This window comes from Bufo bufo, chromosome 2, assembly GCF_905171765.1.
Source record: "Bufo bufo chromosome 2, aBufBuf1.1, whole genome shotgun sequence".
Taxonomy (NCBI): domain Eukaryota; kingdom Metazoa; phylum Chordata; class Amphibia; order Anura; family Bufonidae; genus Bufo; species Bufo bufo.
Window position 1 is genome coordinate 454,569,900 of NC_053390.1, and position 142,937 is coordinate 454,712,836.

General features: G+C 45.6%; 1 protein-coding gene across 1 annotated transcript; it reads right to left on the minus strand.

Annotated features, from left to right (window-relative positions):
• Nucleotides 1-16,870: 16,870 nt before the first annotated feature.
• Nucleotides 16,871-76,818, minus strand: ADAMTSL5 (ADAMTS like 5). The gene is made up of 12 exons (XM_040420413.1): nt 76,644-76,818; nt 76,498-76,558; nt 64,618-64,736; nt 53,403-53,463; nt 52,750-52,861; nt 52,484-52,611; nt 52,230-52,353; nt 46,753-46,836; nt 43,812-43,975; nt 40,662-40,869; nt 19,571-19,639; nt 16,871-17,644 (listed from the first exon to the last, which is right to left on the minus strand). The coding sequence occupies exons 1-12, from the start codon at nt 76,661-76,663 to the stop codon at nt 17,337-17,339; spliced, it is 1,458 nt and encodes a 485-aa protein (XP_040276347.1). The 5' UTR covers nt 76,664-76,818; the 3' UTR covers nt 16,871-17,336.
• Nucleotides 76,819-142,937: the final 66,119 nt, after the last annotated feature.

Sequence of the window (142,937 nt, forward strand, 5' to 3'; positions counted from 1 at the left end):
AGCTAAGATGAAGACAGAAGAGATGCCGGGCTGCGCGAGCAAGTGGATTAAGGTGAGTTAAATTATTTTTTATTTTTTTTAACCCCTCCAGCGCTATTGTACTATGCATTCTGTATTCAGAATGCTATTATTTTCCCTTATAACCATGTTATAAGGGAAAATAATAATGATCGGGTCTCCATCCCGATCGTCTCCTAGCAACCATGCGTGAAAATCACACCGCATCCGCACTTGCTTGCGGATGCTTGCGATTTTCACGCAGCCCCATTCACTTCTATGGGGCCTGCGTTGCGTGGAAAACACACAATATAGAGCATGCTGCGATTTTCACGCAACGCATAAGTGAAACTTAATTTTTTTGGGGTAAAACTTAATTTTTTTAACTTTTTTTTTTTGTTCCACTATTGGACTTCAACATTTCAGGGTCTGATCCCTGTTTCAATACAGTACAATACATTTGTATTGTGCTGTATTGAACTGCCAGTGTCTTGCATTGCAAGACGCTAACAGTTGCCTAGGAGACCCAGCCCTGGGGCTGGTTCTCCTGGGATTCCGTAGCTGGCAGTCCCGATGCCTGTTCAGGGCATCGGGGCTGCCATAGCAACCATTGGGTCCCCGTCACCGCAGCACGGGGACCCGATGGGGATGTACAAGCTCATTTTGGTATCTACTTTTCTTCACCAATTCACGGTGGCCAGTGTGCTCCCCCCCAGCCCCCCCCTCCCTTTATTATATTATCATTGGTGGCCAGTGTGCGCCCCCCCCCGGCCCCCCCTCCCTCCCTTTATTGTATTATCATTGGTAGCCAGTGTGCGCCCCCCCCCCGGCCCCCCCTCCCTCCCTTTATTGTATTATCATTGGTAGCCAGTGTGCGCCCCCCGGCCCCCCCTCTATTGTATTAATATCATTGGTGGCCAGTGTGCGGCCTCCCCTCCCCCCCCCCCCCCCTCCGATCATTGGTGGCAGCGGAGAGTTCCGATCGGAGTCCCAGTTTAATCGCTGGGGCTCCGATCGGTAACCATGGCAACCAGGACGCTACTGCAGTCCTGGTTGCCATGGTTACTTAGCAATATTAGAAGCATCATACTTACCTGCTGCGCTGTCTGTGACTGGCCGGGAGCTCCTCCTACTGGTAAGTGATAGGTCTGTGCGGCGCATTGCTTAATGATCTGTCACTTACCAGTAGGAGGAGCTCCCGGCCGGTCACAGACAGCGCAGCAGGTAAGTATGATGCTTCTAATATTGCTAAGTATTAGGGGGGGGGGAGAGGGGAGGCCGCCAATGATATTAATACAATAGAGGGGGGGCCAGGGGTGGCGCACACTGGCCACCAATGATAATACAATAGAGGGAGGGAGGGGGGCCGCACACTGTGCCACCAATGATATTAATACAATAGAGGGAGGGGGGGCCGAGGGGGGCCGCACACTGGCTACCAATGATAATACAATAAAGGGAGGGAGGGGGGACCGGGGGGGGCCGCACACTGTGCCACCAATGATATTAATACAATAGAGGGAGGGCCGCACTGGCCACCAATGAAATTAAAACTGGGGAGGGAGGGGGGTCTGCCCCCTGCTGCCTGGCAGCCCCTGATCTCTTACAGGGGGCTATGATACGCACAATTAACCCCTTCAGGTTTGGCACCTGAGGGGTTAATTGTGCGGATCACAGCCCCCTGTAAGAGATCGGGTGCTGCCAGGCAGCAGGGGGCAGTCATGTACACAGTTCTTAGTATATTCTAACTAGAAGCGTCCCCATCACTATGGGAACGCCTCTGTGTTAGAATATACTGTCGGATTTGAGTTTTCACGAAGTGAAAACTCAGCTCTGAAAAAGCTTTTATGCAGACGGATCTTCGGATCCGTCTGTATGAAAGTAGCCTACGGACACGGATGCCAATCTTGTGTGCATCCGTGTTTTTTTCACGGACCCATTGACTTGAATGGGTCCGTGAACCGTTGTCCGTCAAAAAAATAGGACAGGTCATATTTTTTTGACGGACAGGATACACGGATCACGGAGGCGGATGACAAACGGTGCATTTTCCGAGTTTTCTACGGACCCATTGAAAGTCAATGGGTCCGCAGAAAATCACGGAAAACGGAACAACGGCCACGGGTGCACACAACGTGTGCATGAGGCCTTATACTGGAATTCTGGGAGTCTGGTTCGGGAAGGAAGGCGCAGCCCTCAAGTCTTGGGAAGAACGCTTGGCCAAAGTCAATCAAAGAATCGGACTGTAGAGCCTCAGACACCTCACGATTGAAGGCAAAGCACTCGTCCTGCGAAATGAAGTTTTGCCTGTGCTCCAATACACCACACAGGCATGGCCCCCTCTTGCCACCGTTTCCAGGGCCATCACCAGGACAGTGTTTCGCTTCATCTGGGGTTCTAAGATGGACAGAGTGAAGCGAGGCATCATGTACAAAGAGTCCCGCAAGGGCGGAAACGGCATACCGGACCTGCCCACCTTACTGCGGATCGCCTTTGTTTGTGACAGCGTTCGCCGGACTGTGAGAACTGCCAACGGCTCTGCGGGCAAGGCTATGTCTCGATTTTTCCTCCTGCCCCTCTGGAGGGGTCTGGGCTGGGACAAGTGAGACAGCTCCATCCCTTACAACTGGCACGCTCCCTGGTTCTACGGGGACGTCGTCAGGTTTGTGAGGGAACATCAGCTGGAGGGCCTCAAACCCGACTTGTGGAAGCCAAAAACTATCCACAAACTCATCAGAGCAAAGGATGTGGTGGAGTCAATTCCAGGGATCCACGACGACACCGCAGAGACAGTTTGGACTAATGTGTCGTCAGACAGGTTAAACAACGGTCATAAGGACTTGTCATGGATGGCCATACAGGGAGGACTGCCAATTCGGTCATTCATGCACGCCCGCAACCTGTGCAAAACCCGGTACTGCCCCAGGTGCCCCTTTGTGGAGGAAACATCGTACCACCTGTTTTGGGAGTGCTGCTTTGCGCAGGGCCTGTTGGATGCCCTGGAACATGAACTCAAAGACTCTGTGCCCAGGAACAGCCTGCAATACACTTCGGTGCTGTATGGACTATTTCCTGGGACTCATACTGTTGGAGCCATCTAGGAGGTCTGGCGCCTTATGAACTGTTTTAAGGACGCTATTTGGTTTGCTAGAAACAGGCTCATTCTCAGGAGGGAGAACAAGTCCGTCCTGGGCTGCCACAGACTTATCCATAGTCTGCTGCGGGATTACAACATCTTGGACATCGACGACGAAGAAGAGGACTAAACCCCTCTCCTTCCCCCTCTCCCCCCATTTGTTTCTGTCTTCTCAATAAAGCTGAGGGCATGTGATTCCCCCTCCCTACCCCCTCCTTCCCACCTCCCCTTCCCTCATCACTGTCCAAATGCTTTGTTGGAAGGTTTTTGTGATTGAATAGATATGCTAGTGTAGCATTCATTGCGATGTACAGTGTAGGTTAGCCTGTGCGTTACATAACAATGCCATACTCGCAAAGACGACTGTAAGTAATTTATTAAGTGCTGACTCGTGGCCTGTGCTGCGTCACAGTACTAAACTATGTATGTATGACGATTGATTGTAATAAAGGTGTTTCATTCAAATCTGGGTGCAAGGCAGGAGATGTAGGCGCTGTGGCCGGCGAATGGTGCTGGTCAGTAAGCAGCCCAGTTGTAGAAAATAGATAAGCCTCTCTTTACTAAAGTGCAGAATGGGAATTGTAGTATAAACAGTGTTATCAAAACACAGTTTCAAATAATTCACAGTGCAAATCTTCCCCAATAGCAACTTTTGTGTGTGAGCAATGATGGGGGGTTGCAGTACTCCTGTCTATCTTTCCAAAATCTCTCTCTGCAGAATGTAAGGCTGTCAATAAAGTTCTTGCAAACTTGTCTGTAATTCCCAGGCTGAGGGGTACAGGATTTATCAGCCTTAGGCCTCATGCACACGGACGGTTTTTTTTGCGGTCCGCAAAACGGATTTCCGTTGTTCCGTAATCCGTGACCATTTTTTCGTCCGTGGGTCTTCCTTGATTTTTGGAGGATCCACGGACATGAAAAAAAAGTCGTTTTGGTGTCCGCCTGGCCGTGCGGAGCCAAACGGATCCGTCCTGAATTACAATGCAAGTCAATGGGGACGGATCCGTTTGACGTTGACACAATATGGTGCAATTGGAAACGGATCCGTCCCCATTGACTTTCAATGTAAAGTCAGTAGTCCCTATTATACCATCGGATCAGAGTTTTCTCCAATCCGATGGTATATTTTAACTTGAAGCGTCCCCATCACCATGGGAATGCCTCTATGTTAGAATATACCATCGAATTTGAGTTAGATCGTGAAAACTCATATCCGACAGTTATTCTAACACAGAGGTGTTCCCATAGTGATGGGGACGCTTCAAGTTAGAATATACTACGAACTGTGTACATGACTGCCCCCTGCTGCCTGGCAGCACCCGATCTCTTACAGGGGGCTGTGATCCGCACAATTAACCCCTCAGGTGCCGGACCTGAGGGGTTAATTGTGCGTATCATAGCCCCTTGTAAGAGATCAGGTGCTGCCAGGCAGGAGGGGGCACACCCCCCTCCCTCCCCAGTTTTAAATTCATTGGTGGCCAGTGCGGCCCCCCCTCCCTCCCCTGTATTACTGTACATTCATTGGTGGCCAGTGTGCCCCCCCTCCCTCCCTTCCCTGTATTTAACTCATTGGTGGCCAGTGCGGCCCCCCCTCCCTCCCTTGTATTACTGTACATTCATTGGTGGCAGTAGCGTCCTGGTTGCCATCGTTACCGATCGGAGCCCCAGCTATTAAACTGGGACTCCGATCGGAACTCTCCGCTGCCGCCAATGATGGGGGGAGGGATTTTAATTAGGAGAGGGGGAGGGAGGGGGGGCCCACTGGCCACCAATGAATGTACAGTAATACAGGGGAGGGAGGGGGGCCCACTGGCCACCAATGAATGTACAGTAATACAGGGGAGGGAGGGGGGCCGCACTGGCCACCAATGAGTTAAATACAGTGGAGGGTGGGAGGGGTGGGCACACTGGCCACCAATGAATGTACAGTAATACAGGGGAGGGAGGGGAGCCGCACTGGCCACCAATTAGTTAAATACAGGGGAGGGAGGAAGGGGGGGCACACTGGCCACCAATGAATTTAAAACTGGGGAGGGAGGGGGGTGTACCCCCTCCTGCCTGGCAGCACCTGATCTCTTACAGGGGGCTATGATACGCACAATTAACCCCTCAGGTCCGGCACCTGAGGGGTTAATTGTGTGGATCACAGCCCCCTGTAAGAGATCGGGTGCTGCCAGGCAGCAGGGGGCAGTCATGTACACAGTTCGTAGTATATTCTAACTTGAAGCGTCCCCATCACTATGGGAACGCCTCTGTGTAAGAATATACTGTCGGATCTGAGTTTTCACGAAGTGAAAACTCAGCTCTGAAAAAGCTTTTATGCAGACGGATCTGCGGATCTGTCTGTGTGAAAGTAGCCTACGGCCACGGATGCCAATCTTGTGTGCATCCCTGTTTTTTCACTGACCCATTAACTTTAATGGGTCCGTGAACCGTTGTCCTTCAAAAAAATAGGACAGGTCTTATTTTTTTGACGGACAGGAAACACGGATCACGGCCGCGGATAAACAACGGTGCATTTTCCGAGTTTTCAACGGACCCATTGAAAGTCAATGGGTCCGCACAAAATCACGGAAAACGGAACAACGGCCACGGATGCACACAACGGTCGTGTGCATGAGGCCTTAAACAGTGAATACATTACTGACTGACTCCAGTGCTCGGCCATGCAGATTCTGATCCTTCTAGTTCTTTCTCTCTCTGGAGTATGATAAAATAGAGATGGCAGACAGGGATTCTTTGGCCTAGTTTCTCCCACGAACAGCTCCTCTCATTATGTTAGCTAACACTAGACTCCACGTTAAACTAAGGGTAGACCTAGGTCAATCCCCTAGCTTCCTACAAGGACATTGTTAACCCTAACTTACCCATGCAAAACTATTTAACTACAATACAATGAGTCTGGTGAGTGTCAGGACTAGAGATGAGAGGACTCCCCTGCATAACGGAAAGGGGACAGATCCGTTTTGCAGCCCATAGACTTCTATTATGACGGAATGAATAACGGAATGCCTCTAGAATTGTGTTATGGTCCGTGGTAACGGAATCCATAACGCAATTCTGCTTTTACCACCAAACGAAGCGTGAACCAATTAAAAAATCTGAAATTCGCTCATCTCTAGTTAGGACGTGTCTAAGCAGTGCTGCTCCTTTCATTATCTGTGGGAGCGCCGGAGATAGCAGAGTGCTCTGAGTAGAGATAATGTAATAGATGGTACCTGCAGTCCTATGTAATGAGTACACTATATAAGTACACATAATGTAGTAGATGCTACTTGACACTAAACTGTCTAAAGGGTGACACTCTCCCCCACCCATACACTTACTGGGACAGAAGAGGGTGCTGTTGTCAGTGTGGTTGGGGGGTGGTGACAGTGGAGTCCAGGAGGGGGTACATCAGTGAGGGTGGATTAGTGCACTATGTATTCGCCTTGTGTCCCCTGAGACTGAGTTCCTCTGATGTGTTGCAGAAACTCATAGTCTGCTCTGGCCTGCGTGCTGACGGCATGATGTGGAGGAAAAAGCAAGCCTAGCGCTGTTTGACTGAGGCTAGGCCTACCAGTGTTAGGCTTATACCACTTTGGCAGCTCTCCCGGGCCAGTCCGCCCCCAGGCAGCAGGTTAGTGCATTGTCTGTGTGTGATTGCCATTGTCACACACATACAGAAGCAATTTAGTCCTGTCTAAGGCCGACCTAACTCCGACTCAGCTCTGCCTCTTACTCCCTCTCTCTGCTCGCTGTGAATGGGCAGCAGGCAAGTGGTCATATGACAGGCGGCCGGCCAGAGCATCCTTCGGTGCTCCAGTGGACCAGTCCGATGTTGCATAAGAATTAAACACAACGAAAAAAGGACAATATTAATAATATAGCATAATTTCATGTTTAAAGGGAACTTGACAGCAAAATACCAAGTGATCCATGCCTCCATTTCTCACTGCACTGTATCTTCCGGATTGTGGACCCATTCAAGTGATATGGTGAGCACACGACCAGTGCCCGTATATTGCAGACCCACTGTTTGCGGGCCTCAATACGGGCACGGACTTGCTACAGTCATGTGCATGAGGCCTAAATCAGATCTATTTCTCTGCAGCACAATGTGGTTTGGCTCTAGTCAACATCCATAGGGGACAACCTCTAGTTCAAATTAACCATTTTCTGGTCAAAGTCCTTAGGCGAACTGCAATTCCTCCTGGCACTGATATATTCACTCACAGGCACCCCCCTAAAGTGTGTTTAGGGTGAGCACAAAAGATAGTATTGCCCGCAGTCAGTTTCCTATATATACCAGTAATAACAATTGGTGAGCCATCTACACCTCTCAAGAGTGAAAATGAAAAGTATATCATAAATTAAATTCATTATAGTTGAAGAATTGAAGGAAAACTGGTAGAATCTGTGAACTTGAACTGTGTTAAAGGGACCGCGTGCAGATAAAAGTTGCAAGTGTATTGGCGTGCAGATTATCCTACTCAACCGCGTGTGCGCAAAGTGGATTAGTAAAGCAAGTATCCTATACTAAAGCGCCAACTGTTGTAACCCCCTGCATAACGTCAGGAGAGGCATGCTTTAGTAAGGTGTAGCCTTCCTTAGAAACCATAGCAGAGGGTATGGGCAATAGCTGACAGCTATCTTAATTCAACGTGACCACTGGGCCTCATCAGAGACTATTCAAGTTTACTGCAACCTTTCTATTGTTTGGCTGTTCAAGAAACTTGGCCTGTAAGGGGGCATAGCCATAGGGATCCTTACTAAAAGCATATTTTAGCCCGTGTGTGGGGTGCATGGCTTTCCACTCTAGGGTGGTAGACAGCATTCAATTAGTCATAAGCATAATTTAAAGAAAAGCGGTTTACTGGTCTTATGTATGACAGCAAACTCAAAGTTTATCCAGTCTTTTGACAGGCAACAGTCTTGAACGTTATAGTCTTACAAGAGGCAACAAGCATACAGTTTTAAAGTCTCTCAAGAAAGGCACAGTCTTAGAGGCAACACGCTAATTGAAGACTCTACTTAAGAGGCATCAGCTTACTCTTTTATGGCAGGCGTGCATTGCACCCAATCTCCCTGGGTGTCAATACTCAGGCTCCTCAGTATCTCTCCTCATCATACAGACACAATTACACTTTACACTAAGAAGAGGGCAGACTGGTCTTTTTGGTCTCAACCAGGCTTGTTCACAGGTCTTATGCTACTTGAGGTTGCGGGAGCTAGGAAATGCAAGTTGGCTACCCTTCCTCCAGGCTTTCCTTCTCCTCTGCAATGCTCAACTGCTCTGTGGCTTGATATATGCCTTAGGCCTCATGCACACGACCGTTGTGTGCATCCGCGTCCGTTCCGTCATTTTTCACAGTTTAACGGAGGTCCCATTAATTTCTATGGAGCTGTGAAAAAAACTGATAGTCCTCCGTTTTTTCTCCGCATCCGTGATTCCAGTCCGTCAAAAAAATATAACCTGTCCTATTCTTGTCAGTGGAAAACGGAGGACGGACCTATTCAAGTCAATGGGTCCATAAAAAAAAACTGATGCACAACTGGTATGTCATCCGTGTCCGTGTCCGTTTTTTTCTACAAGACCTTGGTGCAATAAAATTACACTTTTCATTAACCTTCCTTTTTTTTCCCCTGTCAGACAAAAAAAAAGGAAGACACAAGGAAACACAACTGAAGCAAAATCGGACACGGACCACTGAAGCCAAATCACTGACAGTGAAAAAACACTGTCGTGTGCATGAGGCCTTAAAGTGTTATACCATTTTTACTAGTGACAATCACTTCCACTTGCTAGCTGACTAAATCCAGGAGTATTTAAAGATTTCTTCCTGCCCTGGGCGTGTCACTTCACTGTCACAGACTACCTGTGATGTCAGGACACATCAATATACACTGCTCAAAAAAATAAAGGGAACACTTAAACAACACAATGTAACTCCAAGTCAATCACACTTCTGTGAAATCAAACTGTCCACTTATGAAGCAACACTGAGTGACAATCAATTTCACAAATGGGATAGACAACAGGTGGAAATTATAGGCAATTAGCAAGACACCCCCAATAAAGGAGTGGTTCTGCAGGTGGTGACCACAGACCACTTCTCAGTTCCTATGCTTCCTGGCTGATGTTTTGGTCACTTTTGAATGCTGGTGGTGCTACCACAAAGGCGGAGGTAGCGGTCCTGCTGCTCGGTTGTTGCCCTCCTACGGCCTCCTCCACGTCTCCTGATGTACTGGCCTGTCTCCTGGTAGGCCTGTCTCCTGGTAGCGGTACTCTAGTGGTAGCATGAGACGGAGTCTACAACCCACACAAGTGGCTCGGGTAGTGCAGCTTATCCAGGATGGCACATCAATGCGAGCTGTGGCAAGAAGGTTTGCTGTGTCTGTCAGCGTAGTGTCCAGAGCATGGAGGCGCTACCAGGAGACAGGCCAGTACATCAGGAGACGTGGAGGAGGCCGAAGGAGGGCAACAACCGAGCAGCAGGACCGCTACCTCCGCCTTTGTGCAAGGAAGAACAGGAGGAGCACTGCCAGAGCCCTGCAAAATGACCTCCAGCAGGCCACAAATGTGCATGTGTCTGCTCAAACGGTCAGAAACAGACTCCATAAGGGTGATATGAGGGCCCGACGTCCACAGGTGGGGGTTGTGCTTACAGCCCAACACCGTGCAGGACGTTTGGCATTTGCCAGAGAACACCAAGATTGGCAAATTCACCACTGGCGCCCTGTGCTCTTCATAGATGAAAGCAGGTTCACACTGAGCACATGTGACAGACGTGACAGAGTCTTGAGACGCCGTGGAGAACGTTCTGCTGCCTACAACATCCTCTAGCATGACTGGTTTGGCATTGGGTCAGTAATGGTGTGGGGTGGCATTTCTTTGGAGGGCCGCACAGCCCTCCATGTGCTCGCCAGAGGTAGCCTGACTGCCATTAGGTACCGAGATTAGATCCTTAGACCCCTTGTGAGACCATATGCTGGTGCGGTTGGCCCTGGGTTCCTCCTAATGCAAGACAATGCTAGACCTCATGTGGCTGGAGTGTGTCAGCTGTTCCTGCAAGACGAAGGCATTGATGCTATGGACTGGCCCGCCCGTTCCCCAGACCTGAATCCAATTGAGCACATCTGGGACATCATGTCTCGCTCTATCCACCAACGTCACGTTGCACCACAGACTGTCCAGGAGTTGGCAGATGCTTTAGTCCAGATCTGGGAGGAGATCCCTCAGGAGACCGTCCGCCACCTCATCAGGAGCATGCACAGGCGTTGTAGGGAGGTCATACAGGCACGTGGAGGCCACACACACTACTGAGCCTCATTTTGACTTGTTTTAAGGACATTACATCAAAGTTGGATCAGCCTGTAGTGTGTTTTTCCACTTTAATTTTGAGTGTGACTCCAAATCCAGACCTCCATGGGTTGAAAAATTTGATTTCCATTTTTTTATTTTTGTGTGATTTTGTTGTCAGCACATTCAACTATGTAAAGAACAAAGTATTTCAGAAGAATATTTAATTAATTCAGATCTAGGATGTGTTATTTTTGTGTTCCCTTTATTTTTTTGAGCAGTGTATTTCACTTTACCATGGCCATGGTATGCAGGGTTCTTTGCACTTAACCTTTCCTTGCTGGCATCTCTCAGTGGCTTTAAGGTACATAGGACATATCATACACTGTGCTGTTACATGACACACTTTAAAGAGTATTCTAGTTACTTTAGCCTTTATCCACTGGATAGGTGATAACGAAATGATTGGTGGGGATTCGACCATTGGGTTCCCACAATCACAAAGCTAGAACCAGCCCTGTGCCTCACATAAATCCACAGATCTCCCCATTAAAGGGGTTGTCCAAGTCATGAAAAAAAATAATATAGCACTGAAAATCTGATATATAACTGAGCTAAGCAAGTTTTATGCAAAAAAAAAATATATTTTTCCTCATTTCCCTGGTTCTTTTCTGGCCCTTTGTTTACATGCAATAAAAACAATTTCTGCCCCTCCCCCTGCTCTGCTAAGGGAGTGAATACAAGAGCTGCCCTGAGTGACATGTCTGCCTGCCGGGAGACTCTGCAGCATGTTGTATGTGTAGGACTACAAGTCCCAGCTGTATAATGACACTGCTAAGAGAGTGAATACAAGAGCTGCCCTGAGTGCTGGGAGAATCAACAGCAACTTGTAAGTGTAGGACTACATGTCCCACCTGTATAATGACACTGCTAATACACACAGGATCTTCCCTCTACCTTCTTGTGCAATGCTCTCTCTAGTCCTTCAGCTCCTGTGCCCAGAATTGTCTCTCGCTGCCTGCAGAGCTGTGCAGCTGAAGGGGTTAAGAATCCTAGCAGAGAGTAGACGGCAGTGAAGGGGGGCGTGGCCAGCACAGTGACGTCTCGTTTACAGGCTTGTAAACGACCTTTATCAGAGCAGGGAGAGAAGCTGACATCACAGGTCATGTGACCCTCAGTGAAATCTGAGAAACCAGCCACCGGAGATAAAGTGAGTGAATTAGAAAGCTTTTATATTTGCCCAGTTAGGAACATAGAAAGAACAAAAAAATAACTCGGATAACCCCTTTAATTGTTCTGGTAGAATTATATCAAGCTGGCAGCTCAAAGAGAGTGTCTTTTCTGCTGCAGCTCAGAAGGCGGTCCATGCTCTCCCTATCACAGCTCAGAATGCAGTTCAAAGATGAGAACAGCAGGTAGAGCTATACAGGTACATTTTATTGAATAACTCAGTGGTTGTACATTTTTAATTACATGCAATTACAAAATAATTCAGATCCAGGTGCTGGTTTGAAAATGGTAGAATATTTTTCGTGGGATAACCCCTGGAGCGGCAGGTTAAAAATATGTCTTGCTGCTCTATTCATTCTCTATGGTTTTGCCAGAAATATCTGAGTGCTGTAATAGGCTATCCTTGACAGTCCCATAGAAAATGAATAGAGTGGTAGGTTGAGCAAATGCCCCAGGATTGTGGTGGATATGAGACTGAAAGATTTGAAGCCATTACAAGATGGCGCTGGCATCCAGGACCACTCCCCACTTATCTATAGTTTACATTCCTAATTGCGCAGAAGTGAAAATGTATTTTTGCATAATGACCAATGGAACAATGCCACGAGCCTCAGGGGGGACGCCCCCTCTGATGTACATATATACTGCTTAAACTCCTCTAATAAACAAGAGAATTCTGCTTTGATCCATGGAGAGGTATCAGTGTGGTTTACTCCGTCGTGCATGACTTACTAACAACTTGCAATTTGGAGCAGACATTTGTTCATAAGAAAGAACAGCTTTTGTGCATCCAAAACAGGATGTGCGTGCAGAACAGTGGAGGCACCAATGGTTGGACCCACCAATTAGTTATCCTCTATCCAGTGGATCTAGAAAAATTTTAGTAATCAGAATGCCCCTTGTGCTTGTGTATAATGGTTTGTAATAAACATAAAAGTGCAAGGCTGGTGTGTCCTCAGCTAATACAGTCATATAACACAATATCACATTAGTGTTCCGCTTCTGTTACAATAATACAACCGCATGCATCTGTCATGAACGGATCCGGTTGTATTATGTCTTCTATAGCCATGACGGATTCGTCATGAACACTGTTAAGGGGGAATATTAATCACCAATATTTATGTAAATATCAATAATTAATATTCATAAATAGGAGGAGCCGTCTATTGAAGACTCCGCCTATTTATACCTTTATAATAATAAATACAATACTTTCACTATACTTTGCCTTACGCTAATCACTAAACTAGCTGCATGCGCCTTACTAACTACCGCTAGTAACTACCCGTTACACAATAGGTATAAATAACACACAGTATTTATTAACACCTACAGAACACAACACACGCAATACACTAGATAGAGTACTAAACTACACTACACAATCCCAAGTTCCACCCACAAACTAACTATTACAGTACACACACACACATACATTAGCAGCCCACCCAACCTGGCTCTAAACTATCCCTAGGGGAAATAAGAGTAGCAGGGCTTACTGGGACCTGCAAGGGTTAATGCAGGCCACAGATACACCAGGCTGAAGGCTTCTACAGGGGTATAGCAGGGCGGAGCAGGGGAACAGGGTTGGCAAGGTAGGGGTAAATGTGGTTGGCACTGCAAGGGCAGAGATGCAATGCCATGCCAGGGTATACACAGCCATCTCCAGGGGCATATCGGCCTCTCTTCCTTCAAGGAGCTGTTCCCATGTGTCTCTGTCAGTCGTCCAGTTGCAAGAACCCTTTCCCTTTGTCTTGGACTGATATATAAGTCACTCTCATTCCCCCCCCCCCTTCCCCCATCCAAGGTGTAGGGAAATGACATCATCGTGTAGGTGTGACAGAATGCATGCACTCTCTCCAGCAGATAACTGGCTGGCTGAGGCTCACAATCTGTACAGCCAAAGACACCATGGCATCACACAAACACACACCCATGTCATAAACAGTCCCTAAACAGAAGGTGGGGGAGCCCTGCTGGGGATGTTTAAAAGAGATCTATTGATCTTCTGAGGTGACCAGAAGCTGGACAATCTAGCCATCTGGTGCCATCACCCGCAGGTATGCAGGAGGAGGCGCGCCATGACTGGGGGACATAACTGGCCACATGCATATAAGACAATTGGGGCATATCTATATATATTATATATACCCAACTCTAATGTAAGTATATATAGACATGTGTGTAAATACAGGGGCATACAGACATATCCACATATACACACATAACACTACGACCTTCCCCCCTCTGGCCATACAGGGCCAATATATATATATATATATATATATATCCATATATATATACATATACCTGGGGGAGAGCCATGACAGATACACATATACAGATGTATGCACTGCATACACACATCCATATATATATATATATATATATATATCTACATGAGAGGAAATATATACACGGCCATACAGGAAATATATACTAACTATAAGGGGACACATATAAGGGGGCACATATATATATAAAAGGGACATATAAGGGGGCACATATTCGCCACAAGGGCCACATATTTCCCACAGGGGCCACAATGAGCCCCTGTGGGCCACCAGGGGCAGATGTGCGCAGATGCTGGGCACATCTGCGCACATCATCCTATGATGTGGCAGTCAATGCATGCATATATATCATACATGCACGCACATGTTTGCATGCATATATGGATACATAATCATACGTCTCAACCCTTCCTCAACAAACACCATTGAAAGTCAATGGGGGACAGATCCGTTTTCTATTGTGTCAAAGAAAACTGATCCGTCCCCATTGACTTACATTGTGTGTCAGGACGGATCCATCTTGCTCCGCACCACATAGCGGATAGAAAAACGCTGCGTTTTGGTGTCCGCCTCCAGAGCAGAATGGGGACTTAACAGAGGCAAACTGATGCTTTCTGATCGGAACCTTTTCCATTCAGAATGCATTAGGGCAAAACGGATCCGTTTTGAACCGCTTCTGAGAGCCCATGACGGATCTCAGAAAAGGAAAGCCAAAACACTAGTGTGAAAGTAGCCTTGGAATTGCCACAGTTACCCAAAGCAACAGGTTTAACTATGAAGGATTCATGTACTTACCCTGTGGGCAGACTATACAACTGCTATGGGACCAGGAGTGAGAGGAGACCCAGTACATGAAGGGGTTATCCGATTCTTTCTAACTGATGACCAATCCTCTGGAGAGGTCATCAGCATCTGATCTGTGAGCGTCTGACACCTGGGAACCCCGCTGATCAGCTGTTAGAGAAGAACTTGATGCTTCTCTGAGTGCTGTGGCCTTCTAGCTGCTTACCCTAGGCCAGTAAAGGAATCTAGGTTTATCGATCATGACACCACTACAAACAAAATAAATGGTGGCTGGCTTTCAATGGCAGGATAATGGGAATGGTCCCGGCAGAGACAGGGGTGTGTAATGAAGGTGTCACCTGTCTGGAAGGATGAACAATGAAGCTGTGGGAGCTTTCAGTCTTTCAGTCTAATGATGTCCCCCCCCCCCCCTCCTCAAAGTCTGCAAGCTGGGAAAAATTTATTCTAGTGTGTCATAGAGGTATGTGGCAAGACCTATTGTCTAATCAGACTAAACCTGTAATCATTTACATATCCGACATTTCTAGCTGGTGCGTTTTTTTTTTTTTTTCAGTGAGTGTATATGAGCATAGCAACAAGCACTCAATATAAGCCCTGTAGGAAGGCGCAAGGGTCCGTCATTGACAGAAGGTGCGTGTCACCGAGGTTCCTGGCCTCAGTGAGATAGGAACCGGTAATTTTGTGTGTCAGCGGCAGATAGTGCTCGCTGACACTGTTTTTACTTAGTGTGGCTATAAAGCCGATCCAGGCCGGTTCTTATTGGGAGCAGCCAAAGAGCAGGGTGGGTGCCTGTTCCCCACGTTCCAGGCCAGGTTTTGGGCTGGGATTTAAAAACCCAGCCAGCAGCTCAGCTGGGTGTGGAATGATCCTCCAGGTGATAGTGGAGCTGTGGAAGCTCTGTGTTTGGGAGCTGAGGAGTTCTGCCATGCTGCAAGGCTGAAAGCCGTATGAGAGCCGCCTGCTGGGAGTCAGGCGCCCTAAAGCCTGCTGTGGTCTGCCAGGTGACATGTTTTGTTATGTGGACTCTTGCTGTGTGAATTAACACCAGGACTCTTGCTGTGTGAATTAACCTCGCATTGCTGCAGGTTGGTCTCTCGCTGCTGCAGATTAGCCTCCATGAGGGCCTTCACAACAGCCTCCATTTTGTCACGTGACACAGGTTTGAATCTAGCCAGTTTGATAAATGACATATAGCCGTGTGCAAACCAAAAAATATTTCGGCGTTCACGCCAGCCTCACTGCGCTTGCCCGCATCCATCACCAATTGTAGGGATTTGCTCTGGTAGGCAGGGTAAGCGGACGCAATACAGAGGCAAGACCATGGTTGAAAAGCAAAAGTTCAGTGTTTATTCACACAAAATGGCAGAAAAGAAAAACAATACTTTGCAGGGTCCTGGTGTTAATTCACACAGCAAGAGTCCTTGTGTTAATTCACACAGCAAGAGTCCACATAACAAAACATGTCACCTGGCAGACCACAGCAGGCTTTAGGGCGCCTGACTCCCAGCAGGCGGCTCTCATGCGGCTCTCAGCCTTGCAGCATGGCGGAACTCCTCAGCTCCCAAACACAGAGCTTCCACAGCTCCACTATCACCTGGAGGATCATTCCACACCCAGCTGAGCTGCTGGCTGGGTTTTTAAATCCCAGCCCAAAACCTGGCCTGGAACGTGGGGAACAGCCACCCACCCTGCTCTTTGGCTGCCCCCAATAAGAACTGGCCTGTATCGGCTTTACAGCCACACTAAGCAAAAACAGTGCCAGCGAGCACTAGCTGCCACTGACACACAAAATTACCGGTTCCTATCTCACCGAGGCCAGGAACCTTGGTGACACATACCTTCCGTCAATGACGGACCCTTGCGCTTTCCTACAGCCCCCACAGGTAAAGAAGAATACTAAAACCAGGCCAACTTACTATTGTTTAGTGCCAGATAAGTCACTGATCATCAAGGTTTGCATGCACACACAAAGTATAATATATGAATTTTATATTTTCAGCTGGGAATGCTCCACTATTTCCATCGAAGGGTTCTGTTTTCAAAAAAACATGGAAAAAATATCTTAGATATAGTGATGAGTTAAATAAACTAGCCATTTCCTCACCTTGGCCTGATGGATCTGTCTTCAATAGACCTTCAATTTGAAATCACACTGAGTGGAAATGTTTTTGCAGAACATACATTATATTTTCTATATCATTTAAGTTTGTCATGTCAGTAAGGCATCTTGCACAGAAGTGCCATGTACACAGATACCTGGAGCTCCTTCAGTTCCGTACCATAGGTACTCCGTGTGCTGCCACATGGTGCCTCCCCTAAAAACAATGATTTGGTGTGGATTTTTTTATGAAATCTGTGACAGATACCTTTATGGAGCCTTCAACATAGATATTTTTACATTTAATAAATTACATTAAATTATACATTCCAGGCCTAATGTGTCCCTTGTGCTAGTTGTTCCAGGTGCTTTCAGTCTTAGTCTCTGGATTCTCTTCTGCTTTGGGCTTTGCTATTCTCATTTTTGATGACTTTGGGCTTCCTGCCCTCTCAGTCTTCATGTAAATAATAAGGATCCTGTTTTGTGAAGCTCTCAGGAGGATGTTCTGCACGATCTACTTAGTCGTTCCACCTGGTAGTCCTCGTGTTGTGACCAGCGCTTGACATAACTATTAATAGTCAGCAGGATTCTGTTCAGAGTATGCTCATAGTTCACATGTCTCGAAGGCATCATGATATATTCTTTATGATCTTTAAGCTTAGGGCAGTCACACTTGTTAGACACCCAGATGTATTCTCGGTGCACAAGAGGGAACTTGTTTTTGTATACATGTTTAATATGTATGTCATAGCGTGTCTCCTGACCTATTGTCTTCTGCCCTAAAATCTTGCCACGGATTACTGCAAAGTAAAAGATAAACCAAAATTTTAAAAAGTTACAGTAATTGTTTTTTTCCTGATTTTATGTAAAAATTATACAACTTTCTATATTCTTTTAAAGTTTTCAAGAACTCTACTTGCTGACATGCCAGAGAATGAAAGACTGTCTTGGGCCTGGCCATGTCCATATAAAAGTATATATCTTAAATTAGTTCTTAAACACCTAAGGGTGCCTTTACACGTGGCAGATTTTGTTGCAGAAATTTTCTGCAACTGAATAGAAGTGTCATTCATCTGGATGGGGCTTATTAAAACATTCCCATTAAGATGCATTGAAGCGAAGAGATTTTTAGTATCAGAAATATTGCAGCAAAATGTGCTGCATATATAGGTACCCTATAAAATACCTCTACCCTATAAAATACCTGTGTGAGCAGCACATGATCAGAACAGGTTTTCTACCATTGAATTTTCTATTCACAGGCAGCCTCTTTTATAAGAATGGCTAAGAAAAGGCAAAAAGTGTATGTCTATTGGTGCTGTGACTGTGCCAAGTCAGATTACAAGACAGATAAGACATTTGTGCTTCTACTCTTTTTGTAAGAAACATTTACTTAGGACAAGTTAACAAGGTCTGAAGGCAGAATGCATGTTGCATTCACTGATAAGCAGAGATCATTAAAATGGTGAAGAATTGAAACAGACATCATATTAGAAAACTTCTTTAGGGTGGGCTCACACATTTTTGTGCTCTTTTGTGTTTTTATTGGTGTTTTTTGCACATTTGTTTTTGGTGCATTTTTTGCATTTATTTCAGCGCTAGAAGTTAGCTGAATGTCCATGTGAAATATGAAACGCAGGTATTTCTTTGCTACTGGTGTTTTTGCTGTAGGTCTTTCTGGCTTCTTCCTATAGGGAAGGCAATATGAAAACAGCAAGAGCTACAGCATGCTGTAAGCAAAACTCCTGTAAAAAAAACAAAAGTAAAGAAAAACCTACATGTGAACCCAGCCTCAGGCGAGGCACAGATATGGTGGGATTGCTAGTGAATCCTGTACCACAAATCCTTGGCACATGAAAATGAGGTATTTAAAACATCCACACACTGCAGAAAAAATCCATTCAGAAATATAAGCGAGCTGTGGATTTTCATTATGTTGTGGAAAAGTCAGCTCAGCAATCCGGCAGGCTGTTCCTGTTCTGCAGTCCGGCCAACTGGATACAGCTGTTAATCACCCAAGCCTGGTATCCAGTAAGGATCCAGCCGCTCCCCGGTATATACAGCGGAATTTGTTACGGAATTGTTACGTGCAGCGATTTTTGTCTGGCTGATTCCTGGCACTTATGCCGGGGAGTGGCTGGATGCTCACTGTATGCCATTATGGTGAATAGGCTTGGGTGATGCCATATGCCATTATAGTCTATAGGGTCCGGCAGGCATCCGGCATTATCCAGCTATGCCGGATTCGGAGAACTGCCTGCTGGATTGCTGTGCTGCAAGTGTGAAAGTAGCCTTACAACGCATAGGATGAAATCTGTGGCCAAATCAGCACGTAACAAATGTGGATTTTGATGTGGATTTGCCATAGATTGCAACAAAATGTGCGGCAGGAATTATTTACGGCATCTGGACTTACCCTTGAACCCTCACTTGTTGTACAGAGTAAAGACACTTTCACACAAGCGGGACACTTGTCCATATCAGATTTATGGTAGATCAGGGTTCAGCAACCTTCGGCACTCCAGCTGTTGTGAAACTACAACTCCCAGCATGCACAACTGCTCAACTGTTCTCTGAACTTTCATAGAAGGTAATGGAGCATACTGGGAGTTGTAGTTTCACGACAGCTGGAGTGCTGAAGGTTGCTGAACCCTGTGATAGATCATGATCTTGTTGATCATCAGTTGAAATTTTACAACAAAGTAGTGACCAAATCTCATGCTTACCAAAATCACTCTGACAATAATGTTTCTTCCTCTGGGATCTGCCCTTGAACTGCATACACTGCTGGCAATCTCACCCAAGAAATAAAAAGCATTAAAAATCCATAACAATTATAATTTGAGGAAACTAAATATTCATTACCAGATATCTTCAAAAAGGTCCAATTTGCACGTGGATATTTCCAAGCAGAGATTAAATGAAAGGAGGAGCCTTTTAAGGTAGCCATAAACGAAAGCATATGAAATAATATGTTTGGAAGCATTCTAGATAACGTTCAGTATTAGATATTAGGCGATTAGGGCATGAATGTGGGGATATTTTGGTCTAGTTGAAATGGTAACTATGAAACATTTTTATAAATAAAACAGTGACACTTCACATGGAAGATAGGGGCATCCTATGCTGCAGCAGATTGCAGTGAAAATGTTACATGGAGAAGAAAAACATGGGATTTCCGTAAATGCACAAGGAAGGAAATGAACACTATTTTGGAGTGCAAAATTTGAGGGGTAGGTCTATTTTTTTGCTGTCAAATTTACCAGTCTTACTGATAAAAGCAGCATGTTTTGGACTTGTGTGAAAAAGTTTGTACGAGTTACAATAGTCAACAGGAAATGGAATTCTGTAAAAGGGAATTCCCATAAGATGCTCTCTGGAGAGATGGCATTCTTTCAGAAAGCACAGATGCTCAGGAAGTAAAAAAAAAAAGCAAAAATAAAATCTATGTACAAACTAGGGCTATAATATAATACATGAGTATAATATTGGATACTTGTAGTGCAATATAGAGATACCTATTTATCAATAACCCTGGGAAAAAAACTTTTTTAAATACCTTATTTGTGAATGCTGTTCTGGATCCTCATCGATTAAGGGCTTATTCACACGATCGTATGGTCGCAGTGCCGTGTTGCGGACTATAGTGAGTCTGCGATCCGCAAGATACTGCAAAAGATAGGACATATCCTATCTTTTGTGATGCAGAGGCACAGATCGGAAGCCCTTCTGTGGTCTTTCAGGTCCGTGCCTCCGCACCACAAAAGATAGGACATGTCCTATCTTTTGCCATATCTTGCGGATCGTGTACCCATTAAAGTCAAGGCCGCACTGCAGCACACATGGCTGGTGCCTGTGTATTGCAGATCCGCTGTTTGCAGTCCACAACACATGCACGGCAGCCATACGTTCGTCTGAATTGGCCCTAACAAGAACAGAAAGGGCTAAAACAAGCGTCTCTTTCTCTGTAGGAACCAGCACAACCGTGTATCCTAAGGGCAGGCTATTGCTTTCTATAAACCAGGGTTTCTCAACTCCGGTCCTCGGGACCCACCTACCAGTCAGGATTTGAGGATATCCCACAGAATAAATACCTGTGGTAAGTCCTAATGCACTGACAATAGCAATATCCCCTGCTCAATACTAAGGCTGGTTTCACACGGGCGTTGCGGGAAAATGTGTGGGTGCGTTGCGGGAACACCCGCGATTTTTCCACGCGAGTGCAAAACATTGTAATGCGTTTTGCACGCACGTGAGAAAAATCACGCATGTTTGGTACCCAAACCAGAACTTTTGTAAAGTTCGGTGTTCTGTAGATTGTATTATTTTCCCTTATAACATGGTTATAAGGGAAAATAATAGCATTCTGAATACAGAATGCATAGTAAAATAGCGCTGGAGGGGTTAAAAAAAAATTAACAATAATTTAACTCACCTTAATCCACTTGACCGCGGAGCCCGGCTTCTCCTTCTGTCTCCTTTCTTCAGGACCTGGGTAAAGGACCTGTGGTGACGTCACTCCGGTCATCACATGATCCATCACCATGGTAAAAGATCATGTGATGGATCATGTGATGACCGGAGTGACGTCACCACAGGTCCTTTACCCAGATCCTAAAGAAAGGAGACAGAAGGAGAAGCCGGGCTCCGCGGTCAAGTGGATTAAGGTGAGTTAAATTATTATTATTATTATTTTTTAACCCCTCCAGCACTATTTATCTATGCATTCTGCATTCTGTATTCAGAATGCTATTATTTTCCCTTATAACAATGTTATAAGGGGAAATAATAATGATCGGGTCTCCATCCCGATCGTCTCCTAGCAACCGTGCGTGAAAATCGCACCGCATCCGCATTTGCTTGCCGCCGTGCACTTTAATTATTTTTGTTTCTGATACCGGGATGACTATGGACCACTCCATCTAGCGGTTCACCTCCATGCTTATCCCTGTATACAGTTTTCTTGCACACACTAATTAGGATTTTATCAGCATTAACTAATAAATGTTATGTTTTAGGATTATTCTTTCAGAATTTTGCATATACCCCAGATGATCCAGAGCGCAGATATATATTGATCTGACCTCTATGCTTTACCTTTTGATTTTTGCTTCAAAAGCCAGGGTTTAGGCACGTGATCGCCGCACAAGTGAGGAACCCGTCTAGGGACGTCAGGGCAGTCAGGTGCCAGCCGCAAGGTGAGTTAGGGGTCACCACCTTTCCCTCTCCCTTGGGCAGGGCTTTCCCTTTTATCCTCCCTGTGCGTGACGTCGGTCATTACAGCAGTTTTGGAAGCCAAAATCAGAAGTGAATAAAAAAAAAAAGAGAAGTTCTTTTATACAATATACAATATAGGCACAATGGCTCACCTGCTCATCGTTTGGAAGGCATGGAGAAGCTTGGAACACAGCACCAAAGGCAAATCCAAAAAAGAGGAAAAAATTCCAGCTTCCCAATAAAAACAATGGTCTTTATTAAACAAGAGATAAAAACTCCCATAGAAAAAACCCTACGCGTTTCGGATTAAAACATTCAAATCCTTACTCATGACAAGTGTAAGTGTATACAACCCACATTAATATAGTGGACTGCCTCTAATCAGAAATGAGGAACAGCATGTCAGGTGTTGTCAATATCAAGATAAGATACAAAAAGTGCGGTGGAGTCCATATCATGGTGAGTAAAAAACTAAGAAAAACTAAGAAAAAACACAAGAAACAAAAGATACTCATTCCAAATCAAACATATTGCAAAGTTAAATCATGTTTCCTATTTAGGCCAGTAGGGGCGCAACTGCCGGGTTGAAACATCCAAAATGTTTCTCTGCTCTGCAGTTTCCTCTTGTGATCGCCCCCTCGAGCTGGTGCTGTAACCCTTTCTATTCCCTGTGCTGTAAGCATGGAAACATCTCATTTGTTTGTGAACCATTAAAAAATGTAAGGTTACCGCCGAAACGTTTCTGGTTTTGGAGTGTGGAATGTCCGAAATATGTTTGCGTATTCTGGTTTTTATTGCATTTGTGGTGCAACCCACATACTGCACAGAACATTCCCCGCATGTTATAAGACTGCATAGTCAGTGTTGCAATTAATATATTGCTTAATTTCATACTGTTTATGATTCTCCTTAGAAACAACTGTCTGGGTAACAATCATATAGTTGCAACATATGCATCTATTCTGGACACATTTAAAGCTTTCTTTGTGGCGTAACCAAACCGGTTTGGGGGCAGGGCGGTCTTGGAAAAGACTAGGGCTAATTTTTTGTTGCAGTATAGGGGCCCTGCGTGCTACACACTTTATATCTATGTCCGCAATTATACTCCAACCATCATAAAATTTTAGTACTGATAGATGCTTTCACTTACACTTGTCATGAGTAAGGATTCTAATGTCTTAATCTGAAACGCATAGATAAGTGTTTTTCTATGGGAGTTTTTATCGCTTGTTTAATAAAGACCATCATTTTTATTGGGAAGCTAGAATTTGTTCCTCTTTTTTTGGATTTCTCTCCTTTTATGTTACACTCCTGATTTTGGCTTCCAAAAGATCATTCAGAAACCTGACTGTGTGGCCGTACCCTTAAGAGACCCCTCTAACAAAGATAGTCCAAATCCGGCTATAAATTTACTTACTGTATGTAGTGAATTTAGTTAACTTCTGCTAATAGTGAAATAGTTACATACTGTACATACCGTAGTTTCACTGTGATTAAGAATAACTTAATTAAGAATCTGATGACTACTGCAATAGCTCTATATTATAAGGGAATTGTGGTGGCTCGATTCTCCCATCATGTAATTATTGAAATACAAGGGAGAAAAGGGAATATTTCCAATAATAATCTTACAATGGGGAAACGCTGTTCATAAAATTCTATAATATAATATCTAACATGACACCGAGCTCATGTTATCCCTATTACAGTCCACAGCTGTAGATGCATATTAGATGTAGTTCACACACAATTTATGTTGCTAATTTCTCCTATAGTAATGCATAGGGTGAAACCCACAGCAAGTGCACAGAAAAAATCCTCAAAAAATCTGCAGTGTTATGTGTGTCATCCCCCTACAGAGAATTGATGAATTTATGAAAGAAAATATATCTGTAAACTAACTGTACATCATAGTTTTCACAATGGTCCCAGATTAGGAGAAAAATGGCACAATTCTGCAATGAACAATAATCACCAATATATTGACTAGACATTCACTATTTTCCTGAAATTTGTCTCAGTTACTATTCTATTGATTCGGTCATCAAACTGACCCAAACTGAAAATGCCCCACTCACCCTGAAGATCTGTGTATGACACTCTGAGGTCTCCTTGGACAGTATCCAACCCCTTTCAAGCTCTTTAACGCCAAGACCACTTTAATATGTCATAGTAACATTGACATATGTGGCCAGGTAAATGGATGCAAGTTAGTGGTAACAAACAGCCTCTTTAAAAATACACTGTCGTATTTTTATGCTTTTTTAATAAAAAAAAAAGTCCAAAAATGATCCATTTGTGGTGGTAGATGCCTGCCGGAATTTATACACACATGGTGTTGCTGAAAGAAGCAATGTCTTTTTAACAAGCTGTCCAAAAATGACCTCTTATTGGCTTCAGATGCCTGGTGGTGTTTATATGCACACACAGTGGTATCGGAAGAAGCAATGGCTTGTTTATCACAAGCGGTCCAAAAATGATCTTTTCTTGGGGAGTAGCAACAAGTTCGGTGTTATTTTAAGAAAAATATATATCATCCTGAAACACTTAGAAGCAATAGCTTTTTCCAGAAGCCATCACAAAATTATTGCTTTTATGGAAGCAGTTTCAGGTTATACTGTGCAGGGTGGAGTTCCCAGCAGCAGCAGTACAGTATCGAACATGATGGACATGCAGACAGAAGCAGGGGCCTCACTGGGCCAGTACTAAATAGCCAATCTCCACTCTTAGCAATGGCTGATCTATTCACTGGCATTAGTCAGAGTTAGGCCTCTTGCACACGAACGTGTGCGCCCTGTGGCCGTGTTGCGGGCCGCAATGCACAAACATCAACCGTGGGGCAGCGGATTGCGGACCCATTCACTTTAATGGGTCCGCGATCCACCCATTCAAAAAGATAGGTCATGTTCTATCTTTTTGTGGAACGGACGTACGGGACGAAACCCCATAGAAGCACTCTGTAGTGCTATCGTAGGGTTCTGTTCTGTGCTTCTGTTCTGCACCATTCCGCATCTCCGGATTTGCGGACCCATTCAAGTGAATGGGTCCGCATCTATGATGCGGAATGCCCACGGAACGGCGCCCGTGTATGGCCGCCACGGAGTGGACACCTTTGTGTGAAAGAGGCCTTATGTGAAAATTCTTATGGATCCATGCCGGATTCATTTTTACAAATGTAATGTTTTCCACACTTATGGAAGACAATTTAGTCTGCTTCAGTGTCATGATGCTATCTTGTCTGGGGGTGGGGGTGGACCGGACAGTAATCCGATGGAAAACGGGGCAGTTCTTGCCACTCGTCCAATCAGCTGACCCAGAAGTCCATGGGGTTGTGGATCAGGGTATTTGCCAGAGAAAAGTCACATGCTCATTGCGTGATCTTTTACTGCTTTACGCTGCTCATACATCATGCAGGTGCAAGGTAGAGTTGAAACACTGCAGATCAACCAGGCAGACTGTTTTGTCACTGCAAGTCCAGGAGGGTGTTCTTAGCAACATACAAACGGTTGAAATGTGCACACATGGTCAACATCTTTTGCAAGCCATAACACATTTATAAAAAAAAAACACTGCACCACCATATTTATAATGTGCACGATGCAGAACAGCCACAATGTTTCTACCATTGTCAATGACTACATTTTTCAGTTATAGGTGATGGGAAGATATACAGCTGGAAATTTGTTGGTTGATGCACAACAGAAACTGATTTGATGTGTGTCATCTCTCCCAGGCTCATCAGTTGACAACATGGCAGCATTTCAACTTACACATATCAAAAGAGGACAAGAAGATGTTCATTGAGGAAGAAGATAAATGCCTGGTGTATGAACCAGACCTGCACAACCATGGAGGTGTCAGCAACACTTGGCCTCTTTGTGTCATTGCAAAACATTGAACCAGTGGGTCGTGTGAGACATATATTGCCCCTGGCTATAAATGCGGCTCCATGTGTCAATGGGGGTGTACACCTGCCCAAGTTCTCTTCCACATGGGAGTATAACGGGGGGATGGCTTTTTTTGAGAAATAATGGTGGCTATGTATCTTCAATCTAGGCTGGGTGCACGCCTCAGCTTTTTAAAAGCAGGGAAATCCACTAAATGGTATGGCAGCGACTGCACAGACACCACCCAAGCTTGCCTTAGGTGTGACAGCTTTTGATCGTACTCTAACAACAGCAGCAAAATCACTTGCATCTTACTGACCAAAGTAGAGGCAGATCTGCTCCTGACAGGTTTTTTTTATATTTTGGCCATATGTCGGCTCCACTCTTTATTGCTGTACCACCCTCATCCTCTGATGTCATCACCTTCTTATCACCCTGATCCGGTTCCAAGGTCCTTTCCAACACACTATCATCATCATAGTCATCGCTGTCATCATCCCTGCCAGTTTTCTCAGACTATGATGTGTCATAGGCATCCTGCACCCCTTATGATTCTCACTTCACTATTTGCCGAGAATGCTACTACTACCACCACTGCTAAAAGCATCACTACTACGAACACCAATACAACTACATTTTAGTCATCATGCTCTCCTCCTCCACCTGAATCTCCTTCACATAGCAGTCCAAGCTCTTACTGTTCTCATATGACTCATCAACAGAAACACTATCTGGAATATTTTTCTTTGCACCCGGGATGTTGTCTCTTAGGAGAAAAGAAGATGACCCAGCATATCGCTGTAATTGCGATATAACTATGATGCAGAAAAATGCATTAGACACACTAATCTATAATCAAATTTTTAAATAAACTTTGAAATACTAAAAAAAATGGTTCATTGTAGAGATTCCACTACAATATACCGTTGTAATGGTAACTGTGGTCTACACACATATACGTCAGGCACAATAGTCTGAGATCAACTGAATAAGCTTTGATATTTGTTATAAAGTCCACTACTATATACAATAATTGTGACGCAGACCAATACATCAGGCAGCACACTATCAGCACCAGGATTAATATTGTAAAAAGATTTGTTGCCATTTCTGAAGCATGAGGTCAAAATTAGGGTAATTCACATTATTAATATATTGAGTTATACACTCACCTAAAGAATTATTAGGAACACCATACTAATACGGTGTTGGACCCCCTTTTGCCTTCAGAACTGCCTTAATTCTACGAGGCATTGATTCAACAAGGTGCTGAAGGCATTCTTTAGAAATGTTGGCCCATATTGATAGGATAGCATCTTGCAGTTGATGGAGATTTGAGGGATGCACATCCAGGGCACGAAACTCCCGTTCCACCACATCCCAAAGATGCTCTATTGGGTGGAGATCTGGTGATTGTGGGGGCCATTTTAGTACAGTGAACTCATTGTCATGTTCAAGAAACCAATTTGAAATTATTTGAGCTTTGTGACATGGTGCATTATCCTGCTGGAAGTAGCCATCAGAGGATGGATACATGTTCTCATTCTGTTTACGCCAAATTCGGACTCTACCATTTGAATGTCTCAACAGAAATCGAGACTCATCAGACCAGGCAACATTTTTCCAGTCTTCAACAGTCCAATTTTGGTGAGCTCGTGCAAATTGTAGCCTCTTTTTCCTATTTGTAGTGGAGATGAGTGGTACCTGGTGGGGTCTTCTGCTGTTGTAGCCCATCCGCCTCAAGGTTGTGCGTGTTGTGGCTTCACAAATGCTTTGCTGCATACCTCGGTTGTAACGAGAGGTTATTTCAGTCAACGTTGCTCTTCTATCAGCTTGAATCAGTTGGCCCATTCTCCTCTGACCTCTTGCATCTACAAGGCATTTTTGCCCACAGGACTGCCACATACTGGATGTTTTTCCCTTTTCACACCATTCTTTGTAAACCCTAGAAATGGTTGTGCGTGAAAATCCCAGTAACTGAGCAGATTGTGAAATACTCAGACCGACCCGTCTGGCACCAACAACCATGCCACGCTCAAAATTGCTTAAATCACCTTTCTTTCCCATTCTGACATTCAGTTTGGAGTTCAGGAGATTGTCTTGACCAGGACCACACCCCTAAATGCATTGAAGCAACTGCCATGTGATTGGTTGACTAGATAATTGCATTAATGAGAAATAGAACAGGTGTTCCTTCTCTTTAGGTGAGTGTATAGCTTTATATTGACTAATATCATGGTTGCACAGCCTGAATATATGTGATTGTGAATTATGTGATGAAGATTTGGGGTGATTAACATTAATAATAAACTGCTACAGATCTCATTAAAATGGCTACCAGCATGCCTGAAACAGCGTAAATCTGTTTGATTTAGCTGTACTTTTAAGGCTACTTTCATACTGGCGGCAGCAGGGTCCGGCAGGCTGTTCCGGTAGGGGAACAGCCTGCCGGATCCGTGCTAATGCTAGCCCACCGTGCCGCTGGAAATCCGCTCTGGCACCATTTACTATAAAGGGGGCGGGTCGGAGGTCCAGCCCCAGCACATGCCGAGAGGCAGCCGGACAAAAACCGCAGCATGTTGTATTTTTTGTCCTGCCGCCTATTGGCATGTTTTCGGTCTTCCAGCGGCACGGGGGGCTAGCGTTAACATGGACACTCACCGGAAGAGCCTTCCAGACCCTGCTGCCACCAGTGTGAAAGTAACCTAAGATGTGTGTGACACTCAGATGTCTTTTAGGTAAAATAAATGCAGAAATTTTGAAAATTCTAAACGGTTCACAAACTTTCAAGCATAAATTCATTGACTTCTCTTCATTTTGAAAGAACTTCTCTGACACTAAAAAAGCTGGTTTCTGTGTTTTAAAGGAGCATTCAGTTTGTGGCAAGTTATAGTTATAGATATTAGATTTGTAATCGGGACCCGTACCCTACAGGGACCCCGCAATGAACAAAGTGGCAAGTTGAGCATGCGCACTGCCGCTTGCACCGTTCCATTCATCTATATGGGAAATTTCAGAGACAGTCAAGTACAGCGGATTTATGTCAATGAAGTAGTTTGGAGCTGAAACACAAAAGGGTGAATTATGAAACTTTCTAAAAGCAAAACTGTCTTTGTTGTCCATTCTACCCAGTCACAGTACAGCTTTCATTTTGTATTCTGCTTTATTTACTTAAACCAGAGCACTGTTTGAATTTTACATACTGAGGCACAAGGGAAATATCTAATGAATATGTGCTGTAAGGGAGCGCTCTCTCTCAGGGGTCAGCAATGATAGACTTCTCATCAAACAGGGGGTTTTCAAGCTCAAACAGCTTTATTTGTCACACAGCACATCACACGTCCAAGTTTGGCGTCACTCGACACAATGAAGTCGCAGCTTCACCTCAGAACGTGTTACATTAACACAAAACAATAAACCCTTGCCGGTAAGGCACTCACTACACAGAGGACTCCCTAACTCACCTCTAGCTCAGTGTTCACACTGCGGTATTTGGCTTCGGTCAGACAGCCTCCTAGCTGTGACCAGTGCAACCCACCAGTCCTCTTGGTGGAAGCAGAAAAATATATTGGGGGGATATGGTCCAGCAGTCCTCCTGACTCTGACCATGCGACACCTCTCTTCTTCAGGCATTGCTGGGTCCCCCCAAACTCAGGCTTCCTCAACCTTGTGGCCACCCAGCCCTCCTGGCTGGAACCACTTGGAGACTCTGCAGGCTTCCTTCTTAATTCCATCAAAACTCAGACTTCCTTACCCTTGTGGCCACCCACCCCTCCTGGCTGGAACCACCCAGAGCCTCTGCAGGCTTCCTTCTTAATTCCATCAAAACTGAGACTTCCTCAGCCTTGTGGCCACCCAGCCCTCCTAGCTGGAACCACTTGGAGCCTCTGCAGGCTTCCTTCTTAATTCCATTAAACCTCAGGCTTCCTCAGCCTTATGGCCACCCAGCCCTTCTGGCCGGAACCACCTGGAGCCTCTGCAGGCTTCCTTCTGTTGTGGAAATTTTAACTATGCGGACATTTTATCTTAGGATGTGTGTGTGTTTTTATAGATTGTCATCTGTCTCCCTGTGTTGGATTTGGCCAAAGAACGCTCTAGCAGAGGATACTTGGGTTGAATCGGGACCAGTGGTAAAACCGTCAGTATGAAAACCTTCTCATGGGCTTGGAGGCATAGAAACCTAGAAACATAGAATGTGTCGGCAGATAAGAACCATTTGGCCCATCTAGTCTGCCCAATATACTGAATACTATGGATAGCCCCCGGTCCTATCTTATATGAAGGATGGCCTTATGCCTATCCCATGCATGCTTAAACTCCTTCACTGTATTTGCAGCTACCACTTCTGCAGGAAGGCTATTCCATGCATCCACTACTCTCTCAGTAAAGTAATCCTTCCTGATATTACTTTTAAACCTTTTCCCCTCTAATTTTAAACTATGTCCTCTTGTAGCAGTTTTTCTTCTATTAAATATTCTCTCCTCTTTTACCTTGTTGATTCCCTTTATGTATTTGAAAGTTTCTATCATATCCCCTCTGTCTCGTCTTTCTTCTAAGCTATACATGTTAAGGTCCTTTACTCTTTCCTGTAAGTTTTATTCTGCAATCCATGTACCAGTTTAGTAGCTCTTCTATGAACTCTCTCCAAAGTATCAATATCCTTCTGGAGATATGGTCTCCAGTACTGCGCACAATACTCCAATTGAGGTCTTACTAGTGCTCTGTACAGCGGCATGAGCACCTCCCTCTTTCTACTGGTAATTCCTCTCCCTATACACCCAAGCATTCTGCTAGCATTTCCTGCTGCTCTATGACATTGTCTGCCTACCTTTAAGTCTTCTGAAATAATGACCCCTAAATCCCTTTCCTCAGATACTGAGGTTAGGACTGTATCACTGATTTTATATTCTGCTCTTGGGTTTTTCCGCCCCAGGTGCATTATCTTGCACTTATCAACATTAAATTTTAGTTGCCAGATTTTTGACAATTCCTCTAGTTTTCCTAAATCCTTTTCCATTTGGTGTATCCCTCCAGGAACATCAACCCTGTTACAAATCTTTGTGTCATCAGCAAAAAGACACACCTTACCATCGAGGCCTTCTGCAATTTCGCTGATAAAGATATTAAACAATATGGGTCCCAGAACAGATCCCTGAGGTACCCCACTGGTAACAAGACCTTGGTCTGAATATACTCCATTGACTACAACTCTCTGTTGCCTGTCCCTCAGCCACTCCCTAATCCATTCAACAATATGGGAGTCCAAGCCCAAAGACTGCAATTTATTGATAAGCCTTCTATGTGGGACAGTATCAAAAGCCTTACTAAAGTCTAGATAAGCGATGTCTACTGCACCTCCTCCATCTATTATTTTAGTCACCCAATCAAAAAAATCTATAAGATTAGTTTGACATGATCTCCTCTAGTAAACCCATGCTGTTTTTCATCTTTCAATCCATCGGATTTTAGATGTTCCACAATCCTCTCCTTAAGTATGGTTTCCATTAATTTCCCCACTATTGATGTCAGGCTTACTGGCCTATAGTTGCCCGATTCCTTCCTACTACCTTTCTTGTGAATGGGCACAACATTTGCTAATTTCCAATCTTCTGGGACGACTCCTGTTGCCAGTGATTGGTTAAATAAATCTGTTAATGGTTTTGCTAGTTCACCGCTGAGCTCTTTTAATAGCTTTGGGTGTATCCCATCAGGCCCCTGTGACTTATTTGTATTAATTTTAGACAGCTGACTTAGAACCTGTTCCTCTGTAAAGACACATGCATCAAAAGATTCATTAGTCTTTCCTAACTGAGGTCCTTTTCCTTCATTTTCCTTTGTAAAAACTGAACAGAAGTGTCACGACTGTGACTGATCCAGACAGGTCTGGGAGGAGAAGGTCGCAGCGACTTGCTACTCGCGATAGCTTGTGAGTTTGCTCCATGGTTCAGGGTATGTCATCCTGGTTTTGCCTTGTGAACTTTTTTGTCCTGACTGGGAGTTTGTAGGCATCCTTCTCAGGTGAGTCCTGTCTGCCACTCCCAGCTACTATATTAGTTTCAGTTTCACTTGCAGTCATTGCCAGATATAGTCCTTACTTCCAGTTCTATTCTGACCTTTGAAGGAGATCGTTTGATGGTGTTGCTGTGGAGCTCTTGTCCGGCGTGGACTGTCGTGATTGGGATCGCCTTCTCTGCTCGTGACTGGATAAGTCTATCTCTGCTATAGTTTGTTTGTTGCTGTCTTCCCCTGCTGTTCTCCTAGACATGAGTGATGGTGACTAGTGCTCCCATCGGCCTTTCCCCACTCTAGGCTTGTTAGGGTGACTGAGGGTTTAGGCATCCTGCTCGCCGCACGGGTTCACAACCCGTCTAGGGTATCAGGGCAGACAGGTGCCAGCTTAGGGTTAGTCAGGGGTGGCCATACTATTCCCATCCGTAGATAAGGGTCCCCCTTCCCCTCCGTCTGGTGCGACACGACTGCTGCTGGGATAGCGGTCGTGACAGTATATCTGGCCTTTTAAAAAAAAATAAAAAAATAAAAAAAAAGTGACATTTCTTATTTTTTATTTTTTTTTGCTTACTGTTTTGCTTTGTATTTTTCTGTTCCACTATGGATCCGGTTACGGTTTTGGCGAAACAATTACAGGGATTATCCCTTGAAGTGGCAGGATTAAAAGCAACAGTGCTGCAGCAGCAGCAGCCATCCTTGGGTTCCACCGTTGCTACGGGAAACCAAGGTACTCCTGAGCCAAAAGTGGCTTTACCTGATAGGTTCTCAGGAGGGAGAGACCAATTTGTAACCTTCAGAGAAGCTTGCAAATTGTTCTTCAGGTTACGCCCTAGATCCTCCGGCGGTGAGGAACAACATGTGGACATTGTAATTTCTCTCCTGCAAGGAGATCCGCAGGCTTGGGCTTTATCCCTACCATCAGACACTCTGGCCTTACGATCAGTGGAGGAGTTTTTTGAAGCCCTGGGTCTCGTATATGATGACCCGGACAGGGTCTCACTGGCTGAGTCTAAGCTACGTAGACTTCGGCAAGAGAACCAGTCTGCTGAACTATATTGTTCCGAATTCCGTAGGTGGGCTACTGATACGTTATGGAACGACTCGGCCCTTAGGAGTCAGTTCTGCCAGGGGTTGTCTGAAAAATTAAAAGACGCGCTGGCGGTATACGAGCTCCCTGGGTCTCTGGAGGCTGCTATGTCTCTGTCCATAAGAATCGACAGACGACTCAGGGAGAGACTATTAAATTTTACGGAGGCCTCTATAGGGCAGGGATCGGTTTGTTATGATCCAGTCGAACCAATGCAAATAGGGGGCGCCACTAGACGGGTGAATCCTCCTAAGTTCCGCCGTAGGTCAGAGGTTTGTTTTCGTTGTGGGGGGAGGGGTCATTTTGTAAAGGTTTGTCCCTCAGAACCCAAGAGACCACAAACAAAGGAGCCGCCGGAAAACTAGAGTCCCCAGATTGTGCGGAGGATAACAGTCTGGGCGTATTCGTTTCCTCGATACGCATGTCTCAGTTTTTGTTGTCCGCTACCGTTGAGGCGGGCATAAAGACTGAGATCTGTTCCGTCTTTTTGGACAGTGGGGCGGGGGTCAACTTGGTGGATTCACGGTTTGCTCAGGCTCTGGGTTTTACTCCGGAACCGATACGCAGAACTATTCCTGGTTTTGCCATCGACTCCTCCCCTCTTATTCAGAAAGAGTTAACTCAGATCATCCATAATATCCATCTGCAGGTAGGGGACCTCCATAAAGAGCATATCTCTTGTTATGTCCTGGACGGTCTTCCGGCTCCTATGGTATTGGGGCTTCCCTGGCTGGTGACTCACAATCCAGTGGTGGATTGGCAGGCCGGGGAGATTGTGGAGTGGAGTGAACATTGTAAGGACAACTGCTTGAGTAGTAGGTGCTCTACACTCTCTGTAACATCTTTACCTGCCTTTCTGTCAGATTTTATGGATGTGTTCTCTGAGAAGGGTTGTCAGGGGTTACCACCTCATCGTCCATATGATTGCCCGATTAATCTATTACCTGGGGCAAAACTACCTAAAACCCGGTTATACAATCTTTCCGGCCCGGAGAGGAAGGCTATGAAAGATTATATTTCGGAGAGTTTGGCTAAGGGACACATCAGACCCTCTTCTTCACCTGTGGCTGCAGGGTTCTTTTTCGTTAAAAAGAAAGATGGGGGCCTACGTCCTTGCCTGGATTTCCAGGAATTAAACCGGATAACTATCCGAGATCCCTATCCTCTTCCTCTCATTCCCGACCTCTTTAATCAGGTTGCTGGTGCTAAATGGTTCTCCAAAATGGATCTCAGAGGAGCCTATAACCTGGTTCGCATCAAAGAGGGGGATGAGTGGAAGACGGCTTTTAATACTCCGGAAGGGCATTATGAAAATCTGGTCATGCCATTTGGTCTTACTAATGCGCCTGCGGTATTCCAACATTTTGTCAACTATATTTTTAGTCACCTTATCGGGAGATTTGTTGTGATATATCTTGATGACATCCTGGTCTATTCCCCGGATCTGGATACAGATAAGATCCATGTGAGACAAGTGCTGCAGATATTAAGGGCCAACAAATTGTTTGCTAAGTTAGAAAAATGTGTGTTCGCCGTAAAAGAACTGCCATTTCTGGGGTATGTGTTGTCAGATTCAGGTTTCCGCATGGATCCAGAGAAAGTCCGGGCGATTATAGACTGGGATCTGCCTGAGAACCTGATAGCATTGCAACGCTTCCTGGGGTTTGCCAATTTTTATAGAAAATTTATAAAGAACTATTCCTTGGTGGTCAAACCACTGACGGACATGACCCGAAAGGGATCCGATTTTTCCAAATGGTCACATGCAGCCAAAACTGCCTTTCCATCTCTGAAGGAGAGATTCACCTCGGCCCCTATTCTCGTACAGCCAGATGTCTCGCTTCCTTTTATTGTAGAGGTTGACCCATCAGAGGTGGGGGTGGGAGCGGTACTATCTCAGGGCCCGTCCCCTGGTGAATGGCGTCCGTGTGCTTTCTTTTCGAAGAAATTGTCTACTGCAGAAAGGAACTATGATATTGGCAACAGGGAACTTTTGGCTATTAAGTTGGCTTTTGAGGAGTGGCGTAATTTTTTGGAGGGGGCGGTTCATCCCGTCACGGTGATTACTGATCACAAAAACGTATTATATCTGGAGTCTGCTAAACGTCTCACCCCTAGACAGGCTCGGTGGTCGTTATTTTTTACTAGGTTTAATTTGGAATAACCTATCGCCCGGGGGCAAAAAATACTAAGGCGGATGCATTGTCTCGAAGTTTTCCTGGAGGGGGTGATGTTGAGGTACCAGAGCCCATTTTGCAAAAGGGGGTGGTGGTCTCTGCATTACACTCAGGTTTAGAGGGGAGGGTGTTGGAAGCTCAGGGGGACGCCCCGGCCTCCTGCCCCTCGGGTAAACTGTTTGTGCCAGAAAATTTACGCCTGGAGATACTAAAAGAACACCATAACTCCACACTGGCAGGACACCCAGGTAGTAGGGCAACCTCTGAATTAGTGTCTCGTCGGTTCTGGTGGCCTAAGTGGCGCCAGGAGGTGTTGAATTTTGTGTCTGCATGTGCTACCTGTGCTCGTTCTAAGGTAGATCATACTCGTCCGGCAGGGCGTCTTTTACCTCTAGCCATCCCCAACAGGCCTTGGACGCACCTATCAATGGATTTCATTACGGATCTACCAGTATCAGCGGGGAAAACTGTTATTCTTGTAGTTGTTGACAGATTCAGTAAAATGGTGCACTTTATTGCTCTTGCCGCATTGCCTAATGCTAACACACTGGCTCAGGTTTTATTGACCACATCGTGAAGCTTCACAGGGTCCCTTCCGATATTGTTTCGGATCGTGGTACCCAATTCGTTTCTAAATTTTGGAAAGCTTTTTGTTCTCGTTTAGGGGTTCATCTGTCGTTTTCTTCATCTTTCCATCCACAGTCCAACGGTCAGACTGAATGTACCAATCAAAACCTAGAGACATATTTGAGATGCATTTTTTTCTGAAAATCAGGAGGAATGGTCATCTTATTTACCGTTAGCCGAGTTTGCCATTAATAATCGTCGTCAAGAATCCACCGATAAGTCACCATTTTTTGGTGCGTATGGTTTCCATCCTCAGTTTTGTACGTTTAGTGAGGGGGGGGGCGTCTGGGATTCCCGAGGAGGAACGATTTGCGTCTTCACTTTCTTCAGTGTGGCAGAGTGTGCAAGAAAGTTTGAAGAGAATGGGTGGTAGATACAAACGTGTGGCTGATAGGAGGCGCTCTGAAGGTCCGGACCTTGGGGTGAATGACTTGGTGTGGTTGTCTACCAGAAATATCAAGTTGAAGGTTCCCTCATGGAAATTAGGTCCGAGATTTATTGGTCCTTATAGGGTAATTAAGATCATTAACCCGGTGGCTTTTCGTCTGGAGCTACCTCAGACTCTAAGGATCCATAATGTCTTCCACAGATCTCTGCTTAAGAGATATGTAGAACCTCCTGAACCATTGCCACTACCGCCTCCACCGGTGGTTGTTGATGGCAGTCTTGAGTTTCAGGTAGAAAAGATTGTTGACTCACGATATGTTTGCCGCTCTCTTCAGTACCTGGTGCACTGGAGAGGTTATGGTTCCGAAAAGAGAATGTGGGTTCCAGCTTCAGAGATAAAAGCAGACAGACTCATTCGGGCTTTTCATAGCTCCCATCCGGAGAGGCCTGGTCTTGAGGGTCCGGGGGCCCCTCGTAGAAAGGGGGGTACTGTCACGACTGTGACTGATCCAGACAGGTCTGGGAGGAGAAGGTCGCAGCGACTTGCTACTCGCGATAGCTTGTGAGTTTGCTCCATGGTTCAGGGTATGTCATCCGGGTTTTGCCTTGTGAACCTTCTTGTCCTGACTGGGAGTTTGTAGGCATCCTTCTCAGGTGAGTCCTGTCTGCCACTCCCAGCTACTATATTAGTTTCAGTTTCACTTGCAGTCATTGTCAGATATAGTCCTTACTTCCAGTTCTATTCTGACCTTTGAAGGAGATCGTTTGATGGTGTTGCTGTGGAGCTCTTGTCCGGCGTGGACTGTCGTGATTGGAATCACCTTCTCTGCTCGTGACTGGATAAGTCTATCTCTGCTATAGTTTGTTTGTTGCTGTCTTCCCCTGCTGTTCTCCTAGACATGAGTGATGGTGACTAGTGCTCCCATCGGCCTTTCCCCACTCTAGGCTTGTTAGGGTGACTGAGGGTTTAGGCATCCTGCTCGCCGCACGGGTTCACACCCCGTCTAGGGTATCAGGGCAGACAGGTGCCAGCTTAGGGTTAGTCAGGGGTGGCCATACTATTCCCATCCGTAGATAAGGGTCCCCCTTCCCCTCCGTCTGGTGCGACATGACTGCTGCTGGGATAGCGGTCGTGACAAGAAGTATTCATTGAGGCAGTTAGCTAGTTCTTTATCTTCTTCCATATACCTTCCTTCTTTTGTTTTTAATTTGGTAATTCCTTGTTTTAGTTTCCTTTTTTCATTTATGTATCTGAAGAATGCCTTATCGCCTTTTTCCCCTGACTGAGCTAATTTCTCTTCTGCCGGTGCTTTAGAAGCTCTTATAACTTGTTTGGCCTCTCTCTGCCTAATCTTATAAATTTGCCTGTCATCCTCGTTTTTGTTTTTTTTATAATTCCTAAATGCTATCTTTTTGTTTTTAATGATTTTGGCCACTTCTGCTGAGTACCACAGTGGTCTCTTCCTTTTTTTGCTTTTACTGACAAGCCTAATGCAATTTTCTGTTGCCTTCAATAGTGCCACTTTTAAGTAGTCCCATTTCTCCTGGACTCCAATGAAACAGTTCCAATCTGATAGGGACTCATATACCACTAATCTAATTTTAGAAAAGTCAGTTTTTCTAAAATCTAAAACTTTTGTTTTTGTGTGGTGTGACTCAGTGACTGTACTTATGGTAAACCACACTGACTGGTGATCACTAGATCCCAAGCTTTCCCCTACAGTAATATCAGATACCAAATTCCCATTTGTGAACACTAAATCTAAAATGGCCTCCTTCCGGGTTCGCTCCTCAACTACTTGCTGTAGAGATAATCCCAGTAGGGAATTTAGAATATCTGTACTCCTGGCAGAACTAGCTATTTTGGTTTTCCAGTTTACACCAGGCAGATTAAAGTCTCCCATAATGATAACTTCACCTTTCAATGTCATTTTAGCTATTTCCTCAACTAGTAGATCATCTAATTCTTTGACTTGGCTAGGTGGTCTATATATCACACCTACACGTGTTACCTCATGATTATCAAGCTGCAAGGTAACCGAAACTGACTCTAAATTGTTCTCGCTAACTTGTATCAAATTAGATTTTATGCTATCTTTCACATACAGGGCCACCCCTCACCCTTCTTGCCTTCTCTGTGTTTCCTATATAGAGAGAACCCTGGTATTGATATATCCCAGTCATTACTCCCCTTGAACCACGTCTCAGTAACAGCCACTACATCTATATTCTCAGATGCCATTATAGCCTCAAGTTCATTGATCTTATTCCCTAAACTGCGAGCATTTGTAGACAAGAATCTGAGCTTGTCATTTCTTAACCTTTGTGCTACTGGCATCTTCTGGCATTGTTCCGGGGGGCAGTTGGACTGCTGGATTATCACTCTTTTGCCCCCCTTTCCTAGTTTAAATGCTGCTTAGCAAATACTTGGAACTGTTCACCGAGGACATTCGTTCCCTTGAGAGAAAGATGCAAACCATCTTTCTTGTACAGTTCTTTTCCATTCCAACAAGAGCTAACATGAGACACAAAACCAAACCCTTGGTTCAGACACCATTCACCAAGCCATACATTGAATTCCTTAATGCACATCTTCCTGTTATGCTGAAGGTTATGCACAGGCAAAACTGCAGAAAATGAAACAGTTGATGCAACCTCCCGTATATCCTTTCCAAGTGTGTGAAAAGCTTCTTTCACCTTTGAAACCTCATTGCAAGCCAGATCGTTTGTCCCAAGATGGACATCCACTTCCCTTTCCTGCTTTACTTGTCTAACAATATTAAGGATCTGTCGTCTATCCCTGCTAGCGGTAGCACCAGGGAGACATCTCACAACACCATTCTCCTCAAACTTCAAACCTCTTATGATGGAATCACCCACCAACAGCTGCTTACTATCAATCCTCACCTTCTCCTTTTTGTCTTTGGCTGCAGTCTTACATACTTTAGGCATGGGAGATGATTGTTTCTCACCCACTGTGCTTGAGCCATCCTCCATGTTGCTCTTGCATTCTGAAAGTGCTGCAAATGAATTATGGAGAGCCACAGACTATGGGACATGTCTTCTATCCACAACTCTCAGTCTACCAGAACCTACAGTAACCCATCTTCCATTTCTAGTGTGTAGGGGGGCGTTTGCCGGTTTGTTCTCAGTGTGTAGGGGGGCGTTTGCCGGTTTGTGAGCACTAAGTGCAATGCACTGGGCTTCTTCCCTTCCAATGTCTATACACATTAGAGAAGTGAAGTCTGCATAACGAGAGATACATATTATACCTCTGCTGCGGTTTCGCTATCCCTTTCTGGATACATATCTTCTTTTAAGACATGCATATCTGCCTTGTCGGTATACTCGTACCTTATACTGACAATAGCCGTAGCAATGTCTCGCAGATAATCTCAAACCTATAAGAACCAGTAGAATGATCTTCACTAGATACTGATCGCTTTGAGCAATATTGAATGAGGTCCATGCTGACAGTGATGGGGGATGGGCGGCCATCTGGCTGGTCAGGCAATGGACATGACTCATCCTTCCTTATACAGGGATGGGGTGTGTGCATTGTCTGTCCAGCCACGTTGATGCCCTTCCCTGTCCTTTGACATGTCATCACTTCCTGTATGTCATCACTTCCTGTATCCTTGTCTGGGGCTGCCCCTTTTACACCTTTTGTGAGTAAATAAAAGAAACAGACTGGGCAGGGAGGAGAGGAGTTGCTCAGAATTCAAGATGGTAACACCTAGGTCTGGCTCTGACTGCGGCTGAGGAAAAGGGGGTTTACATTTCCTTACACAAAGATATTGGAGAGCAGATTACAACTATTAATATTTCTACAACACTTCTTAATTCCATCAAAACTAAGGCTTCCTCAGCCTTGTGGCCCCAAAGCCCTCCTGGCTGGGACCACACAGGCCCTCTGCAGGTCTGTTCCTTAGGGCCTAACTCCTCCTCTCACACACTGAGGATTTCTTTATCCCCAAGTGATTATCGCACCTGGCCTCACCTCAGGCCAGGTGATCGTGGAGAAAACACAGCAAATCATACCATATATCTTCTTTTCTAATAGGTTTCCTGCACCATTCTAGGAGACACATATCTTGCCTCATATATGGGGCCTGTCACTGCCTCACAAAGCTTAATGGGGTTGTGCAGCCAGTACATATTGATAACCTATCCTCAGGATAGGTAATCAATATCTGATCAGTGTAGATCTGACTCCCGGCAACCCAGACAATCTGCTGTTCCTACCTCTTCAAGGCAGTGTTCCTACTTCTTCAAGATTATACTGCACGTTATCTCAAAAGTTCTGGCGGTGCAGTGTAATTATAATATCTGGTATTGATGTCCTATCCTGAGAATAGGTCTATATTATTTACCAGATAGCCCCTTTAAGGCAGGAACACAATATAATAGTATCTCATAGACATACCTGTTTTGTCATTAGGGTGGTTTTTTTTCTTACTTTCCTCCTTCGCTGTGTCTCCTGCACTAGTGGATGTAGGTGTATGAACCCAGGCCTCCAAAACAAAATCGACTGCCTTATGTGTAGCTTGTGAATCTCTCTGCAAGTTGTAGTAATTGTCCTTAGGTAGCCAATATTCATATTCAATGCCTGGGTTCTGTTCCTGAAAGAGAACCTGGTAAGATATAATTAAGTAAATTATGAAGTGGATGTGAATGTCCATGCCACAAGTTATTTGGAAGAATATAGCAAATCAGGAACAGACTGGGTACAACTACAGAACTATGGGGGGAATATATCATTCCCCCCACACCACTTTTCTCACTTAAAAAGGGGCAAACCCTGTGTTTGCGGCGCATCAAACTCCACTGTGACGATATTTTGTCGCAAGTGACATTTCTAGGCCACTCTTGCCACTTTCCGTAAAGGGAAGGGGTGAGGACAGCGGGCCAGACTCATTTATCTTCATTTACTCCAGTTTTCTGCTGTAAATGAAGACAAAAATTTACCACAGCTGCTGCCATCAATTTCTGTTTAAAAAAATTAAGTTACATTGACATTCTCCTCCAACAATATAAAATAAAATACAGGTGCTAGCCTGGTTGACAACATGCAAAAGTAAATAAATCATATATGTAGCAACATATTGCTCCAAAGACACATGCAAACATTGGAAACATGGATTATTCTGAATTGCATTACTGCGATACTTACTAAAAGTGAAAATGTGACGCAGTTTGGGCACATTTTTTATTTAAATTGTGTTGGAACCATCTACCAATGGCAAATTGGCTTCTGTAGATGGGAAACTACACTATCGGACTTACCTCTCCTGGGACTAGGTCTACAAAATTCTGTTTAGTCCTCATGCATTCTGAATAGAAAGAGATCCGTTCAGGATGCATCAGGATGTCTTCCATTCTGTCAGCATTCCGTTTTGTGACCGGATACAAAACCGCAGCTTGCAGCATAAAAATGGGGAAAAAAAACGTATCCATCATTGTAAACGATATAAGTCAATGGTGGTGATCAATTTTTTTTAAGAGCCCCAAAAAACGGATCCGTTTTTTTCCGTTTTGATTTCACAAAACTACATCCTAACGGAACAGAGACATCCTAATGTGCAAAATCAAAACGGATCAGTTTAAGGCCTCATGCACACGACCGTATTTTTTTGCGGTCCGCAAAACGGGGTTCCGTTTTTCCGTGATCCGTGACCGTTTTTTCGTCCGTGGGTCTTCCTTGATTTTTGGAGGATCCACGGACATGAAAAAAATTTCGTTTTGGTGTCCGCCTGGCCGTGCGGAGCCAAACGGATCCGTCCTGAATTACAATGCAAGTCAATAGGGACGGATCCGTTTGACGTTGACACAATATGGTGTAATTTCAAACGGATCCGTCCCCCATTGACTTTCAATGTAAAGTCAGGAGTTAATATACCATCGGATCGGAGTTTTCTCCAATCCGATGGTATATTTTAACTTGAAGCGTCCCCATCACCATGGGAACGGCTCTATGTTAGAATATACCGTCGGATTTGAGTTACATCGTGAAACTCAAATCCGACAGTATATTCTAACACAGAGGCGTTCCCATGGTGATGGGGACGCATCAGGTTAGAATATACTAAAAGAACAGTGTACATGACTGCCCCCTGCTGCCTGGCAGGTGCTGCCAGGCAGCAGAGGGCAGCCCCCCCCCCTGTAGTTAACACATTGGTGGCCAGTGTGGCCGGCCCCCCCTCCCTCCCCTGTAGTTAACTCATTGGTGGCCAGTGCGGCCGGCCCCCCCCCTCCCCTGTAGTTAACTCATTGGTGGCCAGTGGGCCCCCCCTCCCCTGTAGTTAACTCATTGGTGGCCAGTGTGGCCGGCCCCCCTCCCTCCCCTATAGTTAACTCGTTGGTTGCCAGTGGGCCCCCCCCTCCCTCCCCCTCCTAATTAAAATCTCCCCCCTATCATTGGTGGCAGCGGAGTGTACCGATCGGAGTCCCAGTTTAATCGCTGGGGCTCCGATCGGTAACCATGGCAACCAGGACGCTACTGCAGTCCCGGTTGCCATGGTTACTTAGCAATTTGTAGAACCATTATACTTACCTGCGAGCTGCGATGGTCTGTGTCCGGTCGGGAGCTCCTCCTACTGGTAAGTGGTAAGTGACAGGGAGGGAGGGGGGCCGGCCGCACTGGCCACCAATCAGTTAACGTTCACTACTCACTTTCACTATGAATGCACGGTAGCGAGCGGCAGGGAGCAGGAGCGTTACTAAGTGACGTCAGTCACGCGCCGGCCAGCTCGCTGCCGCTCGCTGCAGTGCATTCATAGTGAAAGTGAGTACAGAGGCTGGCCATTTTATCAATAGGAGAGAGCTTGTTTCAGACAGTAGTAAAATACTTTACACACAAAGCCAGTTATGTGCGCGGGGCCACTTCATATATAATCGCACGTACGCGCGTTTTTAAATGAGCAAACAAGAAACGCCCATTGTCGCGCGTTCCCGCTGAAGTCTATGTGCGCGAACGCGCGACAATACGCCCCAAAGAAGCTCCTGTACTTCTTGGGGCGTAGGGCGTTTTACAGCGCATTCGTACGCGCTGTAAAAACGCTCAGGTGAGAACCATGCCCATAGGGAATCATTGGTTCTTGCCTGTTGCGCGTTTTACAGCGCGTAGGAACGCGCTGTAAAACGCTCAGGTGTGAACCCAGCATTACAGTTTATGACCTCCTTATTTTATTCTTAATGTCTGCTCAATTGTAAGGGGTCCTGGGTGAAGCATAAGCATGTTGCCTAAAGCTATGCTTACCTCAAAAGATGCTTTGCTTATGCCCATGTTGAAGAGCCTACAGTATGGTGAGACATGGTGAGAGCACACACAGAGCACCTACTGCTAAATATTATATCTCTGTTTTCTTTCCAATCAATATACAGTATGTATATCATATGTGCTACCGTTGAAAAAAAAAGATATTAAAAATAGATTTTCACTTTTGAAGTTTATCATGTAAGATAATAAACAACCTACCTACTGATCCACATGAAGAGGAGGCAGAACATATGTGAGAAAAGACATAATCAAAAGAGCAATCACTCATATAAGTAGACATAAATAAAAATGTCTCACCAGAACATACAAGTCCTCATCAGTAGGACCCAATGCCTCTAGAAATTCATGACTGGCTGTGACACGGGTGTAATGTACCTCTGTTCCTGCCACTTTGTACACGCCAGACCTGGACATTGCCCAATCCCCATTAATCACATAGCCTTTACTCAGGCTCATCAGGGCTGATAAAAAGAATGCACAATATTAAAATATTAGCAAAGACTAGCAGAAATATGTTGGGGAACAGTTATCATTTTCTTTGTGCCAGAATTCTGGAGTAAAAAAAAGTCACACATTTTGGCACATGCCATTTCTGTCAGCATCTTTGCTGCTCCTGTAGCATTACCTCTCTGCATTTGCGCTGCTATTCGGGGAAACTGCACAGGCAGGAGATTGACAGAGCCAGGCGAGATGTCCGGCCCTGTCAATCAAGGGGTAGCGGGGAACCTCTTGAGCAGCGGGCCAGCCCCTCGCGGCTCAAGAAGTCTGATGAATGTAAAGATTTGTAAGAACTGATTCGCTCGTCTCTACTGATGATGCACAGAGGGCAAACATCAGATACATGGATCATTAATGGACATCTCCACGGATGAAACAAATGTACATCAAATGGACATGGACATTTGTACAAGACTAGGACTATACAGCGATTGTGGCTGTAACACCCATCGCACAACCAAGGGTCACTGTGTAGCAGTTCCATCATTAAACTGAATGGACTCACAGTGCAACTTGTAAGTTGTTGCGACTGTGACCCCAGAAACTGAAAAAAAATCCAACACTGCAGAATTTTTTACAATCTGGTGTCGTGGTTGCAACAATTTACAAGTTGTGCTGCAATTCCATTCATTCCAATGGCTGCACTGCTACACAGCAACCGTTGGTCATGGAATGCATGTCGTGGCCAAGATGAACATGCAGCCCAAGTCTAAGAGCTAACAGCCCTGGACAAAAGTGTTATGTCTAAAGATGCAAAGATGTACAACATTTGACAAACGGACAAAGCACAGGCAAAAGAAAACTGACTTTAAAAACTACCCTTGTGATCCATTTTCCTAATTACCTATTGCTTATACCTCCAGTCTTCCATTCCACATGCACACTCAGCATGTACGGGGACTGTGTCCACAGGTATAGCTGCAGTTGAACAAGCATTTATTCGACAGCATCTAATGTGTATTTGAAGACTCCTTCCTGTTCTAACACACAGCTGATTTGCAGGGGTGCCAGAAATTAGGCCCCCACAAATCTGATATTGATGACCTATCCTGAGGACAGCTCATATGAATTCATTGCTATACACAGGGGTGTAGCTAAAGGCTCGTGGGCTCTGGTGCAAGAGTTCAGCTTGGGCCCTCTTTCCCCCTCCCTCAGTGCCTGAGGTAAAAATTGAAACAACCCCCCATACCAAATTCTCAACCTAACCCCTTACCACCAGTGCTACTGTTAAAGGGGTTGTATTATTATTATTATTATTATTTTTTACTACTGATGACCTATCCTCAGGATAGGTCATTAATATCAGATTGGCGGAGGTCCGACCCCTGGCACCCCCACCGATCAGCTGTTTGAAGAGAAGGCAGCTCTTATATGAGAGCTGCTTTCTCTGCTCTGTTTACGTGCTTGCCACAGAAATTGCAGTGGTGAGCAGGTAAACAGAGCAGAGAAGGCAGCACTCGTACAGAAAAAAAAGCTGAGAACTCCTACTTGGAAAATATTACATACAGGGATACAGAACATACAGGATAATACAGCGCCACATATGTACCTTTTACATTCAGTGACGTCTCCTCTGATGTAGATATTTTCTTTCCTCATCTTCTCCTTTCAGACCAGACCGCCATGATGATTTATTTCAGCCGTGTCTCATCTCTGCAGAGTTTAACAAGCAGACATCTTATCCTACTTTTCCATCATCCTCACCACCTTCTCAACACCCCATCCTGCCCTCCCCCAATACTATCCTGCAGGAACAGTCTCCCTGAAAATACTAGTACCACACAGATAGTGCGCCAGTACAAAAAAAACTTTATATTGTACAAAAAATACCCCCTTACCTTTCAGATCAGACCTCAGATCAAACCCCCATTAGACCTCCAGACCCCCTTATCAGACCCAATTAGACCTCCAGACCCCCATATCAGACCGTAGACCAGACCTCCAGACCCCCATATCAGACCTCCAGACCCTCATATCAGACCTCAGACCAGACCTCCAGACCCCCCATTAGACCTTTAGACCCCCATTACACTTCCAGACTCCCATATGACTTCCACACACCCATATCAGACCTCAGACCAGACTTCCAGACCCCCTATTAGACCTCAGATCAGACTAAAATAAATAAATAAACTTACCTCTCCTACCGCCACTCTCCAAGTACTGTGGTCTCCCTGCTCTCTTCTCGGGGCCCGCTCTGCACAGTCACCTGACTGCCTGCAGCGTCAGGTCACAGTGCGCTCTGTACATCCTGATTCTGCAGGCAGCCAGGACACAGCAGCATGGGACCTGAGAAGAGCGAGAAGGAGGAGGGGTAAGTACAGTGCTCACAGCGCTTCATTCCATAATGGAAGCGCTCACTAGTATTCCCTTTATAATATGCATTGCATCTTATAAAGGGAAAAGTAAAGTACCCCTGGCTTAGGGGCCCTGTTGTAAATGCAACGGATGCGACCCCTATAACTATGCCAGTGACTACACAGTTTTCATGTGGGCTTCTCCCTGGTTACCATTGTGCAGAGTCCACACATACAGAATTGTAATGTGAATGAACCTCGGGGAGAGAGCTGAAGCAATCATAATATGATGCAGATAGAGACATAATGATCTTTTATACTAAAGTGTTACCTGTACTCCAATTTTTGGTGAAAAGAGACAGAACCAAGTGAACAAACTTACATTTTTTAAAATTTATTTTACATAAATTTGTCTTGCAATCATATGGGCAAAGTTCTTTTACCTAAAATGTTTCGACTTCGATCAGTCACCTTAATGTGCGTTGCACCAGCAGGAATACGTGTCACATTTTTGTAACCAAAGATTCCTGTTAGATAAAATTAAAAGGTTAAAGCTTGAGACAATATATTTTGCATAAAAAGATACCTTAAGGCCTCATGCACACGACCGTTGTTTGGGTCCGCATCCGAGCCGCCGTTTTGGCGGCTCGGATGCGGACCCATTCACTTCAATGGGGCCGCAAAAGATGCGGACAGCACTCCGTGTGCTGTCCGCATCCATGGCTCCGTTCCGCGGCTCCGCTAAAAAAAATAACATGTCCTATTCTTGTCCGCGCTTTGCGGACAAGAATAGTCATTTATATTGCCGATGCCCGTTCCGTTCCGCAACACAGGGGCGTCTTCCGTTTTATGCGGATCCGCGGTTTGCGGACCGCAAAAAACGGCACGGTCGTGTGCATGAGGCCTAAACAAAACTATGTACTCAACCAGTACTCTCTGCTCTGCACTGATGAGGGGCAATCAACCCAAAACAGCTGTCTGCAGATAAGGTGCTGGCTTATTTAACCCCTTAGGCCTCTTTCACACGGGCGTTGCGGGAAAATGTGCGGGTGCGTTGCGGGAACACCCGCGATTTTTCCGCACGACTGCAAAACATTGTAATGCGTTTTGCACTCGCGTGAGAAAAATCGCGCGTGTTTGGTACCCAAACCCGAACTTCTTCACAGAAGTTCGGGCTTGGGATCGGTATTCTGTAGATTGAATTATTTTCCCTTATAACATGGTTATAAGGGAAAATAATAGCATTCTGAATACAGAATGCATAGTAAACTAGCGCTGGAGGGGTTAAAAATAAATAAATAAAAAATTAACTCACCTTAATCCACTTGCTGGCGCTGCCGACATCTCGTCTGTCTCCTTCTGTGCTGAACAGGACCTGTGGTAAGCATTCATTCCAGGACCTTTGATGACGTCACTCCGGTCATCACATGATCCATCACCATGGTAAAAGATCATGTGACGTACCATGTGATGACCGGAGTGACGTCATCAAAGGTCCTGTAACTGTACTTAATGCTCACCACAGGTTCTATTCAACAAAGGAGACAGAAGCAGATGCCGGGCTCCGCAATCAAGTGGATTAAGGTGAGTTAAATTATTTTTAATTTTTTTTTAACCCCTCCAGCGCTGTTTTACTATGCATTCTGTATTCAGAATGCTATTATTTTCCCTTAAAACCATGTTATAAGGGAAAATAATAATGATTGGGTCTCCATCCCGATCGTCTCCTAGCAACCGTGCGTGAAAATCGCACCGCATCCGCACTTGCTTTACCAAAAATTTCAAAAAAATAGCAAATTTCCAAGTTTCAATTTCTCTACTTCTATAATACATAGTAATACGTCCAAAAATAGTTATTACTTTACATTCCCCATATGTCTACTTCATGTTTGGATCATTTTGGGAATGATATTTTATTTTTTGGGGATGTTACAAGGCTTAGAAGTTTAGAAGCAAATCTTGAAATTTTTCAGAAATTTTCAAAAACACAATTTTTAGGGACCAGTTCAGGTCTGAAGTCACTTTGCGAGGCTTACATAATAGAAACCACCCAAAATGACCCCATTCTATAAACTACGCCCCTCAAGGTATTCAAAACTGATTTTACAAACTTTGTTAACCCTTTAGGTGTTCCACAAGAATTAATGGAAAATAGAGATACAATATCTAAATTTCACTTTTTGGGCAGATTTTCCATTTTAATAATTTTTTCCAGTTACAAAGCAAGGGTTAACAGCCAAACCAAACTCAATATTTATGGCCCAGATACAGAAACACCCCATATGTGGTCGTAAACCGCTGTACGGGCACATGGCAGGGCGCAGAAGGAAAGGAATGCCATACGGTTTTTGAAAGGCAGGTTTTGCTGGATTGTTTTTTTTTTACACCATGTCCCATTTGAAGCCCCCCTGATGCACCCCTAGAGCAGTGTTTCCCAACCAGTGTGCCTCCAGCTGTTGCAAAACTACAACTCCCAGCATGCCCGCACAGCCAAAGGCTGTCCGGGCATGCTGGGAGTTGTAGTTTTGCAACAGCTGGAGGCACACTGGTTGGGAAACACTGCCCTAGAGTAGAAACTCCATAAAAGTGACCCCATCTAAGAAACTACACCCCTCAAGGTATTTAAAACTGATTTTACAAACTTTGTTAACCCTTTAGGTGTTCCACAAGAATTCATGGAAAATAGAGATACAATTTCAAAATTGCACTTTTTGGGCAGATTTTCCATTTTAATAACTTTTTTTACAGTTACAAAGCAAGGGTTAACAGCCAAACCAAACTCCATATTTATGGCCCAGATTCTGTAGTTTACAGAAACACCCCATATGTGGTCGTAAACTGCTGTACGGGTACACGGCAGGGCGCAGAAGGAAAAGAATGCCATACGGTTTTTGGAAGGCAGGTTTTGCTGGACTGTTTTTTTTTTACACCATGTCCCATTTGTAGCCCCCCTGATGCATTCCTAGAGTAGAAACTCCAAAAAAGTGGCCCCATTTTAGAAACTACGGGATAGGGTGGCAGTATTGTTGGTACTAGTTTAGGGTACATATGATTTTTGGTTGCTCTATATTACACTTTTTGTGAGGCAAGATAACAAGAAATAGCTGTTTTGGCACCGTTTTTATTTATTTTTATTTACAACATTCATCTGACAGGTTAGATCATGTGATATTTTTATAGAACCGGTCGATACGGATGCGGCGATACCTAATATGTATACTTTTTTTTTTTATTCATGTAAGTTTTACACAATGATTTCATTTTTGAAGCAAAAAAAAATCATGTTTTAGTGTTTCCATAGTCTGAGAGCCATAATTTTTTTTGTGGGATGAGATGACTGTTTGATTGGCACTATTTTGGGGTGCATATGACTTTTTGATCGCTTGCTATTACACTTTTTGTGATGTAAGGTGACAAAAAAATTGTTTATTTAGCACAGTTTTTATTTTACATTTTTTACGGTGTTCATCTGAGGGGTTAGGTCATGTGATATTTTTATAGAGCCGGTCGATACAAACGCGGCGATACCAAATATGTGTACTTTTTTTTATTTATGTAAGTTTTAGTGTCTCTATATTCTGAGCCATAGTTTTTAAATTTTTTGGGCGATTGTCTCAAGTAGGGGCTCATTTTTTGTGGGATTAGGTGACGGTTAGATTGGTACTATGTTGGTGGGCAAACGCCTTTTTGATTGCTTGCTGTTGTACTTTTTGTGATGTAAGGTGACAAAAAATGGTTTATTTAGCACAGTATTTATTTTTTATTTTTTACGGTGTTCATCTGAGGGGTTAGGTCATGTGATATGTTTCTAGAGCCGGTCGATACGGACGCGGCGATACCTAATATGTATACTTTTTTTTTCCTATTTTTTATCAACTTTTTTTTAACTTTATTTGGGGAAAATTACGTTTTTGTTTATTTTTACTTAAAACTTTAAATTTTTGGGGGGAAATCTTTATTTTTTCAACTTTTTTTTTCACTTTATTTTTTGTCCCACTTTGTGACTTGAACTTTTGGGGGTCTAATCCTTTACAATGCATTCCAATACTTCTGTATTGGAATGCATTGGCTGTATGAGTAATACAGTGAGTATTACTCATACAGCTTCCGGCCTGTGAGATCCAGGGGGCTGGATCTCACAGGCTCGTCACCGGAAGGCAGTGTGATGCCTTCCTTAGGCATCGCACTGCCTTCCATGCCATCGGGTCCCCCCTACAGCCGCATGGGGACCCGATGGCACCGCCAACCGCCGCAACCGCAGGTAAAAGCCGCAAACCGCAGGTCTGAATTGAGCTGCGGTTTTCGGCGATCGCTGACACGGGGGGGTCACGGGACCCTCCCGCACATTTAGCCAAGGTGCCTGTTCAATTATTTGAGCAGGCACCGGGTTCCGATCACAGGACGTACACAGGACGTACCGGTACGTCATGGGTCCTTAAGGACTCGGGAAACAAGTCCTTAAGGGGTTAATATCCGAGTCATGTCTCAAAGCTTATTTAAAGGGTAGAACATTGACTTATAGGATAGCTGCCATACATCTGGTGGAATTAGAGGCAGAGCTTTTTGAGAGCTCATTTGCATCCCTTGCTTCTTTGATTTATGAATATAACCAATAATTTTTTTTACCTAAAATCTGGATGCTACATTATTAAATCTCACAATTTGCATAAATATTATATACAATTTAGATTTGTAAGATCTTGTTAATAAGATGTATGTACAGTATGTTACATGTTTCGTAAAATCCAGGGCAGTCATGTGAAATTATCTAAGAAGCAGTTGCTTGTACTATAGTTGGGTCCTGCTGTTAGAGATTCCCAGCTACTTATTTATGTGAAATATTGATAAAGTTTCCTTTGGAGTATGAATTAGAAAAGCAGCAGTTCTGTCATCTGTTTCCATTTGGGGTTTCAACCAGAGTAGAAAACATAATAATTTGATGTGGCAGTGTATGAACAAAACATTGTAGAAATTAGAATCAGTACGGAATGATGTCAATTGTTAAATGCCTAAAGTCCATCTAGTTAACACATCTAATACATTTAAAAGGGTTCTTCAGGATTGATTTAAAATGGCTGTCAGCAACCTGTCCGAGATTGTGAGCAGGACTAGTTGCCTCTACTTGAAGAGTTGCCTGAGGAAGGTGAGCGGACTTGGCCTTACTACACTCTGGCACTTGCATATTCTACATATTGGTGATTCCTATCAGCCGCTCAGCCATGATGGCATATGGTAGGTAGGATTACATCATTACCATCTATTGTAGAGCAGTGTAGTGAGGCCGTGCCCCATCACTCCATAGGCAGCTCTGTAAGTGGCAACCAATTCTAGGACAGGTTGCTGGCGGCCATTTTAAATCATTACCAGAACCACCCTTTAAGTACATAAGATATCAGCATGGCTAAAAAGGGGAATGATGCATTTGTCACAGAACTGGGTACCAGTCTACTACCAGGGAAGCAGTAACAAGTCAATTGGCCTTGGCCCTCGGTAAAGAAAAACCTAGCTATGACTGTACATAACACGTTTGATCAAAAATGTGCGCAAAGAGCTTCTATTTTGGCATTTATAGTAGGTATAATACCACTGTAATTTAGAATGATCCCCATTTCTCAGCTCTATTGCTTGCATGTGAAATGTTGTGCAGCCATTTTTTTTATCAACCATGTTTGCTTGACGGATATGCACCTGTCTCTATGAATGTGCTAGTCTAAATGTTCTTGTTGTACATAACAAAGGTTAGAAAGTTAGTCTGTGTTGAAATTTGTTTTTGCTAACTTCATTCATGAATTCTGTTTTTAGAATACCATCAACAATGCACATCTTTAATTCTCTCTGACAAATTCAATGATGATGTATTAGAGTGACCTGCAACAGAGAAATTCATCTGTAACCATAGAAATAAATAGCGGAATATAACCTGTAGAGGGATAAGGAAGCCGGAAAACGTCCTGGACATGGACACATGAATCATTTTGGCCGCCACAGTTTCCACATGAATCATTTGTCACTCCAGAACCCAAGATACCATCACAGCCTGCCATCTGTAGAATGAATGCCCAACTTAGGTTAAGATTTGAGCCAAAAGTAGCCAAATACTAACATAAACTAATTCTAATCATCTCATTACTTTCCTCTTTAATACTTATTTTATAGATAAATGCAAATTATTACCAGGCATTGACCATTAACGCAAGTACCATCAGAGTGTGGTCCACAACTTGTTCCATCCAATGCTCTTCCAAAACTGTAATAAAAGTTGTATCCTACTGCCAAGCAGTTTAAGTGACAGGGGTTGGGAGCTAAAAAAAAAAAAAATGTGCAAGCAATTGAGACAATGACTAGTCTAGTAGCTGGAAATAATAATTTCATGCTCTGTACACACTACAACCATATTTAGGTAATATGATAATATGATCTGTGTTTGGTTTAATACTTACCTCCATAGAATGGCACCCAGTGATATCTTTGATGAGATGAGCCAGGGATGGGTCTGTTGTTGTAGAGGGTGCACTGTACATTCCTGAAGGGCACTGAATCTGCTGGGCACAGCTGGTAAATTACATGCAGAGGTTCAGACAACTGAAAAGTATTGCTCTCCAAGACATAATCGCCCACAAATGAACAATATAATGGTTGCAGCATAGTAGCACTAACAGAAGATGTTAGGCTGTAGTTTTTTCTTTTGGCCACTGTCTATTTTTTATACTTTGTATCACAGCCATTGCAAGCAGACTCTACCCTATTACAAAATCTGTAGAAGGGCCCCCACCTGTTATGTTCCATTTATAATAAATGTGCCTTCTTATGCACCAGATAGGGCCTTTGAACCGCCTTTACCATCCCCTATGACCAGAGGCATATCTTAAAGGTCCCGGGACCCAGTACAAAATCTTTAACAGGGCTTCCCAACTACCGTATGCTTTCTACAATAGTGCTGTATTCTTATGTGGCAGAGGGGTCTTTGGGCCCCCTCAGACTCATAGACCCGATAGCAACTGCTACCTCTGCACCCCCTATAGTTACGCCCCTGCCTATGACATTCAACTGACATTTTGAAAGAAACAGTTGAACATATAAACCAGAAACCTACCGTGGACTGGCACAATTTGTACTGTTGCTTTTGTCCTGTACATGTTACTTCCATATTATCCCTGTGAAAGAAGAAACCATATTAGTCCCAAGATATAAGCTAGGTAGCAAATTCGTAACATTGTATATATATTTGGACTCTCTAGACCCGTTTTCACCATGTAAAGAAATGTTAAATAATATGTGATATAATATTAATTGGTATTTAATATAAAGGCTTTATTACACTATACACTGACACCATCTATAGTGATACACAAGGGCGATGGGAGGTCTGTTTGGGAACGTCAAGACCTATATTTGAAGTCTCCATATATGACAATGTAGAAGTACATACATTAGTAAGACACACCTGTATCTATGGTATAAATGACTGACAGAGACAGACAAGGGGGGTGGTATTCTTACTCTCACTCTGTTGGGGGTTGTAGCTGCTGAAGAAGATGGAAGACACACATGGAGCCTGCAAAGGAGGTTCCTCCTCTTCAGCAAGGATACTTTAAGGACATTCATATTTACGCATGGACAATAGACTAAGACTTTTCCTAAATTCTTTTTGTAAGTAATCAACTTTTATGAAGACCAAAAATAAATCGCATTATTAATTTTTTATATAACTCTTGTTGAATCCTGGTGAATGAGTCCTCCGGGTTTTCCTTACTTCAAATAACGCATACACTATATTTGGAGAGGATTACCAAACCAGTTATTATATTTTTATACATATTTCTATTACAAAAAATCACTGTGGTTTGTTTCTATCCTGTATTTAGCACTTCCTGTTGCTGTGTCCAACCAAACCCATGACACACTTCTTCTTTCTTTGCCGCAAATCCACCCTTAACAACACCCACCAAGTTTATAACTCCTCCCACCCAGCTAGTTACATAGACAATCTGCTAGAATTGCTCCTGTTGTTGCTTATACACATCCATGGACATAACATCACAGGGAATAAGAAAGAGCTGCATGGACATGATTATGTGATCACAGCCCAGAACAGAAGAGAGCAATAAAAGTAATATATTACAAAATCACAGCTACTTTAATAAATGATAACATTAAGCTATGTTGATGAGTACTTCTATAAAACTAGTTTGGCCATGTTTCTGAGGCCCTTCATAAGGCTTCTATTCTTATACACACAAATACCTATGACATGCACACATCAATATATCCAAATACATAAAATATAGCATAATTACATAATAGAAATACATACAGTCAGGTACATAAATATTGGGACATTGACACAAATCTAACATTTTTGACTCTATACACCACCACAATGGATTTGAAATGAAACTAACAAGATGTGCTTTACCTGCAGACTGTCAGCTTTAATGTGAGGGTATTTACATCCAAATCAGGTGAACGGTGTAGGAATTACAACAGTTTGCATATGTGCCTCCCACTTCTTGAGGGACCAAAAGTAATGGGACAATTGGTTTCTCAGCTGTTCCATGGCCAGGTGTGTGTTATTCCCTCATTATCCCAATTACAATGAGCAGATAAAAGGTCCAGAGTTTATTTCAAGTGTGCTATTTGCATTTGGAATCTGTTGCTGTCAACTCTCAAGATGAGATCCAAAGAGCTGTCACTATCAGTGAAGCAAGCCATCATTAGGCTGAAAAAACACAACAAACCCATCAGAGAGATAGCAAAAACATTAGGCATGGCCAAAACAACTGTTTGAAACATTCTTAAAAAGACGGAATGCATCGTGAGCTCAGCAACACCAAAAGACCTGGAAGACCACGGAAAACAACTGTGGTGGATGACCGAAGAATTCTTTCCCTGGTGAAGAAAACACCCTTCACAACAGTTGGCCAGATCAAGAACACTCTCCAGGAGGTAGATGTATGTGTGTCAAAGTCAACAACCAAGAGAAGACTTCACCAGAGTGAATACAGAGGGTTCACCACAAGATGTAAACCATTGGTGAGCCTCAAAAACAGGAAGGCCAGATTAGAGTTTGCCAAACGACATCTAAAAAAGCCTTCACAGTTCTGGAACAACATCCTATGGACAGATGAGACCAAGATCAACTTGTACCATAGTGATGGGAAGAGAAGAGTATGGAGAAGGAAAGGAACTGCTCATGATCCTAAGCATACCACCTCATCAGTAAAGCATGGTGGTGGTAGTGTCATGGCGTGGGCATGTATGACTGCCAATGGAACTGGTTCTCTTGTATTTATTGATGATGGGACTGCTGACAAAAGCAGCAGGATGAATTCTGAAGTGTTTCGGGCATTATCTGCTCATATTCAGCCAAATGCTTCAGAACTCATTGGACGGTGCTTCACAGTGCAGATGAACAATGACCCAAGGCATACTGCAAAAGCAACCAAAGAGTTTTTTAAGCAAAAGGAGTGGAATGTTATGCAATTGCAAAGTCAATCACCTGACCTGAATCCGATTGAGCATGCATTTCACTTGCTGAAGACAAAACTGAAGGGAAAATGCCCAAAGAACAAGCAGCAACTGAAGACAGTTGCAGTAGAGGCCTGGCAGAGCATCACCAGGGATGAAACCCAGCGTCTGGTGATGTCTATGCGTTCCAGACTTCAGGCTGTAATTTACTGCAAAGGATTTGCAACCAAGTATTAAAAAGTGAAAGTTTGATTTATGATTATTATTATGTCCCATTACTTTTGGTCCCTTAACAAGTGGGAGGCACATATGCAAACTGCTGTAATTCCTACACCGTTCACCTGATTTGGATGTAAATACCCTCAAATTAAAGCTGACAGTCTGCAGGTAAAGCACATCTTGTTCGTTTTATTTCAAATCCATTGTGGTGGTGTATAGAGCCAAAAATGTTAGAATTGTGTTGCTGTCCCAATATTTTTGGACCTGGCTGTATGTGCACACACAAACATTCACAAATCATCTCTATTTTTTCATAAATTCTTTCTTTCATTTTAAAGAAATGAGGGCAGTGAAAAATGGTGGTGGGGAGGGCTAAACAAAGGGAAACAGAGAAGGAGGTGGGAAGAATCCAAGTAAATATATAGCTTACGGTATATCTGGAAAAAAAACATTAACAACAAAAGTTCTCTGCTGAAAGCTCATTACAAGTTCCAATATAATTAAATAGCAGTAGATATTCGCTACAGGGTGTTTAATATAGAGTCCGAGATAGTGGTGTTGAAAAAAACGTGTCCATTTCTCCCAAATCTTCTCAAATTTACAGGCGGCTGACAATCTAATCTTTCATTATGAGACAATACCACTAATTTAACTCAACTATTCCAGAATTGAGGCCTTTTTTACTTCCAGTATCTTAAAGGGGCTACCCAGGATTTTTATATTGATGGCCTATCTTGAGGATAGGTCATTAATATTTCATTGGCGGTGGTTAAAATTAACTCATCCCTTACGTATGTAGCAGCAGCTACTGGCAAAATACAGTAATTCTGTAGTTGCACATTCACTTATAAGTAATGAGAGAAACGTTGGCATAACCACCCAGGTGTTTCAAAATACGTAGTGAACATACAAATCTAATAGTATTGAAAGAAAACATAATTTCATCTATTTTTTGTTTCTCCTGCAGTGTAAATTCAGTATGGCAGAAGCTAATAATTCTCCTCATAGAGACAAAAATTGATGGCCTTCATATCACCAGTCTCTTCTGCTGCCAGTAGGTATATCTCGTACTGCCAAATTCAACTTCACCGTCACATTTACCTACATAAGACAGCTGGCTAACCCGATGAATTCTTTATAAATGCAGCTGTTTGAAGGTTGTTATTAATCTAGTTATTCAATTTTTGTATTTACAATATTTGCTAAAAATCTGCCAATCACTGTGTACATCGCTGTGCATATGGTCCCTTTGCTGGGACAACACTGTGTACCTTATTCCTGTATTGTGATATCACTGTGAGCATTATTTCTATACATTGACCTGACAGTGTGCTTTATCCATGTACTGTGACATTACTGTGTGTAGTATGCCTGAGCTGTGACATCACTCTGTACAATATCTCTGTGCTTTGACAGTGATGCATTTTCTGTACTGTAACACTGCTGTGTGTGTTATGCCTGTCTGTGCATTATGACCGTGTATGCATTTTTTTCTGTACTGTGATTTCCCATTGGGCATTATTTCTGTCCCTAATGTATATGACAGTAATTTCTAATGCAGTTTGTGTAAAAGAAATATGCCTTAAAGGATGCCATAGGCTAGTTAGACATTAATCAAAGAAATCATTGGAGACCTTAAAATATAGAACATATATACTGTACATGAACCATGTACAGTGAGGAACAGAAGTATTTGAACACCCTGCGATTTTGCAAGTTCTCCCACTTAGAAATCATGGAGGGGTCTGAAATTCACATTGTAGGTGCATTCGCACAGAAAAATAAAAAATTGAGGAAATCACATTGTATGATTTTTAAATAAATTTTTTGTCTTGCACTGCTGAACATAAGTATTTGAACGCCTGAGAAACAGCAAGAATTCTGGCTCCCAAAGACCTGTTACTGTGCATTTAAAAAGTCCACCTCTACTCCACTCATTAATCTAACAGTAGCACCTGTCTGAGCTCTTTAAAGACACCTGTCCACCTCACAGTCAGTCAGACGCCAACTACTACCATGAGCAAGACCAAAGAGCTGTCAAAAGACACCAGAGACAAAATTGTGGACCTCAACAAGGCTGGAAAGGGCTATGGGGCAATTGCCAAGCAGCTTGGTGAAAATAGATCAACTGTTGGAGCAATTGTTAGAAAATAGAAGAGGCTAAAGACGACTGTCAGTCTCGATCGGACTGGGGCTCCATGCAAGATCTCACCTCGTGGGGTATCACTGATGAAAGAAAGCTGAGGAATCAGCCCAGAACTACAAGGGAGGAGCTAGTCCATGATATGAAGAGAGCTGGGACCACAGTTTAAAAGGTCACTGTTGGTAGAACACTACGCTGTCATGGTTTCAAATCATGCATCACACGGAAGGTTCCCCTGCTCAAGTCATCACATGTCCAGGCCCATCTAAAGTTTGCCAATGACCATCTGGATGATCCAGAGGAGGCATGGGAGAAAGTCATGTGGTCATATGAGACCAAAGTAGAACTTTTTGGTCTAAACTTCACTCGTCATGTTTGAAGGAAAAAGAAGGACGAGTTGCATCCCAAGAACACGATCCCTACTGTGAAGTATGGGGGTGGTAAGATCATGCTTTGGGGGTGCTTTTCTGAGAAGGGGACAGGACGACTGCACTGTATTAAGGAGAGGATGAATGGGGCCATTTATTGTGAGATTTTGAGCAACAACCTGCTTCCCTCAGTCAGAGCATTGAAGATGGGTTGTGGCTGGGTCTTCCAACATGACAACGACCCGACGCCCATAGCCAGGATAACCAAGGAGTGGCTTTGTAAAAAGCATATCAAGGTTCTGGAGTGGCCTAGCCAGTCTCCAGACTTAAATCCAATAGAACATCTTTGGAGGGAGCTGAAACTCTGTGTTGCTCTGCAAAGGGGACAGGACAACTGCACTGTATTAAGGAAAGGATGTATGGGGCCGCTTATTGTGAGATTTTGAGCAACAACCTCCTTCCCTCAGTCAGATCATTGAAGATAGGTTGTGGCTGGGTCTTCCAACATGACAACGACCCAAAGAACACAGCCAGGATAACCAAGGAGTGGCTCCGTAAGAAGCATATCAAGGTTCTGGAGTGGCCTAGCCAGTCTCCAGACCTAAATCCAATAGAACATCTTTGGAGGGAGCTGAAACTCCTTGCTGCTCAACGACAGCCCCGAAACCTGACAGATCTAGAGGAGATCCGTGTGGAGGAGTGGGCCAAAATCCCTGTTACAGTTTGTGCAAACCTGGTCAAGAACTACAGGAAACGTTTGACCTCTGTAATTGCAAACAAAGTCTTCTGTACCAAATATTAACACTGATTTTCTCAGGTGTTCAAATACTTATGTTCAGCAGTGCAAGACAAATACATTCTTTTTTTTTTTTTGTATATATCTATATATATATATATATATATATATATATATATATATAAAAATCTTTATTGTTTTAATATTGTTACAAACATCTGAAATTTCAAAAAATTTCTATTTTTACATAGTAAACAGTACAGTTATACAAATTAATAGTGCCCACCCAGTTTATCCCAATGCCCACTAATCACCTGGCGGGGGGGGGGGGGGGGGGAATTAGAAAGGGAAGAATAGAAGAAAAAAAAATATATATAAATAAAATTAAATAAAAATAAAAAATCCTCCCACAATCCACCTCTGTCACGAATATGACTGATCCAGACAGGTCTGGGAGGAGAAGGTCGCAGCGACTTGCTACTCGCGATAGCTTGTGAGTTTGCTCCGTGGTTCAGGGTATGTCATCAGGGTTTTGCCTTGTGAACCTTTTTGTCCTGATTGGGAGTTTGTAGGCATCCTTCTCAGGTGAGTCCTGTCTGCCACTCCCAGCTACCATATTAGTTTCAGTTTCACTTGCAGTCATTGCCAGATATAGTCCTTACTTCCAGTGCTATTCTGACCTTTGAAGGAGATCGTTGGACGGTATTGTTAGGGTGACTGAGGGTTTAGGCATCCTGCTCGCCGCACGGGTTCACACCCCGTCTAGGGTATCAGGGCAGACAGGTGCCAGCTTATGGTTAGTCAGGGGTGGCCGTTCTATTCCCCATCCGTAGATAGGGGTCCCACTTCCCCTCCGTCTGGTGCGACACGACTGCTGCTGGGATAGCAGTCGTGACAACCTCCCCGTCCCGCAGTTTCTGCACCCCCCCTGGTCACCCCGGATCTCTCATTTCAACCATTCCTGCCATAGTCTAGTAAATCTAATTATATTACTTCTTGATATCAGATGGAATCTCTCACTGGCGATCGAGATTCTGACCAAATTCTCCCATTCCTTGATTGTAGGTGACACCCCACTCCCCCAGCGACCAACAATGCATTTCCTGGCATAAAACAAAAGTTTGGTTGCTATTGCTCGGTGATTTGAATTTCCTATCCCTTCCATTACCCCCAGAATACATATTGCAAACTATGTCGGAAATTTAAACCTGTGGTATACCTCTATCCTTTCACTTACATTCCCCCAAAATTCTTGAATCTCTCTGCATGACCAAAGTATGTGAACATCATCAGCGCCTATCTGTCTATATTTTTTACAGCAGAACTCTTCAGATTTATAAAATTTCATCAAATCCTTTGGGGAATAATATAATCGATATAGTATGTTAAATTGGGTAACCCTATGAGAAAAATTACGTGAGACCTAATTTTTTGCCAGTATCGCCTTTTCCCAAAACTCTATCTGCTGAGGAAAGGATTTCTGCCATTTATGAAACAGACAATTAACTTCTTTCTTTTCGGACCTCTGATTTAACAGAAGTCGATATATCCTTGATATCAGCTTCTTACACATGGTTAGTTTAGATATATTGACTAGAGATTGTGGAAGGGTATGTATATATGTTCCCTTTCCTAAAGATGCACGCAGAGCTTGTATTATCTGAAGGTAAAAGAAGATCATGTCCCTATTTTCAGCTCCACAAATTTTTATAAGGTCTGCATATCCAATTATATCTCCTTCCTTCCATATCTGTCCTAGTTTGAAAATTCCATTTTTCCACCAAACTTCTTGTTGGATTGACTTTAATTCTCCAAGATGACAATTATCCCACAATAGAGTGTCGCTATGCACTCCCGTATGAGACCACATATCTCTTACCTCTTTCCAGATTTTAGTCCATAGCAAAAATAATGGTATTTTATTAATTTGCTGTTGTGTCAATATATCGGTCTCCAACAGTTGAAAAATATTGCAGTTATATAGTTTTTCATTGATCCCTTCCAGCATCGCCTTGTATCTTGATGGAATTGCTCCAATTAATCATGTTTCTTATATGGCCGGAAAAAAAATAGAGTTCCATGAGTCCGGGGTGGATAAACCACCCTCCTTCTCTCGGATATACAACATTTGGGCTCTTATTCTAGGTTTTTTACCACGCCATATCAGATCCGTCAAAAAAGGGAGACTATCCTTTTAAGAATTGTCTTGAGAATTATTACCGGTGCGTTCCACATAATATAGTTCAAGGTGGGTAGGATACGCATTTTGGCAAGTGAGATACGACCCGCCATTGATAAACGCAATTTTTTCCATATATCTACTTTCTTCCTTATTTCCTGAATTTTGGGCACCACGTTTAGATATATATATATAGTCCTTGGGGTTAGGGGTAATTTGAATACCTAAATTTTTTACTGGTTCATCTATTTTTTTCATTTCCAACTGACCCGGTATTAAACTGTTCAGAGGATCAATCGGGATACAGGCCGATTTGGCCCAGTTCACTCGGAGTCCAGCATATTTGCTGTAATCTTCAAATATCTGGAAAATTCTCGGGAGTGAACCATGTGAGCCCACAAACAGCATAATATCATTAGCATATAAAGCAATTTTTTCCTCATATGATCCATATCTAAAGCCCACTATCTCACTATCTTGCCTGATCTTATCCGCCAGAGGTTCCATAGCTATCGCAAACAGCAGGGGGGAAAGAGGACAACCCTGCCTTACCCCCCTGCCGATAGGTATTCTATCAGAATGCTTACCATTCACTGTCAGTCTGGCGGATATTTCAGTATATATTAATTTGACCGAAGAGACAAATATATCACAAACTCCCATTTTCTTTAATGTTGCCATCAAAAATGTCCATTCTATGGTGTCAAAAGCTTTTGAAGCGTCTAAAGTCAAGATCATACGCTCTCCGCTGTTTGTGGGTTACACCTGGGTATTTACAAAATATCTAATGATATTTTTTGTTGTTGTTTTGTCCGACATGAATCCCGTCTGATCCTCATGTATCAGTATTGGTAGCATCTCCCTAAGCCTGGTGGCCAAAATTCTTGCTAATATTTTATTGTCTGTATTCAGGCTCGGACTGGCCCACAGGGGTACAGGGGAATCCCCCGATGGGCCCCTGAGCAAGGTGGGCCCCTAGTCTCCCACCCCCTGCACAAGTGGCACATAACACAGTAGACTTACTGTACTACATATATATATTCTATGTACAGCACCTCAACCAGCCTATGTTCATATAAAAAAACTTGTTAGATTATTTATTATATTTGAATGTATCCGTACGGTGGGCCCCCAAAATAAATTTTACTGGTGGGCCCTAGGTACCCCAGTCCGACACTGTCTGTATTGATCAAGGAAATGGGGCGATATGAGTCTGGGAGAATTGGATTTTTCCCGGGCTTTAAAATAAGAGTAATTAATGCTTCCCTCATGGAGTCGGGCAATTTTCCTATTTCTCTCGACGCAGTCCACATTTCAAGCAATTTCGGGATCAATATTTCTCTATATTGAAAATACACCTCCAACAGAATACCGTCTATACCAGGGGATTTATTTTTAGTTATTTTTAGTAATGTGTTGACCACTTCTGCTGCTTCTAACCTTCCAACCTATCTAACCTTCCAACCTATCCCTCTGCTCTGTCGTTAACATAGTAATGGTGATTATCTCCAAAAATTGTTGTATTTGCGTTAGATTTTTTCCTTATTTTACTGCAGTATATACTTTCGAAATATTCTTTAAGCAATTCCATTTTAGCCGTTTGTTCGGTGATATTATGTCCAGATTTGTCTACCAAGCAGTGTATATAGCTGCTTTTATTCAATTGCGCTGCCACCAATGCGGCTAGCTTTTTACCCGGTATATGCGCATATATGTAATTATCTCTCACAAAATTATCTTTTTGTCTTTCCGCCATCAAGGATAATTCATTTTCTAGTTTGGTGACTTTCTCTGTCCATTCTTTGTAGTTTTGATCTATGGGATTTCCAATATATATTTTTTCGTATATTTCTGCTTTGTGATCTAATTATAATATTTTCCCCCTATTTTTTTTTTTATATATATTGCCGTATATTTTATGACAATCCCTCTAATGAAGGCCTTTGCAGCCTCCCAAACTATGTTAATTTCCGCAGAGCCCTCATTTATAACAAAATATTCCTTAATCTCTTCCAAAATTTTATCATGTGCTCCCATCATATTTATCCAACCTGTGTTTATATTCATACGTCTTATTTTTTCCCGACACCCATTTTTCGTGTTTATAATAATAGGGTTATGATCCGAAATCCCCCGTTGTCCATAATTTACTCGTTTAATATCTAGTGCACCTTTATTATTAGTAAAAACTACATCAATCCGTGATAAAGTTTTGTGCGTTTTAGAAAAACATGAATATTTCCTTAATTTGGGGTGCATTACCCTCCAAATATCAATCCAACCCAATTCTTGTATTAAAGTTTTTAATTTTGAACCCATGTGAATTCCTTGAGTGTTCCTTATTCTACATCTATCTATTTTTCCATCCATTACATTATTGAAGTCCCCTAACACCAGCAGTGATTTGTCCCCTGTATTAAGCTCAAATTCATGAATTTTTAGTAAAGTATCTATTTTAAAGGGAGGCGGTATATATACATTTGCTATAATCCATGGTTTATCTTCTAACAGACAATCCATAAGGATGTATCAACCTTCCCTATTTACAACCGTTTTTACTATTTTAATATCTATATCCTGATGTATTAATATGCTCACTCCTCTCGCATAAGATAAAAAAAAAACACGTGAAAGGAGTACTGCATACAAGATCTAGTCATCCATCCCACCGTCTTCTCTATCAAGTCTGTTTCCTGCAGGCAGACTATGGCGGGGAGGAATCTTTGTATTGCGTTAAACACGGCAACTCTTTTTATACCCCGACTAAAACCCCTAATATTCCATGAAATTATTCTCATGTAGGCCTATACAATTATCTCTCTCTTATTTATAATGATCCAGGGGGGGAGAGAGGAAGGACGGAAAGGGAACCCGGGGGAGAAAAAGAGAAAAAAATAAAAATAAATCTTCCCCTCTTTCCCACCCCGCCAGCGAGCGAGCATTGCCAAAACCCCCTCCCCACACATGACCCAAGTTAACCTCGCCCTGGCTCTCTAACATAGCAGACAAATACATTCTTTAAAAATCATACAATGCGATTTCCAGATTTTTTTTTAATTCTGTCTCTCATAATGGGAATGCACCTACAATGTGAATTTCAGACCCCTCCATGATTTCTAAGTGGAAGAACTTGCAAAATCGCAGGGTGTTCAAATACTTCTGTTCCTTACTTGTATTTTATTTTTGTCAGCTTACCTTTTGCACTGTCGGGTTCTAAGTGTCACTCCCTCTCCACATGAACTGGAGCAGCCAATCCAAGGACCCCATGGAGTCCAATTTCCAGAGGCTACATGAATAATTCTGTTTTCTGTCACCTACTTGTATAAAGAAATCAGAACATTACATTTTTTCAGAACTGGTGCAATATTTGTATTTTTTTATTGTTGTGTTTTTTAGGTACTGTATATAGGTAAATTACTATTACTGATCAACAGGAAAGACCATTTATTGTGGCATGAAAGCAAATAGGGGCCCCTAAGTAACACTCCATTTTATTTCCCACTGTTTTATACTGTAGCTCCAAAATATTCCACAGCACTGAACAGGGGTTGATTGTCTTTGCCTAAATCAGATTTTGGTAACTGTCATATACAGAGGCAAAAGAGGAAGATAACGCCTTACTGTTAGAATCAAACTAATCAAAGAACAATCATATGTTAAAAAATATCAGTATGTTAAAAAGCAAGTGAAGGGAACTGTGCAAAGTTGCAAACAGAAAATATACATTTTACTGATTATGGAGTTAGCATGCTAGTCACATAGTGGCATTGTCCATCTGTCCATAGCTACCAGACCAGAGAGTTATTACTTGTGAAAATAATATTGCCACAATCCCCCAAAATTATTGGAGAGGAGAACTGAAACAGGCAACATAGTATGATAACTCTAGTACAACACTATAAGCTCATTTTAGACACTGTTATAATTCCTGTAAGTATACAACATATAAAGTCACAACAAAGCCTGGTGAAATTGTAGATGTAAAGCACTCTACCCCAAGACAAATCCGAGTACAATCTTCAAGCCAGTTTGGGGATTCTAGCAGGTAAGAAACTATTCACTCCCCCCAATTCTGAGCAGAGGATTTGACGACACTAGCAGATGTATTCGTTTGGAAAGTCTTTTGACCAACTGTCATTGCCGAAAGGTTTTTGTTAGGCATTATGACAGGGTGGCTCGTTTATAATGGGGTTGGAAGATACCCCAGAGCAGGGGTCATCTGAAAATGGTTTGTTTTGTAATGTTTTTTATTGTTATGTATTGTTATGTTAAGTATTACACCCTGCATAGCTGTGTATGGATGGCACGACCAGTGGTAATAATCCTGGTCCAGCCCTTTGCAGGAAGTTGGGGGGGGGATCCAAGACCTGTCCCCACTTCAGTTAGTTAAGAGAGAGTTCCAAGAGGAAGTAGTGAACTATGCTCCTTCCCCTTATTCCTCAAGTTTCAGAGACATATTTCTGTTTGAATTACTGCAAGATCTAAAGAAGAGAGGAAGAGAAAAAGAGAAGGAGAAAGAAGAATCTGCATGGCTGAGCATTGGAGTCAGCAAGGTAACACGCTACTACAGCCATTCAGACTTTGCTGTTGTGGGGGACATCATTTAAATACTTGGATACATCCTGGTCACCCTGTATCCTGCAGTGAACATTACAGCCACCATTGCCAGGGTACCATTTCCCTCAATAAATTCTACTGAGAGAGACTTTAGCAAAATAGAGATGAAAACGAGTCATAACTCTTATGCTTGCCTAAATCCATACACTGCTATCTGGAACAGAATTGTACTGTGCACAGTTGAAACTGTGACTGCTATAGCTAGATGTACTATAACTTTTTTTTTGCACGTAAAGAGAGACATTTATCCTGCCACATCTTGCCTGGTTACTGACTCCAGCACCATATGCACTGTACACGCACTGCTTTGCTCCCATGCAGACACTTTACATCACGGGCACCTCAACTATCATCAGACAGGGGCCCCAGATGTCCTGAGGGAAAAAAGGGTGCATGTTCCTCTCACTGCATAGCCCTGGGGAGCAATGGCGAGAGGAGATCCACCGTGATTGACTGTGACAGCCAGAGCCACTACCACTCCCATTCTCCTCTCCGGACCCTCCCTGGTCACTGCATTTGTGAGCTCAAAGTGTAAATCTGCCTCTGGGTGCTTACTTTGACACACCTTACTGTATGTCTATGAGTAGGCTAAAGTTTGCCCTCCCTCTGAAGAGACGCAGTTACATAATTATATAGGGACGACTGTCAGTTAATAAAGTAAAGCACGCTACATATAACAGCCCTTTTTAGTAAGGGAAAAATAAACTATCTTCCATTTTCCATAGAATATGGATGGCATCTGTAGTGTATATGGTTTTCACGGACCCATAGACTATGGTGTGCATGAGGGATCCATAATCCACGGACAAAAAGAGGGCACGCTTCTGTGGTGTCCCACTGATGTGATAAAACACTGATGTGTGAATACTCAGGCTAAAGTCAATGTTTCCGTGTTCTGTCTGTGGAGACCACAGACGGCACACTTTCATGAATCACTGATGTGTGAAAGACCTATCTAAGTTTCTCCATTCTTATTTTTCAGTTATCCTATGTTCCCCTATCTGTCTTTGAGAATAAGTCATAATGAGCGCCCTATGTGCATTCACTTTGAATGACGTGACAAGTACTGTTATAGAGCATTTGTCACATGAACCAGCTCTGCTTCATGACCCAGCGTCCTCTGCCCACCGTCCATGATTAGATAACTGTCTATGCACTGTGGCTTTTCAGGGAAAAAAGTATTTGTATAAAGGACAAGCACAAAAATGGAATACCTACAAGAATAACATATATACATTGGAAAGCTGAGGGATATTTCTTTTCACGTTAAAAAATAAATAAATGAGAAAGTTAATGTACACATTAAAATGTATTTTAACTACATATTACATTATGTTAAAAAGACAGAATGTTCCCAATAATCCGAGGGTATTAAAACTAAATTAAAAAATAGCAATGCTTGTTGAAAGCACATTGTTGTCATAGTTCACATGCCTGTGAATACATGTTCCCTCATGAATTCCTGCTGCGGAGAACAGTGACACTTCTTCCAGAGTGGTGACAGGCGCCTTGAGCTGGTGACAGGGGACAGTGGAAGGACAAGTGGAATTTCAGAGAATTTCCTTTCTCCTATGTTAAGATCAGGGATGAAAGTTGCAAGTACTTGGCCTATAGTCCACAAGTCAACAGCACTGTTGGCACTATGGATACAAATATAGCAGAAAAGTTTTTTTTCTGCATGTAGCTGCTGCAAGAAGACTACAGCCATGCTGTTATGGAGTAATCATTTTGTCTTGTGTTCCTGAAACTGTAGGACAATAAAAAGTTAATGGTTAAAAGAAATCTGTCCCCACAATTCTAGATACTGACTGCAGTAATGCACGGCTAGTTCTGCAGGTAAGGAGTCCAAATCACCATTTTTTATCTTCCTTTTGTCCCCTGTTCCCCATCGCCAGCCCTCAAAGCTTTGCTGAAATACACAGTCTGGAGTGCTGCGCTATCATAATGGAGAGGATTCATGTGCGCATACATAGCAGTCCTGACTATGTATTTCAGCACAGATAGAGGACCTATCATCTCTCCTGACATGCCCATTTTAATAGCTTCATGCATAGCCCATGTAATAACAATTCTGGAGAATCTATTCTTATGGCTCTATGTTGTGCCATTCCTTTATTATTTCTACTAGAAGTTATGAATGAATTACTAGCAGTCTGTAGTAAGGGTACAGATACAGAGGGGTGTTAACAAGTTGGAGGGGGTGTACCTGCACAGTCTGACACTGGCAGCACTGATTGGATATACTGAGACTGTGCAGGCACCCCCCCCCCCCCCCCCTTCCCTACTGGTTATTACCACCTGTCTGTATTCTTACTGCAGACTGCTAGCAATTCATTCAGACATGTCAGGAGTGGTGAAAGGTGCGCTTTCAATGCTAACATCAAGGCTCTTTATCTTCTATACTAGTCATGCATTACTGCAGAAAACAGTCCAACATCCTAGTTATGGATTCCCTTTACAGAAAGGAGCATCTGTTACCATGATCAACCCTATTAAACCAGACATTCTGCTTGGTAGGGTTGATCATGGTGACTAAAATGAGACCTTTCTCTCTGCACTGTGTGATATACAAATGAGGTGCTTGGAGGAATGATACACTAGCCTAACCCCACTGAGCACCTCTTCACCTCCACCTCTCTCCATTACCACTTCCTCTTCCAGTGAGATTAACAGGGTCAGACAACTGGGAGAAGTTGAGGTGAAGTGGTGCTCTGAGGGACTAGGTTCAGTGCTCCGAGCCCCTCATTTGCATGTGATATTGTAGGATTAATTAAACATAATTAAATCTTGGCTATACCTAGGGTGCAATATTTGGTATAAAAGCTAGATGTCTGCAGAGGAGATGTCATGTATCTAGAGAAGGAATTCCTCTGATGGTTTTCCCGCCTGGAGTATCCTAATTGCATACAGATGCATACTATGAGGATATATACATCACTCTTTGTTAAAACACATCACAATCCTATTGGCTCTTATGTATTTTTATGTTGTAAGAGTTCTTCTGCCATTTGGGGTTGGAAGAGGAAGACTCAAATGCCACCATGAGTCATGTCACTGGCACTGGCCACAGTACACTAGGCCTGAAGCCTATGATGTAGAGCAGGCGGTGGCAATGACATCATCATGGTAGGATGCTTTGCAAACTGAAGCATGGAGTGAGTATTTTGGATTTTTTTCTGTCACTTTTGGGGCAATACAGAGAAGGCAATAAAGGGAGCAGTATAACTACTAAGAACTCTACAGGGGTATACTATAACTACTGGGGGAAAACATATACAGAGGATATTGTAACTACACTATAGAGGGCATTATAACTACTGGAGGCACTACAGAGGGGTCTTATTACTACTGGGGGCTTTACAGAGGCCTTATAGAGGGGCCTTACTACTGGGAGCATTTTAAGAGGCCTTATTATTTCTATGATATTTTAGGGGGCCTTATTACTACTGAGGGCACTTTAGGGGGTCTTGTTACTACTGGAGGCACTTTAGGGGCCTTATTAGTACAAGGAAACTTTGGGAGGCTTTATCACTACTGAGAGCACTATGAGGCATTATTACTACTGGTTGTACTGGGGGGCATTAAGGGCCGTCAAAAGGGGCAGCTGCCCCAGGCCCAGTTGCTCCTGGGGGGCCCAAGGCAGCTGCCTCTTGAGCCCCGCTGGCCACTGGTGACGTGGGGGGCGGCGGCAGGGCACAGGGAGATGAGCGCTTCCATTGTGGAAGCACTCATCTCTATAGTCATCTGTATCGCCGTCCTCAGGACAGCGATACAGATGGAAGTGCTGCGGCGGGGCAGGAAAGGGAGAGGCGTCTCCCTTCCCCGTTCCTCTGATAGGCTGCAGGCATGAGGCCTGCAGCCTATCAGAGGCCGATGCAGGCAGCGCGATGACGTCATTGCGCCGCCTGAGCCGTACAGTGCGGGACACAGGCCGGAAGAGGTCTGCATTGCTGCCAGCCTGATAGAGGTAAGTATAAGTGTTTTTTTTTATTTTTTAGATGGTACTACTACTGGCACATGATTGGGGGGCATCTATGGGAGCACTTGTTACTGGCACATGATTGGGGGGCATCTATGGGAGCAACTGTTACTGGCACATGATTGGGGGGCATCTATGGGGGCACCTGTTACTGGCACATGATTGGGGGCATCTATGGGGGCACCTGTTACTGGCACATAATTGGGGGCATCTATGGGGGCACCTGTTACTGGCACATGATTTGGGGGCATCTATGGGGGCACCTGTTACTGGCACATGATTGGGGGGCATCTATGGGGGCACTGTCACGCCTTGCCCTGTTAATGTGCGGAGGTCTATCAGACTGGCTGCAAATGTCTGACTTCTCTGTTTGTTTTGGTTTGGGTTTGAGCTGGATCCACCTTCCCTCAGGTGTACTGGGTTTAATTGTTAGTGGGGCTATTTATCCCTCCTTCCCCCAGTGGCCTGTGCGGGTTATAGTTCTTTCCTGTGAGCTCTGGATGTGTGGTGGATCATCTGCTCCATCTCTGCTCTAGATAAGTCCTCTTTGTTATTTCCCACTGTGTCTTTTATCTAGGCCTCTAGGGAGATGCTTACTTCCTCCGGGTTTGAAGAAGCAGGTTGCCTCTTCCCTTTTCCCTACAGCTTAGGGTTTGCCCAGGGTTTATAGGTTTAGGCACGAGGGCATGTGCATATCCACCATTAGGGTATGCACATGGGCACAGCAGGTTAGGGAAAACTTTTAGGGATCGCTAGGGGTGACCCTTTTCTCCCTAGCTTTTGGGCCTAGTCATTTGTTCTGTTTGTTTTCCTGTGTTTGGTTATTTCCCCGCTTACCTACCTATCGTGACAGGCACTTGTTACTGGCACATGGTTGGGGGGCATCTATGGGGGCACCTGTTACTGGCACATGATTGGGGGGCATCTATGGAGGCACTTGTTACTGGCACATGATTGGGGGCATCTATGGGGGCACTTGTTACTGGCACTTGATTGGGGGCATCTATGGGGGCATTTGTTATTGGCACTTGATTGGGGGCATATATGGGGGCACCTGTTACTGGCACATGATTGGGGGGCATCTATGGGAGCACTTGTTACTGGCACATTATTGGGGGGCACTGTGGGGGCATCTATGGCGGCACTTCTTACTGGCACATTATTGGTAGCACTTTTTACTGGCACATTATTGGGTGGCACTATGGGGGCATCTATGGGGGCATTTCTTACTGGCACATTATTGGGGGCACTATGGGGGCATCTACTGATGCCACAAAGAAGGGGTATTTTATCTGGGGGAAGGGAGGAGAGGAACACTATGAGAGCTTCTACTGAGGCCACAAAGAAGGAATATTTTATATGGGGGGCTCTGTATAGGGGTATTTTATACTGGGGCACATTATGGTGGATACTATGGTGAAGGGAAGAGAGGAGTACTATGGGCTCATCTATGGGGGGCACTAAGAAGGGGTATTTTATACTTGCAAATTATGGGGGGCACTGAGGGCATCTACTGGGGCACTATATATGGGGCATTTTATACTGGTACATTATGGGGGACACTAGGAAGAAGGGGGGAGATGAGCTCCATGGGGCATTTACTGGGGGCACTATATAGAGGTATTTTATACTGGCACATTATGGGGGCACTATGGAGACATTAGTTCAACTGGGGGCATAAAAAGGGGGTATTTTTTGCACTGGCACATTATAAGGAGAATTATTATGATGGGCTTTATTACTACTACTACTACTACTACTATGGGGAACATGATTACTAGTATGGGCACTATGGGAGCATTATTACTTCTGGGGCACAGTGGGGACATGTTGGGTGCACTGTAGGAGCACTATTACTACCATGTGTTCTCTAGCAGAGAATTATTCCTATTGGTGGGACTTTTGGGAGCACTCTTACTGTGGGGGCACCTTGTCACAGTATCAGCTTACCACAATTATTTTTGGGGGACGTTATGTTTACACTATTAGTGTCAAGGGCACTATTTGTTGGGCGCAGTTATTTTAGGGCACTGTGTGCCAATAATTATTGATGGGCACTATCTGCATGGTACTACTATTATCAGGGGGTTGATCTGTTTCTGCAGTATAGTATTGGGGAGCACAGCAGCACAGTATTGGGGGGGTAGGATGATTTGTCCAGAAGATGGGAGGATGATGGAAAAGTAGTAAACTAAGATTTTGTTTGTCAAACTGCAGAGACGAGAAATGGCTGACAAATGGTGGTCTGGTCTGAAGGTCTGAAAGGAGAAGATGAGGAAAGAGAATATCTACATCAAAGAGACGTCACTGGATGTAAGAGGTATGTGGCGCTGTATTACCCTGTATGTAGGGGTGGATAGAGGGGTTAGTAGTACAGTACTATAAGTCAGAAGTTGTGCTTTTTAATTTTTTGAATAATGATACAGCCATTTTATTTGATACTTTTGTGCTGATTCTTTTTTTTCTCTATAGTAAGGGACACTATAGTCACCAGAACCACAACAGCTAAACGTAGTAGTTCTGGTGTTTATAACATGTCTCTGCAACCTTTTTATTGTAAACACTGCCTTTTTAGAAGAAAAGGCAGTATTTACATTACTGCCAAGGAACACCTCTAGTGGTCACTCATCATTATTAAAGTTTACTACTCTACGAGGTGTGTGGATTTTTTTTTGTGTGTGTGTGTTGTGGTGGAGGGCGTGATTGCATGCTAGTGTGTGGGAAGGCGGGATCCAGGGGGCCCAAGTAAATTCTTGCCCAGGGTCCAATCAATATCAAAGACAGCCCTGGGCCATTATTATTATTGGGTACAATATGGAGGGTGCTACTACAAATGGAGGCACTCTCAGGGAGAGCTATCACTATAGGGGGCACTATTAGTAATGAGGGCACTTTGGGAGAGAATTATATATGTGAGACTTTTGGGAGCACTATTAGTATGGGGGGACTATCTGTATGCTACTGTTATTTCTGCAGTATAGTGTTTGTGGGCATTGGGAAGCACAGTGGGCCCAGTATTGGGGTTAGCAACAGAATAAGGCCTCTTTCACATTAACAATACGGATTGGCTCAGGATGCATTCAGGGTGCGTTCAGTGAAATTCGCACCATTTCGCAAGCAAGTTTAGTCAGTTTTATCTGCAATTTTGTTCAGTGTTTCATTTTTTTCGACGTGTGTGCACTCAGTTTTGATGCGTTTTTCACTGATGGTTGCTAGGAGATGTTGTTTGTAATCGCAGACAAAACTGACTGAACTTGCTTGCAAAATGGTGCGAGTTTCACTGAATGCACCCTGAACACATCCTGAGCCTATCCGTATCGTTCGTGTGAAAGAGGCCATACACTGTCGGGCACCAGGAAGGGGGGGTGATGGAAAAGTGAGGAATCTAGGATTTCTGTGTAGTTGTAACACCCCAGAGTGGTTTTACCACTTATGCACCCTGCTACTGTCTTTACTGGTCTAACCTCATGTCATCCTATGTATTTATTCTGGGTCCTCCACAATGTGCATTCCTATTTTATTATGTAACTGTTATGTTAATATGCAATGTGCCTGGTTCACCAGCGGGTCGCGGCAAATATAGCAGAACTGTATATAGAAAGAATGAAACCTTCTATTCCATTATAACCTGCCCTCTGGAGAGAAGGGTAGGGACAGGTTCTAGTCAGTCTAGCTTACCCCCTGCTAGGGGACAGGTGTGCAGGGGCACGTGTCTGCTGGATGTGCCCACGCCAGCCAGAGCACCTTAAGCTCTGCTGGCCATAGAGGCCAAAGCTTGAAGCCTCAGGAGCCAGGAGGAAAGTTCCCTGGCCTGATCTAGAGACAGACCATACAAAGAGAAGAGCAGCATACAAGAAGAAGCAAAGTCATACACTCAGCCTGTCAGTACAGCAGAGCAAGAGAGAAACAGATTAAGCAGAGTCGAGTTTGCCTGCCAGTTTTAATGCTAAAGCCTGCTGGGACCAAGACAAAGCTTGAAGACTGTTTCTGATGAACGTTTATTCAAAGTAAAGCTGCTGTTCAACTACATACAAGGTCTGGACTCAATCTTTCTTCCCCCTATTTATTGCTTTGGAGCCAAAGCCTGGGGTCCAGCCATATCCAGGTAGGAGCACCATGACACACATAAAGAGACATTTTAGGCCGCTCTATACCACTCGGCATTCCTACATCTAGGACGCTCGTTCTATATATAGAGGGCCCTAGGGGGAGGTGCCCGCTACATAGTAAACTGCAGAGACAAGATATGGCTGAAAGACGTCATCATGGTGGTCTACTCCAATGTCCAATACAGATATGCCATTAGCAGTGTGGGGGAGGGGGAGGCGCACACATGTTTTCACAATCACCACAAAGTCAGTAGACTCCTCTGTTTTAAAATGCCAGGGCTGAATTTCAGTCCTAGTCCAGTGAACAGGAAAGAGCTGTCCCATTGAAGTTAATGGGGTGGTTTAGTTGTAATTACAACTGCTCACTGCTGCGGTTGAGATAGTGAGCAGGTAAACAGTTGTAAACATACAGGTGCTGCTTTCTCTTCAAACAGCTGATCCTGAGGCTAGGTCACCAATATAACAAAAGTGGACAACCCCTTTAAATCCTGCCTTGCACTTCAATAGACAATGGTTTGTGCTAGATTCCCGTCACTGGAGGAAGGGGAAATAGAAAAAGGCACATTGATGACCATTCTATAACCCACTGGAGAATAAAGTAGTTCAGCATGTTGTTCTCGGGTATGTGCCATAGCTGTAGCAACTTTTCATGTTTGTTCTCTCTTTCCATGATATTGTACACCCAATACACTAAAAGGAAGACTATACATACTAGAGCTCATGCATACGGCCATATTGTGGTTTTATTTTCCCAAGCTGCAATAGGACTACATTGGAGGTCTGCGAGGTTTTTCTTTTGGATTCCATAAAAAAGTGTCTAAAACATTTAATAAATGTGCTACAAAGCATGAACACCAGTTTTGTAGGCACAATTTTCACTGTGAACAACCAGCCTTAAAGGGTTATTCCCATCTCAGAGAGTGAGGGCATACTGCTAGGATATGCCCCTATTGTCTGATAGGTGCGGGTCCTACCTCTGGGACCCACACTTATCTCGTAAACGCAGCCGAAAATGAAGCCAGCAAAGAGTCCGGCCACCACCAAGCGTTTCTATTGGCCCGCCGAAAATAGCTGTGCATCGAGCTCGTCTATTTACAGAATCCCCACCACTTCCATCCACTTCTATGGGGCCGACGGAAATAGCGAGCCAGTGCTGGGATATTATCGGCATTGTCTGAGATGGGAAAACCCCTTTAAAGGGTTTCTATCACTTCATATGACATAATTAGCTGTCAGACACTAGCGATCTGCTAGTGTCTGCTCTGGCCAACCATCCTACTATAATCACTTGTGGGGCAGCGGTTTTGCTAAAAAAAACTAACTTTTATAAATATGCTAATGAGCCTCTAGGTGCTATGTGGGCGTCATTAGCACCTAGAGGCTCCGTCTACCTTCATACACAGCGGCCGCCCAGCACGTCCCTCCAGCCCGCCCATGTCCTCCTCCGTGTGACGCAGCGGCCGAATTCTCGCGCATGCGCCGTGCGCGGCTGTATTCGGCGCATGCGCATTGAATGTCTGACCGCTCCGAGCTCAGACATCTCTAATGCGCCGAATACAGCCGCGCACGGCGCATGCGCGAGAATTCGGCCGCTGCGTCACACGGAGGAGGACATGGGCGGGCTGGAGGGACGTGCTGGGCGGCCGCTGTGTATGAAGGTAGACGGAGCCTCTAGGTGCTAATGACGCCCACATAGCACCTAGAGGCTCATTAGCATATTTATAAAAGTTAGTTTTTTAGCTAAACCGCTGCCCCACAAGTGATTATAGTAGGATGGTTGGCCAGAGCAGACACTAGCAGATCGCTAGTGTCTGCCAGCTAATTATGTCATATGAAGTGATAGAAACCCTTTAAACAGCAAAAAGTGGAAATCAATAAAACATGCAACAGTTGTCGGATTTGCAGTTTCCCAGGTCATATAAAAAATATAGGTCCATTATGCCCGGCTTTGGGGCAGAAAAAACATGAGAGCCTCTAGCACATCAGTGAACATAGAAAGGGAGATTTATCACAACTGGTGCAAAGGGAAGCTTGCTTAGTTGCCCATAGCAACCAAATTCCATTCTTTCATGTTTGATTTGGAAAATTATAGGATCATTCTTATTGCTTGCTAGGAGCAACTTAATCAGTTTTCTTTTGCATCAGTTTTGATAACTCTCCCCCTAAGGGGGTGTAATTTGCTTCTGGTGTTGCCCAGTGTCACTGCATACAAATATTTCATAAATTACAAATACTGTATAGGCCCAGCAAGCTTATTATTTTCTCCACTCTGTTGTCTCCTTACATTACTCTATGGACTATCATTACCTTAGACTCTAATACATGCTTTTATGTTTTCCAAGATGTATTTGTGCATTAACCACATCTTACCTGACCAATGGCTTGGATGTTGGATGAGTTCAAGACCAGTATTATGATCAGAATCCTGAACCTGTTAGGAATCATAAATGAGAATAGATCTCCCAATGTAGCTAAACTAATGTGCACAAAAACAGCAGTTACAGAAAATCACTCACCAGCAGTTGTGCAGCCACATCCTGGATGCTTCACAGAAACTTCATACTTCTTTAATAAGATTGGTTTGAACTCCAGATGTTAGTTGAAATGGTTATTTTTCCTATAGAATTAGCGTTACTGCCCCTTGATAAAATCTGGCTGAGTACCAGACGGCATTTTTACTACTTAAAGAAGCTGCTAACTTCACTCGTCTTAGCACATATGATCTGGTCACTAGGATTCATATTTATCTCTCCTAACCAGTAAGCCCTCCCCTAACATTGTAAATTACTTAGATATTTCCCTCCCACAGCAGTCACTTCTAATTCCCTTACACAGATATTGCACTATAATGGCAAGAAAAAAAGATGTTAAAAATATTATTACAGCTGCACAGGGATTTCCAACTAACATACATAAATGCTGCAAAGCAAGAATGCCTTCAAAAATAGAAGTGTTAATAGTTTATTTTTATCACTTAACAAAAGGCAAAGTGAATGAACAAAAGAGAAATCTAAATCAAATTAATATTTGGTATGACCGTCCTTTGCCTTCAAAGCATCAGCAATTCTTCTAGGTACACTTGCACACAGTTTTTAAAGGAACTCAGAAGGGAGGTTGTTCCAAACTTCTTGGAGAACTAGCCACAGATCTTCTGTGGATGTTGGCTTGCTCAGATTCTTCTGTCTCTTCATGTACCGTAATCCCAGACACAGCGTATGATGTTGAGATCAGGGCTCTATGCAGGCCATATCATCACTCCGGACTCCTTGTTCTTCGTTCATTGAATATAGTTCTTAATAACACTGGCTGGATGTTTGGAGTCATTGTGCAGTACCCCAGACCTGGGGGTACCTGCAAATGTTATGCCATGTAATATACTGTTAATGCCCTGTACACCAGCAATGAAGAGGTATGGTTGGCAGGGGCAGGATTAACCACCTTGTTCCTCCCCTCTTGGTAGGAGTGGGCTGATGCTATTTCCTGCCAACAGGGGGAGTACTAGGTTAGCCAGTGTGGATGAGGGAAACACATGCTTGAGCTCCTCCTTCAAGTGGTCCAGATTTCCTGTTAGACTACTACTCTGCAGAGATTAACTGAACCAAGACTACTTCTTACAAGCTGCAGCGTGTTCAGTCAGCAGAGTGACTAGCAATCTCATCTTTATAGACCCTGCTGCAGGTGAGGAAACACAGTTCGGACACCCGCACCCATTACAGACTAACTCCAAGCCTACATGACCAGTGGACACCTATATCAAAAAGAATTGCAAGAGAGAGACATCTGCAAAACAGCACAATTCCCTTAAATTGCCACTTATCCAGCCACCATACCTCATCATCTGGTGACAGGAATTGCACTTTGTACCTACCACTGCTGGATATAAAACAAGTTATAGAGACTTTCATACTTCTGTTCTGATTCCTCAAAACACCTTTCCAATGCATTGACCCCCAGGGAACAACAGATTGAGGAAATACATTGTGACACTACCATTCCTGTCCCCTGCATCGGCTCCTCAGGGGCTCACTGCAACTGCCCTGCTGCAGAATAAATTTGGACACAGTTGGACTCTGTGATGGTATTGCATAATGGATAAGTATCTGCCTGTATTTCTCAGCATTGAGGATACCATTTGCTGAAATGCAGCCCCAAACTTGCAAGGAACCTCCACCATGCTTCAATGTTGCCTGTAGACACTCATTATTGTACTGCTCTCCAGCTCCAACTTCCTTCTCTTACAGCCAAATATTTCAAAGTTTAATTGATTAGTCCAGAGCACCTGCTGCAATTTTTCTGCACCCCATTTGCTATTTTTATGTGCATAGCTGAGTCACTGGGCCTTGTTTTCATGCTGAAGGTATGGTTTCTTGGCTGCAATTCTTCCATGAAGACCAATTCTGGCCACACCTCTCCAAACTGTAGATGGGTGTAACTGGGTTCAACTGGTTTCTGCTAGTTCTGAGCTGATGGCACTGCTGTTTTTTTTTATTATTATTTATTTTAAAGGGGAGTAAGCATGATGGAGGTAATTTATTAACCCTTAGGCTACCAGAACCGTACATGTACGGCGCTGGTTCGTTATGTAAACATGATGCCCGCTCGCACGTGCAGCGGGCGTCATGGCCGGCAGATCTCTGCTGTTTCATACAGCAGAGACCTGTGGCTAATTGCCATGACCGGCAATAATGCTGATCGCGGTAATTAAATGCTTTAGATGCCTTGATCAAGTGAGATCACTACACCTAAATGTGCAAAAACCCAAAAGCTCGTGTTTCCGGGCTTCCTACCTATGCCCCGTGTGTCCAATCCGGGCATAAGTAGTTGCGCTGAATACTTTAAGCCTTAATGAGTAGGCTAACAGTATTCAAACTGCAATTATATTTTGGCCACCAGGTGGCAGGCCATGATAAGAAATGAGCAAAAGTGAGCAAAATAAGCTAATAATAAATTACTGATAAACTAAAATTAAAAAGAAAATTAATAAGCTTATATATGAGGCACATAATGATCACAAATTTTTTTTTAAAAAAATGTAAAAAAATATATTAAAAATAAAAAATATATAAAAGTTTAAATCACCCCCCTTTCCATATAATTAAAAAATAAATACCTAAATAACAATAAATATAAACATCATGGGTATCACCACGACCAAAATGCCCATACTATTAAAATAAAAATAAAAAATTCCAACATGGCGAATGGCGTAACGGAAAAAAGGGGCAAAATGGCCGATTTGCCATTTTTTCATTGCTTCTCTTACCCCCAAAAAATTTATAAAATGTGATCAAAAAGTCACGCACACTCCAAAATGGTATCAATTAAAAGTACAGATTGTTCCTCAAAAAATTAGCCCCTAAACAGCTCAGTATAAAAAGTTATGGGGGTCAGAATATGGTGATTTAAAAACAAAAATGTTCTCAAAGTTTAAATAAATTTTTACACTATTTAGACATAAAGAACCTATACACATGGGGTATCGTTGTAATCGTACTGACCCAAAGGTAGGAAAAACCGTAAAACAGTGGGGGATTGCGTTTTTTTTCCAATTCCACCCCATTTGGATTTTTTTTTACCGCTTCCCACAACATTTTATGCCATAGTTAATGGTGGCATTAGAAAGTACAAGTTGTCCCGCAAAAATAAGCCCTCATACAGCTATGTGACCGGGGAAATAAAAAAGTTATGGCTCACGGAAAATAGTGAAGAAAAATGAAAATGCAAAAATGAAAAAACCTCCAATAGCCAAAGGGTTAAGACCGGCAATTTAGACTCTGGTCTTAATGCCACCATGCCGGCGGCTAGGTCATCAGTATTTGGGGCCCCCGCCAATCAGCTGTTTGAGAAGGCACTGGCCCTCACATGCTTAACAAAGACTACTGAGTAGTCGAAACGTTGCTGCTTTTTATTGGCCTTTTTGTACATTGCTCATGGAGTAACGACTAATAAAGGACATTTGGATGAATATGCTGCCGTCACCTTCTATCTAAATACAATACAGAGGATAGGTCATGAGTATAAGGCCTCCTGCACACGGCCCTATCTGTTTTTACAGTCCACAAATTGCCGTATGCGTTCCACAATTTGCGGAAATAGATATTTTTGTACGCAAGACGGACAAGAAGAGGACATGTTCTATTTTATTTTTTGCATGGCTGCGGAACTGACAAATGGATGCGTACAGCACACGGTGTGCTGTCCACATTTTGTGCGCACACAATGAAATGACTGGGTCCACATCCGATCCACAAAAATTGTGGATCGGATGCAGAATGAAACTATGGTTGTGTGCAAGAGGCCTAAAAGCCTCCTTAAAGAAAACCCCTTCACACGGGCGTTGCGGGTAAGGGCCAGATGCAATGCGCACAAAGTGCGTTCAGGGAAAATCGTGCGAGTAGGCACGCAATTTCAGTCAGTTTTGACTGCGATTGCGTTCCGTTGTCCAGTTTTTTACAAGCGAGTGCAATGCGTTTTGCATGAGAAAAAACTGAATGTGGTACCCAGACCCAAACCCGGACTTCTTCACTGAAGTTCGGGTTTGGGTTTGGTGTTCTGTAGATTTTATTATTTTCCATTATAACATGGTTATAATCGAAAATAATAGCATTCTTAATACAGAATGCTAAGTATAATGTCAATGGAGGGTTAAAAAATAATAAAAAGATAACTCACCTCATCCTTTGATGACGTAATCGCGTTTACCATGTGATGAGCAAGGTGACGTCAGCGCAGGTCCTGCTGAATGAAGATAGAAAGATGGTGGTGAGCGCGATTACATCATCAAAGGTCTTTTTGCAGGTCCTGAAAGAAGACAATGCCGGCTGCGCGATCAAGTGGATGAGGTGAGTTATTTCATAATACAGTGAATAGACTTTAATGGGGTCCGGGGTTGCTCATCCCTATCATCTCCTAGCAACCATGCGTGAAAATCGCCCCCACATTCGCACTTGCTTGCGTGTGAAAGGGGCCTAGATCTCTTACACAACTGTGCTGTGTTTGAACCTACATATGAAAATGAAGATCATTTTTACCTGTTTGGTATAATTGGTTAATCATATGTCTGACTATAGGGCCCATTTCACACAAGCAAGTTTTCCGTACAGGTGCAATGTTTGAATTTAACGCATTACACCCACACTAAATCCAGACCCATTCATTTTTATGTGTCTATGTACATGAGTGTTGTTTTTCACGCATCATCTCTGCGTTACGTGAAAATCGCAGCATGTTCTATCTTCTGCATTTTTCACACAGCACTGGTACCATAGAAGTGAATGGAGCTTCGCTGAAAAAAGGATTGCATCTGGATGCAATGCATTTTTCACTGATGGTTGCTAAGAGATGTAGATTGTAAGTCTTCATTTTTTTAAAGGAAATATTAAATATTAATATTTTGGGTTGATATCATTAATTTATATTAATAAATAGGTGTGTCGTCTATTGATACAATAAATACTAACTAAATTAACTATCTTCCTTGTTGCACTTACACTTTCCCTGAACTACGTGCATTCACTATGTTATATACTACGGCGGGGACTACTACAATAAATAACTATACACTTTACTATGAATAATAAAGAATTTATTACACAATAACAGGTCTACAGTCTAAGGCCGAATGCACACGGCCGTGTTCCGCGGCCGAGAGTGGTCCGTGGTAACCCGGCCGGGATTCCTTCTGACAGCAGGAGCGCACGGCGTTATTGGTTGCTATGACGCCGTGCACTTCATGCCGCCGCTGCTGTACAGTGATACACTCGTATGATCTATACCATTAAGGGTTTAACACAATAAGGGTTTAACACAATATGGCACTACAAGGGTTAATGGAACGATGCAGGCCAGGAATACAGTGGGTGGCAAGGTACTGCAGGGGTATATAGGGTACAGGGTTGGAAAGGGTTAACACAGAATCTGGGGGTTGTGGGATATGGCAGGAAGGGATTAATGCTGGGGCTGAATGCAGGGGTTAATGGGCAGGCTGGTGTTAATCAAGGTGGCAGTGAATGGATTGTTGGTTCATGAATAATATTGCAGGGGTTACTGGGGATTGGTGGTTAATGCAGGGGAAGGGTATTTATCAATCCTATGGTTCATTGATCGTCTTTCGGCGTTGTCCTGGGGATGATTCTCCCTCCTTCCCCTTGTCCCTCCTCTCTCCTCTATGGGGCTGCTCTCCTGAGTGCGCTTTCCTCCCTCTGGGGCTGCTCAGGGTTAACTTCTGAGTGCAGTGCCGCTGTACTAATTAAATCTGGCGGCGCTCGATCCCGAGCCGTCCGCGCTGCAGGCGCGCAAACGCACGCCTGCAGGCGCGCAAACGCACGCCTGCAGGCAAGGTCACGTGGGCTGGTGCGGCGATATGACGTCACCACACAAGCCCTCGCATCCTGGTGCGCGCTTCCAGGGACTGCGCATCTCCTGGAGGTACATGGAAATACCGCCGGAGATGTTATCAAAGGGCAAGGGATCATTATTGATCCCCTGTCTTTTAAAGTGGCAGCACCTGGCGAGCCATCTAGGCGGCATCTCTCTTATGCAGGTGCGCTGGTATGCGCCTGCAGGGAGATTAGGCTGGGGAGGGGGCACCTGTGACTGGGGGTGGATGGAATATTGGCCACACTATATAAGTATATATATATATATATATATATATATATATATATATAGATAATTGGGGCATATCTATATATATATATTTGTGGTCAGGGCGCCGGTCCCTGGACGTAGGAGCTAGCGCCAACATCTGGCTTGGAAATGCCGAAAGCCTGTAACGAGGACAGGCCTAAAAGGGAGCCTATCCTTAAGGAAGAGCTAAGAAAAGGGAAGGGAGGGTGGGGGTAACTGGCTGCACGTCCCGTTCCTTGCACTCCGTGGATCTTATAGCAAAGGGGCGGGGCCTATGCCCCTCCCACAAATACAGGCTGCACGGCAGCCTTAACTACTTATGGTCAGGGCGCCGGTCCCTGGACGTAGGAGCTAGCGCCAACATCTGGCTTGGAAATGCCGGAAGCCTGTAACGAGGATAGGCCTAAAAGGGGCCAAAAAGGAGACAAACATACGGACAGATTCTTTATTGCACTGTTACAGGGCAAGAGAACAGAAAGCATCACAGATCTCTGATTGAGGGTTCGGAATGTATCTAGAAAAACATGACGACCCCCAGCGCCCCATGCTCCTGATGACATGAGGAGGTATCTGGTGCCTTGATGCCGCAGAGGCTGCCCCAATACGAAAGGAGTGTCCCGAGATGCCCTTTGGGTCTTGACCTAACCCCGCCACCAATCACCCCACATGTGACATGAACTGGGGCGTGGACAACGGCCCTCCTTTGAAGGGGAGTAGGGGACTATCAGCTGCTGCCGCCTGCAGAGCCACAGCCAACTGCCGCAGCACCTTGACTGGGCACCAGTCGTTGTGCGAGGGGTAGAAGGAAACCAGGGTTGGAGGCCCTGTCTGAGCGGTCTTGGTAGATGGAATGCTCAGAACAAACTGGTCGTGATGCCAGGTCAAGTGCTGCTTCTGGAGATGACGGCCGCTGCGGACGGAGGTGGTGAATTCCCCTGGACGAAGGAACCCGTAAAACCCCAGGTAAAGGGCGGCCTTAATGATTGTGCTAATCAAGGGCCCAAAAGGATCACCATCCAGAGCCAAGGACAATAGCCTAAATAAGGAGCCGGACATGGGTTGCCGGACCACCGGCTTGCTTGCACCGGCTTTCTCAATGCCCCGGAGTGTGGCCTTGACTGCCTGTGAAGTTAAGAAAGAGATCCGGGCCGGATTATCCAACGTGAATTGATGTTGTACCCCTGCTAAATACAGGCGGATGGTATTGTGAGCGAGCCCGAGGTTGGCATGGCAATGCGCGATGAAGGCCATAATGAACGACACGTCATCCACGTCGCCCTGTTGATGGCTCTCGGTGAATTTCTTAAACAGATTCCAGCCCGTACAATAGTTCCTGACTGTATTCTCAGACAGGCTCTGGTGCAACAGGTCCTTTGCTTTGGTGATTAATGATGTCAGTCCCACACCAGGTCGCTGTACGCCGGAACGCCTGCCCCCGTTGCGTCTGCGAGCGGCATGTTCTGAAAGAAGACATCGACGTTAAACCTGGACAGCGCATCAGCAGCCGTATTCTTGGAACCCTGTATGTGGGAGCACTCAATGCAGAAATTGTGTACCATGGATAACCAAACCAGCCTACGCATAAGAGCCATGATTTTAGGGGATTTAGCTCTGCCATTGCGGATGATGTCGACCAAGTCCAGACTATCGGTAATGAATAATACCCTTGAGTTAGACCAAACGTGGCCCCACACATGGGCCGCTGCCACCACTGGGTACAACTCCAACAAGGGAGAAGACCTAAGGGCCTGCCCGTCCAGCATAATCTGGGAAGGCCAGGCACCGGCCAGCCAGTGGTTGCCAAATATGGCTGCAAAGCCCTTGGATGCGGCCGCGTCGGAATAGACCGTGGGAGAGGACGGGTCCCGGGGGGGAATAAACAACCTGACGCCATTCCATGAGGACATGAACGTGCTCCACATGGACAGGTCCGCCATGGCCTGTTGGTCTAGACAAATGACACTGTCTTGTTCCGGGACTGATGGCAGGAGCAGCAAGAGCCGAGACACGAAGGTGCACCCCTGGGGCATGACCCTCATGGCGAAATTCAGCCGGCCCAGCAAGGATTGGAGGCTTGTTTTGGTAGGAAGCAGGATTTGGCAGCCTCCTGGATGGCTAACCGGATCTGCTGTAACTTCTCCTCAGGGAGCCTTGCTTCCAACTTAACAGAATCCAGAATGACCCCTAGGAAGGTGATCGTTGAGGAAGGACCGACCGTCTTCCCCGTGGCGACAGGCACCTGGAGCGCCGAGAACAACTCCAGCAGAGAGGATAAACCAGAGGGCTGATGGGAGGGGTGCTCCACCAGCAGGAAATCATCCAGGTAGTGGATACACATAGGAGCCTGCCCATGTTCGACCAGAATCCAGTGCAGGGCCTGGGCCAGCCGGTCAAACAGCCATAGGCTGCTTTTCGAGCCAAACGTAAGACGATTGGCAAAGTAGTATCTTCCTGCCCATTTGATGCCATAATATTGCCACAGTTGCGGGAGGATCGGGAGCAATTTAAAGGCATCGGCAATATCAGTTTTAGAAAACCAGGCCCCCCTGCCTGCCTTGAGAACGAACTGAATGGCCTCATCGATAGAGGAGTACTTCATGCTGAACTCTTCTGATGGTATGAGCGAGTTAATACTAGGAATGTGCGAGGAATAAGGAGCCGAGAGATCATAGATCAGCCTTTTTTTATTTGAGCCTCTCTTAGACACCACCCCAATTGGGTTGACCCTCCAAACTTCAAAGGGAATCGAGTCAAAAGGGCCGATGATGAAGCCTTTATCCAATTCCGAGGATAATACCGCTTGCACTGCCTCAGGATCTTGTCTGGCAGAGAGGAGGTTCTCACACTCCCAATTCGAATGTGGCAGGGCCACCAATCCTGTGTGGAACCCTAGTGACAGGCCAGTGATCAAGTGTTGCACGAACTGCCGGTCGTCATGACCTTCCAGGAGCGCCTCCAGGAGATCCACGTTGACGTCGGTCAGTCATGCCTGTTTGGCAGATTTTTTGGGACAGGTGGACCTGGGATGTGCCCGAAAGCAGACCGTGCACACGTGAAGGGCCCTGCACCCGCTGAACATGCAGTGACCGAAGTTGAAGTTATTGCATATCTGGCTCTTGCCCAGATACACAATAGGCCTGCCAAACTTGTCCATGAGGGCCGGGCCCCTGGTGACACCCGATGTTCCTGGAAGGGCTCTGTCCGGATGGGCAAACGCCTCGTTGGGGCACCATTCCGTGGCATGGAAAATGGACTGGCATGAGCCACAAGTGGGGGCTCGGAGACCAGCAAAATGCCTGCAGAAGAGCTCCATGTCCAGCACAGCCCAATTAGTCATAAACTGGAACTGTGCTAGGGAGGCTGCGGCTTTAGCCGCGAAGGATCGGTGATAGTCATAGAACGCCGAGCCCCCATACTTGTGACCCAAATCAGTAACTTGGTACAAATAGGCGTCCAGCTCCTCCCTCCTATTAGGCTGCGCCGAGCAGATGACGTCTCTGAACAAGCTAAAAGCGAGAACAAATTCTGGTATAGACAGCTTGCGATTCAACCTGGCATCTTTAGACTTCATCACCACTGACACCTCCCCGCAATCAATGGTTCTGTGCTCGCTAGCATCGTGGGAAGCTATGAGGATAGATGCCAGGTTGACTTCTTTGCCTGCCAGTATATCCCTCCTGATATTTTCCGCCACAAAATGAGCTGTGACAATGGCCGGCGGAGTAGAAGACATACCTAGGGAACCCGCCAACGGCCCCGACACTGCCGACATGGGCGCTACTGACTGCGAAGAGGTGGAGGCCCTGGACTCCAGCTCCACGACCCTGTGCTGGATGTCCGCTACCGAGGCAGCCAGACTCCCCATAGTGGCATTTAATTGAGCCAGTGATGACTGGATAGAAGGTACTACCAGCTGCTCGCTGGCTGGAACCGGGCTAGATACCAGTAGCCTATAAAGTTCGGCTTTCCTGGCCGAAGCCGGGTGACTAATGCCCCTTCTATTTAATTCGGCCACCAGTTTTGGAATTGTCCAGTTCCTCAGGGATCCATGACCAGCCAGACCGGAAACCATGGACCCGGAGATGGACGAGGCATCATCGATGTCTGAGGCCTGGGACATGTTGACCGCGCTGTAATACCTCTACGCCCTGGATAAGACCTGAGGACAAAACCTTTGTTACTTGTGCGGACACCAGGCATGTCTAGGACATCCTGATGGGCCCCCCCCTTTTTTTTTTTTTTAAACCGCCCCTAGATTCTGGCCAGCCTAACGAACCTGAATTGATACTCACCTGGTTATGGAATTTGGTGAAAATGATAACGATACCGTACTGGAGGCTCGTACCACCAACCGAGGTGGAGGCCTTGCTTATGGGAAACTGCCGGCACCGAGACCCCAAACGTGCTGCCGTGTAAACAAAGAACAAGTATGAAAATCTAAATGCATCGGGAGTATAGCCAATCTGGTAGCGACAGGCCGTACCACCTGCCCCTAAGGGTAACAGAGAAACATGGCCTAAACGTTTTTGTCAACAATGCTGAGGACAGAAGAGCCAACAAACTAGGATGACGTGCCCCCCGGGCGTGCTGCTAGGTCAAGCATGCTGCTATGGGCGGATGTGTGCCAAGATTGGTGAAACAAAAACCCCTTGGACGTACTTAGACAGGACACCATGCCACCGGGGCGGCTGACGCGACATTGCCTGAACGCTTCAGACAAACGTGTAACAAACGTGTAACAAGAGACAAGAAAGACAACCTGGGCGTACCAGGTAGGACCACGTGTCACCGGGGTGACGGACGTAATATTTGCCCGAACGTTTCAAGCAGATGTACAACAGGAGATAAATATGACAACCTGGACGTTCCAGGCAGGACCACGAGCCACCAGCGTGGCAGACATACTTTGCCTGAACGTTTCAAGCAGACGTGCCACAGTAGACGAGCATGGCAACCTGGACGTTCCAGGAGAGAACAACATAATACTGCTTGAACGCTTCAAGCAGACGTACCACATGAGATGACGAGACACCCTGGAATCCAGGACACCGTGCCACGAAGTGGCGGACGTGACTTTTGCCTGAACGCTTCAAGCAGACGTACCACAATAAACAAAATGACAACCTGGGATTCAAGGCCTGGTACGCTCAGGCTCGTCTCGTCTGCCTGCCGTCCCACCTAGTACGCCCAGGTTTCGTCTCGTCACGCTGTCTGCTCTCCATTCCGCTCAGGCTCTGTCTTGCTTTCTTGTTCTCCTTACACGCACAGGTTCCTTTTTCGTCTCTCTGTTTTGTCACCTGGCACTCCCTGTCTTCGTCTTGTCATTCTGTCTGGCTGCCTGGTACGCCCAGGCTTCGTATCTTCACTGGTCGCCTTGTGTCACTAGGCTTTGTCTTGTGTCCCTGCCTGTTCACCTGGTACACCCAGGTTTCGTCTCGTCACGCTGTCTCAACTGATACACTCAGGCTCTGTTTCATTTTTCTGTCCGCCTGGCACACCCAAGTTCCGTTTTAGTTTCTTTGTCTTGTTTCCTGTCTCGTTTCAATGTCTGGTCGCCTGGTACACTCAGGCTCGTTTTTTCTTCTACCTAGTCGCCTGGCACGCTCGGTCGGGCCTCGTCCTGTTTCTCCTCGCGCGGCCACTGGCTGGCCAGGTTTTGTCTCGTCCTTTCTGTTTCCTTCCTGCCATGGTGGGCTTAGGTTCACGTCTCCCTTCGTCCAAGGCTTCCCCCCACTCGGTAGTCCGGGTCCTATCCCTCTTGCAGATCTGCCACCGGCCGTCTTCCGCCACGATTCCCGGCTCCTCCTGTTCACGTTTTGGGATTCCAGGTCACGTGTCCACTTTTTTGGCTCCCTTGGTCTAACATGCACCCAGTAATCTGCCAATCTGCTGGTCCAATTCTGCACCATTCTCTTTACGTTCATTCTTCAGGCATGCATGTTCCCCCTTTTTTTTTTTTTTTTTTTCAGGTTCTAGCTCGTTTCAGGTCATTTGTTCATCTCTAAGGCATTTTCGCCGGCCTTTGCGGCTCCATCCTTCGGGTACGTTTCACCAAGCATGGCACAACCTTTTCTTCACAGAATCTCATCCATTCTTTCACTGCCACCATCCGGTCGCCTATCACGCCAGCCGTATTCTTAATCATGTCCAATACACCTGTTTTTTCTGATTCAGGCAGTACGTTCTCTCCACAGGTCAAGCATGTCTCAAGCTTCAGATATAGACGACAATATGTCAGTTCGTGAAACTTTGGTTTAAGGCCAGGCCAGCACTATGTCTCTCAGGAACTGGACTGTTTCAAAGTTGATTGTGAAGCTGAACAGGAGGGGGATCCCGCACCCAGCTTCTGCCAGGAAGGCGAAGCTTTACAAACTTTTGATGTCCAACCCGAGCCCTTCTGGGGATCAACCTGGGCTTTCATCCATTCAACTCTCACTATCCCAACTGCAGTCCACCATTAATTCCCTGGTCAATTCGGTGGCTGATATCCAATCCAGGGTAGCGGAACTGGAGTCTCGGGCCCCAGCGATTCCCCAAGTGCCGGCACCGCCACCCGCTCCTTCTACTTCTCATTGTTTTTCGCCAGGTATTTCCAAAGATATTCTGGCAGGGAAGGACGTCAACTTGGCATCTATCCTCATTGCCTCTCAGGACGTCCCGGAGAGCAGGGTCATCAACTGTGGCGATGTTTCTGTAGTCCTTAAGGCCAAGGATGCCCGGACATCTACCTGTATCAGGTCACGGACTTGGGCCACAAGTACGGCGGCTCAGCTTCTACGATTATCATTGCTCTTTTGCCGGGAAAGCAGCGGCGGCACTAGCTCAATTCCAGTTTGTCACCAACTGGGCTAATATTGACATGGAGCTGTTCTGCTGCCACTTCGCGGGTCTTAGAGCCCCTACCTATACGGTGTGTCAGTCAATTTTCCATTCTTCGGAATGGTGCCCAAACACTGCTAACACCAATCAGGACAGGTCATTACCCGGACCCTCCGGGGCCCAGCAGAACACACCTTCAGTCGATAAGCTAGGTCGACCCATCGTATATCTGGGCAAGAGCCAGGTTTTCAATAATTTCAATGCGGGCGGGTGCTCCTTCAGTGTCTGCAGAGCACTTTATGTGTGTTCTTTGTGCTTCAGGGCCCATCCGCATTCCACCTGTCCCAAAAGGTCTTCCAAGCAGTTCTGACTAACCGATATCAACGTGGACCTGCTTGCAGCCCTACTACAGGACCACCATGAACAAAACTTTGTGGAGTTCCTGGTAGTGGGCTTCACGGAGGGCTTCGACACGGGGCTTGTCGCCCTCCCTCAGACCTCTTGGGAAGGCGGAAACTTACTCTCCGCCACAGGGGACCCAGCGGCAGTGGAGGAATTGTTCCAGTCAGAAGTTGAGAAGGGTTTTCTCATTGGCCCCTTCGCCGTAATTCCTTTTCATTCCTGGCGTTTAAACCCAATCGGTTTGGTCACCAAAAAATCATCCAATAAAAAACGCTTAATTTATGACCTTTCTGCTCCTCATGCTTCCATAATACCCAGTCTCAATTCACTCATTCCGTCAGAGGAGTTCTCCATGCAGTACTCCTCTATCGATGAAGCCATACAATCCATATTATTAGCAAAGGCAGATATCGCCGATGCCTTCAAGCTTCTACCTATCCAGCCGCAGTTGTGGCAGTACTACGGCATCAAATGGGCCGATCGTTACTGTTTTGCCAACAGGCTCATTTTTGGTTCCAAAAGTAGCCCTTGGTTATTTGACCAGTTCGCCAAGGCTCTGCACTGGATTCTGGTCCATCATGGCGGTTTGCTGACGGTTATTCATTATCTCGATGACTTCTTGATCATCGAGAGAACGCACGGCAAATCAGGCAATCTGGCCACTCTGCTTCAAATTTTTTCGAAGTTGCAGCTTCTTGTTGCACAGGCAAAGACCGAGGGTCCCGCCACTAGAGTAACGTTCTTCTGCATCATCCTGGATTCCCTTCGGATGGAAGCCAGCCTTCCCGAAGAGAAGCTAGTCAGTTGTCGCGAGGTCATTTCTAAAGCTGCATCCTCCGGCTTCCTCACCAAGATTGAACTCCAATCTTTGTTGGGTAGGGTCAACTTTGCCTCCAGGATCTTGCCTCAGGGCAGGACTTTCACGTCTAGACTGCTTCATTTACTTCCTTCAGCAACTGACCAGGACAGCGTCATCCACCTGGACAGCCATCTCCTACCATTTTCTCCTATGCCACCACTTCCCGCGGATTTGCGGCCATCTACGGGTCCCATTGGATGGCTGGTCAGTGGCCCGCGGAAGTCTTGTCAGGTGCTGAAATTCTAAACACTTCCTCCCTCCTGGAATTTTACCCTATCGTCGTGGCAGCCCAAGCTTAGGGACAGCACTGGGCCAACGCCCCAGTGATGTTTGTCACTGACAACCAAGCCTTGGTCGACATTATCACCAAAGGTAGGGCCAAGTCTCTTAAAATTATGTCCCTGCTTCGCAGGCTGGTATGGCTCTCTTTATCTTTCAATTTTCACATATTCTGCAGTCACATTCAAGGGTCTAGGAACATAGCAGCGTATGCCTTGTCCCAGTTTAATTTCCCCCTCTTCTTTCAGGTGATGCCCGAAGCAGACTCCACGGGATGTCTAGCCCCGGCCTTCAGTTCCCTGGTGATAGACTGAACTCCCTAATTTCGTCAGCAAGGAACCTAGTGCAACAATTCCTTTCTCCCAATACAGCCAGGAATTACCAAGCCGGTTTTAAAATTTATCAGGAATTCTCCAGGATCCACCCTCAGGGTGGCCTGGACGACATCTCCTACATCATGGCCTTCATCGCCCACTGTTATTTCCAGCTCAGGCTGTCTTACAATACCATTAAGTTATACTTGGCATGCATCCAATATTACTCTATGCTCCGCAATCCAGGCGGGGGTTCTATATTCTCCTTGCAGGTAATCAAGGCCACTTTACGAGGAATCCAGAATAGTAGGGAGGACCCCCCTTCCCGTAGACAGCCCGTATCTGGCGAAATCTTCAGGAAATTATCTTCAGCCTTTGTTGGTAACCCTTTTGGGCCCTTCACCGGTACAGTTATCAAAGCTGCCATGTACCTCAACTTTTATGGCTTCCTCAGGCCAGGCGGGCTTACCTGCAGTTCCCCTAGGCGCAACAGCTTGCAAAAACAGCAGTTGGTTTGGTGCGATGACCATTTCATCCTCAGGTTGCTTTTCACGAAAACAAGTCAGTCTGGCCCTCCAACTGAAGTTAGATTCTTCAAAACCTCCAATGCTTGTTGTCCGGTTCAGGTCCTCAAGCAACTCATGTCCCTTTTACATGATGCACCACCCGATAGCCCTTTGCTGCCGCACCACAATGGACCTCTCACTTCTGCCCAATTCATTTCACACATCCGCACCCTGGCCTCAGGCCTAGGTTACAATCCCAGAGTCATTTCCGGCCATTCTTTTCGTATCGGGGCAGCTTTGGCAGCTTCCAGGAATAAGGTCCCGGCACATGTCTGATTATGATTAAAAGTGGTTCACCTTAATCCTGGTCTCCTCGATTCCTTTTTGCCCCCTCTTAGGCCTACCCGCGTACCTAGCTCCAGGCACAAGTCAGCCAGTCTAGGGTCTGGGGTTAGGCATGCTTCCCCGATTTGTTCACAGGTAGCCACGACCACAAATTAGGAAGGCTGCGGTTCAGCCTGCATTTGTGGGAGGGGCGTCTGCCCCATTTATTCACCGGCTCCCTTACCCCGGCACACGTCTCTTTTGTGCCCCACCCTCCCTCCCGTTTTCTCTGTTGTCCTCATCAGGGTATGCCCCTTTTTAGGCCTACCCGCGTACCTGGCTCCAGGCACAAGTCAGCCAGTGTAGGGTTCGGGGTTAGGCATGCTTCCCCGATTCGTTCACAGGTAGCCACAGGTAGCCACGACCACAAATATATATGTATATATGCATATCTTAGACATAAATACATATGCAAATCTACCCCTATCCTCTACAGCGCTTGAAAAATGCATCAAAACTGATAACTTCCACGTGAAAAAAACTGAACCACTGAATGCAATCGCAGACAAAACTGACTGAACTTGTGCGCTGGCCACCAATGAATTTAATACTGGGGAGGGAGGGAGGGCCGTACTGGCCACCAATGAATTTAATACTGGGGAGGGAGGGGGGCCGCACTGGCCACCAATTAATTTAATACTGGGGAGGGAGGGGGGCCGCACTGGCCACCAATGAATTTAAAACTGGGGAGGGAGGGGGGTCTGGCCCCTGCTGCCTGGCAGCACCTGATCTCTTACAGGGGGTTATGATACGCACAATTAACCCCTCAGGTGCGGCACCTGAGGGGTTAATTGTGCTGATCACAGCCCCCTGTAAGAGATCGGGTGCTGCCAGGCAGCAGTCATGTACACAGTTCTTAGTATATTCTAACTTGAAGCGTCCCCATCACTATGGGAACGCCTCTGTGTTAGAATATACTGTCGGATCTGAGTTTTCACGATCTAACTCAAATCCGATGGTATATTCTAACATAGAGGCGTTCCTATGGTGATGGGGACGCTTCAAGTTAAAATATACCATCGGATTGGAGAAAACTCCGATCCGATGGTATATTAATATGGATTTCTGACTTTACATTGAAAGTCAGAGGGGGACGGATCCGTTTGCAATTGCACCATATTGTGTCAACGTCAAACGGATCCGTCCCCATTGACTTGCATTGTAAGCCAGGACGGATCCGTTTGGCTCCGCACGGCCAGGCGGACACCAAAACGCTGCAAGCTGCGTTTTGGTGTCCGCCTCCAGAGCGGAATGGAGGCGGAACGGAGCCAAACTGATGCATTCTGAATGGATCCTTATCCATTCAGAATGCTTTGGGGATGAACGGATCAGTTCGGGGCCGCTTGTGAGAGACTTCAAACGGATCTCACAAGCGGAACCCCAAACGCAAATGTGAAAGTAGCCTAAACCATACTTTTTTTCTGAACAGATTCTCTCAGGATCTGTCAGTTTCCCACTACATTGTATGCAATAATAAATGGTGTCATTAGAAAATACAACTTGTCCCTCAAAAATCAAGCCCCATTCGTCTATGTGAATGGAAAAATAAAAAAGTTATGACTCTGGGAAGGCAGGGACTAAAAAATGAAAATGAAAAAAAAAAAAAAGAAAATCTGTTAGGAAAGGGTTAATATTTGGATTTTCAGACAACACTTGTAAGAACGATTCAGCCGTGTACACTTCTACAGTAGGATGAAACAATAGTGTATTCACGATACTGTATCTAATGATATGTAACAGAACCTCTTAAGCGTTCTTTCTGGTGACATTGCATGTGGAAACATCTCAGATGTGACATACTACAGTCTCCATTCAGTCACATCAGGAACAAGGATTTTTCTATAAAAACTTCCAGTGCAGATAAAGGGATCAGGGATAAAGTAAATATTTGGAGTTGTCCATGTTGTCCTTCATGAAACTGTGAGCTATAAGCCTGCAAGATGAATTGTAAGAAGAAAATAATTTCATAAAGACGTCCTGAAATGTAAACCTGACCATGTTAGGTGTCTTCTTACTGGGATGGTATACTGAACTGATGAAAATATCTTTTAATTGGGAAATCTCCCTAATCCCATCCCAAAGGACAGTCCATGGTTTAAAGTACACAGCACCTTTTCTTCTATGTATGTTCAGTTTATGCCATCAGTGTATCTTCTCAGTCCTTGTAGTTTATAGTGTTACAGTAGATGTTACAATTCCTGAATATAAATTGTTAGGTTCACCAAGTTTTAAGACTGACATACAGTGGGTATAAAAAGTATACACAACGCTGTTAAAATGCTAGGTAATTGTCATCTAAAAAGTCAGAAGAAGAATCCTTTCAGAACTTTTCCCACCTTTACTGTCACCTATAATCTGTACAATTCAATTGAAAAACAAATAAAAAAAATTTACGGTGGAAAAATAAAAATAAAGAACTAAAATACTGTGGTTGCATAAATATGCACACCCTTAAACTGATACTTTGCTGAAGTACCCTTTAAATTTATGACAGCATTCTGTCTTTTTGGGTAGAGGTCTATCACCATGGCACATCTTCCTTGCAAATGCACTCCAAATCAGTCAGATTGCAAGGGCATCTCCTGTGTACAGCCCTCTTCAGGTCAACCCATAGATTTTCAATTGGATCCATGTCTGGGCTCTGGCTGGGCCATTCCAAAACTTTTATCTTATTCTGGCAAAGCCATTCTTTTATTGATGCGGAGGTATGCTTTGGGTCCTGATGCTGAAAGGAGAATTACTCTTAATTTGCAGCTTTTTAGCAAAGGCCTGAGGGTTTTGTGCCAAAATTGATATTTGGAACTGTTCATAATTCGCTCTACCTTCATTAAAGCCCCAGTTCCAGCTTCAGAAAAATAGCCCCAAGGCATAATGCTGCCACGACCATGCTTTACTGTGGGTATGCTGTTCGTTTGGTGATGTGCAGTGTTGGCTTTGCGATAAAAATACTTTTTGGAATTATTTAAAAAAAAATCATACTTGGTCCTCATGAGAACATAACACATTTTCAAACATGCTTTTCGCAGACGATGTAGCTTTTGGCAAGACATATCCGGGCTTGCATGTTTTTCTTTGTAAGAAAAGGGTTCAGTCTTGCCACCGTACCCCACAGCCCAGACATATGTAGAATATGGGAGGTTGTTGTCACATGCAGTGTACAACCAGCACTTACCAGAAATTCCTGAAGCTCCTTAAATGTTGCTATAGGCCTCTTGAAGCCTCCCAGACTTCTTCACTGTGTTTCATGGTATATCTAATGCCTTGGATTTTTTTTCTATCCTTCTCCTGATACTTTTAAAAAATGGGATTAATTTGACACTAATGCAACCACATTATTTTAGTTTTATCTTTCTTTTTCCCCTGTAAATTTTAGTTTGTTTTTTAATGGAATTGTACAGAATATGGGTCACATTGAAGGTGAAAATAAATCTGAAATAATTTGTCTTGGTCTGATTTTTTTACATGACAAAAACCTGCCATTTTAACAGGGGTATGTACAGTCGTGGCCAAAAGTTTTGAGAATTAGATAAATATTGGAAATTGGAAAAGTTGCTGCTTAAGTTTTTATAATAGCAATTTGCATATACTCCAGAATGTTATGAAGAGTGATCAGATGAATTGCATAGTCCTTCTTTGCCATGAAAATTAACTTAATCCCAAAAAAAACTTTCCACTGCATTTCATTGCTGTCATTAAAGGACCTGCTGAGATCATTTCAGTAATCGTCTTGTTAACTCAGGTGAGAATGTTGACGAGCACAAGGCTGGAGATCATTATGTCAGGCTGATTGGGTTAAAATGGCAGACTTGACATGTTAAAAGGAGGGTGATGCTTGAAATCATTGCTCTTCCATTGTTAACCATGGTGACCTGCAAGGAAACGCGTGCAGCCATCATTGCGTTGCATAAAAATGGCTTCACAGGCAAGGATATTGTGGCTACTAAGATTGCACCTCAATCAACAATTTATAGAATCATCAAGAACTTTAAGGAAAGAGGTTCAATTCTTGTTAAGAAGGCTTCAGGGCGTCCAAGAAAGTCCAGCAAGCGCCAGGATTGTCTCCTAAAGAGGATTCAGCTGTGGGATCGGAGTGCCACCAGTGCAGAGCTTGCTCAGGAATGGCAGCAGGCAGGTGTGAGCGCATCTGCACGCACAGTGAGGCGAAGACTTTTGGAAGATGGCCTGGTGTCAAGAAGGGCAGCAAAGAAGCCACTTCTCTCCAAAAAAAAAAATCAGGGACAGATTGATCTTCTGCAGAAAGTATAGTGAATGGACTGCTGAGGACTGGGGCAAAGTCATATTCTCTGATGAAGCCTCTTTTCGATTGTTTGGGGCATCTGGAAAAAGGCTTGCCCGGAGAAGAAAAGGTGAGCGCTACCATCAGTCCTGTGTCATGCCAACAGTAAAGCATCCTGAGACCATTCATGTGTGGGGTTGCTTCTCATCCAAGGGAGTGGGCTCATTCACAATTTTGCCCAAAAACACAGCCATGAATAAAAAATGGTACCAAAACACCCTCCAACAGCAACTTCTTCCAACAATCCAAAAACAGTTTGGTGAAGAACAATGCATTTTTCAGCACGATGGAGCACCGTGCCATAAGGCAAAAGTGATAACTAAGTGGCTCGGGGACCAAAACGTTGACATTTTGGGTCAATGGTCTGGAAACTCCCCAGATCTTAATCCCATTGAGAACTTGTGGTCAATCCTCAAGAGGCGGGTGGACAAACAAAAACCCACTAATTCTGACAAACTCCAAGAAGTGATTATGAAAGAATGGGTTGCTATCAGTCAGGAATTGGCCCAGAAGTTGATTGAGAGCATGCCAAGTCGAATTGCAGAGGTCCTGAAAAAGAAGGGCCAACACTGCAAATACTGACTCTTTGCATAAATGTCATGTAATTGTCGATAAAAGCCTTTGAAACTTTTTGAAGTGCGTGTAATTATATTTCACTACATCACAGAAACAACTGAAACAAAGATCTAAAAGCAGTTTAGCAGCAAACTTTGTGAAAACGAATATTTGTGTCATTCTCAAAACTTTTGGCCACGACTGTAGACTTTATATCTACTGTACCATATTAGTGTCTTGACGCGACCTAAAGGAGTCGTCTGACCAGTGGAGTATATAGAGAAGTAAGGATCCCATAGCAAGGATCAAACCAGGCCCCCCACACAGGACAGAAGACAGGACAGGACCCTTGGGCCATTTTTCCACTGCCTCATTTGTTAAAAGTTGTTCCTTTAGACGGTAGAGTCCTGACCAAGTTTTTAGAGGAGAGGAGATAAGACTGGGCCCCCTCTTGCCCTGGGCCCCATAGCAGTCGCATGGTCTGCCGCTATGGTAGTTGCATCTGACACTTTGTAAAATATAGTGGTCTTGTGTGCATGAAAGGTGTCACGGCTGAGGATGAGGAAAATCCTCAGCCGTGCGATGCCAGAAGATGTAAGGCGGCTCGGCCAGGACGACAGGATTAGGGAGCAGGTCACCTCCTAAACGCATCCCTAACCTGACCCTGACTCCTAGCTACATGAGCCGACCTTGATGGTAGGAGGGCTCATGCACCGGAACCTTGAAGTCCCTGCTAGCCCTCAAGATGGCCCTAACCTAGGAGCAGGGTAAGACGGCCTGTTCCTTCTGGACATGGAGGAACAGGGGTCTCACTGGCCAAGCTGCAAGGAATGGGGAAACACATACAACATACAGATATGACAGGCGAACTAAACAAGTTCCACACATACCTGTCACAGCCACGCTGACTGGAACCCATGCATGCACTACTCATGTCCACAGAACACAAAGGGACATAGCACACATAACACACAGGTAACCAGGACATCCATAGTTGCACTAAATAGGAAACAAAGGGAAACATCAACTGAACATCATGCAAACATAACTTATACATCACAGATAAACCTATGACCACAAGGGTGGCCCCCACTGGCAGGTGATATACACAGGAGGCTGCTCCAGCTACACATGGCTGAAGCAACCCACTGAGACATGCCAAACACTGAGGCTTTATAGGCCAAGAGGCCACACCCAACAGTCAGACACACCCCGTGACTCACACACACTGAAAGGGAGTTAACCCTTCCAGCACCAGGGAAGGGAAACATAAAAAGGGAAGTGTCCAAACTACAAAAACACTGTGGCTGTTGCCGCAGGCAACGACATGGGTAGCAAGAGTGTCCTGGGAGTCAGCCCGAAGGCCGGGACACTGCCACCACATGTACACATACTAAACATTGCCACGGACAGCCACAGTGAGGGGAAAGGTCCCAGTGCACAGGTAACATAAAGCAGTGCACACCATACATACATACACACCCCTAACATAAAGGAAGTCAGGTGAGACCGCATGCCAAAGCAGCAAGCTGCCTAGCGCCGCTCAGGCTGCTCTGCTGACAATAACAGAACACAACTAGTTGCCCGCGGCAACCGCAAGTGAGGCCACACACAGTGACCCTCACCTGTGGTTGAACACACAAACTAAACCGCAGGCAACCGCATGCGGTAAGGAGTCACGGCAATAGCCATGGCCGTGACAAAAGGTGAATGACTACTGCATGACAGTGCATGTGACGTCATCACTTCCCGTCTGATGGCTCTGAAATGAAGGGTCCTTTAGCAAATTAGTTTTGCTTCTTTGTTTTCTAAGCATAGCTGCTCCACTGTAGATTTACAAGCATCAGAAAACACCTTTAATAGCACCATCGCATGCAAAAATCATGCGGAATCCACAGCAGAAATCAAAAGGTTGGCCCTCAGATTTCTGGCATAGATTTTTCAGTTTGATACGCTGTAGATCTTAGTGCAGAGTACCCCCATGAAGGCATGAATGGCACGTGGAATCCCACTGATAAAGGCTATGTGAAAAATTGTCATGAGAATATACCCTTAGGGCTCATGCACATGGCAGTTGCCCGGCCGTTCCCGTATTGCAGCCTGCAAACAGTGGGTCCGCAATATGCGGGCACTGGCCGTGTGCACCCCGCATCACTTGAATGGGTCCTCAATCCGTAATGTCCGGTGTGAATGGAGGCGCTCCGTAGTGCTTCCGTGGGGTTTTCTCTCTGTGCCTCCTGCATGCACTACTTTTTTGCGGTGCGCACGGACCATTGATGGGTCTGGATCAGTCTGCACCCCCGTGCATTGTGGCCCGCAAATTGCGATCCCCAATGCATGGTACGGCTGATCAACGGCTATGTGCATGAGCCGTCAAGCTACATTCACATGACAAAAACGTGAAAAATTGGTTGTTAAAAATGGTTAAACTATAATTTTCTCACAGACATATTTTCACTAATGCCTTCCTGAAAAACAGCCATTCAAAATGGTCCCCCTCAATTGGGCCATAAAAACGGAGAAAAAGGGATGTCCTATTTTTTGACATGTGAATACACCTATAGACTCTCCAAGTGCTGAGATGTATAGTGCATATTGGTCACCAACACTCTGCTGACTTAATAACAGCCAAGTGCCAAACCTCCTTTGTAATCAGCACAAAAACTGTGCATCATCAGCTACATGCAACCATTACATCTCCAAGCACGATGCGGTGTAAAGCATGCCACCATTGGACTCTGGAGCAGTGGAAACGTGTTCTGTGGAGTGACAAATCACACTTCTCTATCTGGCAGTCTGAAGGACGAGTCTGAGTTTAGTTAATGTCAGGAGAACGTTACCTGCCCGAATGCATTGTGCTATTTTTCTGAGGCTGGCCTAGGCCCCTTAGTTCCAGTGAAGGGAAATTTAGGGGGGACATTTATAAAGGTGTGGCATTAAATTGTTGCATATTTTAGTGACGCGACAATTCGTACTAAATTTTTGTGACTTTTGGCTTCCCATGGCACTTTCAGAAGTGAAGTGAGAAGTTGGTCCATTTTGAAATATAGATCACATTTAAGGTGCATTTATGATGTGCAACACTGATAAATGTTGCACAAAATGTCACAGGCTGTAGCAAAGTATGTCAGGTAACCCCATGGCATACAATCACTTAAAAAGGCAAATCACATTACATATGCGCCAAAATTGTAAAACTTGTGCTCCATCTCATAAATTTGGTACACATAAAAAACCAGAGGTAGACTTAAAGGTGTTGAATACTGCGACGGTGCAGATTCAAAGGCTCCCTGTTCACCCTCATAGGCCTCAGGCTTCTGACCTTGTAGGCCTAAGACCTATGAGGCAGTGAATCCTGTCGGGACTCAGGGGAGTGACGTTAGCACAACTGACTGCCTGTGTCCCTGCATCCCAGGCCATAGGACAAAAGAGGTCTGTGGCCAGCATTGAGGATGTCAGGGTATGGGACAGAGGTGAGAATTGTTTTTTCTTCTTCACAGCCAATTGGGGATATTACTGGGGGAAAGGGGGGAGCCGGTGGGGAACATTACTACCATAGGGGGAACCTTACTAGCGAAGGTGGCACTGTGTGGGGGACCTTACTGCAGCGTACTCAAGTTGTGTGCAATAGGTGTTTCTGGGTGATGTAGTGCAATATACACTAACCTGGTACAGCTGACTCTCTGCAAGGGCAGGTATAGGTAGAAATAGTTCGTGACGCCAGTGCCAAGTAAACGGTGGCACGCCGTTTGCGGATGCAGGAATAAATTGAGGAAACGTAGTATTAAAACAGAACTCCAACTTTAGTAGTTTTCCAGCAGAGACAATAGTGGAATCGCAGTTCCTTGGCATACAGTCGATTTTGCAATTCGGTCGATGCAGGCAATTCAGTTACAGCAAGGTAATTACAGAGTGTTGAACACAGGACTTGCAGCACAGGAGCTAGCACTCTATTTCTGTCTGATCCTGGAATATAGCATATCTTCACCAAGGCCCATTAACCTAGTTCTGGCTTTATCTCCTTGGCTATAGCTTTAATAAGTACCTCCTCTGTCTTTCTGAGTACCTCTTGCTTTCCTGATCTTTGCTTCTCTGTCTCTCTCAGCTTCTGGACACTTCCTCAGGCTCTAGAAACTTCTGAGCTGTGGTCTAGACTGACTTTTACTTCCTTGTCTGTGCCTTATATAAACTAGGGCTCCCTAGCTCCCTCTATTGACTAGAAGCTGGAATGACACCCCTAGCAGGCCTATACATGCAAGTTTCAGTAACAGGAAAATACATACATTACATGACATTTTATAAAACTGACATATAACAACTTCCCCCTAACTAAGGGGGGACGACAGCACACCAAGTGACACTTTGGTAGTGACGGGTATTACAGTTCCCGTACACTACATACCCCACTGCTTTAAGCTGAGTACGACCTCGTACTCCATCATGGGTCGCCCAACTGGAATCTCTACCTGAAATAGAAAATAGAGACATGCAGGCATACATACATGTAATTCATCTGCATTTACATTTACATCAGGTCCAATTGGCAAAAGTGAAGGGTAGTGACAAGGGGCGTCGTTCTCTTCTCTCAGGATAGTGAATGGAACGGGGGCGCTGACCTGGCACAGCGTAACATTATAACCAGGATAGTCCATGACAATGAATAAGTCCATGATAGAACAGCAAAATGTATAAAACAGTATAAAAGTTCTTGGAGGCTCAAAGAACAAGCATGAGTCCGTACCCAGGTTATTTCTTATTAATCACAGAGGCTCTCTGTCACGGAACCATGAACCAGACGTACAACAAGAGATAAGTGAAAATAAGAAGGCTTTATTGAAAATAAAGCTGTAAAGCAAAAGTCCAAACGGATGGTGAAACCGAGCAGAGTCTTTGCGAAGCCAGAGGTCAGGAACCAGAAGGGTAGTCAGACGAAGCCAGGATCAGGAACCAGCAGGGTAGTCAGACGAAGCCAGGATCAGGAACCAGCAGGGTAGTCAGACGAAGCCAGGATCAGGAACCAGCAGGGTAGTCAGACGAAGCCAGGATCAGGAACCAGAAGCAGCAGCAGTCTTAGAAGCATGTGAACACAAGAGGACCAAGCAAGGAACTGAAGCCACAGACCTCATATATATGAGCTAGGCATCCAGCTCCTCCCAGGGGAAGGAGGAGCCGCAGGGTGGAAGGCTACAAGAAACCCAGGAACCAAGATGGCCGCCAGCACATGTCAAACGAAGGAGAGCAGCAAGCAGGTAAGACCATGACAGTACCTCCCCCTCAAGGGCCCCTCCTCCGCGGAGCACAAAACGGTTTCTGAGGGAAGCGTGCGTGGAAGGCTCGGAGCAAGGCAGGAGCATGGACATCTGCGGAGGGAACCCAGGAACGCTCCTCTGGACCATAACCACGCCAATGGACCAAAAACTGCAACCGACCGCGGACCAGGCGTGAGTCCAGGATATTGCTCACCTCATATTCCTCACGATTGCCCACTTGGACCGGACGAGGCCGAGGAACCGAGGAAGTGAAACGATTACACACCAGAGGCTTCAACAGGGAGACATGAAACACGTTGGAGATCCGCATGCCAGGAGGAAGCGCAAGGGCATAGGCTACCGGGTTTACCCTGCGAAGCACTCGGAAGGGACCAACAAAGCGAGGCGCCAGCTTGGGAGTGGGCACTCGAAGGTTGAGGTTGCGGGTGGACAACCATACACGGTCTCCGACCTGGTAGGAAGGAGCAGGCGCTCGTCTGCGATCAGCCTGGAGTCTCTGGCGCTGCGCAGAGACCTCAAGGGACTTCTGGATCTGTACCCAAGAAGCACGTAGGACGGAAAGGTGATCCTCCACAGCCGGAATATCCTGGGGAGAGAATACCTCCGGTAACACGGCAGGTTGGAACCCATAATTGGCCATGAAGGGAGACGTCCCAGAGGAAGAGTTCACCGCCGTGTTCCTGGCAAACTCAGCCCAAGGCAGGAGGTCAACCCAATTGTCTTGGTGATCGGAGACATAGCAACGAAGGAATTGCTCCAAGGCCTGATTGGATCGTTCTGCGGCCCCATTGGACTGAGGGTGGTAGGCCGAGGAGAAGGAGAGATGAATCCCCAACTGGGAGCAAAAGGCGCGCCAGAACCTGGACACAAACTGACTCCCCCGATCCGACACAATCTCCTTAGGCAAACCGTGCAACCGGAAGACCTCCCTGGCAAAAATCGTGGCCAACTCTTGTGCAGAGGGTAACTTCTTGAGAGGAACACAGTGGCACATTTTGGAAAACCGATCCACAATCATGAGAATGACCGTATGGCCTCGGGATGCAGGGAGGTCCACAATGAAATCCATCCCCAGGTGTGACCATGGGCGCTCCCCGGTGGCTATGGGTTGCAGAAGGCCCAACGGAAGGTGCCGAGGGGACTTACTCTGGGCACAAACGGAGCATGCCGCTACATATGCGGCGATGTCGGAACGTAGGGAAGGCCACCAGAACAGACGTGAAACAGCCCAGGACAGCTGATTCTTTCCAGGATGCCCCGCGGTCTTGGAGTTATGGTAGGTTCGCAACAACCGAGTGCGCAACTCCTCAGGCACAAAACATCTGCCGTTGGGTCTCCCAGAGGGAGCACCAGATTGAGCCGCCAAAATCTGCTCACCCAGGGGAGAGGTCAGGCTGGTGCGAATGGCGGCCAGGATCTGATTCGGAGGTATGACCGAAGTCGGAATCGACTCCTCCCTGGACAGCTCGGAGTACTGCCGTGATAAGGCATCCGCCCTAATGTTCTTGTAACCGGGTAGGTAGGAGACCACGTAATTAAAACGTGACAAGAACAGAGCCCATCTGGCCTGACGTGGTGTCAATCTCTTGGCCTCAGAAAGGTAGGTCAGATTCTTGTGGTCCGTCAGGATGAGAACCGGAACCACCGAACCCTCGAGCAAGTGCCTCCATTCTTTAAGGGCCTGCACGATGGCCAATAACTCCCTGTCACCAATCTGATAGTTGCACTCCGCGGAAGACAGTTTCCGGGAGTAAAACCCACAAGGAAGCAGAGGACCCTCTGGTGTTCTACGCTGAGACAGAAGGGCGCCTACTCCCGTCTCAGACGCGTCCACCTCGAGGACAAAGGGCAACCCAGGGTTGGGATGCGACAGAATCGGAGCCGACACAAAGGCGGACTTTAGGGCCTCAAAAGCTCGGATGGCCTCGAGCGGCCAGACCTGGGAATTACTGCCCTTCCTGGTCAGATCCGTGAGAGGCTTGGCCAGCATGGAAAAGTCCCTGATGAACTTCCGATAATAATTGGCGAAGCCCAAAAAGCGCTGCAGGGAACGAAGACCACTGGGCTGGGGCCACTGTAAGACAGCCGAAACCTTCTCAGGATCCATGGAGAACCCCTCAGCGGAAATGATGTAACCTAAGAAGGTTACCTGGGATCGGTGAAATTCGCATTTCTCAAGCTTACCGAACAGCTTGTTCTCTCGTAACCGTTGCAACACTCGTCTGACATCCAGAATGTGGGCCTCCATGGATTCAGAATATACCAAGATGTCATCCAAATAGACTACCACACACTGCTGCAACAGGTCACGGAAAACATCGTTGATGAATTCCTGAAAGACTGCGGGCGCATTGCACAACCCAAAGGGCATAACCAAGGATTCGTAATGACCGGTCCTGGTGTTAAACGCGGTCTTCCACTCATCGCCCGCCTTGATCCTTACCAGGTTATATGCCGCCCTCAGGTCGAGTTTGGTAAAGACCTTGGCCCCTTTAAGGCGATCGAACAGCTCGGAAATCAAGGGTATCGGGTAAGCGTTCTTGATCGTGATGCGATTGAGACCCCTGTAATCGATGCAAGGCCTCAACTCACCGCCCTTCTTTTTCACAAAGAAAAATCCAGCCCCTGCCGGGGACGAAGATTTGCGAATGTGTCCGCGTGAAAGCGCCTCCCTCACGTACTCCTCCATGGCCTCATTCTCCGCTACCGACAGTGGATAGACTTTGCCACGAGGAGGAACGGCACCAGATTGTAACTCTATGGCACAATCGTATGGGCGGTGCGGAGGTAGGGCAACCGCGCGCACCTTATCGAATACATCCCGGTACTCCTCGTATTCAGGAGGCAACAGAGAGTCCGAGGAAGTACACAGCAACTTGACAGACCCATGGATGCAACTAGCCCCACACTGCGGTGACCACGAGAGGATCTCGACCGATCTCCAATCGAAAGTCGGATTATGCTTCTGGAGCCAGGGGTACCCCAAGACCACCGAGTAGTGTGGAGACGAAATAACCTGGAGGCAGACCGACTCTCTGTGAACGGCACCAATGGCTATCCCCACTGGAAGGGTCTCATGAGTCACGTGTGGCGGCAGAAGGGGTCTGCCGTCTATCGCCTCAAGAGCCAGTGGGGAACCTCGAGCCTGCAGAGGAATGGAATTGGCGGCAGCGAACACACTATCAATGAACAAACCACCAGCACCAGAGTCCACCAACGCCTGGGTCGTCACCGAGCCCCCGACCCAGGAGAGGACAACAGTGATCAGTGGTTTGTCAACACGGGAAACCGGGGACGAGGAGACTCCACCCAAGATCTGCCCGCGACAGGATCTCAGGGTACGAGCGTTTCCCGGACGTTTCGGACATGCCAACCGAAAATGCCCACCGAGACCACAGTACATGCATTGGCCCTCGCGTCTCCGGAGTGCCCTCTCCCCCTCGGACAGGCGAGCAAACCCCAGCTGCATGGGTTCACCCCCAGACAAGTCATCCCCAGGAGGCGTGGGAGGAGAGGGAGGCACGGGTGGGACAGCAAACGTAGGCACCAATCTGTTAGAAGACCTCCGCAGGTTCTCCTTAAAGGAAGGTCTCTCCCTGAGTCTGGTGTCAATCAAAATCAGGAAAGAAATAAGAGACTCGAGCTCAACTGGTAGGTCCTTAGCTGCAACCTCATCCTTCAAGGCATCTGAGAGACCATGAGAGAAAGCAGCGACCAGAGCCTCATTATTCCAGCCCACCTCTGCTGCCAGGGTACGAAACTCAATGGCGTATTCAGCTACGGATCGTGAACCCTGTCTGATGGACATAAGGAGCTTCGCAGCAGAGGCAGCACGAGCCGGCACATCGAATACCTTCCGAAGAGAAGCAACAAAACCGGAAAACTCGGCAACCACCGGATTGTTGTTCTCCCATAAAGGGCTGGCCCAGGCCAAGGCCTTGTCCGAGAGCAGCGAGATCAAGAAGCCCACCTTTGATCTCTCAGTAGGAAAGGCATGTGGCAGCAACTCGAAATAAATGCCCACCTGGTTAAGGAAACCTCGGCACTGAGTTGGCTCTCCCCCAAAGCGCTGTGGAAGAGGGGCAGAACCGGTCATACCCCGAAACACCGCAGGCGCAACAACAGGTGTCGGGGTAGACTCTGGCGCAACAACCGGAGCGGCAGTAGGAGCAAGCCCAGGAGCGACAACCGACCCATCGGCAACGGGAGCGAAATGAGCCGTGCGTTCAAGCAGGGTTTGCAACGCCACAGCGAACCGACCCAACAGGTGATCCTGCTGATCAAGTCTGGCAACCAGCGTGGGTAGCGAGGATGGCCCTGTACCGTCAGAATTCATGGCTTGGTCCTAATGTCACGGAACCATGAACCAGACGTACAACAAGAGATAAGTGAAAATAAGAAGGCTTTATTGAAAATAAAGCTGTAAAGCAAAAGTCCAAACGGATGGTGAAACCGAGCAGAGTCTTTGCGAAGCCAGAGGTCAGGAACCAGAAGGGTAGTCAGACGAAGCCAGGATCAGGAACCAGCAGGGTAGTCAGACGAAGCCAGGATCAGGAACCAGCAGGGTAGTCAGACGAAGCCAGGATCAGGAACCAGCAGGGTAGTCAGACGAAGCCAGGATCAGGAACCAGAAGCAGCAGCAGTCTTAGAAGCATGTGAACACAAGAGGACCAAGCAAGGAACTGAAGCCACAGACCTCCTATATATATGAGCTAGGCATCCAGCTCCTCCCAGGGGAAGGAGGAGCCGCAGGGTGGAAGGCTACAAGAAACCCAGGAACCAAGATGGCCGCCAGCACATGTCAAACGAAGGAGAGCAGCAAGCAGGTAAGACCATGACACTCTCATGCGGTGGAGTCCATCTCTGGGCACATTACTTTTAAAAGAATAAGAATCTCAGAGGCTCAGGTACTTTTGAGTCTGTCTCCGGGCACGGTTCCTTAGTATGAAGTTGCACAATAAAAGGACAGCAAAATAACGGAACTACCCAGGAGTTTCCTGTGGGTGTATCACAGGCAAGGGCTCACGTGGAGGAGTCCATTCTTGCGCACAAATGTCAAGTAAGGTATTGCCCGTGGCAACTGTTTGGGAGGAGACACCACCAGAATAATCAAAGTCTCCTAAACGGACTGGTGGGCGTCCCCTGGTCATCCGGGTAGACCTTCTCAAAACAGGGGTCTCCTCTTCCCTTAGCAACGAGGTAGGAGGGAGAGGAGCAACAGGAGGGTCTCCATCCGTGAGACCTTGGTCAGGAACAGCTGGAACAACAGGAACAACTGGAACAACAATATCAACAATATCCACTACAGGGGGAACTGGATCCAGGGCATCTTGAACCGGCTCTTCTGGAGGTGAAACTACAGTAGGTGCCGGAGCAGGCACCAGCAAGTTCAACCACGGTGTCAGAAGCCAATGCATGGGATCAGCGTCATACCTGAGATTACTGACAGCCTGCATAGGATCCTCGGGCGGTATTGCTGACTCTGACACAGGATATTCAGATCCGGAACTCTCGGCACTAGGTTCTGGTGTCAGGCAGAGCTTCAACCGGTTTCGGTGTACAATTTGGGATCCCTTGTCTTCCCGGGTGATCTCATAAGTGTGAGTTCCAACATTTGGGATTGCAGTGACAACATAGGGACTTCGCTCCCACTTCCTGTCCAATTTGCTGGTACGACGGTTATTCTTTAACCATACCACGGCCCCTATGGTCAAGGGTTCTGCATGGGCTGCCTGATCATAGTCTCTCTGCTGTCGGTCTCTAGCAAGGTCCATACGTTCCTGAACAATGGCTTTGGCTGCATCTAATCGCCTTTGGTGCTCAGCAACCCAGTCGGTGTTAGGTAATGGGTTAATGCAATCAGGCACATGTATGTCCAATGAATGATCAGCAGGCAATGTCCCTTGGCGCCCAAACATCAAGTAAAACGGGGTATACCCGGTGGAACAATGTATGGTATGATTGTATGTGAACATGAGCTGTGGCAACAGACTGGGCCAATCTCCTCTGTTCTCAGGAGGCACGGCCCTCAGCATCTCTATCAAGGTCTGATTCATTTTTTCACATAATCCGTTACCTTGAGGATGGTAGGCCGTCGTCCGGATCTTCTTACAGTTGTGTAAGCGGCACAGTTCATGGAACAGATGGGACTCAAAAGCAGGTCCTTGATCGGTGAGGATCTTTTCTGGACATCCATAGGGCAGGAGAAAGTGCTTCCAGAACAGTTCGGCTGTAGTCTTGGCTGTCTGGTCTCTCACAGGCACTGCTACAACAGACTTTGTGAAATGGTCAATAATAGTCATGGCATAAGCATACCCTGAGCGACTAGGCTCCAGTTTTACATGGTCGATGGCGACAAGTTCAAGAGGACGAGTACTTACAATGGGTCTCAGTGGTGCCCTCTGATCATGGTGCTCACTTCGTTTCAAGGCACAGGCTACACACTCTCGACACCACTTCTCCATGTCTTCTCTCATGCCTACCCAGTAAAACCGCTGGCGGATAGTAGCTTCAGTCTTTTGGACCCCAAAGTGACCGGATTGATTGTGGTACATCTCCAACACCATACCTGCATCTCGTCGGGGTATGAGAATCTGGTGTACTCTTTCGTTGGACACTGGGTCTAGGCTTCTCCGTAGCAATAGGCCCTTTTGTATGAAGAGTTGATGGCGCTGTCTCCACAGTTTGATGAGCTCAGGATCTGCACTCTTACGCCGAATCCTCTCAGGGGCTCTGCCACTAGTAATGAAGTCCAACAACTCACCCAGCACTCTACTTTCAGACTGTAGTTTCACCCACCTTTCTTCTTTAGGTTCAGGCCTACTGGAGGGTGAAGGAACTGCCGCTCTGTTATTGGTAGCTCGAGCCTGATCCTGTTGAGCAAATTTGTTATAGAAAGCCGGCATCTCTACATCTTCCCAAGCATCTCGCACATCATCAGGAGCTGTCTCTGTGGGAAGCCTGGATAAAGCATCAGCATTATCATTAGTACGTCCAGCACGATACTTTACAGAGAAATTATAGTTGGCAAGGCGAGAGGCCCATCTCTGCTCCAAGGCCCCCAATCTAGCTGTATTGAGATGTGCCAGAGGGTTATTGTCAGTGAATGCAATGAACGGGGTGGCGGCTAGATAATCCTTGAATTTTTCTGTCACCGCCCACACTAATGCCAGGAACTCTAGTTTGAAGGAACTATAATTCTGGTCATTTTTCTCAGCTCCTTTCAGGGAGCGGCTTGCATATGCTATCACTCTCTCTTTTCCCTCTTGGATCTGGGCTAACACAGCTCCCAGGCCTCGCTTGCTAGCATCAGTATAGAGATGGAAGGGCTTGCTATAATCTGGATAACCTAACACTGGAGGCTCGGTCAGTTTCTTTTTTAGCAATTGGAACGCTATCTCTCTTTTCTCATTCCACTCAATGGGCACAGGAGTTCTAGGACTCTTTTTGGGTTGCCCCCTCAAGAGCTCCTGGATAGGATCAGCTATTTGAGCAAAATGGGGGATAAAACGTCTATAGTAGCCGGCAAAACCCAGGAAACTCCTCACCTCTTTGACAGTAGTAGGAACCGGCCAATTACAGACAGCTGCCAATTTATCAGGGTCAGGTTGCACTCCCTCTCCGCTTACTATATGCCCCAGGTATCTTACTGCAGGTTTGAGCAGGTGACACTTGGATGGCTTTACCTTCAAGCCATATTTGATAAGGATTTCAAATACTTCTGCCAAATGTTTCAGATGGTCCTCATATGTTTTTGAGTACACAATGACGTCATCAAGATACAGCAGCACTGTTTCGAAGTTTTTGTGACCCAAACACCGTTCCATTAGTCTCTGGAAAGTTCCTGGGGCATTACATAGCCCGAACGGCATACAATTGAATTCGAACAGGCCCATGGGAGTAGTGAAGGCAGTCTTTTCTCTATCTGCAGGGGCCATGGGTACTTGCCAGTAGCCACTGGTCAAGTCCAATGTGGAGAAATAGGCAGAGGAGCCCAGAGCAGTTAGTGACTCCTCAATGCGGGGCAGTGGGTATGCATCTTTGTGGGTTATTTGATTAATTTTCCTATAATCCACACAGAAACGGATACTACCGTCCTTCTTCTTTACAAGAACCAGGGGTGCAGCCCACGGACTACGGCTGTCCCGGATCACATTAGAGTCTTTCATTTCTTGGATCATTTCCTTTACAGTCTGATATGAAGTAGGTGGTAAGGGTCTGTATCTCTCCTTGATAGGAGGATGAGAGCCAGTAGGTATGGTGTGTTGTATGACACTAACCTCTCCATAGTCAGTAGCATGCTTACTGAAGGCCTGGTGGTGCTCCTTGACAAGCTGTAGAATCCCTTCTTGTTGATGTTGGGGGGTAGTCTCGTCCCCTACATGGAGCTCTTCCCACCAGGGCACTTGTGGCTGGGTCACCGGCGAACATCTGCTGTCTGCAGCTGGCGGCTTTTCTGTCACTGGAAGACGAATGATGTCTTGGAAGGACACCTGGGACAGCTGGGCAACAGGGCAATGCTTAGTAAGCGCAACAGGATGATTACTCAGATTAATCAGACGGACAGGTACTTTACCTTGGGAGACGTTCACCAGGCACTTGGCAGCTCTCACATAAGGATAATCCTCCATCGGGATTGGTTCCACCAGGGCTGGATAATCTCGGCCTTCGACTCCCAGGACAGCACGACACCACAAAAGAGTTTGAGAATTAGGAGGCAAAGTCACAGGCTTAATATCACGGATCCTGGCAGTACAAATTTCTCCTTTCCCATTAGCAAACCTCTGCTGGGCACTTAACACAGTGATAGTCTTTTGAATCACCCTCCTGGATGCAGAGGAAGCAGTGGGCAAAGTCTGATGTAATACAGCAAGTATTTCTGAATAACAGTTTTTGAAGACATTGGTGCCTAGAATGACAGGGTGTCCTCCTCTGTCACCGGCCTGTACTACGATCACTCCCTGTTGAGGCAGGGTTACTTCTCCCACCTGCAGGGTGGGTTCCCAGTATCCATGAACCTTTACTGGTTTGCCATTGCTGGCGATAATTTCCACCCAGGATTCAGGCGGTTGGGTCAACTGGTTGGTGTCCCAGAACTTTTCAAATGCAGGCAGCTGAATAGTAGTGACCTGAGACCCAGTATCTAATAGGGCTTCAAAGGGGACCCCGTTGATCTCTATATTGATTTTAGGATGGGATCCTACATAACGTGGCATCCAATTTGGATCCTCTGGACCTAGTGTTCTACCTCCCGAGGGGTGGTCCTCAGCCTCAGGGGTTGCCCGTTTAACTGCCAGCACGTGGATTCTGTGTGTCCCAGCTTTTTGCAGTATGTACACACGGGCTTCTTGCGACCTCTATTACGCCTCCCAGGATCCCTGGGGTGAGTCTCTTGGTAAGGAGGTGGGAACGGCCTAGGAGGTGACAGGAATTCTTCTTCTAGCATTATGGGTTTTTCCCATTCCTCTATTTTTCTGCACACTTTCTCTAGACTTTTAGTGAGGTGATTTACTTGCTCTGTCAGCATGGCAATGGTATCAGTAGCTGACACTTGAACAGCTTGGCCGGCCTCAGCTCGGTTAGTGACAAGCGGTTTTGGCTTGCAGGCTGATGACTCAGATAGGGCGCTCAACTCAGGAGATACTGTGGACCCCAGAATTTTTATAGCCAGTTCTTTAAAGTCCAGAAAGGCACTGTTAGGGTGTTGGGCGGACAGCATCTTTAACTGGGTCCTTATTTGTTCACTAGACACCCCGTTGATAAATTGTTCCCTCAGGGTCTGGTCCTGATTATCAGCCTCTTTGGGATCTATCTGGAGTACAGCCCCTAAAGCCTCCTGAAGTGATAGGGCATAGTCACGGAGGGACTCACCGGACTTCTGTTTCTTGCCAAAGAAGTGCATCTTTATCTCTGAGGCAGTCCTAGTTTCAAAAGTGGCCCTGAGGCGGGTGAATATCTGTTCTAGAGTACTCCGCTCAGTAGCAGGCCAGGATAACACTTCTCTACGGGCAGCTCCCTCCAGTTGTGCCAGCAGGATTTCCATTTGCTGGTCGGCATTTATAGGGTACAATCGGAATAGTGCCAGCAACTTTTCTTTAAAGTCCCTTAGGGTATGGGTCTCTCCCCTGTAACGAGGGAACCATGGGGCCCCGAAGTAGTAAGGCATGGTAAAGGGCATCATGCTGGGGGCTGTAGGATGATTAGGAGCCGCAAGCTCTCCTGGGGCCGGCTGCTCAGGCACTCCTGGCTCTGACATGGTAGTCTATTGAGAGGTGGCCGCTGGCGACTAAAGGGGCCGGTACACTCCCCTTCCCTCCGGTTACAAGTGCTTATCGGTATCGCTGGTCTTGCGCAGGCCAAGTCTCGCGAGGTTCCGGACGTCCTGAGACCGCGGTGACGCAGGAGAAGCAGGGCCGCGGCGGTGCGATGATGAAGAGGGGCGGGACTCTCTGTGTCTTTGCAGGGATCCGCCCACGAATGTCCTCAGCGGCGCGGGAAACTTTACTCCAGGCAGCCGGTGGCCATCTTTAGCAAAACGCTGTCCATTCACTGACAGCAAGCAGGATTGTAAAAAGTCCACAAAACCACACTCCAATGCGGCGATTTTCTTCCTCTGGGTAGCGCAACACTGCACAGCGCTTTTTAGAGGTTTTTGGTACACTTTGGGTATGATTTTCAGTCCACAAAGTCCACTTGAATAAAACAGGCAAATTGTCACTTTGGTCACAGGGCAACTGTATAAGGCACAAAGTTCACGCTTCTTGCACTAGAAAGCGTGCGTATCCTGTTCGTGACGCCAAAAGAGAGGAGCAGCGTACTCAAGTTGTGTGCAATAAGTGTTTCTGGGTGATGTAGTGCAATATACACTAACCTGGTACAGCTGACTCTCTGCAAGGGCAGGTATAGGTAGAAATAGTTCGTGACGCCAGTGCCAAGTAAACGGTGGCACGCCGTTTGCGGATGCAGGAATAAATTGAGGAAACGTAGTATTAAAACAGAACTCCAACTTTAGTAGTTTTCCAGCAGAGACAATAGTGGAATCGCAGTTCCTTGGCATACAGTCGATTTTGCAATTCGGTCGATGCAGGCAATTCAGTTACAGCAAGGTAATTACAGAGTGTTGAACACAGGACTTGCAGCACAGGAGCTAGCACTCTATTTCTGTCTGATCCTGGAATATAGCATATCTTCACCAAGGCCCATTAACCTAGTTCTGGCTTTATCTCCTTGGCTATAGCTTTAATAAGTACCTCCTCTGTCTTTCTGAGTACCTCTTGCTTTCCTGATCTTTGCTTCTCTGTCTCTCTCAGCTTCTGGACACTTCCTCAGGCTCTAGAAACTTCTGAGCTGTGGTCTAGACTGACTTTTACTTCCTTGTCTGTGCCTTATATAAACTAGGGCTCCCTAGCTCCCTCTATTGACTAGAAGCTGGAATGACACCCCTAGCAGGCCTATACATGCAAGTTTCAGTAACAGGAAAATACATACATTACATGACATTTTATAAAACTGACATATAACAACTTCCCCCTAACTAAGGAGGGACGACAGCACACCAAGTGACACTTTGGTAGTGACGGGTATTACAGTTCCCGTACACTACATTACTACCAGAGAGGGTGCTGTGTAGGGGACATTACTACATGAGGGGGCGCGGTGTGGGGAACATTACTACCAGAGGGGGCACTGTGTGGGGGACATTACGACTAGAGAGGCACTGTGTGGGGGATATTACCACTAGGGGGGCAATGTGGAAAAAATTACTACTGGGGTAGCAATGTGGGGGACATTACTAACTGGGGAGCACTGTGGGAGACATTACTGGCAGCACTATACGGGGCATTACTGGGGAAAGGGGTAGCCACTGGTGGACATCACTACAGAAGGGGGCACTTTGTGGGGGACATTACTACTAGAGGCAGCACCATTTGGGGGACATTACTACTGAGGAGGCACTGTTTGGGGGACCTTACTACCAGAGAAGCACTGTGTGGGGAACATTACTACTGGGGAGGCCACTGTGTGTGGGATCTTACATGGGAGGAAAATTACTACTGGGGGGCACTGTGGCAGAAATATAGGAGGCATTATTGGGGGTCCTATAGGGTACTTTTTAATACTGGGGAAAGTATAAGGGACATTACTGAAGGCATGGGGGACATTTTAATACTGGGGCACTATAGGAGCCATTACCAAGGCATTCTTTAATATGCAGGGCTCTATAGAGGGCATTACTGGAGACATTAGGGGCGTTTTAATACTGGGGCACTATAGGGGATTTTTTTGTACTGGGAGCATTATAACTTTTGGGGCAGTATAATGAAAATTTTACTGGGGTACAATAGGGTATTATTGCTGGAGGGACTGTAGGGGCATTTCCATTACTAGAGGTATATTAGGGGACATTATGTCTGGGTACACTATACAGACATTATTGCTAGGAGCACAATGGGGGCATTATTATTACTGGGGGACTCTATTAGGTCGTTATTATTGATGGAGACTATTTATGCATGTTTTATGTTATTGAAAACCAATAAACATTTGAATTAAAAAGAAAGGGATGTCATAAAAGCTCCTGTGGGCGTAATGTGTAGGTGTCACAATACTTTTGTCCATATAGGGTATGTCATTACAATTTCTAAATCCATAAAGCTGTGACACAGGTTGCCTGTCACCCACAATGATGTCACAATGTTACCTGGAGCAATTTAGTTTCACCATTATTGACTGAGGTTTAGTGAAAATAAATTTTGGCCTGTACAGTGTCCGTGAAACATGGAGGACACACGGAGAGCAAAAAATTGACACACATAGCAAACACGGATACTTTACTGACATCTTCACATATGAATCACTGACTATCTTATCATGGATTACATCACAGACACAAACGTGTAAATGAGGCTTTAAGGCTCATGCACACGAACATATATTGTTTCTGTGTCCGTTCCGTTTTTTTTGCGTCCCGTATGCAGAACCATTCACTTCAATGGGTCCACACAAAAAAAGGAAATGACTCCGTGTGCATACCGTTTCTGTATGTCCGCTTGGCCGATCTGCAAAAAAGATAGAACATGTCCTATTCTTGTATTCTTGTGGACAAGGATAGGCATTGTTACAATGGATCTGCAAAAAAAAAACTTTGCAATACAGGGATGTCACACGCCGTCATCTGTATTTTTTGCAGATCCGTGTTTTGCGGACCATAAAATACATACGGCCGTGTGCATGAGCCCTTAGGCTCAGTCCACATGACCGTTTAGCTTTCCGTTCTTCTGAAACGTCATAAGAACAGGAAAAAAATGATCAGTTATTTTGAGCATCAGTCGTGCTCTGTTAGCATCAGTTTGCACTAAAAATAACGAATCTGTCTTTTTTTGAGCTTCAGTTTTGATCAATTTGCTTCAGTTTGTGTCACGTCTGTCAGAAATCAGTTATTTTTGACAGGAGAAAAAATTCCTTCATGCAGGCCTTTTTCTCCCATCAAAAATAACTGATATCTGACAAAAGTAATGCAAACTGATCATAACTGATTCAATATGATCAGAGCTGATGCTTAAATTAATAGATCTGTTTTTCTTTTTCTGTTCTTTTGACGGATCAGAAGAACGGAAAGTTAAACGGTAATGTGAACTCAGCCTAGGCAATGTTTTTCTGTTTAATAGTGCCCCCTGCTGTCAGAAATATTTCACTGTAGAAGGATTTATCACTAGTGCAATGTTTTAACTACTACAAAATGTAAGTGGAGCATTCCATAAACCATTGTTAAGACACCATATAACATCACCATCACCACACATGCACACGACCGTATGTGTTTTGCGGTCCGCAAATTGCGGATCCACCAAAAAAACGGATGACGTCCGTATGGCATCTGTTTTTTTTTGCGGATCCATTGTAATAATGCCTATCCTTGTCCGCAAACTAGAAAAAAATAGGACATGCACTATTTTTTTTGCGGGGCTACGGAACGGACATAATGTGCGCATTGCAGGGAGAATGTGTTACTTCCCCCAAATGGAGTGCAGAAACAATGTTCCTGCCATTGTCGCTGACCAACTTGCCCATTTGGAGTTGGTGGAGAGACAGCCAGCATATATTTGCCGCTTGATGCACTTTAGCAACTAATCCACTGTGTGGCTACTATGCTTCAGTTTACACATATAATAGGAGGGAGTGGAAGCAACACTTTGCCCTGTTTCGTAGAGGAGGTGGATAAGCACCTAGTGTGGGAACTACACCGACAAAAATGTGGAGGTGTCAACTGCTCCACTGCCATGTTCTTGGCTCAGCTGGGCACATACCACTGGAACAAATTCACAATGTTGACACATGATCAACATCTTTGGCCTTGATGAAGGATCACAGGCTGGACGTTCTCCCGACCACTATTTTCCATAGAATATTTGAATGGGGTGTTCTGTCCCACTCACTTGAACACTGCTTTGTAAGTCCCATTCGTGACTGTGCTGCCATAGGACGTCCAGGAAAACAAAAATGTATTTTCCAGAAATTTTCATTTCCTGTAGTCTGTAGGCAGCATAATGTTCCCTCCCTTTGCTGCTTAATAAGAAATACAGGAACTCCTTCTTACTGCTTATTAACCTGTCTCTGTCTAGTTGTACCTAGGGGGCTTTAAAACGTTAGTGACTGTGGTGCCTACGGACTACAAGAAATGAAAATTTCTGGTAAATAAAATTTTGTAATACACTAAGCTCCCTAGTGGTGGCTCCTGGAAAGGGCAGTGGATTAAAGTCGGGAAGCAGAAGAAGGAATTCAGAATTACCACCACCACTACTATGGGCCTCATAGCAGTGGTGTGGTCTGCTTCCTCGGTAGACACGCCACTGCATGCACCATTTGTACATTCCTGTACCATTTACAAGTTCCTGTTTTATACTAATAATCCTTTTATATTGTGTGTTGGGGTCAAGCACCTATATGGCAGCCATTGACTTTCCAGGGAATTGCCCCGGCCGCACAACTATCCCTGCACTTTGAGTCCCTTTGAGAAAAATGCATTACAAATATTTGTCATCATTATTTGTCATAACTAGAAATGAGCGAGTTTTTCAAATCCGAATTTATTTGCGGTGAATCGCTTAAACAAATAGCTATTTCCTGGCTGCAGAGAGACTTTATAGTGGTGTAGAACACTGTGCCTTGCAGTAACACCGCATAGGGAGTCAGCTGTGGTAGTGAAATTATACTGTGAGTCAGTATGACATGCAGATGACAGGCATCACTCTTAGAATCACTGGGGAAAAAATAAACGAACCAGCACCTCCACAATAAGTGAATATAAGAACGCAGGTGCACGCTACCTTGGCTAAAACACACTTGGATACGTAGATCTACAGTAAGCCCAGGAGAGGCATGTCAGAGTAGGACCCATCTGATTAGAAGCGACCTTGACGACCGGTAGATGGGCCCGAAATATTTTTGATCAATTATATTCGCAAAAAGCTTCTAGCTGCATTTGCAGTAAGTATGACCCCCAAGCATTTATTCTTTTAGTGTTTGCTTATATCTTTGCGCAATTGACTAGCAGAGTGCTGTTACCTGTAGTTCTACGTATCCAAGTGTGTTTTAGCCAAGGTAGCGTGCACCTGCGTTCTTATATTCACTTATTGTGGAGGTGCTGGTTCGTTTATTTTTTCCCCATTGTCACTGCCACTAGGGGAGTGGCTCCCCCTGGTGGTGAGATTGAACCGTGCACCACCAGCCCATTTACCATGTGCTTTTAATTAGATAGCTTGTACAGCTGTATTCTACCCAGCCCATACTGCAGGCTCACAACCTGGGAGAGGCATGTGTAGGATGCAGCTCGGTACTACTTTGCCCAGATTGTAGGCTGTAAGCCCAGGAGAGGCATGTCAGAGTAGGACCCATCTGATTAGAAGCGACCTTGACGACCGGTAGATGGGCCCGAAATATTTTTGATCAATTATATTCGCAAAAAGCTTCTAGCTGCATTTGCAGTAAGTATGACCCCCAAGCATTTATTCTTTTAGTGTTTGCTTATATCTTTGCGCAATTGACTAGCAGAGTGCTGTTACCTGTAGTTCTACGTATCCAAGTGTGTTTTAGCCAAGGTAGCGTGCACCTGCGTTCTTATATTCACTTATTGTGGAGGTGCTGGTTCGTTTATTTTTTCCCCATTGTCACTGCCACTAGGGGAGTGGCTCCCCCTGGTGGTGAGATTGAACCGTGCACCACCAGCCCATTTACCATGTGCTTTTAATTAGATAGCTTGTACAGCTGTATTCTACCCAGCCCATACTGCAGGCTCACAACCTGGGAGAGGCATGTGTAGGATGCAGCTTGGTACTACTTTGCCCAGATTGTAGGCTGTAAGCCCAGGAGAGGCATGTCAGAGTAGGACCCATCTGATTAGAAGCGACCTTGACGACCGGTAGATGGGCCCGAAATATTTTTGATCAATTATATTCGCAAAAAGCTTCTAGCTGCATTTGCAGTAAGTATGACCCCCAAGCATTTATTCTTTTAGTGTTTGCTTATATCTTTGCGCAATTGACTAGCAAAGTGCTGTTACCTGTAGTTCTACGTATCCAAGTGTGTTTTAGCCAAGGTAGCGTGCACCTGCGTTCTTATATTCACTTATTGTGGAGGTGCTGGTTCGTTTATTTTTTCCCCATTGTCACTGCCACTAGGGGAGTGGCTCCCCCTGGTGGTGAGATTGAACCGTGCACCACCAGCCCATTTACCATGTGCTTTTAATTAGATAGCTTGTACAGCTGTATTCTACCCAGCCCATACTGCAGGCTCACAACCTGGGAGAGGCATGTGTAGGATGCAGCTTGGTACTACTTTGCCCAGATTGTAGGCTGTAAGCCCAGGAGAGGCATGTCAGAGTAGGACCCATCTGATTAGAAGCGACCTTGACGACTGGTAGATGGGCCCGAAATATTTTTGATCAATTATATTCGCAAAAAGCTTCTAGCTGCATTTGCAGTAAGTATGACCCCCAAGCATTTATTCTTTTAGTGTTTGCTTATATCTTTGTGCAATTGACTAGCAGAGTGCTGTTACCTGTAGTTCTACGTATCCAAGTGTGTTTTAGCCAAGGTAGCGTGCACCTGCGTTCTTATATTCACTTATTGTGGAGGTGCTGGTTCGTTTATTTTTTCCCCATTGTCACTGCCACTAGGGGAGTGGCTCCCCCTGGTGGTGAGATTGAACCGTGCACCACCAGCCCATTTACCATGTGCTTTTAATTAGATAGCTTGTACAGCTGTATTCTACCCAGCCCATACTGCAGGCTCACAACCTGGGAGAGGCATGTGTAGGATGCAGCTTGGTACTACTTTGCCCAGATTGTAGGCTGTAAGCCCAGGAGAGGCATGTCAGAGTAGGACCCATCTGATTAGAAGCGACCTTGACGACCGGTAGATGGGCCCGAAATATTTTTGATCAATTATATTCGCAAAAAGCTTCTAGCTGCATTTGCAGTAAGTATGACCCCCAAGCATTTATTCTTTTAGTGTTTGCTTATATCTTTGCGCAATTGACTAGCAGAGTGCTGTTACCTGTAGTTCTACGTATCTTAGAATCACTGCACACTTCACTTATTTGGGCAGTCACGGGGCCAAAACTGAACAAATAACTCAAGCATGAACTCAGCCTTACAGGTCGATGTTAGCGCCAAGAAGAAGCGCACTCCTTTTACACCGTGGTCAGCTGATTCCACATAGATGTCTACAGAACCTGTTCTATTAAACGCTTATACAAGTAGAGCCCCCCGACAGAGTGGAGAGGGTGTCAGCAGTAACATTGTGTTGACATTACTGATTATTTTGCCCATCCTCTGATCCGTCAGAACAATAACCCCCAAAAAACGGATCCTGTCTGTTGAGCATCCACCTTCACTCGGTCAGCATTTGGTCAGTAATCCATCAGTATTGCTAATGCCCAAAAAAACAGGAGTGGATCCAAAACAGAGATGACACGTGAATGGAATATTTGCATGTCTTCTGTGTTTTGTACCCACTCCTGCTTTTTGTCGGCCAGAAATAATTCAATCAAGAATTATTTATAATGGTCATAAAAATAATTAACCATAAAAAATAAAAATAAAATTATACAATTTGTCATAAATTCTTAAAAATCATGACCGGGTGAATTGTAGACAACCTAATCGATACAATTCACATCTGAGTCCGACTATTTCCTCAGATAATAAGTTCTTTTTGACGTGAGATGACATTAATGATAAACATGTAGTTCTGCATTATACAATAATACACAGGTTTATTGGTTACAAGGTTATAAACATATACAAGTAAATAAACACAATGATACATGCAAATGAATATATATATATAGCGTTAATATAAAGCATTACAAGCTTAACATACATGTGAGTGAAAATAACTTATAACAAAGCTATTATTAGGTTAGGAATTCAAAATAGGAACATAAGTTATATATATTACTTCTGTTCAGAGAAAACCTCATAATATCAAGATGGGCATGTCTAATCCTAGACATCAATATAGAATGCTAAATAAATTCCGGCCCCTTCTAACCAACTATACATCACATGACTTCAAGATGGGCAAATCCATCCAAGGATATAACTTAGAAGAGAAATAACAGGGATCTAGGATCTTTGTTAGACCATATCTTAAATGGGAAGCACTTGAAACAAGTCTTTCCTGTGGGAATCCATCACTTAGCTTGGCGAAGAATATTATTATCAATATATATATATATACAGTATATATATATATATATATATATATATATATATAAGCAATCATTTAATGCATAGTCTTGATTCTTCTGCAGGTAGAATGAAGTCTCACAATATCCTAAGACTACATCTCAATATGGAGATGATCAATTAATTTATTTATTTATTTATTTATTCGCCAATCTAGATGGTATAATTTCATCTACACTATCAAATTAGTCTTAATAAAATGAAATATCATTCTCTGTGTCTTTTACCAAGTCCTAGTAGGAATCTCACTTCTGCTCCTAGGAAAGCTGGGTGGTCCATCATAGCGCATCTCACCATGGATTTCATCTTGATAGACCCCTCTAGAGAGCTCCACTTGTCCTCTCCTTCTCCTCCTCCTTTATGTGGTTTATGACCACAAACTTATCAGTTACACACACCTTCCTAGTTTGGAACTTTCCAATCATTGTCGGATGGGCGTGACCATTGATAAAAAATGTGACATCATAACCTTACCCAGAATGCACTTTTGCTACTGTTGTGATGTCACATACTCATACCTAGGTGGCACTGCTGTATAAGCTATTTGCATCATAGTATAAAGGGTTAACTTATGTAAGTCTGAATAAAAACGTATTCTATACATTTGACCTTAGAAGCTTTAATTCAAAGGTATAGGGATTAATTCTGACACTTGTAGCAATTAGAGACAGACCTCTAGGCATCTCTCTGAATGTTTCTCACACTGTTGGTGTATGGACCATAATGATATGAATGGCCTTGTTTTCTCACAGATATATCAGTACCTCCTCTGTCATACCAAAGATTTGATTAATAGTTACAAAATACACATTTTTACAGACACTCTTTTAGAGACAAATATTCTCCTAATGAGAAATATATCTAATATACTGGATGTATTTTGTCTTCATAACATACAACCATATAATATTAAGTAATATATATATATATATATAATGTCCTACTGATTGTTTTATGCTAAGGACTAACTAAGGCTCATTAAATGAATACATACATATTATATATTTTGCTTCATTAATAAATACCTAATTGTATAGGTAATTATCACCAGCTGCATAGAGCTTATCTTTATCTCCAGTCATAAATTTATAAGTAGACAAGGAGGTGTCACGGCTGTATGTGGGCAACAATAGTTATACACAGTACAGAGCTACTGACTGGACCCAGAACTAGGGAGGATAACGGGTGACCCCTGTCCGACCCTCAACGCTCTCCCTATTCTGCTAAAGCACATGCCCGGATCCAAATGGCGGAAAGAGGCATGCCCACGTGCCTAAGACTAATGACCACTGTAACCCCTACAATAGTGGAAGGGGCACGGCCACCAGTGCCCTACTCAGTATATGGAGGGAACCGTGGCCACCTCAGATCCAGTCAGAAAATAAACAGGAACACAACAATGTCTGCACACTTAGCTGACGGTGTTGCAGCCGCAGAGAAGACGGATCCAAGGACAGGCGGGCAATATCCGGAGTGCTAGCTGCAGCAGAACACAGGTCCAGTGAACTGATAGCTACAAGTGAAGAAACTAAAGCCAGAGCTACAACTGAAGTGAGAACTATAATCCACATCCTATCATAGGAGGAGGGGTGATATAAAGAGAGGAAAATCAAACACATGAAGGACAGCTGTGGTGAAAGAAACCAAAAGTAAACAGAGTAGTGAGAACTCCTCCCAGCTCTAGTAGTGACATCATCACAGGGGTGGAGAAACAGAGCTGTGAGAACGTCCCAAAGCTCTGGTAGTGACAGTACCCCCCCCCTCTACGGGTGGACTCCGGACACCCAGGACCCACCTTCTCAGGATGAGCCCTATGAAATGCCCTGATGAGGCGAGTGGCTTTAATGTCCGACACCGGAACCCACATCCTCTCCTCAGGACCATAACCCTTCCAATGAACGAGGTACTGAAGAGAACCGCGGACCATGCGAGAGTCCACAATTCTGGAAACCTCAAACTCCAGATTGCCATCAACCAAAATCGGAGGAGGAGGCAAAGAGGAGGGTACCGTGGGCTGGACATATGGTTTTAAGAGAGATCTGTGAAATACATTATGTATCTTCCAAACCCGTGGAAGATCAAGACGGAAGGCAACAGGATTGATGACTGACAAGATTTTATAAGGCCCAATAAACTTGGGACCCAATTTCCAGGAAGGAACCTTCAACTTAATGTTTCTAGTAGACAACCACACCAGATCACCCACATTCAGGTCCGAACCAGGCACACGTCTCTTATCAGCCACACGCTTATACCTCTCACTCATCTTTTTAAGATTACCCTGAATCTTTTGCCAAATGGTAGACAAAGACGAGGAAAATCTCTCCTCCTCAGGTAAACCAGAAAGAGCCCCTCCCGAGAATGTCCCAAACTGTGGATGGAACCCATATGCACCAAAGAATGGTGACTTATCAGAAGATTCCTGACGACGGTTGTTCAGAGCAAACTCAGCAAGAGGGAGAAATGAACACCAATCCTCCTGGTTCTCTGAAACAAAACAGCGCAAATATGTCTCCAGATTCTGATTGAGGCGCTCAGTCTGACCATTCGACTGCGGATGAAAAGCAGAAGAGAAGGACAGCCGAACCCCCAGGCGAGAACAGAAAGCCTTCCAGAACCTGGACACAAACTGCGTGCCTCTATCGGAAACAATATCAGAGGGAATGCCGTGCAATTTAACAATATGGTCGACAAAAGCTTGCGCCAACGTTTTAGCATTAGGTAAACCAGGGAAAGGTATGAAATGAGCCATCTTGCTAAAACGGTCCACCACCACCAGGATCACCGACTTCCCCGAGGAACGAGGAAGATCCGTGATAAAGTCCATGGACAGGTGTGTCCAAGGACGGGAAGGAATGGGTAACGGGAGAAGGGAACCTGAAGGCCGTGAACGAGGGACCTTAGCGCGAGCGCACGTCTCACAAGCAGCCACAAAACCCTCCACCGACTTACGAAGAGCCGGCCACCAAAATCTCCGAGCAATGAGATCCACCGTGGCTCTACTCCCGGGGTGACCAGCAAGAACCGTATCATGATGCTCCTTAAAGAGTTTGTGACGTAGCTCAGGAGGCACGAACAACTTCCCAGAAGGACAACGGGCAGGTGTCTCAGTCTGGGCAGCCTGGACCTCGGCCTCCAAATCGGAATATAGAGCAGAAACAACTACCCCCTCCGCCAAAATGGGACCCGGGTCCTCGGAGTTTCCTCCTCCCGGAAAACAGCGAGAGAGAGCATCAGCCTTCACATTTTTTATCCCAGGTCGGAATGTAACAACAAAATTGAATCTGGAGAAGAACAGAGACCATCTGGCCTGTCTCGGATTCATACGCCTGGCCGACTCCAAGTATGCCAGATTCTTATGGTCGGTAAAAACGGTGATAGGGTGCCTGGCCCCCTCCAACCAATGGCGCCATTCCTCGAAAGCCAACTTGATGGCCAACAACTCCCTATCGCCCACATCATAGTTTCTCTCTGCCGGGGAGAGTTTTTTAGAGAAAAAGGCACAGGGTCGCCACTTGGCAGGGGAAGGGCCCTGGGACAAAACCGCACCCACACCCACCTCGGAAGCATCCACCTCAACAATAAAAGGTAAGGAAACATCGGGATGCACCAAGACGGGAGCAGACGCAAAATTCTCTTTAATCTTAGAAAAGGCTGCAAGCGCCTCCTCCGACCAAGAGGAAAAATCCGCCCCCTTTTTTGTCATGTCGGTGAGGGGTTTGACAACAGAGGAATAATTCAAAATGAACTTTCTGTAATAGTTCGCAAAACCCAGAAAGCGCATCAATGCCTTCTGATTCTCAGGAAGCTCCCACTCAAGTACAGCACGGACCTTCTCGGGATCCATGCGAAAACCAGAAGCAGAGAGGAGAAAACCCAGAAATTGAATCTCCGATACCATAAAAAGACATTTCTCCAGCTTGGCGTACAATTTATTTTCCCGCAGAATCTGCAGAACCTGAAAAAGATGATCCTGATGGGTCTGAACATCAGGGGAAAAAATCAAAATATCATCAAGATACACCAATACAAATTTCCCCATTAAATGATAGAAAATACTATTAACAAAATGCTGAAAGACGGCCGGAGCATTCATCAGGCCGAAAGGCATAACGAGATTCTCGAAATGCCCGTCAGGGGTATTAAAGGCCGTTTTCCATTCATCCCCCTCTCTGACCCTGACCAAGTTGTACGCGCCTCTCAAATCCAATTTGGAAAACACCTTGGCCCCAACAATTTGATTGAAGAGGTCCGGGATCAGAGGAAGGGGATAGGGATCGCGAATCGTGATACGGTTCAGCTCCCTAAAATCTAGGCAAGGTCTCAGAGAGCCATCTTTCTTTTTAACAAAAAAAAAACCCGCGGCCACAGGTGACTTTGAGGGACGAATATGCCCCTTTTCGAGACTCTCGGAGATGTAAGTTCGCATAGCGATTCTTTCCGGTTGTGAGAGATTGTAGAGGCGTGCTTTTGGCAGCTTGGCGCCGGGAATGAGGTTAATGGGACAGTCAAACTCCCGGTGAGGAGGTAGCTCCTGAACACCGCTCTCGGAAAACACGTCCGAGAAATCAGAGAGAAATGATGGCACCGTTTTAATAGACACCTCTGCAAAAGTCGCTGTGAGACAATTCTCTCTACAAAAGTCACTCCACTCATTTATTTGCCTTCCTTGCCAATCAATAGTGGGGTTATGTCTAGTGAGCCAGGGTAACCCCAAAACTAGAGGAGACGGCAATCCGTTAAGGACAAAACAAGATATATCCTCCACATGAGTGTCACCTACAGCTAGCCGGATATTGTGAACAATGCCTTTCAGAGATCTCTGTGAGAGTGGAGCAGAGTCAATAGCAAAAACAGGTATATCTTTATCTAATGTGCAAACCTGAAAACCATGCATGGCTACAAATTGAGTGTCAATAAGATTGACGGCCGCTCCACTATCGACAAAAATCTCACAAGAAATGACTTTGCTCTCTAGCGCCACCCTGGCAGACAGGAGAAAACGGAACTGCAGGTCAGAGGAAAAGCATCAAATCCTACATCAACTTTGCCCAAAGTAGCAGATGAAGCAGAACTTGATGATTTACCTTTTGAGATTTTTCTCTTATTATCGCTCTTAGTACGGTTCAAGAATCTCCTAGATGGACAAACATTTGCCAAATGACCTATGCCCCCACAACAAAAACAGACCATACTCTGAGGACTAAATCCTCTTTTATCAGGGGCAAGTCGAGCTAGCTGCATGGGCTCCTCCTCAGAGGGGAGCGAGACAGGATGAGGCCCCTGCACACTGAATGAGTCCGCACCACTTCCCCTAGACTGACAATGGCTGGACAGAGAGGTCTCGTTTCTTTCTCTTAGACGCCTGTCAAGGCGTACCGCCAATGACATGGCAGACTCTAAGGACGTTGGTCTCTCATGGAAAGCAAACGCATCTTTTAATCTCTCCGAGAGACCATGACAGAACTGACTCCGGAGTGCAGCATCATTCCAACCCGAATCAGCTGCCCATCTCCGAAATTCAGAACAATAAAGCTCCGCAGACCGTTTGTTCTGGCATAAAACACGTAGGTTAGATTCGGCCAGAGCAACACGATCCGGGTCATCATAAATCTGCCCCAGGGCCACAAAAAATCCCTCCACGGATCGAAGGGAGGGATCCCCTGATGGCAGCGAAAAAGCCCAAGTCTGAGCATTACCCCTGAGCAGGGAGATGACAATCCTCACCCTCTGCTCTTGATTACCAGAAGAGTGAGGACACAAGCAAAAATGGAGTTTGCATGCCTCTCTGAAACGAACAAAATTCTCACTGCCCCCGGAGAACGTCTCCGGAAGTGAGACCTTTGGCTCGCAACAGACTCCATGAGCCGGAGCAGGGCCCAATGCTTGAAGCTGAGTCATAGATTGACGGAGATCCGCTACTTCCAAAGAAAGACCCTGCATGCGGTCGACCAGGCCAGAAAGCGGATCCATGTCAAAAAAGGACGGTTTGGGTGGATTATAATGTCACGGCTGTATGTGGGCAACAATAGTTATACACAGTACAGAGCTACTGACTGGACCCAGAACTAGGGAGGATAACGGGTGACCCCTGTCCGACCCTCAACGCTCTCCCTATTCTGCTAAAGCACATGCCCGGATCCAAATGGCGGAAAGAGGCATGCCCACGTGCCTAAGACTAATGACCACTGTAACCCCTACAATAGTGGAAGGGGCACGGCCACCAGTGCCCTACTCAGTATATGGAGGGAACCGTGGCCACCTCAGATCCAGTCAGAAAATAAACAGGAACACAACAATGTCTGCACACTTAGCTGACGGTGTTGCAGCCGCAGAGAAGACGGATCCAAGGACAGGCGGGCAATATCCGGAGTGCTAGCTGCAGCAGAACACAGGTCCAGTGAACTGATAGCTACAAGTGAAGAAACTAAAGCCAGAGCTACAACTGAAGTGAGAACTATAATCCACATCCTATCATAGGAGGAGGGGTGATATAAAGAGAGGAAAATCAAACACATGAAGGACAGCTGTGGTGAAAGAAACCAAAAGTAAACAGAGTAGTGAGAACTCCTCCCAGCTCTAGTAGTGACATCATCACAGGGGTGGAGAAACAGAGCTGTGAGAACGTCCCAAAGCTCTGGTAGTGACAGGAGGCCTCTTCTCAGACTGGTACATTCATGAGAAGAATAACACTAAAGAGTAGAAACCTTTGTGCGACCTTACTTCGGCCTACTCAAGACATACAAAATTGTAACTATAGTCGAGCATGGCTCTTAAAAGCAATGAACATCCATCTTGACTAGAATAATTGGATATCAATGCATATAGCTATGAAAAGGCACAACATTTTGGCTACCAAATCACAAGCCAATTCTGATGGGACCATACAGGCCTTACAGCTGCTACACAGAAAGGATCCGTTGTGCGTCTCATTTTTCCTTCCTTCTGACAGGTGTCATGACCGGCGTGCCGATCACATACGTGACGCAAAGGGAGGGAAATGGGAAGGCCCTGTCCAAGGGAGAGGGAAAGGTGGTGACCCCTAACTCACCTTGAGGCTGGCACCTGACTGCCCTGACGTCCCTAGACGGGTTTCTCACCCGTACGCCGATCATGTGCCTAAACCCTGGCTTTCCCTGAGATGAGCCCTACGTAGTGAATAGGGCGGTGGGAACACTAGTCCGCACCACTAACACTAAAGGGAAACACCAAGGAGGGGACAGACAATACAGACAAACATATAATCCCAGGTGGGCGACAACAGCGGACAACAAAAGCCCAACAGGGATCCGGAGGGTAACGCTCTGGAACAACAACCAGGAATCACAGCTACACAGCTCCAGTGGGTCAGTATAGAATTCCAGGCAGGAAGCTCTATATCTGGCAACCAGAGAAGTGGGAGATGGGAATATAAGGAGGTTGGGATTGATGGACAAGAAACAGCTGAGGAGGAGAAGCTACGGATCCCTGAGTGAGCCAAAAAGGATTGCAAGGCAAACCCAGAAAGCTACCATTAAGAAACAGCACTATCTTTCGACATAGAATGCGCAGCCACCCGCTGCGACTTCCTGACCCCGGGTATAACGGAGTCAGACGTGGCTCTTGACACTCTCGTGACAGTACCCTCCGGACACTCAGGACTAGGTCTCTCAGGATGAGAGGCATGAAAAGCCCGAACTAACCTGTCGGCGTTTACCTCAGACGCTGGGACCCACATTCTTTCTTCGGGACCATAACCCCTCCAATGCACCAGATATTGAAGAGAGCGGCGGACCCGACGAGAATCAAAAATTTTGGATATTTGAAACTCTAGATTACCATCAACAACAACAGGAGGGGGTGGCAGCGGTGACGGTTCTAGAGGTGGAACATACTTTTTGAGTAACAACTTATGGAAGACGTTATGGATTTTAAAAGTTTGAAGTAGGGGGGCGGAGCCTAGCGGCGCATGGAGTAGGACGCACGCCGCACTAGCTCCGGCGATTATCCTGTCTTTAATACCTCAAACGGTGGCGATATACTCTTAAAACTTCTGAAGGAGCGGGGGACACAGTTAGGAAGCGGTCCGGTACAAGAGACAACAATATGCCTGCGAAAAGAGGCAAAACGCCGAGCCGGCAGGACAGAGAGGCAAGATCCCAAGATGGCGCTGAGGAGGAAGAGTGGCCTGACCTGAGAGCGGCGGTGAGTCAGGGAGCGGCAGCGCGGCTAGAGCGCTTCGCTCATAAATCACACCAGTCCCCCCAGGGCACGCTGGCACAAGTGGAGGAAGGAGTAAGGGAGCAAGACGGCCCCTGTAATGATGACCAGCATTCCCCAGTCCAGCATGAGGGGGGGGGCGAGTTCTAGCATGCAAGTGATTAATGCCCCTGAGCCCACCTTGAAAGATGTGATGGCAGCTATTGCCAGCTGTAACGTCACTCTCCAGAATATGAATATCAACATTGGAAGCCTAAAAGCGGACATATCTATTATCCGGCATGACCTGCATAAGGTGGCTGAGCGCACCTCAGAGGTGGAGAGGAGGGTCTCAGATCTGGAGGATGGGGCTGTTACCCTACAGAGAGAGAGCAGGGCTGCGTCAAAGGATATAGCGGCGCTCTATGCGAAAACTGACGACCTTGAAAACCGCTCTCGCCGCAATAATGTTAGGCTGGTGGGCATTCCTGAGAAGTCTGAGGGCCCAGAGGCTACTGATTTTATTGAGAAATGGCTTGCGGAAAAATTCAGTGATAAAGGACTCTCTGCACTGTATGCTGTTGAACGAGCGCATAGGGTCCCCACCAGGCCTTTGCCGCCAGGACGTCCGCCACGTCCAATGCTGGCTAAAATCCTGCATTATCGAGACAGAGACACTATACTGAGGGCCGCAAGGTCCCATCCTGATTTAAAAATCAATGGGGTTCAGATGTCCCTGTTCCCTGACTATTCGTCAGATGTACAGAAAAAGAGGGCTCGCTTTGTGGAGATTAAACGGAGGCTGAGAGATTTGCAAGTACAGTACTCCATGATGTTCCCGGCCAGGCTCAGGGTGGTGGCGTTTGGATCCGCTGTATTCTTTGAAGACTCGGACTCTGCGGTCAAGTGGCTGGATCAAAATGAGCGTCGCCTTAGGATTCCATCAACAGACACCTGAGACTGATGGACATTCCTGCTCCTGAGTGAAGCTTTGATGTCCCCTGGATTGTCCACCCACCAGGGATGGACTGGGACAATAAAGTGGCCCTGGACTTCAGCCAGACCGGCCCACTTTATTTTTCCCAAACACACTCAAAAAAAAACATAAGTAAAAACATTCCACTGTAAGTATAAACAGGTTTTTTATTTTTACTCTTAATTTAGAAAAAAAAATCCCCCTCCATAATGGTGCCATCCACAGATCCCCCCCATAAGTGTCATCCACAGACCCCCCCCCCCATAAGTGTCATCCACAGACCCCCCCCCATAACAGTGCCATCCACGGATCCCCCTCCCTATAACAGTGCCGTCATCCATAGATCCCCCTCCCCGCCACTCACAGTAGTATACATTAATAAATCGGTATCCTGCAGGCTGCAGACAGTAACTTTAATTTTAACACAGCGCTCATCTCTTTACTACCTTACATTCAGCTCCCTCCAGCCTCCAGTAACAAGTGCGGGCGGCAGCGCTCACTCACTGACGTCACGCGCCTGCGCCGCCTAGTGGGAGGAGCAGGCGTGTGACGTCAGTGAGTGAGCGCCGCCCCCACACTGCCTGCTGTTACTGGAGCTGAGTCAGTGTAAGATAGTAAAGAGATGAGCGCTGATTTTAAAGTTAACACACTGACAGCAAAAAAATTCAAATGGCTCGGGACCGGCCGGGCCCCCCCGGGGTCCGGGCCCCTTACTGGGGTATCGGCTTTACCCCCCTGATGGCGGCCCTGGCCGGCCCATAATTCGATCGGCCCACCGGGATTCTCCCGGTACTCCCGATGGCCAGTCCATCGCTGCCACCCACCGTTGTGGACATTTTCTTTTGTCTTTAGCCGGTTGCTGGAGACATTTTGTGGGAAGAGCATACGCCCGAGGTTGCTCCCCACCTTCTTAATGTGCCTGCGTATGGTATCTTGTTGGGTGCTGTGCTGCTTCAGGCGCTGTTGGGCCAGGTTCACAATGTTGGCCCCGAGTTCATTACTGAATCTAATTATGCTACATATGTTTATTGTCTGGGGGGGGATGGTTGGGTGGGGGGAGGGAGGGGGGAAGGGTTTAGCGGGGGTTAATACTGTCAAAGGTGCTATTGATGGCAATTCTAAAATGCTGAAACGTACAGTCCTTGTATATTTTGTCAGGGGAAATAGAGAAGAGATGGGAGTCTGCAATCTGGTGATTAACATTATTTTTCCTCGCAGCTGTTGGGAGGTGGAGAGGTGTAAATATCAAATGTACTTTTATGTATGTATGCACTCTTATGGGACCTGCTACGAGAATACTAAGGCTACTTTCACACTAGCGTCCGTCCAGCCCTAATGCATTCTGAATGGATGCGGATCCGCTCAGAATGCATCAGTCTGGCTCCGTTTGTCCTCCGCTCCGCTCAGCAGGCGGACACCTGAACGCAGCTTGCAGCGTTCGGGTGTCCGCCTGGCCGTGCGGAGGCAAACGGATCCGTCCAGACTTACAATGTAAGTCAATGGGGACGGATCCGTTTGAAGTTGACACAGTATGGCTCAATTTTCAAACGGATCCGTCTCCCATTGACTTTCAATGTAAAGTCAAAACGGATCCGTTTGCATTATCATGAACAAAAAAAAATTAAAAAAAATAAAATGTTTTTTTTTTTTTTTTGTTCATGGTAATGCAAACGGATCCGTTCTGAACGGATCTAAACGTTTGCATTATAGGTGCGGATCCGTCTGGGCACATACCAGATGGATCCGACCTAAACGCAGGTGTGAAAGTAGCCTTTTAGCTGGAATGTGAGGGGAATGGCGGATGCTACGAAGAGATACGGTCTGTTCCGGTACCTATCTAGATATCAGCCGGCAATAATATGCTTGCAAGAAACGCATATGACCAAACAATCTATACATGTCATGCAAAAGCCGTGGCTGGGGTATTCGGTGCATTCCGTCTTCTCCTCGCATTCCAGGGGGGTTAGTATCCTAGTTCATAAGAATATCATATTTGAATGTCTAAGGGAATGTGTGGATGAAGAGGGAAGGTTTATAGGAATGCATTGTGTGGTCCAAAGGATGAGAATGGTGTTGGCGACAATCTATATACCCCCACCATTTTCCTCGGTGCCTTTAAGGAGGCTCATAGAGTTTATGGCAGAATTTTCTGAACTTCCAATGTTGATAGTGGGAGATTTCAATAATGTACTTGACAGTTCGCTTGATAGATGCCAGATCACACCTAGCGGTAGCAATACGGGTGAAACCTCGTTTGCAAGAATATTGAGGGAAGTAGGTCTGATGGATGTATGGAGAGAGACCCACCCCCTGGACAGGAAATACTCGTGTTGCTCCTCGACATATGGCTCCCTGTCGCGTATAGATCTGGGTCTGGTAAATGCTCATATGTTCCCGTTTGTACAGACCTCAGAGTATCTTTCTAGGACCCTATCTGACCACTCCTTATTTAGCATTGCCCTTGATATCTCTGTGACAGCCAGGCCGGGGCTTAGATACTGGCGACTTAAGGCCTTTTGGTTAAAACTGATGGGGGACCCGTCCGATATGCTTCAATCCCTTAGGGAATATTTTTGTATAAACGAAAGGACTGCGTCTCCGTTAGTCGTCTGGGAAGCGATGAAGGCCTTCCTTAGAGGATCCTTTATTAAAACAGTCAGTCGGATTAAATCTAAATCTAGAGAGCTTGATCGGCAGAAACATGATAACATGAAGCTAGCGGAGGAAGCTTTTGTGTTAAATCCTTCTAGCATAACAAGCAATACCTTGAAGACTAGGCAGGAGGAGTTGAGGTGCCACCTCTTGGAGGTAGCAGAGAGGAAACGACTGTTTTATAAGCAGCAATTTTTTACTGAAGGTGAGAGTGTAGGCCATATGCTCTCGGTTATCGCAAAAGCGCAGCAAGGATCACAATGTATATCTGGCCTGTTAGATGATGGCGGCGTCCTCAGGCGCGATACTGATAGCATTTTGAATATACTGAATCATTTTTATTCCTCTCTGTATGCTTCCAAGGTGACATGCTCGGATGAAGAGATTGACGCCTTTTTGGCCACATTAGATCTTCCTAAGCTTTCCAGGGAAGACAGTATGCGGTTAGAGGAGCCGATTGAGCTAGAAGAATTGAGGGCGGCACTAGCTGCTATGGCTAATGACAAGGCTCCAGGTTTGGATGGGCTTCCGGCGGAAGTATATAAGTCCTTTGCGGAAGTGTTGCTCCCGGAACTTCTGAAGGTATTCAATTATTCCAGCGAAAGGGGGGAGCTACCTCCATCTATGCAGGAGGCGGTAATAGTAGTCTTTCCTAAGCCGGACAAGGATCACTCTCTCCCTGACTCATATAGACCGATATCGTTACTCTCCACCGATGTTAAGTTGCTTGCAAAGGTCTTGGCCATGCGTCTGTCTAAAGTGATTTTGTCTATCATACACTCTGATCAGACAGGCTTCATGCCTCAGAAATCAACGTCAATCAATATTAGAAGAGTATTTGCCAGTATTCAACTTCCAGCTGACAATGTTGGAGATAGGGCTATCCTTTCTTTAGACGCGGCCAAGGCCTTTGACAGCATTGAGTGGCGATTCCTGTGGAGAGTTATGACGTATATGGGATTTGGAGATGAGTATATATCCTGGGTTCGGGTGCTATACTCTAAACCCAAAGCATGTGTCAGGGCGAATGGAGGGGTGTCCCCTAAGTTCTGTCTGGGCCGGGGTACTAGACAGGGGTGCCCGTTGTCGCCTCTGCTATTTGCAGTTGCGATTGAGCCATTAGCTGCAGCGATTCGTAAGTCAACGGACATTAAGGGGTTTCAATATGGGACAGTTAATAATAAAGTGGCGATGTATGCAGATGACACTTTGCTTTTTCTGGGGGATACTGGTCCATCCTTGGAAGCAGCTATGAAAATCATTGATTTCTTCAGGGACCTGTCGGGTCTGACTATTAACTGGAGTAAGTCGGCGATTATGCTGCTTGACGGGCAGGTGCAATCGCAGACAGTGCGAGACAGAAGTATTCCATGTGTAGCGACCTTTAAGTATTTGGGTATCCATATATCCCCGAGAATCCGAGACTTTGGGCGCCTTAACTTTGACCCGCTGGTTATTAAATTTCGTAATAAAACTAAGGCATGGTGTAAACTATATCTGTCAGTGGCGGGAAGAGCTAACCTCATTAAAATGGTGTTGATGCCCCAGCTACTCTATGTTCTACATAACTCCCCGGTCTGGCTGTCAAAGTCCAAATTTGTTCCAATCAATGCTATCTTCAGGGAGCTCATATGGCGTAAGGGGCAACCGAGAATTAAGCTTGAAACGTTACAATATCCTAAAACAGAAGGGGGCCTTGCAGTGCCAAACCCCTGGGTGTACTTCCTGGCTGCGCAATGCCAACATTTTAAAGGGTGGATGGAACTGGAGTCGAGTGAGATGTCGTGTCAGTTGTTTAAACATTGCTTGTCCTCTAATGACCTAATGCTGATCCTTGAGACTAGGGGGGCTGGAAAGAGTGGTCCGATGGGCGATTTGGGACACTTGATGCAGTCCGTATGGAATAAGGTCAAGCTCCTGAGGGGGTTTTTCGGCAATACAGAATACACTCCACTGTGGGACAACCCCGTGCTGCCGGAATTCCTCTCCCTGTCTGAGTTTGGGGCATGGAAAAGAAAGGGTATTCTGAGGTTGAGCCACCTTTTGGAGGAAAGGAAGTTCATGTCATTTATCAGATTTCAGGAGAAGTATGAACTGCCTAGAACTCACTTTTATAAGTACCTTCAGGTGAGACACGCATACAACGCCACATTTAAAGGTACGAATGAGGTGGCAGGGAGAGATGCTGCACTGCACCAGATTTTGTCTAGAGGGGCTAGGAGAGGTATGATATCCTGTATATATAAGCTATTGCTTGATAAGTTTCTAATGTCCCATCCACTGGTGGCTAAAAGTGAATGGGAAAAAGATGTTGGCAAATTAACTGATGACCAATGGTCTGATATACTGGAGGCGATACCTCTCTCTTCCCTGAGTGAAGGACGTAAACTCTCGCAGCTGTTTATTGTCCATAGAGTCTACAAAACTCCGGTTTTTTTGTTCCGTATAGGGTTCAGGCCCACGGATGAATGTCCAAGATGCTCTGTGGTTTCTGCAGATTTGTTGCATATGATGTGGACGTGCGAGAGGTTAGGGAGATACTGGGAGTTGGTACGTCAGACAATACAGGACGTTTACAAGGTACGAATACCCTCTGACCCTAAAGTGTGTGTGTTAGGATATGTCTCTGAACTGGCCACAGGTCAGGTACATAAAATAGCTATAGGTAGAATGTTATATGTTGCTAGAAAGTTAATCGCTCTGCATTGGATACAGACAGCGCCGCCAATCCTAGGCGAATTCCTAAGTGCGGTTGACACGATGCTGAGGTATGAACGGATGGTATATCAGAAGCGTGGATGCCCAGCGAAATTTGGAAAATTATGGGATTTATGGCTGTCGTTTCGACGTCTGAATGGAAATGTTTAAAAATGTGCCTTTGTACTTTGCAGGTTAGGGAGGGAGGGAGGTGGGGGGGTCGGTTGGGTACTTAATTACTACACATAGGCTGATATCCTTTTTGTTATTAGCCTTATGGACAGTATATTTCTATGTCATCCTTGTTTACAATGTGTTAAAATGTGTATTTACACTGTAAAATGTTTAAGAAAAAAGATCTGATTAAAAAAAAAAAAAAAGTTTGAGGTAGCTCCAGGCGAAAAGCCACGGGGTTAATGATGGATACTATTTTGTAAGGACCAATGAACCTAGGACCCAGTTTCCAAGAGGGAACCTTTAACTTAATATTCCTAGTAGATAACCACACATAGTCATTCACTCCTAGGTCCGGACCTGGCGACCGTTTCTTATCAGCCATGCATTTATACTGTATTTACCTCCCATATTTTTCAAGTTAGCTTGCACCTTCTGCCATACAGATGAAAGAGATGACAAAAACCGTTCCTCTTCGGGAACCCCAGAAGACCCCCCCTCTTTGAAAGTACAGAATTGTGGATGAAAACCATATGCACCAGGAAATGGTGACTTGCCAGTGGATTCCTGACGGCGATTATTTATAGCAAACTCGGCTAACGGTAAATATGATGACCACACCTCTTGGTTTTCAGACACAAAACACCTTAGATATGTCTCAAGGTTTTGGTTGGTACGCTCAGTCTGTCCATTCGACTGAGGATGGAAAGCTGAGGAAAAGGACAAGTGTACCCCCAAACGGGAACAAAAAGCTTTCCAAAACTTAGAAATAAACTGGGTTCCCCGATCCAAAACAACATCGGAAGGGACCCCGTGAAGCTTCACGATTTCACTGATGAATACCTGAGCAAGAGTCTTAGCATTAGGTAGTGCGGGTAACGCAATAAAGTGTACCATTTTGCTAAACCTGTCTACTACTACCAAGATAACTGTTTTACCTGCAGACAAAGGTAAGTCAGTGATGAAATCCATTGACAAATGTGTCCATGGCCTATTGGGAATGACAAGTGCCAATAAAGACCCTGCAGGACGGGTATGAGAGACTTTCGCGCGTGCACAAGTAGAACAAGTAGACACAAAATCCATTACATCCTGACGCAACCTTGGCCACCAAAAACGACGAGACAATAGCTCCAAGGTTGCTTTATTGCCCGGGTGCCCAGCAAGTGCCGAATTATGATGTTCCTTTAATAATTCGAGACGCAGGTTTAACGGTACAAACAATTTCTCTGAGGGGCAAGAGACCGGGGCGTCCCCCTGGGCCTCTAACACCTTCCCCTCCAGAACAGAGTGTACAGCCGAGACAACCACTCCTCTTTGTAAAATGGGTACCGGATCACCCACATTACCCCCTCCAGGGAAACTACGAGATAATGCATCTGCCTTGGTATTTTTTGCCCCAGGACGATAGGTGATGAATAAGTTAAACCTGGTAAAAAATAACGACCACCTAGCTTGTCTAAGGGTGAGACGCTTAGCTGATTCGAGGTACAGAAGGTTTTTGTGGTCCGTAATCACCGTGACGGGGTGGATTGCCCCCTCTAAAAAGTGACGCCATTCTTCAAACACTAGTTTAATAGCTAATAGTTCCCTATTGCCAATATCATAGTTTTCTGCTGCAGATAGTTTTTAGAAAAGAAAGTGCAAGAATGCCATTTGCCAGGAGACGGACCCTGAGACAGTACAGCCCCCACTCCCACCTCTGACGCATCTACTTCAACAATAAAAGGCTGGGAGACATCCGGTTGGATTAGTACAGGTGCTGAGGTAAACCTCTCTTTTAGAGAGGAAAATGCAATTTTAGCGGCGTCAGACCATTTTGAAAAATCAGTCCCCTTCCTAGTTATGTCAGTAAGGGGTTTGACAATCACCAAATAATTTTTAATGAACTTTCTATAGAAATTTGCAAAACCCAATAACCGTTGCAGTGCTTTAAGGTTCTCAGGAAGATCCCAATCTAAAATTGCCTGGACCTTCCTAGGATCCATACGGAAACCTGAAGCAGATAATAGATATCCCAGGAACTGTATTTCCTGAACGGCGAAGACACACTTTTCCATTTTTCGCATATAATTTATTAGTCCGTAGGACCTGCAGTACCTGTCTGACATGTACCTCATGTGTTTTCAGATCAGACGAATAAATTAAAATATCATCTAGGTATATCACCACAAACCTGCCGATAAGATGACAAAAAATGTAATTAACGAAATGTTGGAAGACAGCAGGAGCATTGGTCAGACCGAAAGGCATGACTAGATTTTCATAATGCCCCACAGGGGTGTTAAAAGCTGTCTTCCACTCATCCCCTTCCTTGATACGAATCAGATTGTAGGCCCCCCCTAAGACCAAGTTTGGAGAACCACCTAGCACCCGCAATCTGATTAAACAGGTCAGGAATGAGATGACGAGGGTATGGGTCTTTGATGGTTATCCGGTTTAGTTCGCGGAAATCTAGGCAAGGACGCAGGCCCCCATCTTTCTTTTTAAAAAAGAAAAATAAATGATGATGTCAGCCAGGCGAAAGGCAAAATAGTGGCCCAGTCATGAAGTGGGGAGGGTGGGAACAGCATGAGATGTCCACAGAGTGGCCCTATGACATAGTGGTGAGGTGGAAGCAGCATGAGGAGGCCACAGAGGGGCACAATGACAGTGTGGAGGTGGCAGCAGCAGCATCAGGAGGCCACAGAGTGGCATAATGACAGAGTGTGGAGGTGGCAGCATCATCAGGATGAGGCCACAGAGTGCCACAATGACAGTGTGAAGGTGGCAGCAGTATGCGGAGACCACAGAGTGGCAAGGTGACATAGTGTGGAGGTGGCGGCAGCATCAGGAGACCACAGAGTGGCAAGGTAACATAGTGTGGAGGTGGCGGCAGCATGAGGAGGCAACAGAGTGGCAAGGTGACATAGTGTGGAGGTGGCAGCAGCATCAGGAGACCACAGAGTGGCAAGGTGACATAGTGTGGAGGTGGTAGCAGCATGAGGAGGCCCCAGAGTGGCAAGGTGACATAGTGTGGAGGTGGGTGGCAATACCAGTAGCAGCTGAAGATGGTGGGTGAAAGAAGAAGCACTTGGCATCAGATGTGTGGCATCAGGCGGGTGGCAGCATCAGAATAGTAGCTGAGGCAAGTCTCTTTTGTCAAAGTGTTGGTGTGGCACCATGGATGATCTAGTCTGATACATAAGGCATTGGTGGGTGGAAATCCTGGCTGATCCACGCCTGATTCATCTTGACAAAGGTCACTCTCTCCACATTTTGGGTGGACAGGCAAGTTCTTCTTGGGGTAACTATGGCCCCAGCCGCACTAAAAACCCACACTGATGCCACACTACTGGCCGGGCAGGACAGCTTTTACAGGGCAAACTCAGCCAGTTGCGGCCACAAATCCAGTTTGGCTGCCCAGTAGTCCAGCGGATCTTCAATGATGGCTGGCAGGGTGGATTCCAAGTATGCCACCACCTGCTGGTTCAGGTTCTGCTCTATGTCTAGCTGCTGGTGAGTAGTTTCTTCACTATGAGGTGAAGAAAGCTGCTCATCAGCGACTCTAGACTGCCACCCCACCACTCCCCAGCAGCCATGGCAATGGAACGTGAGCACAGAGGGCCCCCCCGATCAGACCTGCGAGAGGATAGACGATGGAGCAGATAGGCAGCGGCTAACTGACTACATAGGATGTCTCTATAGTAGTTCAGTTTCTCCTCCCTCTCAGCAGGTGTAAAAAGGCCCCCCTTTTGGACCAGTAGCGAGGGTCCAACAAGATGGAGAGCCAGAAGTCATCCCTCTGCCGAATGGTGACAATTCGGCTGTCAATACGCAAGCAAGTGAGCATGCATTGGGCTATTTCTGCAAATGACTCAGAGGGACTACCTGCCTCCATCTCCATTGCATACTGCCACGGTGTGTCTGGGTCCTCTGCCTCCTCTTCCTCATCGCCCTGTAGCTCCTCTGGCTTCTCGTGCTCCTTCTCTCCTATCAGCTGTGTAGAAAAACCACCCATTTCGCTGCACATTGCTTGTGCTCCAATGTCCACCTCCTCCTCCAGTTCAGCCCCCACAGGGCTCATGTGGCCATAAGATCTAGACGCCACGTCTCCAGGCCCCTGATCAGCCAGATTTACCAGCATCTGTTCCAGGACATGAAGCAGTGGAATGACATTGTTCATCCCGTAGTCCTGGCGACTGACAAATAACGTGGCCTCCTCAAAGGGCCTGAGCAAACGGCAGGTGTCACACATGAGCTGCCACTGGCTGACATCGAAGTTACACTCTTGTCCACTTGGATCATCAAGAAATTGTTTATGGCCTTTCTCTGTTTGTATAGTGGGTCCAACATATGGAGGGTGGAATTCCAACTGGTGGAAACGTTGCATATCAGCCTATGTTGGTGGATGCAGTTCTGCTGCTGCAGCTCAAGGAGGGTGTGCTTTGCAGTGTACGAGTGGATGAAGTGCATGCAAAGTTTCCTTGCCATTTTTAGGATGTCTTGCAGATGAGTGGAAGACTTCAGGAACCGCTTGACAACCAGATTGAACATGTGTGCCATGCAGGGCGCATGGCTCAGCCCTCCTTGACGCAGCGCCGACACCATGTTCTTCCCGTTGACGGTCACCATGGTTTTGATTTTGAGTTGTCGCAGAGAAAGCCAGGATTCGATTTCTTGATGAAGGACACGGAGCAGTTCCTCCCCTGTATGCCTCTGTTCGCCAAGGCAAACGAGGTGCAGAACAGGGTCACAATGCCGTGCCCTGTACATGTGGTATGCTGGAGGGGCACTGTGAATTGTCCCTGCAGTGGAGGCTGAGGACACGGTGGAGGATGAGGAGACAGAGGCGGACATTGTCGCAGGACCAACGGTGTGAGAACATGGAGGCGGAAGCGGCGTCACCTGGCCAAGTTGCTGGTGTGGCTGTGCAGGAACTACATTCACCCAGTGGGCCGTAAAGGACATGTATTGTCCCTGACCGTAGTTACAGCTGCACTTTGGCAGACACCGACAGGCTCAAGGACTGGCCCACCTTCTGTTCTACATGTGTGTGCAAGGCTGGTACTGCCTTTTTGGCAATGAAATGATGGACTGGGACTCTCCACCTCGGCTCGGCACAAGCCATCAGTTCTCTGAAAGGTGCAGAGTACACCACTTGGACAGGAGCATGTTCAGCTTCTGCGCCATTGGATGAGTGCACGCATACTGTTTCCTCTTGGCAATCACTTCGGTGATCGATTGCTAACGAAATGACTAACGAGGAGTAGGAGGGCGAGGAGCAGGAGCATCAGGACCAGCAGATGATGGAAAGGACAGACAGCTCCCTTCGGCTGATGTGGTGGAACCTTGACTGCCTGAAATCGGCTGCGTGCCGCTGGGTGATGCAGCGGTTGCTGCGGCAGGCTGGACCACCACATCGGAGCCACGGTTCCCCCAGGCTACTTTATGGTGACACTGAATATGTTGATGCAGGGCGGTGGTGCCAACATTGGTTCACCTTCTGCCCACAGATTCTACATATGGCCATGTTCACCTGCTCCGGCGGCTTAACAAAAAACTGCCACACAGCCGAGTAGGTGATTTTCCCCCCAACAGTCCGCACTGACTGACTGCTACCGCCGCTGCCTCGGTGAACCCGTGCACCGCTACTTCCTGGGCAGGTAGTCTCCTGCGAAGTGAGTGGTCTACCCCGTGCACGTTTGGCTCCCGACCTCCCACTGCTGCCACCCTGCTGACTCCTGGCCACGCTAGTGACTTGCTGGCTCCGCTGCTACCCTCCGATGATGATGAAGCCCCTTTCGTCACCCGGCTCCCAATTGCGATCAGCTACATCATCATCATCGAGTACTGTCTGCACATCACTGATGTCCTCCTCAAAGATCTCTGGGTCAGGAGCCTGACCACTCGCAACACCAGCTCCCACGCCACTCTTCTCTTCCCTACTTGCCCGCCTAGTGGAGGAAGAGGCAGATGTCTCCTCCACATCTTGGCTTGCCAGTAGCTGCTGACTGTCTTCTAGTAGCTCGTCCTCACTGTATAGTGGAGCTGAGCCCACAGCATACAATACTTCTCTGGCTGGGGGAACAGAAAAGGACAGAGGCAGGTTGAGGACAGGTGAGGGCACAGGAACTGCTCCCGGGCCATGCCAACTAAGGGTTGTGTCTGACGAACCCACTGACACCCACTGGAGGTGTCTGATGTCATTTGCGACGAAGTCGAAGGTTGAGTCAACCATTCAAGAACAGCTGGGTTGCTGGTCAAGACATGACCACTAGCTGACACTGGGAGCTCAGGCCTCTCAAAATGATTTGTGCTGCAATGGCCCCTTACTCTGCTGCGACCTCTGCCTGCGCCAGAAACATTTAGGCCTCTGCCACTTCCCTGTGCAGGGCCTGGCACTTCTTTGTCTGACATACTGTTAGATCAAATAAATAAAAAGGAAATAAAAACACCCTAAAAAAGTCTGTAATTTTCGCACTTCACCACACAACGGCTAATAAGCCCTTTTTTTCCCCACTATTACACGCTAAAAAGGGCTTTATAACATATAACTACACCGCGGAACGGCAAATATATTTTTCTTTTTCCACTTATACATGCCACAAAATGCTTTAGAACATATAACTGCACCGCTGAACGGCAAATATATTTATATTTTTCCACTTATACACTCCACAAAAGGCTTTAGAACATATAACTGCACCGCTGAGCGGCAAATATATTTAACTTTTTCCACTAATGCAGGAAAAAAAGGGCTTTAGAACATATAACTGCACCACTGAACAGCACTTTTCCCACTAATACACAACAAAAAGGGCTGTAATTTTCGCACTTCACCACACAACGGCTAATAAGCCCTTTTTTTTCCACTAATACAAGCCAAAGAATGCTTTAGCACATATAACTGCACCAAGGGCAAATAAGACGTGGAAATATTTCCTTGTAATAAACCCTAATAATGGCTGTATCAAACAGCACTTTCACCCCAATAACAAGAACGGTTTGCTGGAATTACTGAGCTGTATAATGGCAATTTGGGTGCCCAGTCAGTGCAGCACGGTGTAATAGGATTGTTCCTATTACCCAG

Excerpts from the sequence above, each read along its gene's own strand:
- ADAMTSL5 (XM_040420413.1), bottom strand. The coding sequence starts at position 76,663 with ATGTGGCTGCACAACTGCTG. Across the intron at positions 76,559-76,643 it reads ATGTGGCTGCACAACTGCTG|GTTCAGGATTCTGATCATAA; the intron begins GTGAGTGATTTT and ends GATTCCTAACAG. Across the intron at positions 52,354-52,483 it reads GCGTTAATGGTCAATGCCTG|ATGGCAGGCTGTGATGGTAT; the intron begins GTAATAATTTGC and ends TTCATTCTACAG.